The 144,179-nt window shown below is 38.7% G+C and overlaps 1 protein-coding gene across 3 annotated transcripts; it reads left to right on the top strand.

Moving 5' to 3' along the window:
• The first annotated feature begins 43,049 nt into the window (after positions 1–43,049).
• On the top strand, positions 43,050–132,418 carry Flrt2 (fibronectin leucine rich transmembrane protein 2). 3 transcript variants are annotated; one of them, XM_046440720.2, is made up of 2 exons: positions 43,050–43,519; positions 124,138–132,418. In XM_046440720.2, exon 2 carries the CDS (start codon positions 124,518–124,520, stop codon positions 126,498–126,500), a length of 1,983 nt encoding a protein of 660 aa, XP_046296676.1. In that variant the 5' UTR covers positions 43,050–43,519; positions 124,138–124,517; the 3' UTR covers positions 126,501–132,418. The 3 variants fall into 3 exon arrangements, with proteins under 3 accessions (XP_046296676.1, XP_058433851.1, XP_046296675.1); XM_058577868.1 differs by having other exon boundaries at positions 43,050–43,540; XM_046440719.2 differs by lacking the exon at positions 43,050–43,519 and adding an exon at positions 45,655–46,920.
• The last annotated feature ends 11,761 nt before the right edge of the window (positions 132,419–144,179 follow it).

Genomic DNA, 144,179 nt, shown 5'->3' with positions numbered 1-144,179 from the left:
TCTCATTTAGTGTGTTTAATTGGTAAATTTGAAGTCAACCACTATGTGTTGATCTTTAAGTGTTCTGGGTTTTATTTCTCCTTGTTTACACAATTCAAAACTCAGAAATGTTCCAGTAAATGCTGAAAACATTGGGTTCACCATCATTTAGAATGTTTTAATTCAGCAGTAAATGTGCCTTATTTTCCTTTTATTTGGAATGAAAATGTAGCAAGTAAAATTAGATACATTTTCTACAGTGTGTTTCAAGAGTCAGAAATTATCTAGTTACAGGCAAGTATGGAATCATGCTTTGAAGTTCATTTCAACTACATCTTTAAGTATTTGAGATATTTCCAATAATCAGTGAATCCAAGCATGATTTTCACCTTGGGTCTTTTTTCTCCAAGATGACTGGGGAGAGGTTCACACACACACATACACACACACATACACACACACACACACACACACACACTCTACTGGGAGTCCAAAAGAAATAAAAGCCACACTTTAACAAAGGATTAAAAGTGCCTCCAGGCGACTCTTGCTTGTCAATAGATGCATCATTGACCTGACACTGGAGGTGTGAGAAGAACTGGTAAAAGGTTTGTAGATTGGAATTAAAGTGTCCTAGGCTGACAGGTTTAAAACCTGATTGTCTTATGTTCCTGTCACAACTCATAATACTGTGAAAATGAACAAAGTCTAGGGAAAGAATACAAGTTTGGTCGTCATGTGTATAGGCAAATACACAGAAGGAGTTGAGTGATAGAAACCAAAAGACCCAAAGGCATCATGTTCATTTGCAGTTGGTCAAATGAAAGAAGAAGAAAATATTTGCAGTCCTTTGCCTGAGTCTGTGACATCTTGCTCTTTCCTTCCAGCTTGTGAACTTTTCTATCAGAATTGAGGATATGACAGCAGCACTAACTATATCGATGAAACTTAGAACTTAACGTTTTTAAGTCCCAAGAGATGCCAACATAAGTGGTTGGCGAAGGGTTAGTACCATGCAGTACCTCGTTGAAGTTAGGGTGCTCTCACCCATTTGTCACTACTTTCATCTCCAATGATGTCAAACACTCTGGATTCCATGTCGCAGGGTCTTTGGAATAGCATTAATATTTTGGTACTGTATGTAAGTAAGGATGCAACCCCAAACTCTGGACAGTAACTCGTAGTTCCCAGGAAATATACAATAATATAAAAAAATGTGCTCAATGTTTGGCCTAGTAGGAATTTTGCATCATAGGTCATTTAATAGTCTCTCTCTACTAATCAGAAACACAATATGGAAAATGTATTAAGTCCTGTGATGTGAGAAATGGCAAGACCTCTTTTAATTCATATTCCATGCATTGTGTTTATTTTTCCTAGTAATAAAACAGGGTCCAATATTATCTAGTAATAATACAGTTGTCCTTAGCATGAGCTTATAAAAGAAAACATATTCTAAGGATAAATCTGTCTGTAAATTCAATAGTATGTCTTATTTCCAATGCTTCTCATTCAAATGTTTGATCAAACTGTAAGTTTGCTAAGAGGGAGAGTTTCTTATCCATGTAGGACCAAGAACATCTACCTTGTGTTGACTTTGGCTTTGGCAGAAGAGAAACTTGGGGCGAGACTTCTGGAATTTTTCTTTCTTGTCAATAATATATTATCTCTGCTGTTTAACCACAGGATAGCTTCTCAAACCGGTTCCCAGCTTTCTGAATCTTGTTATGAGTAGAAGTTGCTTAATAGGTGTGAATTCTCAAGTAGGACACTGCAGAAAGTATTTTATGGTAATCTCTAGTGTGAAATCACTGTAATGGTATATAACCTCAGACACTGAAGTGTTATCCATCTTTTCTTCCTAGAATGAAGAAGAAGACAGTCTAAAGGTGAGATTTCATTCTTTCTGACATCTAATCCAACTAAATATATTGAACATTTATGATATGCAATTGGATTTCACAAGGAGGATTATTTCTCTTCAAGAGTTATTATGAGCACTATATTGCAGATTCTTGAAAAAACTCCTGAAGCTGTGGGAAGTTAAGGAACCTGCTTCAGGTGTCATACTTACTAAGATCTAATTCATCATGGAATTATCCCAAATTCAGGTCTCAGTCGGCCATACTTAACCTACCTTGGATCTCTTGGATGGTGTAAGTATTTGACCTTCAGGCCTCTTTTACACTTAATACGTTCTGAGAGTGCCCATGGCCTAGATTATGCAGAAGATTACTAGACCAGGTTTCAAAACCTTTGTATTTCTCCTCTCAAATCTCATCCTGATAAAATTCCTGATGGTAACAAGGTGGCTCTAAATGGTTATGGAAGCTGGGAAACCAAGCTTCCAAGACAATGATGGCAATGTCCTGTAGTATTTGCCATTCCTGAAAACTCAAGATTAAGTTTATTATTTTTTGGGGGGGAGATATTCAAAACCTTTCAACGTGTTGACACTGAAACACAAGGGTCTGCCTTGTGCTTTCCTTCAAGTGTCCTTGTCCTGGTGTACCTGGGGAAGAAGGGGTTTCATTCTACAAACTTCCTAAACTACTGACCTTGGATTATTGCTTCTCTGATTCCACCTCACTCCTCGGCCAAGCACCGCAACTAACTCCTGGTAGGAAGCTGCCATCTGCATCAGGTCCTTGTGAGGTTATTTCAACAATATTTTGACCTGATTTATCTGAACTCAGCAAATTATAATAAAAATATGTGAAATCAATAAAACTGTATGTGAAATGCATTTTTTCTTATAGTTCAAGTGTGTGGTGACCTCCAAAATAGTACTCTTCCTGCCCAATTTTAAAGTATCTGAGAGAGAAAGCAAAAAAGTCAGACAAGTGAAGATCAAAGTAGTTGCATTATACACACAAAAACTGATGGGTATGGCTTAGGTATCTGTCCACAGTGGACTTCCTGGTAGTAAACACCAGAATGAGCCTTATTTCCCTGAGCCCAGGCAGCACTGAACAATCACGACAGGCTTCCCCACATTGGTTCCTCCCTGTTAAACACTAGAGTGAGGAGCAGACAGAAAGCATTCTCCTTGTAGGCAGCCTAGCTCTCAAGGGAAAAAGAGGGAGCAGGGTTACTCTGTGCTTACCAAGTTCCTCTTAACTCAGCATCTGACAATGACCTCTTCATTCCTGGGGAAGAGTAAGAGAGACAGTGAGGAGGGGCCAGGAATGTTTAGGGAAAATCTCCCCTGATTAAAATCCATAAAAAATGAGTAATAAATGAACCTCCAAATGCAGAAGATAAACATCTTAACAATGAAGCTGCTCACAGGAAATTCTCCTCATATGGATGTTTCTAACTTTCTTTAGGTATTTGTAGTTCTCATATCTATAAAAAGAACAGTTTCTTTAGCATTGGTCTAGTCTCTTCTTTAAAATCACTTGTCTGGTATTTGGAAAGCCCTGGTCCTCTGGATGATGTATGATTTACACCACGATCTATTCCTTTCCCTGCATAAGTGTATTTTCCCCTGTGAATTTCAGACTACAGGAATAACCTCAGAGGACAGAGTGACTCAGTCAAGGTAATCAGTGATGGCATTTGGCATCAATATTCCACAACCTAATCCAAAGGAGCAAGTAGGACTTTTATGGTGAATTTCAGCCCTCTTAATCTTTCCAAATAGGCCAGCCTGGGTGTTTCTTCCTACTCCCTCCCATTATCTGTGTCCTTTGAGGTCTATAGATAAAATTCTCTATTCTCTTATACTACTAGTTGCAGAGGAGTAAATATTGACACTCTCACAGCCAGTATCCAAGGACAGATTCTTTCAGTTAAAATGTTATAGGTACAGTTTACCATTAACAGACATAATGACCAGGCAAGTTTGAAAAATGATCTTCCCAAGATCCTGTGACTAGCACTGAATTAAAATTGTAGTCTACTGACTTGAGTGCTTTTTCCACACTTCATTTTCCTCTCGTTTGAAAACCAAATCATAAATCTGGAATGTTCTATAAAATATTCAATCAGCATTTTCCAAGAATTTAAATCCAGTTGTCCTACAAGTGCCATTTGAATTCAGTTGTGGCGACATCTTATCAGACTGCTCTAAGCGAGGACTGACTCGAACCTCATAGGGTAATTGTCTGTATTAACTGTTTTGGTATTATATTATTTGTCCTGGCTTAAATGAAATTTATTTTCAAAAAGCAGATGGTAAGCTCTTGAAAACACTGACCTCTTCTTTTACATCTCTCAAATCTCCCACATTTTGTGTTCACTGAATGCTAATTGATTGGCTGAAGAATTTGTCCTCCTCTGACACTGTGTTTGGAATAATGCTGCCTAATTACTCATACTTCTTTATCAGAGTGTCATGTTTTGATACAACTTAATGGAGATAGTAGGAGGAGAAGGAGGTGGAGGCATAGGACTAAGAAATTGAAGCCAGGTAATTAAAATGATTCAGCTCAAAGACATCCTGCTAGTTAACAGCAGATGTGGGACCAAAGATTTAGCTCTCTTGACACTTACTATGATGAAGTTTCCATTTTGCCATGCTGAATCTTTCTGGGCTACTTTGGCAGTGTTCCTAGTCTGGGAAGCCATCCCTATAATCAAAATACATATTTTGAGGTTTGAATCCCAGAGACTGAGATCAAGTCAATAGTAGGTGGAATACAGAAATCTGCATTTTTAGCAAATACCCAGAGTGATTTTAAGCTTGTCCTTTGAGTCATCACCTGAGAATCAGCCCTAATATTATCACCAATCTGTTTTTAATCTCCTAGTGTTTTCCTATCTCCTACTTACTTTGTTAATTCTTTTTTTCCTACGCCTAAATCCAAGATGAATGGATGTATGGGTAGATAGTTAGATAGATAGATACACAGACAGATAGGCTTGGTGAATATGTTGAGGAAGAGTGTTTAGAAATGGCCAACAGACAGATATGTCATTGATAAGACAGTCTTTATAGCAGCAAAAGTGAAAAGTGACTCTGGTTTACCGCCATTGCAGCCCTAACCACCATACCTGCGAGAATAACTCAAAATCACAGGCCTGTTCCTTCTACCTGTGCACAGACAGCCCCAGGATCCAATAAAGTAAACTCGCTTCCTACTTAACATGCTTTTAAATGCAGGGATGAACAATGAAGAGACACTAAGTTGAATCTTGTGACATTTTTAATGAATGAAGTGACAGCAACACATTCTTCAAAAACAGTTCAAACAAAACTAACTCCATTTGTCATTGCCCATTGAAGATCAAGCTGCAACAACTTTGACCCAACCTCATATCTAGAAAGGTCCAAGGTTGCATGAATGCATGCTCTTACTACATATTGTGTTATAGATTTGAATACTTGAGAAAAGGCCACTGCTTATCTTGCTTCCTTTTGTAATTTGGAGTTTAACACTACTTCTGGAATACAAAGATATTCAACAAAAATTAAGAAAACAAGCATCTTGAAAAGGCCACAAGAGGCTTCCACTATGCATAGCAGACATTAATAGAAAAGTGTATGTATCACTCCAGAAAACAACTTCTGTTAAACGGTAGCAAATGACATGGCATTCAGAATGATACTATGGATTACATGAATGGCTCGATGTTATATATGAAATGATCAGCATTAAATCTAGTACATAATGGATGCTCAATACAGAGCTATGATCATAATTATTACAGTTATTATTATAAATATTGGGTTTTAATTAAGAGTAAATATTCAGAACTTGACTTGCAATTGCATGTGGTTCCTGAATGATTGAAATTGACTAAGGGTTAAAATCTCCAGGAATTCTGTCTCTGAAGATAAGAGTATTCTGGTATGTAATTGAAAGATTTTCTCTGAGTTAGCAGAACTTGTGGGCCTCTGATCATTTTTAAATAAATCTGTCTTCCTATGATCATTTTAGAATAAATCTGGCTTCCTATAAATAACACATACTGAGACTACTTAAAAAACATACTAAATAATTTTATGACATTTTGTAAGAATATATATATATATATATATATATATATATATATATATATATATATATATATATATATATATATGAAAAGGAAGGCTATATATACATGCAGACTTATACACATGTGTGTGTGTCTTTGTGTTAGGAAAGGGGTGTATTTTTAATTGCATAATCCAGAGTTTTCTCTCTTGATTTTTAATGTCCCAAACTTCTTTTAAAACTAATACAAGTCAAAGATTATACACTATACTTATAATTCCCATAGTCCAAATTTTAGACCACTATTACACTGCAATAAATTCCTGTTTACCCACAGTCCAAACCACTAGGATAGGAAAATACCATAAAAGGATTTTATGGGATCTTTGTTAATACCATCCTTCAGTTTTATGCTGAAGAAGAGGGAAATAGTGACCGAATACTATTTAGGCTGTGGTCAGATGAAAACAACCTCCAAGATGTGTCAAGGATCAACAGAGCCTGCCCAGGCTGCCATGACCAGTGGTTCTTAACTTCCACTCCCACTTAGAGTTCACTTGGAAAGCCTCAGGAAAATAATGAATTTTTCTTTGAAAGAATATACTCTTACACATGCACATAAAATCTGGCATAAAACTTAAAGATATTCACAACTCCCAGAGAAATTAAATTTAAGAAAAGTCTCACATATAGCATGTAAAGTATTTCCAGCTAAGGTTGCATATCATTATAGGAGGTAACCCTTCTTTACCAAATGCTCTTTCCACAGAGTGACTGAGTTGGTGACGAGCCAGCACAAAGCCCAGACGTGAGCAAGCCTTCCATGGATGAGATGTGTTGTCTTAGAAACTATAGAAATAGAGCTGCATGCGTGACTGTGGATATTTTTTTTTTGGAATGATGTACTTTGATCACTTTTTCTTTTTGAAAATCCAAAGAACTGTTTTTATTAAATTTTTAAAAGTAGAATTATCAGCACGTCAATAATCTGAAATACCAACCTTAATATTTACCACATCTTTGGTATATCACTGTATTAGCCCCTGTAGAAGTCACACAAAGGTATCATAATGATAAATTTTAGTCCTTGAAAAAATCCAAATCTGTTTGAGATTCCCAAATAAACACTGACACAAGTATATATATCTAATGAAAATATAGCATGCACCAAACAAATAAAGAAACTTTTGGCAATTTCATGTGCTAGTATGAAAATACAGAATGTTTTAGATTGCCAGAGTACTGTGTTGCCATGGTATCTCGGGGTAGATCCAGGTATTGCTCCCTGGTCTATAACAGGAGAGAACAGATTTGCAAGGTCTAAAACTAGGTTGGAGTATGAGGAAAAATTGCAAGGACAGACTCTTCCTCCTCCGCCTCCTTGTCATAATAGCTAACTTTGGTGTGTGTGTAGCAAGTATTGTTCTAAGGTTTTCATAGATTAACATGCCTGGTCTTTACTAGCATACCGTGAGGTAGGTTCTGTCTTCATTTGACCACTGCGGTAACTGTGACATACCTCATGTCAAAGATATTAGGGACAGAAAATGGTCCATTCAAAATGCCAACTTTGATAGGTCTGCCTCTAGAGACTGTGCCTTTATGAATGTGGCATTCTGTTTAGAAACGGTTAAGCACTGTGCCAACACAGTGCGTGACTCTGGGAAGACAGATCTCACTGTCAATGTTCCACTGTGCAAGATCGTTTTGCAAAGATGGTCACGACAACATCAACCATCCCACAGCATCCACAGCATTCTGGTTTTGTCGTGCCGCCATTAATGGCTGGAGTCTATTCTTTTCCCTGGATCTGATGGACTCTGTGACGGCTTTAACCAGCTGAACACAGCAGATATTCTGGGGGCTTGTGATTTGAAGTCTTAAGCAGGAGGAGAAGCTCCTGCCTGGGCTTTGCAGAATGCTTGCACTTGACGCACTCTTCCTAAGAACCTTGCTGCTGTGCTGAGAAGTCCATGCCTTGTGGAAAGGTCACATGTAGGGGCTCTGTAGATAGATCCAGCTGTGCTTGCAGCCAGCATCAACTGCCAGAGATGGGAATGACAGTCTTGTGCACCCTGCTAGGTCTGTTCAGCTTCAACTGACTCCAGCCCCAGCTACAATCTCACTCCATCCAAATGAGACCCAAAAAACTATCCTTGTGGGGCCCACTCTAGCCGGCTCCTGACCTTCTCCTATGCCTATCTGCATACTTACTTATAAAATCTAGTTTTATCATAGAACCCTGCTGTCAGTTCAGCAAGACCCTCATGTCCTTTAATACCTGATCAACTTGGATATCAGATCTCTCATCCTCCACCCACCCCCTGACATCTAACTACTCTATCTTCAGTAAAACTCTTGTGATGTCACTTTAGGCAAAATCCTCTTACCCTAGATGTTTTCTTTTGGTAATTTCCCATCTATTGACCCTTTTGCTGTTCTTTTTATACATTTCCACTTGTCCTTACCATATTCAGAGTTGAACCTAGTCTCTCTCTCTCTCTCTCTCTCTCTCTCTCTGCAAGATCCCATTGCAGTCATCCCTATACCTATCATGATGGTCCTGAATAAGACTCCCTTCCCACACATTAACAAGAATCACTGAATAATTTTCTTTAGCAGATAGAAAACTTGGGATTTGCTAGCTAAGTACAGTCAATCAACAACGAACATGGTTAAGTGTTATGAATACAAACATATGAATGGTTGGTTGCTTTAAACCATTAAACTTAGGGCAATTTGTTATATAGCAATATAGACCTGAAATGCCCACTGACAAGAAGGTCTATTGAGAAATAGTCAAGTGATGATAAAATAGTTCTTAGAATTACAGTGTAAGTTACAGTCAAGAGAAGCAGATTGCTTCTTGCATTTCAAGATGGAGGTTATCAAAAAACATACAGATGACAGTATACATACACACACACACACACACATACACACACATACATGCACACACCTTAGCATTTTAACATCTCTGAAGCCAGAATGCCTCTTAAAGTTAGTAGAAACTGTCTAATTCCTTGACAATGTTTTTTCTTAACTTTTCAAAAAATACTGTTGTTTAATCAATGGCATCTTAAATTCAATGAAATAAAATAGCATGTCAAACAGTCTGTATCTAGAGATTGCTTAGAAAAAGGTTACATTTATTTAATTTTTTTAAAAGTCTATGAAAAATACATTAAGAAAATATTAGTGCACTAGTGGGGTCAAATAAAGTCACATGATTCAAAAGATGAATTTGGGAACACTGAGTGATATGGTTTGTGTGTGTTTCCTCAAATTTCATGTGCTAGAAACTTGATTCCCAAAGTCATATTTTATTGTTATTTTTAATTGACACATAATAATTCTATACATCATGATGTTATGTTTTGATACATGTAGGAGATTGAGGCAGAGGACCCCAAGTTCAAAGCCAACTTCAGCAAGAGCAAGGCACAAAGCAAATCAGCGAGACCCTATCTCTAAATAAAATACAAAAAAAAAAATAGGGTTTGGGATGTTGCTCAGTGGTCAAGTGCCCCTGAGTACAATTCCTGGTATGAGCCCCCCCCCCAAGAAAAAACTCATGTATGAGACAGTGCAAAAACATTCAGAGGTGACATGATTGTGTTATGAGAACCTTAACCTAATCAATTAATTAATCCCCTGATGAAATTAACTGGGTGGAACCTGAAGGTTACCCCTGGAGGTAACCTGATGGAGTGGCTGGAGGCAGTGGGTCATTGGGGTCATGTCTGGGGTATATATTTTGTTTCTGACAGAGTGGGATCTCTCTCTAATCATCACGTGAGTTGCTTCTCTCTACCACACTCTTCACCATGATGTTCTGACTCACCTTGAGCCTGGAGAAATGAAGACAGCTATCTAAGGAATGAGACCTCTGAAACCATAAGCCCCCAAATAAACTTTTCCTTCTCTAAAATTGTATTTGTCTGGTCTTTTAGTTATAGCAGTAAAAACGTTGACTAAAACAATGTTCAAACCAGGGTAAGTATCTCCATCTCCTCAAATATTTGTCATTTCTTTTTTGGTGAGAACATTCAAAATCCTTCTAACTTTTTTGAAATATACAGTACATTATCACTATCTGTAATCACCTTCCTGTGCACTGGAACACCAGAAATTATCTCTCTTATCTAACTGTAACTTAGAACCTGTTGTCCAGACTTTCTCCACCCCTCTCTCCACCCTACTCTCTACAGCCTCCAATAACCACTATTCTATTCTTAAATTCTATGATATCAATCCAAAATCATGTTATGATACTTGAAAGCTGTGAATTTGGGAGGTGACAATGTCATGAAGGCTCTGCCCTCATGAATGGATTATTCCATCCATGGATTAACAAGTTAGTGAGGGTATAGCTTTCCTATAAAAGGGAGCTCCCTCTGGCAGGCTTGCTCTATCTCACCAGGTGATGGCAGGATTCTGGACACAGCTGCAGTTAATGAACAAGGTACTAATACTCTAGAAACAAAGCTTCCAAGAATAATCAAGACCTCACCTGCAAGAAGTAAATGGAGCACTTGAGGAAGTTGGTGGAATGAGAAATGGGGAACAGGACCAAGATGGACAACCTGATGCAAACAGAATAGAACCCAATAGAGTCCTCTGGGGAAAGGTTTTGAGGAGAGTGAAGGGTAAGCTGTTTGATCTACTCCAGATCATGAACTAGTAAGTGACTTGGGGATGGTTTAAAACTTAGTCAACATCAGGTTCAAACTTATTCTGGAACTGAGGAAAGAGGTTGTTCATAACAGGGGGATGAAGAAGCCGTAGCTGTGTCTGTGGGAATGAGAGGCTACAGAGACTGGAGGAATCAGCAAGATGGGTTTTCAGGAATTGCTTGGCTGTTGGATGCCATCATCCAGGGGAGAAAGACTCAGTTCCAGAGAAAATGACTTTTCTCTTCCCAGACAACAGGACTGAAGATGAAGATTTCCAGTAAGTTTCAAATAGCTAGATAATTTGGTTTTCCAGGCTATGGGTCAAAAAATCATAAAAGTAATAAAACATTGAGAATTTTCTTAAAAATCCATTGTGATTTAGCCAAATCACTTTATTGATCAAAATCAAAAAGTAAAAATACTCTTAATATTAAATAACTATAATGTAATATATACTTATCATGTAACTCATGCTGTGTATTCTTACCCATTATATTAACTCTCCAATAACTGAACCAAGGAAGCCCACAATTATCACATCTGTTATTACTCACAAGGAGAGGAAGACCCAACGATATATTTCATTTGCTCAAGGACCAGGTAGTGAAAAGAAGAGTCAAACTCAGGTTATCAATATTAAAGCACAAGTTGCTTCTGTATTATTTTATCCAAATGTCTGTTTTGACTCTCGGTTTAAGATCTAGATTCTAGCAATATAAGATAACCAGCTCTTCAGTTAAAAAAGGAAGTGATTAAGTAGAATAATCATCTGGGAAGATTTGGCTAAAATGAAGAAAGACATCAGAACTGCTACACCTTCCCATACAGAAGCTCCAGAAAACAAGTATCAAAACTTTCAAAGTGCACAGAAAATACTATGCCAAGGAATCCTGGTTTTTATGTAATTTTTGTGTTAAGCAGAAAAAAGATAGATTTCATGAGTCTTCATGGTGATCTGAGGTCAGGAAGTAAGTTAGAATTGACAAAATCCCTACAAATACTCTAAACAAGGGGTGAGCAGACTGACTATGAAGAAATCCTGCAACTCTCTTATCTAGACAGCATGTGAACTCAAATTTTTTTTTAAATTTTTAAATGACTGGAAAAAATACAAACACAGTCAAAATATAATATTTTTTTGTCAAAATGGTATGAAATTGAAAATTCAATGTCCATCACTCACATTTATTGAAATGCTTGCCCACTCATTCGTTTATATATTGCCCATGGCTATGGTACCAGCAAAGTGAAGTGGTGGTGTCAGAAACCACAAAGCCTTACTTTATCCTGCTTTGTGGAAAAATGTTGGCTGATACCTGTTCTAAATAAAAATGGAAAATAATCTCTTTTCAGACAATCATTCATCATTTCTGACAAAGTAGAACTTAGTAGCAAATGTATAAATTCCAGCTTTCAAACTGATGGGGGAAATCCCTCTCAACTCTACTCTTGTATATCTGTTTTTTCTTTGGCAACTCTCATTCTCTATATGATCATTTTTAGAATCTAGAACATGATGTCCTTCTGCTTTGAGTTTCTGTTCGTGCTCTTGCCTGCCTGAATTCTTTCGCCATCCTCCTCAGCATGTATTATTATTCATTGTTCAAGCCCACTAGCCTACAAGGAAAATAGGCAGATACAATGAAATTTATTTTAAAATTCACTGTAACTGTAAATCTGTAAATATGACATCATTTTTTTTCTTCCAGATTGAGGTATCATTACAATGATTAATCATGTTCAGCTAACCAAATGATGTAATTATTTTACAAATATTCATTAACATTGTTAAACCTAGAAAAGAAAATTTTAATGTGCAAGCATCCTTACTAAGATGGACTGGACTTTTTCCATTTATATTTCCCGAGGTCCATGTGTTTTGAATGAATCTCAAATTATTGATAGAATAACACAGAACTCAGAATCAAATTCCCTTCCCTTATTTTTCATTATTGTCTCTATTTTTTTGGTGTGGTAGTAATAAAATCTATTGGCATAAATAAGCATTTTGGAATGGGAGAGTTTAGGGAGAATCATTTCACAGACCTACCTTAAGAGTTTCACACAAAAAACTGCATAACAATTTATAATCTATTTTTTTAACGATCTATCAGCCTTCCATTTAATTTGATTCTCATTCTTTTTTATATTTAAGCAAGTAATTGGAAACCACCAGGCTCACAAAGGAATTTGTTAAAGAGTCTGCAGTGATTCATTCCCCTGCCATCATTGATCTTTGTAACTGCAAGGTTCTTACACTTTTGAGCAGAACCCCAGATGCATACCTTTCCTTGGTAAATGGAAGAAGAGGCACCTACTGAGAAAGTGAGGTGGGAAAGATCCCTGTTGAGTAGATTAATTTTAGGAACATGTAAGAATAAAGTCAACTCTTTAGACACTGATGTCTACAGAATACATTGGCCTATCCTACCTGCCCTGCAAATCTCTGAAACCTAAGAGGTGCATGCTCCAATAGACACCACTATATTCATGTATTGACTATATGCACCCCTGTACTCCCCAGCAGTCAGCACAGAGTACAAATGAATTGAACTTACATGAATGACTAATCGAGTTACATCCTGAGATTCTAATGTTCATTGAAGTATGGTATTTTCCTTCCTCATTATTCCCATATAAGCTAAAGACTTGTAGTTTTCTCACAGTTCGTGAAAACATTCCAGATTTCTCAGATTTCTTAAACAGTTTTTTTTTTCCAACAAACCCTATGAAGAAATACAAAGCCCCCCACTCCCCACCCTTTTGAGAAAAGAGAAACAAGCAGCTTTGGGCTGTGACAACATGATAACCTCACTTTTTAAAAATGTATGGCTATTGAAAAACCAGATTAATTAGCATTCCTAGAGTTAGGCTATATTCACAGGGTAGAGAACTCAGTAGAGGTGGCTTCTGGCCAAAATAACAATGATCAGTTGCTAATTAGCTTTGCCTATTATTTGTCTGAAGGCGTTCATTCTGTACACCAGAATAAAGTATATATTTGAGCTATGTAAATTATTAAGAAACCTGATACATTACAACTAACTAAAAATCAGTGTGGAATAAATGAAGAACCTGAATACTTTCACTTTCTAAAAGAAAACTTTCATTTATGTTCTACTCTTTTTCTGTAGTTATATTTTTCTATAGCCAAAAACTAAAGGAGAAATAAATCACAGTACTACAGTTTTCTTTGTTATAGAGCATTTTCCCAGAATCCCACCCCACCAATACCCCTTTGTCTATAAAGGCAAAGAATAAAATTGATTCCACTCAATTTCTTCTAAACTCACTGCTGTATTTTTATAAGACAAGAAAACCAAGGGCACAACCATCTAGACTTTCCACCTATAGAGGCAAAATTAGCTGAAGTCTCCGGTTCACTTTGTTTTTATAGTTAAACTATAAATTTCAGGACTTGCCTTTCTATGTCTATATTTCTTTATTGGCACTCTACCGCTAAAATTGGTGACCCCATTAGATCTCTATTTCTAAAGTTAGAATGGAGCTCTCTACTTTTCCTTTTTTTTTTTTTTTTCCAATGGCAACTTCTGCCTTAAGGACCCTAGCTTATATTCCTGAGATAGCCAGTGTTTCACAGGAAATCCCAGACTATACTATTGACAAATGGATCCAACATACTAAGACCAATTTAAGTGAAGGTTGGTTTCACCATAGGGAAAGTTGGCCCAAGTGTAGGACCAGACAAGTGTAGTTTCAAATATTTATAATAAATAACATAATCTATTACACAGGTACAAAACCTGAAGACTAAAGATGTAGTAAATTGCTCAGGGTTACAAGACGATAAAATGTAGGTGTAGGTTGGCTGACTCCAAAATCAGGACCTTTCTTAGCAACCTTGCCATGCAGCAGAATTGGAAGATGGAGCCTAAGAGAAGGTATTTGGGTCATTTCATCATCATAGTTGGATTAATTCTGGTTAGTTGTATAAGAGTTTGAGGTTGCAAGTTTAATTACTTTCCCGCTCTCTCCTTCTCTTTGTACCTTTTTCATGGAATGAGGCACCAAGAAAGTCCTCATCAGATGCCTGCCTCCTTGATATTGTACTTCCCAACTTCTGTCCAGAACTGTGAGGAATTAAGTTACTGTTCCTTATACATTACCCAGTCTCAGGAATTCAGTCATAACAGTGCAACATGGACTAAGACACTGTCCAAGGAAGTCTCCTTTTTCCAGGGAACACTCGCACCTGTATGACCCACAAAGATTTTCTTAGGAAGTCATATTTTGTTACATATAATGATATTCCTCCTGAATAGAACTGGTTAGACAAGAAACAAGCCACAACTCAAAGGCGGTGAAATCACAGTCATGTAAATTAACCCGCCCTCACTGTAGTCTCTTTCAAAGAAGCTAGGCAGCTTTGGAAACCTGAACAACTGAGCTACTTGCTAGAGTTAGAGCAGAGGATAATCCAGGGATGACATTGTAGGTCTACGTGGATAAGAGGGAGCAAAAGAGACTAACGTGAAGGCAGAGTTTATAAGGAAACGGAACTGGAGCAAGAGAAGAGCATAGGACCTAGGATAAAATGAGGTCTCCTGAGAAGCCTCGCCTCCTAAACATACCAATATGTCCATAAATCATGCCTTTTAAAGGGATTTTTTTTTTTTTATTGTTGGTTGTTCAAAACATTGCAAATTTCTTGACATATCATATTCCACACTTTGATTTGAATAGATCACTTTTCCTTACAGATAGCCAGTCTAACAAAGGCATTACTAAGTGCACTATGAGGTTATATTTGGATTAACTATATAAGAAATGTATTTTTATCCTGCATTTGAGCTAATGTTTGTGATGTTAGGTGTGCCCGAGGGTGTCAACAAACAAAAATGTACAGAATCATGGTTAAGTAACTAAATGCTTAGGTCAAGGGCAGAAAACAATGTTTTATTAAGGGGTGTTTTGTTAAAACAAGCACATCTAATGAACTTGCAAATGGTTACATCTTGCAAATGATCGTATCTGTGAAAAGCCATGGAAACTCAGAACTATGCAGTTGCATCTTAAATTAAACTTCCTACAGCAGGTGTGGCAACTTTGGGGTCTTTCATTTTGTTCTCAAGTTTTAAACATAGTATGGTAAAGATCAACCACACCAAGAGAAGATGAAAGGTAATCTTTGCTAAGAGGAAGGCAGCTACATTTTAATGGGTAATGCTGATTTTGTGGCATCTATTGTGTAAAGGTGACAGAGAAAAATAGACACCGAAACATTAATCACACAAAATCTGTCACTAAGTGGGGACACAACCAACAATTTTACCATCAAAATGCAATCCATAATCAGGAGAAAAGGGAATTGTTTCACTGTGTGATTCCACCCCTAATAACTAATTAATTAGATGCCAACTGCTAACTACTGGAGCCAATACAGACAAAAGGTCTATTTTCTTCCTTTGCAACAATAGCAATTATCAATGGACTATATTCATTTCTTCAAAATTTCATTTTGTCAGAAATTTAAAATGAATCATTTTCAAAGCTCTGATAATTAAAGTCCCTAAAACCTTGAGTATAAATTTGCAAGGTGAAATCTTTTAAAAATGGATCAGTAGTATTTATTTCACTTATCTTTAAGATGCTATGGTGTTCTGCTTGCAAAACCCTAAACATTTGTTGTTACCCTGAGTTAAAGTTTAAATAAATATTAAACCATGGTACAGGTTCTATGTAAAGGCTGAACAGTATATATTTTTGTGTACACGTGGTTTACATTTCCCTTTGAGAGTTTTAAAAGGAGGTAAAATATGGAAAGGAATGGAATAAAAAGCCCTTGGCCTTCAGATTTCAAATCCATTAAAAGATAGGTTTTAGGGAGGTAGCTGTTTTTATCTGAATTATTTTTCTTTTCTTTTATTCCTATCCTAGTTATTAACCAAATTAGAGTTATTACCCAATGAATAGAGGTCCTAGAATCAGGCCCAGAGGGAATTCAAGGGCAGAGCTTTTGTGTATGAATTTGTACTGTTTTGTTCAAAGAAAGTAATTCAAGCTCTTAGCAACTTTGTTTTAATCGGTGTTTTAAGAGGAACCAAAAAAAAGAAAGAGAAAGAAATTAATATGGTAGAGGCGTGAAGGTACTTGAATATGGAATTTGAGAGGTCCAAAAGCAAAATCAAAAGAAGAATTGAGAGACTTTATATTCATTGTTTTCTTGGGAAGTATAAGACCTCATGGATATTTCCCATTTGGTTGCTACAACTCAAAATCCGGTGGATCTGAGAGTCATTGCCGCTAACTGCCCCTGAATTTCCTCATTTTCTGATTCCCAAGGAGAAGTAAGACAGATCGGATGCTCTCTGAATCTCAGCTACATTAAAACCTCTTCAACCAGTATATTAGTCATTTCTGACTAAACCCAAAAGATTTCCCTTTTCTTTGGGGTCAGTCATTCCGTTTTTCACAAATGCTCATCCTGTGAGTTACCTGATCCTAAAAGACATCTTTCCTGCCCTCAAGAGGTCTGTAGTGTACAGGTCTTCAGTGGAGGTGAGCTAACCCACAAGAAATAACAAGCTGGGGACAGGAAGGTGGGAATGGGCACACTGTGCTGCTCCTTTAAAAGCAAAAGAAATTCCCTTAGCAACCCCTCAGTTCTAAAATTATTCATTTACAAGTGAATGTAGGGTGTGGTGGTAGAAACCTGTAAGCTAATTCTCCATATCTGTGATTGGAAATTTGCATTCTTTAAATCTGAAAATGAAAGAAAATCTTGTTCCATAACCAGTTGGTGCTAGCAAGGTTTTCTTGGTCCTGTTGTAGAAGAAGCATAAGCTCCACCCTTGAATCCTTTCTTGCTCAATTCTTTGGTTCTGAGAGGCCATCCACCCCTCAAGGTGCCAAAGAAACTTTTCAATTACTTAAAGTAAATATTGGTTAAGAATTTTTCACAGTATAATACACAGTGGTACATTTGAATGGGACTTTTTTAATAGTATGCCTGGATCATATTTTCTTGTTATAAAAGGGCAATTTCAAATTATTTTCATGGTTCTTTATGTAAATTTTGCACTTGGGTACATAAATAGCATTTTTGTTTTAAAATGTATGGAGATGGCATTTGGGTATATTATGCTAGTTCATTTATTGAGAATACTACAGCATTTATATTAGTGGGCCCTTTAAAATATTATACAAAATAGCCACATTTTCAAAGATTTTTAAAAATACATTTATTTCCACAAAACACTAAAAGCAGAATTCTGTGCTAAAAATCAGGAGATCTAAATCACAATCTCTGCTGTATTGCTATGCTGCTTTCTGATCTCTGGCAAATCACATGAAATCTTTAATAATTTCCTTTTTCCTGATAATAATAGCAGCAATAATATAAGTGGGGATGGGTAACTAGGGAGATGGATAACTACATATGAAGAAGGCATGCTATAGGACACTATATGTTGGCAGCTATAGATGCACATATCTCAAAAACGTAATGCTTTGTTAAACATTGGGAAACAGAAAAATATTTACAGCATAATCCCAGTTCTACAAACTTTACACACATACGCATTTATGCACACTAATGACTATACCGTATTCTTTTTTATGAACATACATATGTATCTGCAGACACACCATGTGCATAGAAAATTCACACAGGTGTCTGGGAGGGAGAAGAGGAAACGAGATGCTGAAGATGATGGAGAAGAAGAAGATGACTAGATTATTCTAAAACTAGTTCCCTAATGTTCCTGGGTGTGCATTAGAGTGGTTACATTTTTGTTTTTCCATGTATGATAGCTATCCATACAGAAGATAATGTGTAACTTTTTATAGGAAAAGTGTGGATTGACTATTTTTTTCCTTAACATTCTAATATTTACTAGTCTGTTAATGATCATATTGCATGTAGAGAAAAAATTTCATTGACAATCCCCCCATTAAGACATTCTCTAGCAATTATATTTAGAATCTATTTTAAAATTTGCTCTAATTCATTATACATGATAGTAGAATGCACTTTGACACATTGTACACAAATAAAGCACAATTTCTCTTTCCTCTGGCTGAATATGGTGCAGAGTTACACCAGTAGTGTAATCATACATGTATATAGGATAATAATGTCCATCTCATTCCACCGTCCTTCCCATCTCCATACTCACTCCCCTCTGCACACTACAAAGTTCCTTCATTCTTCCCCCACCCCCAGTCTAAATTAACATCCACTTATCAGAGAAAACATTCACCTTTTTTTCGGGGGGGGGGGGATTTGGTTGATTTCACTTAGCATGATATTCTCCAGCTACATCCATATACCTGCAAATGCCATAATTTAGTTCTACTTTAAGGCTGAGTAAAATTCCATGATGAATATGTATCAATCTTAATTTTTCTAATTCAAGTTCAAGTTCACTGTATTAGTAATTTTTAATCCATAATTAAAACATGATTGCTTTTACACAGGTGAAGTTTCATAAGATTTTAAAGTTATTTGTAAATTAACTGAATTACAGTTCTCTGTAATATGAATTGACAGTATTCTCTTGAATAAGTTGATTTTTTTTTCTTTGTTTCTGTTTTTGGTTAGAGATGATCCAAGGATATTTAGTTTGAAGGCATTGACTTTTTTCTTTTTCTTCTTTTTTTTTTTTTAATACTTAAGGGTATTTGGATTTTTTTTTTTTTTTGGTCACATGAATTAAGTTAGAAAGTAGAAGCAGAATAATAAAGGTTCTAGTCAGCAATATAATTTTTGGATTTGGGGGAGGTTCTAATCAGAAATACAGTTCATGGATTTTGTGGTGATAAAATTTTGTTTTTTTAAAAAAAGTTTTCTATATTAAGTGAGAGAGATGCAGGTGAGCCCACTCTGCAGGCTGCAGATCATGACATGCCAGAAGTTGTTCACTGTGTTTTGATTTAGGTGTGCATATGTATCAATATTTCCTTATGGTCACCTTCTCTTCTTCTTTCTCTCCCCTCTCTCTATTTCAAAAGAAAGTTGGGAACTTCTGGATACCCAGAAAATCTTCTATCTCAGTCACCTGTTCAGATCTGTCTGGGTTCTAAACAAAGTGGAAGAAACTGAGAATTTTCTGCCATGTGAGTATTGTTATTGATACGGTTTTAAGCAGCAAGCTCTGCTATTGTAAATCTTTCTTGATGGTTACATTTAAGACCATATATGTAAGGATGAAGAGAGAAAAGAAGCAGGGGAGGCTTTTCAATGTTCCTCAAAAATCAGGACAATTGCCTGGTGATAATTAATGATATGTTCAAGTCAAAATTTTAAGTTGACATCCCAAATGATTTGGATACCAACCCTGTGGAGTATTTACAATTTTTTCTGAGTAGAATCTTTAGTTGTTCCTACAATTTTAAAGCACTACCAGATATAGCATTTAATTGGAATATATATTAGGCAGTTGGAAAAATATTTGGGACTAAATATTAAAATTAAAATTTATTTCTAAGTGAATGTTCATTAAAATAGAAGGATATCTAGGATAAGTGTGAGTATGTGCTTACATAGATGGCTACTAAGTAAAATATAATGAAGAAACAAGTACATCTCCCTTTTTTTTTTTTCATGGAGGCTCCACGTTCAGGGTAATTGCTTTGTGGATCTTGGCTATCTAAATTTTTTTCTTTGTTTTGAATATCCGTATGGTTTTAAAAAGTTTGTGTCAGTAAACTAATTGAAGTTATGCTTCTCTACAGAGAGATTTAAATTAATGAGTATAGTACTGATGCTGCTTGTTTCTTTTAGTTTAAAATGTATGACTTGGTGTTTTAAAGGTTACTTGTGCAGAAACTAAAATATTTGCACAACTGACTGAGATAAAACACTTGGAATAAATTTAGTAAGGGGATCAGAAAGTACAAAACATTGACATTTTTCTCCTAATTTTAACAATTGATACGCCCAGCTTTAGTCTCTGTGAATTCTCATTACATACTATCCCAGATTATTAAACACTTATTTTTAAAATGAAGTCTATATATTGACTTTTTTAAATCTATCATCTTATTGTGCAATCAAAATCAGAGTTCTTTGGTTTGAAAACAACACTTGGTAAACCTCCAGGTAACTTTTAAGAACTTATTTAGCTTTGTGGGTGGTATTTTCATGCAAATAAGAAAGGGGGTTTTATATTTTGTAGACATTTGGGGTCCTATTTTAATGCTTTTTCTACAGAGTGTTAAGTTCTTTAAGGATGTCTCCTTTAAAACTTGGAGGTTAATACTTTTGCACAACAATGTTTTTGAGTAAAACCATGACAGTGCTAAAAAACAACTAAAAAAGAAAAAGAAAATGTATACAAGTTGCAAAAAATAAGAATGAAGTGACAAAGATTAAGAGAAAATGGAAAAGGTAAGTCAAGTAAGAGAAAATTTTCTTGGATCTTCAATAATAATTTGGTACAAATGGAGAAAGATTATCTCAAACTCTACATCTGCAGATTAAGAGGAAAGAAAAATGTGTGCTTTAGATTTAAGTGGATATGCCTGGACTGGTACATCAACATCTCCCAAGATGAGGCCATGGTCTCAAGGATCTGAGAGGGGACTGGTAAAGGGAGGAGAACTTTGCCTATCCATGCACTACAGCCATATGCTGTCCCAGATCCTTGCTTACATTCTCTTGTCATGGTGATTTGGGCTGCAAGCACTTTCTTATTTAGACCATGAATAACTTGAACTGAACAAATTCTTAAGGAACACTGCAGAGTCATGGAAAGAATACCTGCTTTGTCCATTCATCTATTGATGGGCATCTAGGTTGCTTCCACAGTTTAGCTATTGTAAATTGAGCTGCTATAAACTTTGATATGGTTGTGCCACTATAATAAGCTGATTTTAAGTCCTTTGGGTATAGACTGAGGAGGGGGAAGACTGGGTCAAATGATGATTCCATTTCCAGTTTTCCAAGGAATTGCCATACTGCTTTCCATATTGGTTGCACCAATTTGCAGTCCCACCAGCAATGTATGAGTGTGCCTTTTCCCCCACATCCTCACCAACATTTATTGCTGTCTGTATTCTTGATAACTGCCATTCTGACCGACATGAGATGAAATCTTAGAGTAGTTTTGATTTACATTTCTCTAATTACTAGAGATGTTGAATATTTTTTTCATATATTTGTTTAATATATTTGTTGATTCAATGTATATATGCACAATGGAATATTACTCAGCATTAAAAGAGAATAAAATTATGGCATTTACAGGTAAATGGATGGAGTTGGAGAATATCATGCTAAGTGAAGTAAGCCAATCCCCAAAAACCAAAAGCCGAATGTTCTCTCTGATAAGTAGATGCTTATCCATAATTGGGGGGTGGCATAGAAAAAATGGAGGAACTTTGATGGGGCAAAGGGGAGGGAGGGGGCAGGAGGTAGGAAAGATGGTGGAATGAGCTGGACATCATTACCCTAGGTACATGTATGACTGCACATATGGTGTGATGCTACATTGTGTACAAACATAGAAATGTAAAGTTGTGCTGCAATTGTGTACAATGGATCAAATGCATTCTGCTGTCATATTCATATATATATATATATATATATATATATATATATATATATATATATAAAATACCTACTTTGGCAACAGAGGAGAACTCTGCCCAACTTTTTACAGATCACAGGACCTTGAACAAGTTAATTATTTCATAAAAGCCTTGGTCCTTTACAATGATATAATTTATTTATTTAATTCAACAAATATTTATTGAGTGTCTATTATATTCCACTCTAGGGCGGGGGTGGTGGGGGGGGCTAGGATATGTCCCTGATGGATTATAATTGTATGAAAACACTGTAATAAATAAAATAAAGAAAATGTCCTGAGTAGATAGTGATAATGATAAATTTGAGAGACAGAAAAAAAAATCAGGGAAGAGGTATGGGAAGTACCTAAAGTGGAGTAATTCCACTTTAAATACAAAAGATCCTTGCTGACAGTTTTAAACAAAAGATCTGGGGAAAATAATGGAGCCAGTTGGGCAGATAACTGAGAGAAGGGCAATCAATCTTGGTGACCAGAGGTGGGAGCTAGTCTGTGGTGTTAAGGAAGGGCCAGGGCTCGCTCTGACTGAAGAGAGGTGAGGAAGGGGAAAGCATCAGGTGCCCAGGGTAAGAGTTCAACATCCACATTCCAAGGAGTTCGTGCCCTTGTAATGACTTTGACCTCTGTTCAGAGGCAGGAAGCCCTTGAAAGGATCTGAGCATAGGAAACACTTGACTGGACTCACGTTGAAAGAGAGCTTTCTGGCAGCTGTGTGGGGATGGATTGAAGTAGTATAAGGATAGAAGTAAGAAATTACCCAGGAAGTATGAGCAGTAACCTTGGCAAGAGATGAGGGTGGCTTGACCATACTTGTAGAGCAGAGATAGTGACAGAGTTCCACTCTGAGTCTGCTGTGAATATGCAAACAGGTTTGGAGACAGAGTGTGTGCAAGAGAGGTATCTAGATTAATGGACATAACCAAAGAATTTAAGAGTTGCTTTCTAAGGCAGGCACCTCAAACCCTATTTTCAGAACAAAACGGTGGAGAGAGCTTGTTAAAATTCAGAGGGCTGGCACCTATGCTCAGATATGTTCATCCAGCATATCTGGGATGAGCTCTTTCGGGAATGTGCATTTACGACAAGCATGCTATTTGATTCTGGCAGGTTTGCACATCCATTCTTCAAAAAACACCCACCTAGAGATTTGTTGACATTTTCACAATTGTAGGCAATCTTAGAAACAATACAACTGGCCAAGAAAAAGTCAATGAAATTCCTGAGGCAAGTATTGCAATTTATTTCTAAGGCAGGGGAAATGGACAGCAGATCCAACTATTATTTTTTTCTTTTTAGTTTTTTTATTTGTTTTAATTAGTTATACATGGCAGTAGAATGCATCTATGCACTTTGATATATCATACATACATGTGATATAATTTCTCATTTTTCTGAATATACATATCTTAGAATCATATTGGCCAGGTAGTCACGTATATACATAAAGTAATAATGTCTGTTTTGTTCTACTCTTCCCTATCTCCACATTCCCTAACCTCCATTCCCTTCACTTCCTTCTACCTAATCTAAGGTAACGATATTCTTCACCAGTGCCTTATTGTGAGTTAGCATCCTCATATTAGAGAAAACATTTGGCCTTTGGTTTTTTGGGATTGGCTTATTTCACTTAGAATAATATTTTCCCACTCTATCTATTTATTGGTAAATGCCAAAATTTTATTCTTCTTTGAAGCTGAGCTGAGTTTAAATGAGACAAGTATTGAGGTAAATGGGGAATGTTTACATTTAACATTTTCTTCTAATGTACATAAGACCCACTATGACTGAGCACACCTGTGAATATACGTTCAATGGTCTTTATATGAGGGTAGAGTGGGCAATATAAAAATTACGGCAGAAGCAAAACTAAGGAGAAGGCACTGACTCTCTCCCAGTTCTTTTACTATTGTTTTGTGTTTAGTTAAAGTTACATCTGTCCAACTGCCAGAGCAAAACAAATGAAATGAAAAGTACCCACCACTAATTATCAAATCTCAACCTGAATTTGAAAATCAAATTGGAGGAGCAGCAAACATCTTTAAGCCTTTTTTATTTGAAACTTGATTATTGTCTTTCTTTTAAAAATGCAAATTACTGATGCCACTTAACCTGAGCTTCTGAAGTTGTTGATTGAAGGCTCTCAAAGAGATCCAAGATTAAGAATATTTCTAGTACAAAATAATATGTCACGCTAAACAATGCCATGTGACAAAGTGTCTGTTGTAGTTTTAATTAAATATCGGAGGTTCATGTTCTCTGTATTCACAAATTTCCCCAAATTGAGCAGTTTTCTTAAAAGCAAGAAGTCTAGCAAGGCAGGGTGCTCGTTAATTTTAAATACAATATTTGTTGTGTGAGGTTCAGGAAGTGAGTTCATTTAGATAAGGTTCAGGTTTAGACTCTCATATTTGGATGTTTTTGAACTTCTTAAATTCATCTCCTTTCTGTAAGTGGGAGTGGAGCATTTGTGGATAAAGCATAGAGATTGTTTCTGCTGATGGTATGCATAGATAAACATCCAGGTTAATAGCCAGGGATACATTTCTGTAAATCATATAAACAATAATGCAAAATGACCATCATTATTTTGTCTTGGAAGAGCTAGAGGATTATAACCAACCTCATTGTTCAGCTAGGAAAATTAAAGGCAGACAATGTCAAATGTAGCTTATACTCACTTAAGAATCATCACAGACGGGTAAGTAACCAGCAAAAGTTGTACAAATGCAAAAGACCCGGCTCAGATGCTTGCAGATGACAGACAGTTCAGTGTAGACAAATGAAATGTAATTATGACTTTGATGAGTCTTCATACCACAAGACAACACTTTGTAAGAAATAAAATATGAGGCTTTTTTTCCCTTTTACTGAAAAGATGAGAAAAAAATCTGTGGAGACAAATCGCTATGTATCATTAATGAAAGAGAAACACAAAGAAAAAGACAAATTAATGCATTTAACAATTCTTAATGGCTCAATTGTATATTCAGTTCACCAATTCTGAACATTTGAGAGAGCACAAAACAAAAGATGACTTTTGAATTGCAAAATCCTAGAAATGAGTAACAGACTTCCGAGGACTAGATAATGTTTGAATGGGAAGGATGCATCCTGAATAATCTCAGGTTTGGCTTTGATAAATCTAATATTAGAAAACAATGATGCTCACCAGATTTCCCAAATGACAGCATTTAGAAATGCGTGATTTACTTTTTTACTTTTTTTCCCCCTGACCTTGTCAACCACAACAAGATGGCAAATAAGAATGATTAATTCATGTTGAATTCAGTGAATACTCGACAGGCATAGGATCCAAACCAGGAAGATGTCAAGGATTATACTAGAACAATGGTTCTTGACCTTTAGCCCCTGCACCCACCCAGTAAACCTTTGGAGATATCTAAAGACTTTGTTGATTATCATCCCTGGCTTAGGGTTTTGCTGGCATCTGTGAGCAGAAGCCAGCAATGATGCTGAAGATTCTACAACATCTTGGGCAAAGTTCCCCAGACCCAAGAGTCATCCCACCTCAAGTATCAATAGTGTTGAGGTTGAGAAACCACAGACTACAGCTTTAAAGAAGTTATGAGACCATGTGCATGCAACAAAGTAGGTAGAAAAAGATATTCAGAGTTAAATGGGAACTATCAGAAGGAGTGATTAGCTTCTTGGGGAATGCGGATAAAGTAAGACATTTTACAACTGTCATAATCTTTCAGCTCACCCTAAGTGAAAAAGAATTTTGGTTGATAGAAGTAAATCAAGACAAATATTCAAAGTAGTAAGATGTAAAAGTGAGTTATAATATCAATACTTGGTGAATGACATTCAGGAAGACATGGGACTCTGGAGATGAGACCTATGCTACAGACCCACTTATAAAGTACAGGAGTTTGGTCTCCACCCTTGATCTTTGTACAACTGATAAAGATCAATTAAAGAGGAAATCTCAATAGTCTGATACTGTGGTAAAGACCTGTGACTTATTCTATTACCAATGTGAAGCCACACAGAAGTTTTAAACCCAGGGATGATATGGTGAATCATAAAATTTTAAAAAGATGACTCTAGTGACAGAGAATAAATGGATTGAAGGGAAAAGAAGTTTGAGCAAAGTTATTGGGGTATTTCCCAAAATAGAATGTCTTTGTGAAAGCTTGTTAATGGCCAAGTAAGTTTGGGAAATGCTTAGAAACTAATGAACGTGGTTCTCTACTACAGCACCCTTCAGAATCTTTCATAGCTATTACACCTTGTGATTCTTTATTTGAGCTGTAGTATGTAGCATTTTCCAAGTATTTTAACTCAAGCAAATTTGCTACAGATTATTCAATAGAAATGTTGTTACAGGAAAACACTAAGAAGAAATGTAAAGTAATATTTAGGAGAAGATGATGACAGTGGATTAATTTAAGAGCTATTGAGATAACTAAATTAACTACACTTCCTGCTGGATTACTGAGCAGAGAATCATAACCTATAGAAAACAAACAGGGATCAAGGTGTTCTTGTGAACCTCAAAATATAAGCCTGAAGGTAGGAAGGGAGAAACTCTAAGAGACCATTAGAAACTCTAAGAGACCATTAGGATGCTATTCATTGGTTAAAACAGATGCCCCAGCCCTTGACCAATTATTGTAGTTGTCTGATATTCTGAGTTGAGAAGGATTCCTGAAGCTCTGTCAGGAATCAGTGAGGGATGACATGAGCCAAGCAACATCTTCCATGGAAGGAAGAAAAATAACAATCAGCATTCGTGCCACACATTGTCCCATATAGACAAGAAGCTGGATCAAAGATAGTCTGTATAATGGTTTTAAAAATTCTTATCTCACCACTTTTTTTCCCAAAGAAACCTCACTGAGAAATGTAAAAAGACACAATGGATAAAAGCAAAACCCATCTAAATAATGTCTAACCTATAAGCCCCACCCATTCTCTTCTTCCTCCCTGACTTTCCCTGCTGAGGTCACTACTCACTATCACTGCTGGAATTCATTAACAAAGTGAAAAAGACAAGGCTCACAGACACTCAGGAAAGCTAGATATGATGAACACAAGCACTTCTACCTTGTCAGGGGGAAAACTTCTCTCTTCTATTTTTCTACATTTAGTTTCCATTTGTTCTTTATTAATATTCAGTAAAGATTTGTGGAGCTCCCTGAGGAATTAAGATTTATCAACTTTATCAACTAAAGATCAAGAGGAGGGATTTCTGGCTCACAAGTAGATGTTAATGTAAAAGACCAGAGTTTACAGTTAGGGGACTCAACAGATGTTGAGGGTAGATTGGCAGGAATAAATGAAAGCAGAATAATTCCTATAAGAAGTAAGTAACTTTGGTGAGCAGAATCAGCGGTCTTCTCTCCTGGGCAATTATCCTTGCTGAACTAAAGAAGTTTTGCAATTTATTTGATTACTCATTACTTTTCATCTTCGGTTTTTAACTTAATGGTTTGTTCTGTAAACTCATAGTGAAACACAAAGCATAGCAAAAACATACTTGATAATCATGTTTTGTCTTGAAATCAACAAAGAAGTATTACAAGAATAACCTGTCGCTTTGACAGGCTTCAGATTGCTAATGAAATTGGCAGGCACTTTCTTTAAAAAAGATTCCCTCTGGAACAAAAGAAAACCTGTAATTTGCAGTTGGATATTAATTGATGGGTTTATCTGATACCCACATGCCATTATTGTCAATGAAGGCAACTTAATATTCTCTTCTCTGGTTTCAACCAAATTCAGAGGGATCACAGTTAAGAGAACTTCCTATTCAACTTTTTATCCCCAGCACCTGGTATAAATGTCCAATGCATATGTAAAAGGCTCTCAGTTAATGTTTGCCAAATTTATTGTTTCTGAGTATCTAAACCATGTACAATAGCAACAGGTATTTTGCTTCCAAGAGACATGAAAAAAAATAGGACAGTGAAAAACTCTAGTCTTCTGTTAGGAGGTCTTGGAGATATCACTGAGGACCTAACATCTAAGCTTAGCAAGCTACAATATCTGGACACATGCAGAATATGCTTTCTGTTTTTGAGCAATGGGGTCAGAGGTTACTAGGAATTAATTCCTGTTTATAGATTGGTAAAATTAGCAGACTTGACAGGGATGGGTTAATTTTTGCTGCATGAAAAATCCTGGCCTACTATAATATAGATTACTAAGCATATGCTAAGTAATCAATCTCTGCATATTCTCCACGTGACATGGGTAGTTACTTCCTGAGGTATGATTTTTTAAAAATGTTTTTTGAAAGCATTGATTTTGTGTTTTGAATTACCTAAAATGCATTCTACACACTGTGGCTATGAAATTTTGAAGAGTTACAATCTTGATCATCTACTCTGAAATTGTTTCAGCCAAAGCCATTAGTTTTTACAACTAATTGTAAATATCACCTTTCAGTGGTTTTAATGAACCTAATAAAGAAATATGGAGATTTGCCTGCTGTATGCAGACATTTAACTAGGAGAAAATTAAATTAAGATCAAGGCATATTAACCTTCATTAATTAGTAAGAGTATGCATAGTTTGTATAACTTAAGACAGTAAAATAATCATATATGTGGGTCTTTGGGAATTTAAAAATGAACATCTGATGTTCTTTACAGTTAGATTTGAGATGTGATGGAATGAATTTTGAATATGGTGAACCAGCCACAGGAGCACATAGGTTTAGCATAGGTAGACACAATCTCATTCTACACCCAATAGGAATCTAGCATTTCCTTCCTTTATTTTTTTTCCTTAAAACTGTGCCCTGTAAAAAGGTACAATCACACATTTGTGGTGAGATTGTAAATCAGTACAACCAATCTGGAAAGCAGTGTGGAGATTTCTGAAAGAACTAGAAATGGAACCACCACATGACCCATCTATCCCACTCCTCAGTATTTATCCAAAAGAACTAAAATCAGCATAGTATAGCAATATAGCTACTACGATATTTATGTTAGTAAAATTCACAATAGCCAAATTATGGAATCAAACCATATGCCTATCAACATGTGGTCTATATACACAATAGAATTTTACTCAGCCAAAAAGAAAAATGAAATAATGGCATTTGCTAATAAATGGATGGAGATGAAGAAAATCATGCTAAGTGAAATAAGCCAGACCCAAAAAATCAAAGAGTCTAATGTTTTCTCTCATATGGAGAAGTGAGAGCAAAATAAGGGAAAGAAAGCTGTGGCAGGGGGTTGGATATCATATATAAACAGGGACAATCAGAGGAGTAGAAGAAGGAGAAAGAGAGGAAAGAAGGGAAAGGGGAAGAAATATGGAGTGAATTTAATAAAATCATGTTATCTATATAAATGTACTGAAGATAATTTCACCTTTATGTATAATAGGATAGATAAACAAAAGAGCAAAAGAAAGACCAATGGAGGTGAGAAAAAAAGAGGGGAGCAAAAGGAGGTAGGAATGGGGATTGAGATCAAATTCCTGCTATATATAATTTTGTCAAAATGAACCCAAATAATTATGATGCTCTAATAAAAGAAAAAAACTTGTGCCCAATTTCATTAAAATAAACCATGTCAGCTGGGCATGGCGGTACACACCTGAAATTCCAATAGCTTGGGAGGCTAAGGCAAGAGGATTGCAAGTTCAAAGCCAGCCTCAGCATTTTGTAAGGCCCCAAAGAGCTGAGCAAAACCCCATCTCTGAACCATGTCATTAAAGAAAAAACTCAAGGATATGATCTTAGACATGTGCTCTTATTTCTACATTACAGGCATTATAATTAGGAAGATCTTTCTTTTGAAGTTGATGAAAATCGTCATCATCATCATCATCATCATAATGTCTACAATCTGCATTTTGGAAGAGAAAAGCTGTGAATTTGACATTCTGAACACTGGCTTTTTTTCCCTTTGAAAATGTAAACCATGCATAGATGTAAAAATAAGTTTATATATGTAAAAAATTACCCACACACATGTATATAGTGTAAACCACCATAAATAAATATGGACAGGCAAACAGGCTCTAAAGAAACTACTATCCGTGGTACACCTGCACCTTCTTTCCCAGGAAAGCTACATGAAATCTTATCCACATACATCTGGAAATACTCAGGGCTTGTCATGTTGAAGCTAAGAACTGGGGAGGGCTTCAACCATGCAGCCATTGGTTTTCACCATTTGTATCAGTGTCCTCCCTTTAATTTGAGGGCATTCATACAGTTCCTGGAGGGGTACTTAAGATCTAAAACACACTGAGGAGGCTCAACATACATGAAAAGGGAATATTGCATTAGTGGTGGTTTCCAAGGGCACAGTTTCTGGACATCAAAGATAATGAAACCAAGTTTCCAGAGCATAAGGAGTGGTAGAGTTGCAGGTGGTGGGGGATTGTAGGATCTTTGGATTTTGGTTGCTAAAAAATGATAGCTTGAACTTTTTTTTTTTTTTTTGCCAAAAATGTAAAAGCTACATCTTCGCCTACTGATGGGACAACTGTGATGGTTCAAGAGGGAAGCAGGCCAAAAAGTGGGGTGGGGGTGTGTGTGCAAGGGGTTTCCTTTACTCATAGTATTTAATATCTCCCAAATGTCTTGTAGAATCCAATTGTTAGGAGTTGCCAAATGTTTTACCACAGTATGGCACAATTTCACTCATTCCATGTTCATCTACAGAACATGAAGGATGGAAGCAAAAATGGATATGGAGAAGATGAGAAAAATATTGTGAGGGTACTAGGAATTCAGGTGATAGCGGTGATATTATCTTGGAGATTGGTAAAATTCCAATCTTAAACACAGATAAATTATAGCTGAAGGTACTCCTAAAAGGAAATAAATGGAATAGAAATATGTGACTTAAAGAGAAAAGACAGATTCTCCACTCATCTTATCTCTTAAGAATGAGATACTGCACCATCTGCTCTCCAAACCGTTATTTCCTTTCACTCTGCATTTCTCCTCAGTCTCCTCCCTGTGTTTCTCTGAGTTTTCAGATTGGCTCTTTTCCTGTGAGTCACATCCTTTCTTTAAATGTTTCCATATTTCTCTCATCTCTCTGAAACTTGTGTATGACTCTTTGTTAAGCATTTCAAAATATCACATGTCACTACGTTTTGATATTTTGCCTGTATCTTACATCTTTTATTTTTAGAATGTAACGTTGTTCAGACACTGTCTTTTCAACCATGATATTTTAAAAAATGATTATTCTTTTTATAGGTGCAAATAATAATTTTTAAAATGGTAAATTGGCTAGCTCACACTTTGATTCTATAATATGTAATCTACCTGAGTGTCTCTGTAGGGCCACTTCAAGACATCCTGTGAGTTCTAGTTGCTCTAGTACTGTGTCATTGTCTTTTTCTATAACATTTTACATGGTATATTGACACATGTGCCTTAGGGTTCTCCTTAGTGATTATCTGCCACATATTAGTTAAGCCAGGAAACTGACATCTCTCTCTGTCTTACTTCTAGCCAGTGAACAAATACTTGTACTTTTACCTCCTCAGCACCTTTCTTAAATTTTACTAACTATGCCCGCTGGGTTAATTCCATTCAGCTGTTTTGTATAGCAAATGTTTTGCAAATGAAGTTATGTTGAACATAGGGTTATGGTTTGTCTATGAGGTTTCCCTAAGAGCTCCTGTGTGAGACAATGCAAGAACTTTCAGAGATGAAATGATCAAATTATGAGAGGTGTAACCTAATTGGTGGATTAATCCACTGATGTAAATCAACTCTGGTAACTATAGGCAGGTAGCATGTGGCTGGAGGAAGTAGGTCACTGGGAGTGTGTTTTCTGCTGTGTCCTGAGCTGCTTTCTTCTGCCACACCCTTGTGCCATATTGTAGTGCCTTACTCAGGCCCAGAGCTATGGAGTAGGTCAATCAGAATCTCTGATACCATGAGCCCAAGTGAACTTTTCTTCCTCTGAGTTGTCTTTGCCAGGTCTTTTGGTCACGATGACACAAAAACAGATTAAAACGCACCCACGTTCATTTGTTATCATATCGTCTGTGGCAGAGTTGTGTACCAAATGCACAAATTAGATCTTATTAAAATCCTACTTCAGAAAGGGACTCTCCTTTTCTGTCAGCACAGTGCTCCCATTTTTAAAGTCAAAGTGCAGATCCTATTGCTACCTCTACCTCTTCTCTTTTGCCCTTCCTATACAATCAATATTTTAGGCAGTATGAAAAGCATCAAGTATCTTAATATTTAATGCCACACCAGAAAAATCTTCTGAGCCCCAAAAAACCTGTATTAGATGTATATTCTGTGTTCTTCCATGGAAACTTATGTTTCCCTTAACCTAAGCACCTGCTGGGATTGCTCTGCAGTGTCATCTACTTGCTTGAATCCTCTGCAATCAATAATGTACTCTAGAGCTAGTTTTAACTGCTACCACATTTATCAGCACCAAATTCAGCACTTGGCATGTAGTAGGGCTTCAGAAATATTTAATGATGTGGGTAAAAAAATGTAGAAACTGTTCACATGCTAAGGAAGAAGAGGAAAAAATCTGTCATATCAAGATATGAAGTTTAATATGGAAAAGTATAAAGAGAACAACAAAATTAGAAGCAGATAAGACCCAAGGATGGTGAAAGGAATATACATTTTTATTGGTACATTAGCTAAATTTGAGTAAAAAATACAGCTATTGGAAATAATGATGTAATAACTAGACATATGATATGCAAGAACCAAGAAACAATTGCATAGATGCATTTGACACTATTTAGTCCATTATCATAAGCATTTTGACACTTTCACTTTTGTGTTATCTTGTTAATCATTCTCATGTACTTACTGCTATTATTTAGATATGCATTTTGATTAATTTTTTTGTGTTTTTAATAATTACTTACATTGAGTCTTACTATTTGGAAAATGTGAAAATATCAATTATTATAAAAAATGGTCAACATTGTATTAACTACTGAACTTGCTTTATTAGACCAATCTCTACCACCAGAATCTTGAGTTTACCTGGAGTATAAGTGAATGGAAGGGATCAAAGACAAGAAATGCAGACAGGAAATTAATGTTTTCATTTATTATTATTCAATATCTGGACTTCCCAAAATAACATGGAAATTCAGGCTTACTTTATTCTTCAAGAAAATCATAAATTAATAGTGCCAAAAATTGTATTTGTATGTTCTGTACAAATTTCATCCACACAATTACTTAAGTGGTTTTGTTAGTATTAATTCTGTGGGGATCATTGCTATTATAGCTTAAAAAGCAAAGCAAAACAAAACAAAGCTATATTCCAACTGATAGATACATATTTCTTTCACCATTACCAGGAAGGAAAATGTTAGTCAAGTATTACTAAAAAACATAAAACATTTACAAATGAGAGAATCTTTGAGGCTTTCAAAGGTGAGTGCAAGCGAAATAGAAGGATCAACCATGTTCACATGAATACTAGTGAAGTCAGACGTATTCTGATCCATAGTGTCAAATGCCAAAGTTGACTTGTTCTCTTAATTCTGTCAAAGTTGCCCATTCCTATAAAGAAGGCTTAGCCAAAGAATGTTTGAATCAGTTAGAAAAACCACTTTCCTTTTAGTCTTACCCAGCATATCCACAGGAAGGTTTGCCAGCATTCTCTTCCTAGTTATAACCTTACAGCATTTGTTTCCGAAGGCAAATAAATGTGGAATATTGTGTGATTCACATGAACAACTTGCCTTACCCTGAGAAAGGAAAGGCCCCCTACTGTTCTTAATGGTTATGTGAGGGGACAAACCGTGTCTGAACTGTTTGAATGCATATCCCCTTACTTCTGCCTGGTGGGATCCACAGTCACCCACTAGGCAGGGTTAGCTAATGACTGAAATGAAATCCAGTCATTTAAGGAAATCTCAAAGGCTTCCTGGGGTTAGGCTGGAAAGATGTCACTAGGAGAAGGCCTGCACTTGATGCCTTTGCAGTGTTTATGGAACCTATAGCACAATGGAGCGTGATTAATGAGGCTCTTCAAACTCTGACTTAGGCTAGGTCTTCGTCCTTGTCATGTCTACAGATCAGCCTTTATCACCCCCATGTCAGCATAAATGTAAACCAGAACCTAGTGTTTCCTAGAGGGGTTGCCCTAGCCTTCATCCTCAAGTAAACTAAGGGGTCAAAGAGGACATGTTCTCATTTTTAAATGACAGTGAAACCTTTGCTTCATGAAATGCTTTTCCCTTAAACACTTTTACATTTACCATTTTATCCTGTAGTTACAAAGTGATATAAAGCAAGTTTGCAAGAAATTATTGTCACCTTGTGATAGATGAGACATCTGGGCCATAAGGTCATTAAGTAAGTTTCCTAAATACCTACCTGGTTGGGAACATATTCCATACTGAAACCCCATCTAATTCTAATTGAAATAGATGGTGACACCCTCTTGTACCTGAACACATCCTATAAGGCATTAGTGAAAGAATCCAGCCAATTGGCAGATTTTCTCAAAATCGTCAACTCTAGTTTCTACTCTTTCTCTGAAGTCTGGGAATAATGTGAAAAGTGAAATTAAAAGGTGAATTGTACTCATAGTAAAATACTTTTCCTTGTTTCAATCTAAGAAGTAGATCTCAAAAACTTCAGAATTGTGCTTTTCTGCCCATTCCAAACTCAGGCCTTGTTAAATGTGTTCACCCTCATCTCTCTTCTATCCAGGATACTGTGAATGGGTGATAGATCCATCGGACAGTCACAGGTCTAACTCCTTTATTCTATCCACAGTTTTCTGAAACCTGAAAAACAGTCTTGGCTGTAAAAGGACCATTAAAAAGCCTACAAACTCGATTTTACTGCATCTTGTGGGCAACTTCCGTTTGAGAAATATGAACACAGGATACCAACCAGGGCCTGCTTTTAGCTAAGAGCAACTACATCATTTGTCCTGAGCCTCTTCTTATGAGGACTATAAATCTGTGCCTTGGATCATTTTATATTATTGAAGGTAGATGTAAATTATTCTTCCTGGATATTTTCATCAGCATCACTGAACAAAGCATGACAATGACAGTTATCCAAATGTAAGAGAGATGACATGCCCCAATTCAATTTTCTTCCTTTTTTCTTTTTCTGTTGTGGTAAAAAATTTCAGGTCATCCTCCTGGTAAAATGACATGTTTACCTGCTCCAGGCCTTGCAATGGAAACCCAGAGAAACACCAATGGTGTTTTTGCTTATTTATTTTCTAGTTGCTTATAGCTCTGGAGCTGTCGTCATTTGAGTTAAAGAAAAACCCTTGATCTGAGCTCCTTGATGGATGAGATGTTGTCTTTATTTTTGCCTCCTTTGTCAATTGATACTACATTTGAAATACTTCTTAACCCATCTTATTTTTCCCCTTTTGCCAGAAAAAAAAAGAAAAATTTGACATTCTCACAAATTGATATGTATATTGTTCTAACTGGAAAGTAAAAAAGAAGATACCTGGTTATTGAACATCTGAAGCAAAAACACGGTTCTCTTGATATGTAAAATAATTCACAATTCTATTATCAACAATATATTTTTATTAATAAACAACCAAACAACTCAAACAATCTGACTTTGAGCCATAGTATATGATTATTCGATGGGTTGTAAAAATAGGAGACATTTTTGGCTCAGTTGTCTGGTGAGTAGAGAATGTAATGCAAAACCAAAACAAGATTTGTTTTCTCTTGTGGATTCAAAACCTTTTTAAAATGTTGCTTAAAAAAAAAGAAAGTGACTTTGTACTTATTTTACCTCTAAATTTTACAGATCAAATAACTGCATTTAATCAAATTAAACTTTACCTGCTGTTTAGAAGAACCAGAAAAACACAGGAGGAATTGTTTAGAGTTTCATATTAGTTTGCTTTTCCTAATAATAAACTCCATATCCCTTATTTACTCCTCCTAAGATAATTCAAATATTATTTATTGTGATAGACGGGAACTACTAAGGATTTTAGAAAGAGTAGGTATTCATTGATACATGTATCTTCCTTCTTCACTTTTTGAAAAATAATTCTATTTAGACATATTTTGTGTGTCATATAATTTACTCTTTTAGAGTGTTTGGTTTAATGGGTTTTTTTTTTTGCTTGGTTTTACTAAATTATGCGTCCATCACTGTGAATCACTTTTGGAATATTTTTATCCTGGCATTATGATCCTTCATACACATTTTCTGGTAATTCACATCCCTCTTTCCCTCCATTTCCTCTCACCTAGCAACTAGTAATATGCTCTCTGCCATCAGAGTTTTATCTTTTCTGCATATTTATGCAAATTGAATCACATAATTTAATTTGGTCTCTTGTGTACAGCTTCATGAATGTTGTTACATGTGTCTATAATTTGTTCCTTTTTATTGCCAAATGTTTTTTTTATTATGTGGATATTTTACCTAATATTCACCAGTTGATAGACATTTAGGTTGTTGCCAGTTTTTGAGTATCACAAATGATGCCACTAAGAACACCTGTGTGAAAGTGTTTGCATGGACAGGTTTTCATTTCTCTTAGTTTGATCTTTCAGAGTGGAACTGCTCAACCAAATAGTAAGTTTATGTTCAAATTTTGAAGACACTATTGTTCAAACTGTTCTCCAAAGTGGCTTTGCTGTTGTACATTTTCATCCATAATGTACAAGCTTCCAATTTCTCTACTTTTTGACAACACTTGTTACTCTTCTTTTTTTTAATTTTAATTTTAATTTGTTATGTATGACAACAGGATGCATTACAATTCATATTTCACATAAGAACCCAATTTTTCATATCTCTGGTTGTACACAGAAGTAGTACTCTCTGTCTTTTTGATTACAGTCACTCTAGTGGGTATGATGTGGCATCTCATTGTGGTCTTGGTTTGTATTTCCCTGATGATACTGAGAACTCCTTCAGTCTTAGAGGGCTCAGTTCCATAATTTTGAAAGCAATCTGTATAAGATGGACATATTAGGAAGATGTGGTATTTTAGGGAAATCTGACTTTTATTTCAGAGATAATTAGAAAAAAAATTAGAGTATCTTTGGTTTTATCAATAATAATAACAACAACTATTCCTTTCCATGGGATAATAACATTTATATCAAGAGAATGGACCAAACTCTACAGTCTTCTCAAGATCTATCACCTTTACTTGCTGCCTCACTGTCTCTGTGATTATGCAGCTTGTTACCGTGTCATGGTGAATGGTGGTGGGAAGCTCTTAGATACTATAATTCATGTAGGGATACTCTAAGGGACTCAGACTCTGCAAATGAAATTGTTTTACTGTCCACTGCTTGATTTTCTACCAAATCTGACCTATACTCCTTATTTTTGTGCCTCTTACATCTTATAAAAAACTAATCTTAACACTATACCATTTATTTTTTTTCTTTTTTTTAATTTTTTATTGTTGGTTGTTCAAAACATTACAAATTTCTTGACATATCATATTCCACCACTATACCATTTATAAAAAGCACTGAAGGATAAGGAAAGACGTATCCCACTGTATAAAATGAAAATGGATCCTTAGAAGGAAAAATAAATAAATAATTTAAAAACAGAACAATCCTGTCCATTTTTATAGTTTGATGTTGGGTTTGGGATCGACTAGACATCTCTGAAACCCACCAGAAGTAAGAAGGATTTTCTGAAATCAAGCTCACAAAGATTTCTTCAATAAGGAGAGCCCCCAGGGCTTAGCTAACCTACAAAATAGCCTAGAGATCCACATTTTCTCTTCAGTGCCCAGGAAGGAGAATTTGATTCCTTCCCCTGTACCATGGATAAAGAACAAACCTCAAATACTATTAAACTCACATATACTCATACTAAATTATTTCCTGTTCTGTTTACAAAATATTTTATTCATGGAAATTTTTAAAGTTAATAAACAGAGACAGAAGAGACTATCTATCTATCTATCTATCTACCCTGAACAAGGGTCTTGGTTTTACTTTTCTCATTTTTTAGGGAGACTGAGGTTCAGAGGCATTAAGTGATTTCCTAACAAAATGATGGAGACTTGAAGTAAGATCTTCCAAGTGCAAGTTCAGAGTTCTTTGTAATGCACAAATCTCAAGGGAAGGTAGTTGTTCTCCAAATAAGTCAGTCTTTTCTTCCAGGGCATGCAAGTTATTTCTGAAGCATGTCGATATACAGGGGAGAAAAATATTTATCAATTTTAATGCAGAATCTTATATATACATTCAATTAAATGTTTTTTCAGATTAAAATATCCTCATCAGAGTTATAGTTTAATACAGAAAATTCAGTAACATTTTCTACAAGAGCAGCACAGAGCATTGAATAAGTCCCTGGATAGATCGTTCATCTTTTTTAATACTTTTTTTTTTAAGGAGTTTCCTCAGTTTTCCCACCCACTACACTTGGAGAATGTTTGCATTAAGTTTTCTTTTTTTTTTTTTTCCAAGCTTCCCTTCTGAACAGAGAGCAACTGCTTAACAAATGGCAGGTTTATGTAAGAGGAAATCTCCATGGTTTAACGTGCTTTTGTTTCCTGTCAGTATGTACCTTCTGTTTTTGTTCATGCATAATCATCTTGTAACCTGCACAGAAAGGGAAAGAAACTGAGGCTTGGGGAAATGAAGCAATTGCTTACATATTGATTTTCCAATTCTTGGCCTAAAGAATTTTTCGTGAGACAGGAGACCCCAGTAGCTGGGGCTGCGTATGCAGAAGACCAGATATAAAAATAATACCTCCCAGTCCCCTGTAAAATCAGTACATTGTCAAAAGAACCTCATCATCACTTGAATGAGGCCTTCTCTCTAGAGAGAACCTGTTTCATGTCACTATAGTCCTTTTGAACATAACAAAATTATTGTATTTCCATAGCGAGCACACAATTATTTGTGTCTTCATTAAACTGAGAGTTTTGACAGGGTAGTGACTGAATCCATTCATCAAATTTCTGCTACTTGTTTTGGATTTTCTGCAAATGTGGTTGGGTGAACGGATGAACCATAAACTCTAGCCTGGCATTTCCAAATCAGAATGGTATGAATTCCAAAGTCCCGGATTCAGATGATTCAGGTCACGCTCACAAAAGGATGGCATAGATTAGGAGTACTTTCTACTCTTTAAAGAGAGGAAAAGTTGGGCTAGGGCAGTAGCTCAGTGATAGAGTACTTGCCTAGCATGTGTGAGGTATTGGGTTTGATCCTCAGTACCACATAAAAAAGAGAAGAAAAGCTAATTCTCTAAACTGTATTAGCCAAGGATTTCCTTTCAATGGTCCTCATCTTAGAAGAAAGAATACATTCCTCTCTACCTGCCAGAGAAGCTTGTTTGTGAAATCAATGATCATACTTTAAGCTTCTACCAGATGAAAAGTGTTGTACTGGACACTAGAAAAATACAAAAAGTGAAATAAACTCAATTATTTAAGAAGACACTAAGATCTAGCTAAGAGATGAACATGTGGAGAGCAAATACCACTTTAAGAGAAAACAGAATCAGCAGTATATTGGTGGAAAATATGAAAGGTAGAGAGGGATGGGAGGGGATGGATGTCGCTTGTGCACATGAAAGTTGAAATTTTGAACCAACCAAAGCTATGGCAATGGGTTAGGGAAAAAAGCAGCTATTTCTAAAAGCATCAACAGGATTTGGACAATGACTGGGTTTGAAAATTGTAAAACAGATCAGTTGAAAATGGTTTCAACATAAGTAACCAGAGGAGACAGTTCAGTGATTTCCTTAGAATTTACTAAATTCTACATAGGAATTTTTTTTTCTGAGAGATTTTTGCAGATAATTTCATATCTGGAATGTTTACAAGTCATGTAGGTGCTGATTTTGCTAGTTAGAAATCCTAAATTCATGAGAGTGGACTGAATTTAGTGATTCATTTCCAGAGAATCTGAAGAATTGTGTGGCCAGGGTAGATGGTCTCACAGCACAAAAACCTGGTGCAGAATGCCTTCAAGAGTGTTGATATCACCTGTGACACAAGACTGCGTGTGATGAGTAGGACCCTGCCCCTACTGTTCTCCCACCAAGGCCCATGACTAGACACTATTCATGAGAGAACGACAAACCCAAGCTGAGAGATGTTCTGTGAAAGTACCTGAGCATAACTTCTCAAAATTCTTGGGGTCATAAAAGACATGTGAAGATGTAGGAACTATCTCAGAGCACAGGAGATGTGATGACTAAAGGGAATATGGAGTCCTTAATGGGATTCTGAACAGGAAAAGGATATCAAAGGAAAAATGGTGAAAAACAGAGCTTAGTAGCAATGCACTAATGTTGGTTTCTTAGATTGATGTAATTTTCCTATGTTTTGAAGAGAGGGAATAAGTGATACAATAATAATGTTAACAATAGCTCATGACATTTTTTTTTTCTTTTTTGGTACCAGGGATTGAACCTGAGGGAACTCAACCATGGAGCCATATCCTCAGCCCTTTTTATATTTTATTTAGAGACAGGGTCTTGCTGAATTGCTTAGGATCTTGCCAAATTGCTGAGCCTGGCCTTGAACTCGGGATCCTCCTGCCTCAGCCTTCAGAGCCACTTGGGACTATAGGCGTGTGCCACTATGCCCTGCAGCACATGACATTTCTAAAGCATTTTCACCTGTGCTGGCTCACTCTGAGACAATGTTATGAGGTTGATAGGACAGGGATAGTCAATGTTCATTTTGTAAATGAAGAAGCAGAGGCTCAGAACTGGACACACCCAAGATCAAAACTGTCACTGCCTGGAGTTTCAACCAGGGTTTTAGGAGACAGATACTGTGTTATTTTTACTTTTGTCAAGTATTAAGAAGACAGGTCATTGAAGATGTGTGTGTATATATAGGGAATCACACAAGAAACACTTGGGGGAAGGTAAAGACTTTGAGATGGCAATAAGATTTCTACTGAAACGAAATCTCTATTAAGGACTGAATTCTTCAGGATAAGTAATGAGATATCCTTCTGTTTTTGTTTTTTTTTTTTTTAATCTCCCAGATTGTCATTTGTTTCTCTTCTGCCTCCCTATCTTTATGTATCAGTGATATTTTATCAATAAAATAACATAATTATCACAATTATCATAATTATCACAATTTTGAGTTGGCAAAATTATTACACTTTGGATCCCCTGAATCACATTCCCTATTATTTCGCTTCTTCTGGTCACATTGCCATGTATTGTTAAAACTGACTCAGGTCAGATGAATAACAATTTTTTACAATGGTTCTCTTCAGAAATTTGATGTGATCTTTTTCACTACTTATTTTTCTTTGTCCTGATTATCACGTCTGCACCAATAGCCTCTTGTAGGGAGAACACAGTCATAACATTGTTTGCTTATGATTTAGAAACAGCAGTAATTGCAAATACAATATCTGTACTTCTACAACCATCCCCTCCCCCCCTTCTCCAGTTCATTCATTTTTCAGCAGCAAAAGTGAGAAAGTAAAAGCTGTAAAGAGTTCCATCTTGCTTTCAAACAAAAATGTGTTTTTAAAGGGGAAATCATTATACCGCCCTCACAGATCAACATTTCAAAGAAGGACATCATGCAGGCTCTTATATACACTTACATAGGAAAATGGATGTTTAAAAGCAGGCAGATGTGTGTATGTCCTAAAACGCGGACTTTCTAGTTGATTCTGGAGCCCAAGGAGCTATCCCTATGCTTTGCTGCCACCTTGGCTAACTGGAAGGATTTACAACGGAATTCTCCACTGTAAGGGCTGGAAGCGGCTCGCACTGCCTCACCGGGCTGGCAGAGCTCAGAGAGGCATTTGAAGTGGTTATTACTATTCCCCCTGGCTTGGGTATGTTGCAGAGAGAAATTGGAACATCTATCCAGTGGAAAAGCACTCTTTCACTTTTGAAATAACTCAGTTTCAGCGTGATCCACGATTACTCTCTGAAGACTTTTTAAAAGGCATCTTCCTTAGTCCAGAACGGAAACTCAAAAGGAGGTGATGTCCAAATGCGGATCTGAGGTTGCGCTCCCTGAGGTCCTGGCTCATTTGGGTGTGACGGTGACCGCAGCAGCGCTGTGCCCAACATTTTTTTCTTGTCTGTTCGCATTCTGTCTTCAAGAGAAGACTGGCCTCCAACTCCGCTGAATTTCTTGAGCTGAGAACACTTAGTCAAAGCTGTTTATTGAATGCAAGGCAGAGGTATATTCTCTGTTTCACCTCTTCCAAAGCAGCTGGGAAAATATTGCGCTCAAAATCTTGGCGCTTAACACTGACCTGCTCTTTCAGTGCTGGGACCTTGATAATTTTTTTTTTTTTTTTGCATCGTCATTCTTGTTTTTATTTCCCCTATTTGTTTCTTTCTAAGGCTAACTTCTGTCTCTATTTCTTCCTTTCTCCCCCTTTCTCTTTCTCTCTAATCTCCTTCCTCCCTTCATTCCCATATCCCCATTAACAAATCAAACTCCTTCATCTCGTCCTCACAATCTTCTGGTGTCTTAATCCTCGTTATTTGAGTATGTCTTCATTATTGAGTATTTGTATTTGTCTTACTCCGGCTCTAGATGGGTGGGAGGCAGCATTCCTTGAGGGTTCATTTAAATTTGGTCTGAGTGTCTCGCACACGCAATACAGTTAGGAGCTAGAGTTAGAATCAGCGACGAGTTCCAAATCTTCAAAGCTCAGCTAGCGAAGGAAATAATACGAGGGGCGGGGAACAGAAGTAGAGGAATAAAACCCAACTTTGCTGGCAACTTCCATAAATCCGGTAACTGGAGGCAAAAAATAGATTCCGAGGGCTGGGTCTGGTCCGGATGAAATGCTAGGGCTCCTTCTCATCCCTGAGTCTGGCGCTGGAAGCCCGTCACTGGCGTCTTGCCACGCGAGTGCCCCTAGACAGCAACACACCCACTGGAAACGCACGTGAACAAAGCTCTCGCCCTGGGAGCCGCCGCCTGCGGTTTCCTAGTCCATTCCAGCTTCTCCCGGGAGTGCAGGGCGCACACAGGGTTAAGTTAGTCCCCTCCCTGGTAGGAGGCAGAGCTGGGGGAGGGGAAAAGAAGCATACTGTCTCAGGCTGGGTATCTAGTAGTTAGTTGTACGTTCAAAACCTGTCGCCTTCACTTGTGAGTTTGGCATCATCCATTGTCATCGCGGAGGAACTAGCGCTCGGAGATAACAACCGTGCTCGCAACCTTCGCGCGGAGGCGCTGAGCTTCCCCCGCTGGGGGTGCGCTTCTGGTCCTTCCACCCGAGAGTTTAGCGGCGGGGAGGTGGCACCTCCTCGCCCGCGACAGTGTCCACCGAGCCCCAGGACCAGGGTGGCAGTTCTCAACAATGGGCAGAAGGGACCTCGGCGGCGACCCCTAAAACAATACCATGCCCCGGGAGCCCCGCTGCTGCCGCGCCAGCTTCTTCCCTTTCCACCTCCCCGACCCTGTCGGATTCGGATGAGCCCACTGGGAGGAGACTCGGCCGCCAGGTAAAGAGACTGCGGTGCCAGGTGAAGTTTTTAATAGCCGCCCTAGCAGCCGCAAAGCGGGCATCACGCTCTTTGGGGGAAGATATATTTATTTTTTAACTGGGGAGGGAGTCACCCTGATGGGATATTCTAGACTTTTTCCTTTACCAGGAGAGAAATTAGGCTCCCGACTTTAGGGACGTCTATCTGCAGGTCCAATCCACCTTCTTTAAGGAGTTTTGTAATGGCTCAGGGTCAAAAAGCAAAAATGATTGCCTGCTGGATGTATAGGTCTTAAATGAGGATTTCCAGACGCTTAAGCCTGCTGGAGTACAGCCTCCCATTTCGTCAGAAAGAATCTCTTAACTTCCACGATTAACAACCTCCTTTTCCATCTACTTTTAATGCTACCAGCGTTATTATCAAGTGGTTATATCTAAAGCCACCAGCCCGCTCCATTCCCTCAATCCAAGATCGTTTAGCCGCTAAGACGCAGCGGGTACTAATTGGTTTTCTTTTCATTTGGGGAGAGGGGATGCTTTTCCCCAAACCGAGTCTATCCGGAGCCCTTTTGGTTCTCTGGGGCTGGCGGTCACTCAGCTGGGGCCACTGCGCCTTCCTGAAGCGAAGGAAAGGGTGGCGAAGACGCGAGGCACAAGAATAGCTGAACTGTGATCGCGTTCTGGCGCCGCTGGCGTTGGACGCAGAGATGGGGCGGGTAACGCCCCCAGGAGCTGAATGCAGGGACAAGAAGACCGATAGAGTGGCTGAAGCAAGGCCTAGCAAGCTGCCACCGGGTCGCTGCTAGAGCCCCAACCTCCTGGAAAGATCCTTCCGCCGCGCTGACCAGTCCAGTGCTCTTCCCAGCTCTTTCAGAGTCGGCATGGTCACTTCTTTTTCTTTGATAATTAGGCCCAAGATCAAGGTGCCGAGTTGAGACCCAGGCACTAAAGAGGATAAGGGAGCCCTCTGGGGAACAGGGTGACTGGAGCGGGTTGAATCCACACTTGACTCCTGGAAAACTCCTGGAGCATGTGAAACAGTTGCCGGTGGAGACTGAAGCCACCACTGCTGTGGTCTCTGGCGCTTTGCTCCAGGAACCTCCCAGCAAGATGGCACTTAACTGTTTCTCTGTGATTAGCTCCACCATCCTCTTCCCTTCCTTCCCTGGATAATTATTAGTTACACTCTGGGAGTTTGGGTAGAGGACGGGCTATGCATATCTAAGTTCAAGCGTTTTCTAGTCACCTTTGCATGATACAACAGAATAGCGACAGGCGCTCAAGCATTCGAGTAGTGTGTATGAGTGTGTGTGCACGTGTGAGCGCGTGTGTCAACGTGTGCCTGGGTGGGTCCATGCGTGGCTTAGGAGACAAATCTGGCGTTTCTCCAAGTCGTCTTAACCTTACTTAGGCTTTCAAACACATAAAGGCAGTAGACACAACAGGGATGCGAAGGAAATAAAAACAATCGGAGAAGGGGTGCCAAGTGACTCAGGCTTTGAACTGAAGACAGGGAGTGCGGTCTCGCCTGGGCGCGTCCGGAAATCATCTCCAGCCGGTTACAGGCACCGCCCCCGTCTTACTCCATAGCCCACGGAGCTAAGAGGATCCCTAGAGTGTTGGTCCGGGGTTAAACTTGCGGATTGCATCTCCCTTGGCCTCACTGACAGCGCGTCTAGGCGCAGCCCAGCGCTTGGCGCGGGCTCGTTCTCCCTCTTCTGTTCAGATTCAGCCTCTCTCCGGACTTGTTAAAACATGACAGCAACTTACTGGAGGCAGGAAGAGCAGCAATCAAACGAAGAGCAAACCAGATCCCGTCCCCCGTTCCGCACCTCGCAAAGAAAAAGACATACCCCTCGGTTTTCTCAGATTATTCTTTACTTACTCTTTGCAAAGAGATTGAGAATTGGAAATGCTGTTTATATACAAATTAGGTTTCTTTTGCTGTCCAGTCTGTCTCCACAATCTTCAAGGCTGAATTTTGGCTGTCCACTGAAATCTGTGGGGAAATTGACCCACCCCCACCCCACCAGCTGCAGCCAGGGTAATACGAGAAAGTAGACGTGTTTAAAATGGTCATATCAAACTCTAGTTTATTCCCCAATTAAAGTTTAAAAAGGTCCGGAATGAAGGAACCTGTAATGGGGTGGAGATGGGGGTGGGGCAAATCATCAAGGTTGCCTGCATTTGAAATAACGCCATTTTGGTTCAGAGGCTTGCTATATTTTTACCCTCAAATCTCAGGTTTCGATCCTTTCTCGGAATCAAAGTAATAGATCCTCTCTCCTGGAAGTACAGCATTAGGCGACTTGGGGGAAATCGCTTTTCAGGGTTCGGACGTTGGAAGTATTTCTAAAAACTGTGGGTAGGGAGGGCATGTGCATCGTAGAAAATCCAGAGGCAGCGTGCAGGGTCAAGGTGGTATCCGCGGGGTTAGCCCCAATGCTCTGGAACTCTCTCCAGGAAGGAGAGGGTTAAAATTCGAGTCAGACTTTGCCTCTTGGAAAGCTTTGGGTAGCAGCCGCTCCTCCCCAGCATTCTTTAAACCAGAAAAGTGGGAGGGACTCCGCGAGGGAGGAAGAGAAAGGGAGGGAGAGAAAGAGGGCTCTAGGAGGGGAGAGCGCGCCAGAGCGCGAGGGACCCAAGGAGAGGAGGAGCGCGGGAGCCGCGGAGGCGATCCCGCGAATTCATTACTGTAAACATCTCCCGGGGGTGTCAGCAGGGGTGGGGGTGGAGGCCTCAGCGCCTACATTAGCCAGACCGCCTCAGACTGAGGCAGCAGTTTGGTCAGAGCAGCCTCCACATCCGCGCTGGGCGGGCGCAGCACTTGGAGCTAGCCCCGCGCCCGCCCCCGCGCAGATCCGCACGCAGTTCGGCGGGGTTCGCACACACGCGTCGGAGGAGCGCCCGCCTGGCTCTTGCCGACCCCCGGGGTTCTTGGTCTCCCAGGAGTCCGGGTGCCTCCTGGCCGTTTTCCACCTCTTTCACCGCCCGCCCTACTTTTTTCGGGGTTCCTTGGCTTAGCCGAGGCAGTGAGAAGGAAGGCAGAGGAGGAGAGGAGGCGGGAGCCAGGGCGGCCCGAGCCGAGAGAAAGTGGCATGCCCGAGCCCTGGAGGCGGAGGTGGCGGAGGACGGGGGAAGACGATGCCGCGCATCCGTAGGGGAAGTAGGCGAGAGCGAGCGAGGCGAGTGGGGCGCCCGGGCGCCTACAGGCTGCGGGGAGGCGCGCATCGCTCTGAGGCTCCGGCCTCCGCTCCCCCGTGCCCCGACGCTGCAGGCGACCGGGCTCGGCTCCAGCAGCCTCCGCCGTCGCCGCCGCCGCCACCCGGAGGACTAAGCAAAAGTTTGGATCTTGGGGAGGGCGCAGCGCTGAGCGGGATTACCACCAGGGTTGGAAGGAGACCTCGAGAACCTTCGCAGGTAAAGCACTTCCCCAGCCTTCTCTTTCTGTACCCCTCTGCTTTCTCTCAGACCCTTTCCTAGCGCTCGCCAGGTTTGGGTCAAAGTGAGAGGGAGATGAAGTTCAAGATTCCGGGGATGGGTACCTAGCGCTAGGATCTTATATGTGCCCGATGGGCAGCTGTGCCCGGCGCAAATGCCCCTGGGAGTGAATGATAACCCTCAGCCCCAGATGGTGCCTCATCTTGTATGGCTCTTTGGAAATCTGGAAAGTGAATCCAGGGGCTTTTAGTATTCCTCAATCCAGGGAAATGATTGATGGATTTCACTTACCCCCGCCCGCTCAAACCTCTCACCCCTATTTAGCATCTTTAAAAAAAAGAAAGAAAGAAAGAAATTCAAGCCCACTCAAATTTGCCTGCTTGGTTTTGCTTGCTCAGAACAACAAATATGGGGAGGTGTGTGCAAATTGACTGCAAAGAGGCAAAATTCTTTCCCTTTTGACATCCCTGGAGTCCTCCCCTCTTCCATTCACCTTCTGGCTTCATATAATAGGAACTTTAGAACTCACATTTTCATTGAGGGGGCTAAGATGAAACGGGTTAGCTTTTGGAAATGTGAATTTTCAGTAAGTGTGTGTGTGTGTGTGTGTGTGTGTGTCTGTCTGTCTCTCTGTCTTAGAGGGAGAGGGTTCCTGGTTGCAGAGGGGCCAGTTTCCCCCCCTCCCCTCTTAATGGCCTGATGCACGATGGTGCCAGGGAATTGAGTGGCCGAGTGGGTGCACTGAGGCTGTGGGCCCAAGAGAAGGTAGTCATGTCTCTGGAACAGTGGCTGGCCTTACTTAAAATGAGAAAATAGCTGCCATTCATTCTCAGAGCCAAAAGATTCCAGCTCCAACTTCTCAATGCCTACTTCAAACCCCCCATAGAGTTTTGAGTTGGAAAGCTCCTCAACGTTTGCTGCTGCTATCGTCTTTATTATTATGATCATTATTAATTCACCTGGAAACTCATCATGCTTTCTCCTTTGAATGGAAAACAGTCTCTAAGGGCTTTTGATTAATTTTAATGGAGGGAATCTCATGTAAAGCTTACTGTAAGCTAATCAAGTAAGTGCAAGGCACAAATCCGTGTAAATGCAGGAGTGCAAGGTGCTGATTAGATTTCTTTACTTGCTGCATTTGCTATGCAAAGCCTCTTCTAAATGGGAGCTATTGCTCCCCATTCAGCTGGGAGGCTCTTTAATCACACAGGGTTTCAGGGAGCTTTGGAGCATGTCCACTGCTTACAGGCTTATTGCTAAATTTATTATGTCTAACTTCCCCCAGCCAAAAGCTAATATGAAGGCTAGCTCCCATATAATGACTTAGATTGTCTATAGACTTAACTGGTATGACCTTATTAAATCTCTAGTGAAAGGATCCCCCAAACATTTGAGGTAAATAGAATGCAGGTTGGCATCTGTCCAGGGATATATTTAGTTGTTGTATGGATGTAAAAATTTAGGTCAGTGTCTGAAATGTTAGAACTGGATTATTATTATTATTTCAATCTCTAAGCAACATGTGCCAGATAGGGATAATCGGCAGGTTACCATATTGCAAGAGAATCAATGTTTGGATGATAAATATACATGCCAAGAAAAGTTGCTTTTTCCCACAAAATGTTATTACTCCAAAAAACACAATCTCTCTTCCAGCTCTCCTGGAAAATCTGTAACAAGATAGGGTTAAACTATCTAATTTTTTAATAATCACAGATGACAGTGCAGTGCCATACTATCTCATTGAGTTGCAAATATCTGTGACTGGAGGAGGTTGGAAGATGGGATTTTAAACATGATTCCATGTCTCTGCCAGTAGGTATATGAAATTGTAAAAAGAATTGGACTAGGTAGGTATACTGTAACAGAACCCATTACAAACCTAGCATGGAAAGAATGCTAGTTTAAAAAAAAAATTGCTGTGTCCTAACACTTTGATAGTTTCATTGCATTTTTAGAAATTCCAGGTGATGCTTTTAACAAAAGAAAGTAGATTCCCAAATTACAACATGCTGGGATAGATACCCTGGGGTCCCCAGGTTTTTCCTATATACCAGGCTTCTTGATGTGTTCTTATCCTAGTGAGACTTTAACCGGCTGGATCTAATTTGAACCCTCTCTGATGCCCTATTACATTTATATTCTGGCTTGCTGGAGAGTTTGATTTAGGATTTATACGTGTCTCCCTAAATCAACTTTATATTTTCCCAGTTTGAACCTGGGGTTTCAGGAAAGGCTCAAGTATGTCTGATTCTTGAAGCCTTATTCTGTAGAGACTCAGTGTGAGCATCTAATCTAGTTTGACTCTTCAGCTCCTTACTTTATCAGGAAGAATTGCTGCTTCTGCGATCAGCAGCTTCTGAAGTTAAAAAACTGCCAGGGTGCCAAGCGGCTTTAGGTTTTGCTCTCTGTTTAGAAGATTCAAGAAAGGTCAAGGTGATGAAATATTATTTGAATTCAGGTCACACCTTTCTGGATAATCGTCTTTTGGTATCTTTTCTTTATTTTTAATTTAAGTTCATTTTTCACTAGATTGCTTTAATAACTATGTGGTTTCTGCCACAGTGATTCAAATCCAGTCCATTAGTGACCTCTATCTGCGAGAAGTGAATACTCATTGTTTTTCTTCTCATCAGTCTGCAGATGTGGGGGGAAACCCACCCGTTTCCTAGTTCTTTCTGAATGTTTCAGTTTTTCTAATGTGATTTTTCTAATACGGAGTTCAGTATGGCTAATGATATTGAGTAGCAGCAATACAAATATGATGGACTAATACGGAGTCCACTAAATGGTTATTCCATAGAGCACTGACAATATGATCAACATAAATAAAACCCCAGTGCTATCCATTGCCAGTAAGAGGATTGCACGGCCGGGTAGACTGTTGTTTTGGGACTCACAGTGCTGCTGCATATAAGTGAAATTTTATTGTCCCTAAGTGCTTACATAACAAGGGAAACTTGAGACCAGCCCAGAACATATATGTGGTAACTAGATTTCATAGTAGCCGTATGTATGTCTTTAAATTCAGTCTGCTTCTGCTGTGAACTTGTGGTACAGATCAAGGACAAAGTAGAGTGTGAGAAGAGTATTTATAAACAGATGGTCCTTTTAAGGAGACTTTTAAAAATCGGATTCCAAATCCTGCTTTGTCTTTGGAGGGTTTTCCGATCGAATTTTCAATTCTAGTTGATTATTCTAAATGTTAACTGAAGACAAAGTTTACTGAATTTCTAGGGTGGGCGGATACCATTATCTGACATTTTCCAGATGGTTTTTGATGTAGTGGTATTTGGGGATATGGAATTTTTAGGAGGTTTTCTTTCTTTTCCCTTGGGCAGGTTTTTACGCAAAAGACATTTTTAAAGACCAATTATTGTTATTATTGAAGTTAAGCAACCCTTCTAGTACCTCCGCCAACTTTCTTGCCTTTCCTGCCTGCCACAGTTCTTTGCTTTTGTGAAATTATATTTTTCTTCCAAGACTATATTGTTGGAGAGAGGAGTAGGAGTGTCAGTGTGTTGTCACTCCTTTCAGTAATAAGCTACCTCTAATTAAGTGTCTGTTTATAGTAACGTGCGCACTCACATTGCACACTCACGCGCACATCGCACACTCACACACATGCATGCACTCACACACATATGCATGTGCGCGCACGCACGCGCACACACACACACACACACACCAAAAGCCATTATCAGACAAAAATTCTCTTCAAATTTTTAAGTATGTTCCTTTTTTAAGGGCTATGACACAAATATTGTAATAAAAATATCCTGTGTTCTGATGAATACAGAGACTTATTTCAGTCGGGTGAAACAGTAAAACACTGTATTAGCAAAATAATCAGTGGTATTTTGAGTACATGGTCAAAATCTGTTAGAAACTTTATTTCCCCCCTCCTCCCTTGGTGAATTTCTCATCCACTGGTCTTTTTGGTTTTCTTTGATTCCTTCTACTGTGGCTCTTTGAAGTGATTGAAAATTAAACAGTAGCTACTTTTTAGGGAAATTCATCATGCTATGTTCAGGATTCCAGAGGAGTTAATGATGCAGAAAAAGTCCTGTAAAGCATCTTTCTAAAAGAAGTCCTTCTCTTGCAGGCTTCCCACTTACTGGCCTCCCGTACCATTTGCAGTGAATTGGAACTTCATTATTTATTTATTTTTCAAATACCGCCTCTAACTTAATTTAATGTGGGATGTGTTTCTGCAAAAGTGTATAGTGCCATGTGTCCCGATTCACCTGAACAAAGCAGTGTCATTGTTACCGATCTGCAGTAAGGGAAGGTCAAAGAAAAAATCCTGATATAATTTGGGAAGTCAAAAGGCCACATTCATGATTCTCAAACACTGCTCACTTATTCTGCTAATGCCTAGGAAGGCCATACTTTTTCTGGCAGCTTAATGGTTAAAGATCTCAGCCCTCTTTTGAGGCATTCACAAAATAAATCTGTGGAGCTGCTAACTATTAGGTGTTCATTAGAACTGAATTTTTTTTTTAACATTTTTTATTTTTTCCCTTACTTTCTTCTCAGGTTGCTTTTAAGGGAATAGGCAAGAAACTTGGAAAAAGGTCTTCTGTTCTCCTCAGTCCACAGCTCATATTGTTGTATTTCGGTTCCCTTTATTAGAGCTTTCAAGATACAGATAAAAGAATCTTCCATATGAACCTTTTAAGAACCTGAGGGCTTTGGGATTTAAACCCACTGAAAAATATCAGGTCCCAAAGTTCATAGATGCTATTAGGCCTCAGAACACTGAAACTACCTTTAATGGGGAGTACAAGAGCAGCAGTTCCTAAAATCAGTTCACGAATAGACTGTCCATTGAAGTCACCAGAGGTCATGTGGCTGGATGGAAAACACTGAACACATATCAGTCCTGAAATAGGTTCACATGTTGGTGTCACTCTCAGCCCCAGCTGCCTAGGAGTGTCACTTTCATGAGACTCCAGTGTCAAAACAGTGTCTGTGCTAGTTTTCTCTCTTACTTTGCTCCCACAGTTGGACTCAAATAATTAGACAGAAATAATGCAGGGAATTGTGATTCTTAACCACAATATGGGATAAAGAGAAGATGAGTTGTGATTCCTATCATATATATTAGATAAAGGGGAGGTGAGAGATGAAGGCAAATAGTTTGGATAAGTATGGGCCACAGAGGTTCCAGGGAACTCTTTTTAAGACAAATTTAAAAATGCTTTCATATACTCTTTATAACCCAGTGCTTATGTTTTCCACTTCTCACACAAGCAGTTTCACTCATATCTTCCATCTGACTCTGTGAGTTGGTACAAGAAAGCCCTAACTGCCTGACTTCCAACTGGGTTGCTAGAGCCACAAAGAAGCTAAGGGCTAAATGACTGCACAGACTTTGATGACTAACACTTATTTTACTTTTTTATTACAAAGATATAGAGTTCTCAAGATACAGTTTTACAGTTTAGAAGTTTCATTCTTTTTTTTTTTTGGTACGGAAGATTGAACCCAGGAGTGATTAACCACTCACTGAGCCACATCCCCAGCCCTTTTTATTTTATTTTATTATTATTATTATTTTTTTTTTTGAGACAAGGTCTTGCTCAGTTGCTTAGGGCCTCATAAATTGCTGAGCCTGACTTTGAATTTGCGATCCTCCTGCCTCAGCCTTCCAAGCCTCTGGAAAGAAGCTTCATTCTTTATATACTTACCCCAAAGAATCAGAGTTGGGTACTTTTATTAAAATAGTAGAAAATATTGCAATCATAGAAATGTTTAGATTTAAAAATAGTAGCATTTAACTCTTTCTCAAACATTATATTTTGTATTAGAATACAGGTTTGCCTCTTCTGAATAATTTTATAATGCAGGTATTTGACCTTTTTTTTTAATTGGTTGTTCAAAACATTACAATGCTCTTGACATATCATATTTCTTACATTTGATTCAAGTGGGTTATGAACTACCATTTTTACCATGTATACAGATTGCAGATTCACATTGGTGAGGAGGGAAAAACAGGAAATTGTTTTAGAGGAAAGAAAAGAAAATCTGCATTTTCATGTCAGCACAGCCTTCCTTTATTTGCCTTCCTTTATTTGACCTTGTATGAATTGCTTAATCTCCAGGAGACTTAATTTCCCCTTTGCAGAGTTCAACAGAGTTGTTGAGGGTCAAATAAGATTAACGTGTGTGAAAATGCCTCAGTAACAATGCAAACTCTTATTCTCAAAAGCAGGCCTCATTCAGGTTGATGGTGTTTATCATTGCGTGATTGTCTTGTGCTGAAACAGGCTCAGCTTTATCTAATTAGGATTATAACCTCGACCCAGTACTTGCCCTTCAGGAGCTTTTGTTCTTGTGGGTGGGGGTTTCCCTCAATTTGTAACTTGTCTGGTGGCCCTTGGCATCATTTTTTTCCCCCTATTGATTTAATGCTGGGTACTCTCCTTCTGTGAGTTTGCTCTATTTTGTAGCAGGCATCCTTTCCAAGGATAAAGGGTAATTAGGGTGAGTTGAGTTCAAGGGCCAAACTTTCCTTCTTGAAGCTTTGGCTTGTTGATGGAAACCAAATTCATCAAGCATGGATTTCATGGAGGATCTTATTTTGGATCAAACCATTAACATTCCCTGACTGAAGCTTATTTTTCTTTTTGACCAAGTTTGAACCTTAGCCATTCAAGTTACCTTTTGTAAAAGCAATGTCATTAGTAGAAACTATGATGATTAAAAAAAAATTATCTTGCAAAATAAACCAGACTAGTACCAAAAGACCACCACTTTGGCAATTTCTTTCATTTCATTTAGCAGTAAATGGAAAGATAAGATTTATTATAATTCCAACATATATGCCAAAGCTAGGCCTTATTTTGATGTTGTTACTGTCACTAAATCCTGGTAGGCCAATTCTTTACAATTTATTTCGGTGTATTTTGTTCACTTGTATTTTTACAATTGTCAGATCTGAGACATTTTTAATTTTGAGTGTTCCAAATGTAGTCTTGCTTAATGTTGTTAATTTGCTTATATTGAAGTGTTTCTAAGTGTTAGTTTTTAATTATTTTATTGTTGTTTTGTTGAAGGCTTCAGAAACACATGCACTTATAAAATGTGAATTTATAAAATATATGTTCATGATTAGATCATGATTCTTGGTCAGAATGCATGTTTACTCAGTGATTTGAAATATAAATCTGTAATTAACAGTGTTCGTTACCATTTCTGATTTGCTATTTGCCAAAGTTCTGAAGCTTGCTTTTCTTTTTCAAGTTAACTAATTTTTTTTGTAATACGTTGTAAAGTACATGGCCATAGAAATACATTTTAACATGAAAAATTACAGAGTTTGGTCAAATTAATCTAAGTTCCTTTTGTTCCAGCAGTGTGGAATGCTATGATAATATTTTTTGAAAGACAGTGTTTTCTATTACTTTGAAGAGTTCTACCCAATGAAATGAGAAGAATCTGTAGGCAACTGTTTGGGGAATTAGTATGTGTATCTTTGAAATGCACAAATCCAAGAATTCAGTACTATGAGGAAGGACTGCTGTTTTACCCCAAACCTAGGTGCTGCTAATTTAGCCCATATCTCCTTGCTTGTCATAAAATAATGAAATAATCCAAATTTTAATTGAAGATTTTTCCTCCAAATAGGCTGTAGGCAATGTAAATGGAGAAAAACATGAAGTTATATCAGAAATGATACTTTTGTGTGAGGAGCCTGGTCCTCGTGTCAGAGATGTCCTTCTTGTAGAATCAGGAGCCATATACCACATGGTGAAGAGAGCTTCGGCTTTCATTCAAGAGACCATGTGTGGCACTTAGCATGCACCAGGCAGGGACTCCAGTCATGGATGACCTTGACTAGACAGGAGAGTCTGCACATAGTCAGCAGGAGGCTGCTGAGCAGTGACGGGGGAGACACAAAACCTAATTCCGTGGCAGTTTCATACATGATTGAAGACAGTGAAGTCAACCCTGATAGTGTGCCAGGATTTCATAGGATTAGTGCAAAGAACTCTGCCTTTGAAGAGGGATCCTCCAGGTTCCAGTGCTAGCTGGAAGTCTAGTTCATTTTATAAACAGGACCCCCAATTTAAATGTCTCTTAGTCTTTGCCATTTCAAATAGAAAGTGGGCAGGGCTGGGGCTGTAGCTCAGCAGTAGAGCGCAGGCTTGGCATGCATGAGGTAGGGGAGGATGGAAACGAGGCTCCTCTCAGGAGGGGATTCGGAAAGGGGGGTCAGCAAGGTTCTGCCTAACTTGGACTTTTTTGTTCCCTAAAAGCACAATTGTTGTTAATTAAGAGGTTTGTCCCCATGCACTATAACTCGAAGAAATGTACCTAATGCTGATGACCAGTGCCTGCAGCCTGCAAGGAGTCCTACCTCTAGACTGGGACTCAGAGCATAGTGAGCTGTGGTTATGACGTCTCTGCCAAAGTACAGAGATGTTTATCAAAGTGAATTTTAAACACCTTGCCTCACACAATTCACTTGGCAGAGTCATGAGGATATTTTATTGTAGATTAATGCATAAATTATTGTTACACTTACTTAACACTTATTCTGTCCTTACAGAATGATTGTACCTTGCTTGGGTAATGATAGACGATAGAGTTGGAATGATGCGATTGGGTATTCCATCAGCCCAGTGTGGAAGTATTTTCTTGCAGAAGGTAATTTTCAATTAATTTCAGTAAAGGAGCTTCTTACTATGTCTGCAGCAAACACTTCTGAACAAGTACAGTACTAGATGCACTGGTCAAATGCACAATTTTAATTTATCCTTATAATTTCATGTATGCATTAGTTTAATTTCTGCACTCTAATCAATAATTGAAATTAATTTATTTTTTATTTTTTTACATTGTGAATCTGTAAATTTTTTGATTTAGAAATGTTATTTATTACGAGGTTAGGCATGCCCCAGACCTCCAAGTTGGCAAATACAGTAGCTTTTCCTGTTAAGATCGCATGATATATAATGTAATATAAATACATATAATTAATCAAATTGGAACAGCAAGAAGCAGGCACTTGAGTATACTCTATAAGCTGTTAACATCTTAGTAAGTAGCTTCTGAACCAACATTCAACTCAACATAAAACAATAAGACCTTGTTTTGCTACTTTAGAAAATGTAAGAGAGATTAAAATTCCTTGGGAAATGTTTTTTTTTTTTTTAAAAAAAATATTTCTTTTACCCAAATAGGTAAGGAACAAGTCCAGTAGTGCTGACAGCAATGGAATTTAAAACTCCATTCTAATAACCTCAGTCTCCAAGGAATGCCAGGCAGACATCCGTTCAAGTCTTGAGTTGTAGCTGAGGATTTGACAAAGGTTGAGTCCTTACCAAGCTAAGCCTTGTGCTACGTATTTGGGATACTCTTGTAAAAACCCTTATCCCTGCTTATCAAGAATTCTGATGGGTCAGACTGCAATCCCCCTTCTACAGAGTTCATTCATTTATGTGAATTAACAGGAAGAGATGGTTAAAAATACAGGTTCCAGGTCCCTAACTGGAGATGTTGACTTACTAAGGCTTTAGTGGAGCCCAGGAATGTGGATTCTTGAAAGTTCTGAGATCGGGAATCACTGACCTGTATAATTTTTAGAATATTTCTCTGAACTAGAGATTCAGTGATTGAAAGTGACTTATGAATTTCTCAGAGTAAATTGTGGGTATATTTTGCCACTTAGGAAATATTGCTCAATTTAACTCTACTCTTCTAGAAAAGAACCTACAAAGGAGTCAGCTCTCAGGGCTGCTTCACTCTTGGCAACCACAGTCTCCAGTTTGGTCTCCCCACTATTGGGAACCCCCTTAACTATCATAATGTTTTTGCATTCCCAATTTCCTTAAAAGAACAAAAAAAATGCAAATTACATAATGTTCTTCAGTCACCTGCATCTTGGATGCCCTGTCCTTATGGATAAAGTTATCCAGATGTGTATCCTGTCATGTGAGACCTTTGACTGTCTCCATCTCAAACTAGCACTCAGACATTGTTTTCAAACTCCTGTTCCCTATAGTGTACCCACATCCCAAAGATGGTAAGGCATGACTCTCTTAATTCTTAGCCTTTCCTATGCCTTTTATTCTTTCCATAGAACATAAACTCCTTTTGGCAAAATCTTTTTCTTTTAAGTCCCACATGGATACCACCACCTTCCTTCCCAGTCAGAAGGAACCACTCCTCTTCTGGGCTTCTACAGCATTCTCTGTAAACCTTGGTTGGTTTCCTGTTCATGTTGTCCTCTAATGTATCTGTTTACATGTCTGTTTCTCCCACTAGACTCCATGAACTTTGACTTATTCATTCTGTCTCTCTGGTGCTAACAGATGTGCCCATTGCACCACGGTCTGCATAAATGTAATTGAATGAATAAATGTGTAATCGCACCAGCCCAGCTATGAAGACAAGATGTTCATAGTCTAGGGAGAGGGACTGCTTCCTCAGAAGTGCTTTTGCATCAATACAGATGGGTTGCCCAAGAGGAAGAAATGTAGTTACTACCTTTCTCCTTTACTCTATATATTTTAGTTCAGAAATGCTGCTGGTTAACCCAATCCAAACCATGCATGAGATAATTCACATGCCACACTGGATAGATTTGTGTAAAGAAGAGATAATTTTGCTTCATGTTCTATCTTTCTTGGCACCAAGTAAAACTGTCAGTTAAGTAGATGGTCACACAGATGTATTTTTCCCCCTTCTACAGACTTTAAAATTTAAATTTTAAATATTTAATCATAGCTTTAATTTTATGAATCTGCCGTGGCAAAATTGAAGAGAGCAAAGCAAAAACTTGTGAAAATTGGTGCATTTGCTTTTTCTGTTGTGCTCTTTGTTTTTATTTCATTTATTTTACTTAGGCATATTCTTTTCCTGATGGAGATCTCTGAGGAGCCAGGATCCTCCAAGGAAGAGAAAAGAAGACTAGAAATCCCAACTCCTTAATCGCTCTGTCTCCACAGGGAAGGATGCATTAGTCTTCATGAGGGCAAATTGAAGGGCATAAGAAGGTTATGGTACATTCTAAATTTATGTAGTTTAATATGATTTAACCATTAATCATGATGGTTACAGAAGTTGGGCTTTAGGTCCTTCATGAGGACCAAAAGTCAATTCTAACAACTTGGCTACTCTCATGGTGAATTATCAATTATTGGCCAGAGATGGCTCCTGTGTAGGTGATACATAGGTGGTGAGCACCACTTAAACACATCTCAGTCCCCCTCTTTTTTTTTTCAGCAAAAATTTCAGTGTGTAAATGTATAGAAGAAGGTAGAGTGTATTTTGATATGCCTTTCCTTGGCTATCCATACGTTGTCATCACTCTCTACTATAGCAGGAAAGACAGGGACTAACACCTGAGATGGTGTTTAAGAAACCACTTATCTTTCAACACTGGGGCTCACACCACCCCAGATTTTTAATGCTGATGTGTGACACTGCTTAGAAACAATGTGCTCTTCTATCTTGAATGACACCAAGTATTAGCAAAGCTACATTCTCATCCAGAGAATCAATAAGGATAATAACAAAGATAATGGTTAACAATAATGGTATTGATTGTATACAGGTTTTTTTTTAGAGTGCTGCTTATGCAGTTCATTTACATTATCACATTTAAATCTTCATAAAACCCCTGTGAGGTGGGTTCTGTTGTTAAATACCCGGAATAGTCCCATTCTACACACAGGGAAGCTGAACTAGATTGGCTGGGGTTGCTTATTTTATTTTGTAGTTCTTATTAATTATTTTTACTTGATGAATGAGCCCCACATAGTTTGTAACATCAACTGTCATTTGTCTTTGAGTTAAAAATGGAATCCAGAAGGGATGGCTCACTGTTCAGTTATTATGAGTGGAAAGCTACTCAATGGTATCCATCTTCCGTATTTGACTTTTCTAGTAGATAACTATCTAAGGTACCATCATGAAGCCTTTGCCATTTTGGAGTGAACGAATATTCTCGAGTCTCTTTAATGTCTTTCTGTAAAGTAGAAATAGTGAAAAGAACCCCTAAATTGAAAATAAAGCACATTTTCAACAAAAATGAGAGTCTGTGGGTAAAGCGTAGTGATCAAGGACTACATTTATAATAGAGGCAGTTCACCATTATTTTCCTTCACCCTTTTCCCAGCAACACTAATACATAGTTAAATGGATTGATTTGAGATTCGCCCCTTTTTCCCTGTGGAGGTGATAATGGACAGCGAAATGACCAGAGGGCAGATAATAGCAGAAAGCATGTAGCCTCTGAGGGAGTCTGGGAATAATGGAGAATTGGCAGTGTTATAAATAGCCTGATTCACTGCTTCAATATCTATGTAATTGCTTAGGCGGTAGACTTCTATTGGGTGAAAAAATGACCCAGGCATGGACTGGGAAAGGCTTGTTCCACATTGATGGTTTGAAAATAAGCATGGCATGAACCTTTTTGCCTTATTGAAGTAGATTTTTTGTTTTTGGTTGGGGGAGTACTAGAGATTGAACCCAGGGACATTCCACCACATCCAGCACTTTTTATTTTTCATTGTGAGACAGGGTCTCCCTAAGTTGCTTTGAACTTGTGATCCTCCAGCCTCAGACTGCTGAGTCTCTGGGATTAGAGACGTGTACCACCAAGCCCAACTTGAAGTGGGTTTTTGACCATCCCTTGGTTTTTGACTTTCTACCAACAAACTCATCTTTGCACCTACAAAAGTTGTTTTTCTTTTTAACTTCAGTATTGCAGTTAAAACCCTCCACTTATTTGCCCATGGTATTTATGTATAAAAATTAATAATACTGCCAAAATTAAATGATCCATTCCTTAACTTCTTCATTTCCCGAGGTGGCATGTAGTTTCTGTCACTTCTAGGTTCCTTTGTTACCACATCCCCATTATCTGTCATGAGGTGATTGTGGTCCATTTCTGACCTGGTTCAGTCTGGATTCATTTAAGGAGTCCATGGGTTTAGTGTAGGGTTGTTTGTGATGGCAGTGAGTTCCCAGGTGCAGGAGCAGTTTAGAGAGGGGGTCCATATCCAGCTCTACCACCCCATGGAAACACCAGCTCTGTTGGGATTGATGGGAAATTCTGTGATGTTTCTGTCTACTGGCATGTACTGCATAGAATCAAAACATTTGCTATACTTTGTAGCTGGAAAATGATCAGACAATATTAGAGAAACCTGACATGCCAGTGTTGCTCCTGCTTGAACTAACGGCTAGGTTTGTCTCGACCACATGCATCTGCAAAAGGTAAGTCTGGGCTGTGGTGTCTCTCTTCTCTCCCCAATTTCTAGTGCTGAACTCACTTGGATTTTCTGGACCTCAGTGTCAGAGTGTTTTAGATTGAACTATTCATTCTCGATGAAGTTGCCCTCAAGCTCAACTCACATTTCTTACAGAACAAGACAGGCTGCTCCAACCACCGCTTCAAGTTGTCTTTCTCACTCCCTCTCATTCTTCTTCATTTGTCCCATTCATGCATTTTGAAGAATTTCTGTCTTTCTTGCCTTTTCACATTTGTCCCACTGTGGCCATTGTATTGAAACCTAGTGGATCCCTTTCGTCTCTCCACCTCTGACCTGTACACTGGTTACCTGAGTCTTTCCTTTTCCTGTGTTAGCATCACTCTCCATTCCTCATGTGGTCAAGTCTAAACGTCTAAGCCTGACACGCAAGTTCTTTCTGAAGCTTTCTCTACTCTTTCCAAAGAAAGCTTTATCTACTCTTTTCTCTTCTGAACTAGATTTAGGGTGTGTGCTTACCTTTATGTTTACAGTAGGCTCAGTGTGGGTCTACATTTCCCCCAAATGCTTTGCTTTTGCTAGGTGGCTGAGCTCATTTAGAGCAAAGGCCTTGCTGAAATGAACTCACATGACTGAACCTAACCTGCCTCAGTGAAACCTCCAGTACAGTACAAGGCATGTCCTTCCTTGTGTAGACTTGTTCCTCTCAAGCTTTAAATGTTGAACAAATTAATATTCACAAAGTTTGCACAAATAACCCCCATGTATATGATTTTCCAGATGATCTAATAGAAGTTGTTTCCTTTGTTCTCTCCATGGAATACTCTCTGAAAGCAGCGCGGTCTCTTGCTTTGAAAACAGGAAGGTAGAACATTCCAACAGCATCATGAGCCCTCTGTTTATATTTGTAAGACCTGTACTCTTTCCAGGCCTCTAGGCAAAAGCAAATAGAAATAATCAGAGGCATTAGAACTTGATTATGTTGAATTGGATTCTTATAACCAAGCCATGATAGCCAAAATTAGTGGTGTGGTAGTTTATTCTGAAAGAGATATTTGTGATATTGCAAAACCATAGACTGCAGCTTGCTGGAATCTTTGAAGACATCTGGATGTTTGGACAAATGCAATAATCACATGCTTTTAATTATCTCCATAATAAAAAGGGAGCTCAGTATGAAGACATGGGGCTGGAGTGTAGGACAGGGAGTTTGGATTTAGACTGGATTTGAATCCTGGTTCTGCCTCAAGAGCTTAGCATGACTTTAGCATGTTGCTTCATTTTAGGGGTCTACTTCTTCCATTTTTGTGGAGAGAAAAAAATACACGATGATTATGACATGTAGGTTATGTGACATCTGGCACACATCTAGAGTACTGGTATGCATACCTGTGTACCATAGCCTTCGCCATTCAACTTGAAACAACATGAGGGCTGGGCCTTGTGAACAGCTCTTGATAAGGTGGTTTTGTAAGATTGTTAACATTTTCCCCAAAGGATGTGTCTCCAGGGCCACAGTATATCCTGCCTAATTAATCCATAACAATACTAATTTCTGGGTCTCAGAGGAAGCAGTCACCTTGGAAAGAGTCACCACTCTGTCTCACTGAAGACACTGTTGAAGAACTCTTAATATCACTTCTCTTTCTGGGAAAGAGGAATCTTGTCATGAGTCTCTTCACCTCAAATACTGTGGAGATCAGGGATTATTGGGAAGGAATTACCCAAACAAAGTGCTTTTCAGAACAACCACCTGTACAGGAAGCTGGTTTCTCAGCAGAAGAAAAGAGTGTTTTTTTCTACTAGGTTTCAGGTTGTCACTCTAAGTGAGAAAATAGCAACATTCATGATATATTCTGCGGGGACAATGCTGTGAGTGTTTTTCCACTGGGTGGAATTCTCAAGTAGGAGCTTCTAAGAATGAACATTTACTCTTAGAGAACTCTAGGGAACGTCTATTAGGAAACAGGTACGGGAACCAGTGCAAAAAGGGAAGCCAAGAAGGCAAGATGAGTAACTCGTTCTCTCCAGCTCCCAGTGGGGAAATGTGATGTGATGTGGGGCACATTTCTCCTCATTTAGCATGAAGGATCAATGTAATTATAATAAGCCAATGAATATGTTTTCCTTTTCTGCATAATATTAATGTCACTTAAAGTTCTATTTTTCCATGTTCAAGCTCTGTAGTCATTCAGAATTATATATTTTTAGACTTCTTTTCTGTTGCTTGGTGTTTTTAGACTTTACCTAGATTTCAGTTTAAAGGTTTATCCTCAATCTGGAAGTTAAATGTTAGAAGATAAAGAAGGATCTATAGAACATACTTTTTAAAAACAAAACAAAAAAAATCAAAAAAGGTATTAGAGCTAATACTTGATTGTGCATATATATGTGTGCATATATATATATGTGTATATATTAATTTTTTTTTGGAAGGATTGATCTAGTTTGATGTACTTTCGAAATCTGGAAGGGGTTTCCACGAAACCTTTCAGCATTTCTTACATCACCAATCTTTAAAATGACAAGAATGATTATCTGATGGTTTAGTTGTAATTTGGCCTTCTCATGACAAGTATTCAAAACAGGCTGGCTGCCTCTGCCCATCTTGTTCCTTGATTCAATACTGCTAAATCATTAATGGGATTTCTATGAAAATATATAGCCAATAGATTTCTGAAACAATCAGTATTCAGATAATTCTCCCTAAAGTAATTCTTCTCCTTAAGATAATTCTTAAGATAATTGCAGATAATGAAATCTAGGGATGAATTTCCAGTTTTGTTTAACTAGCAGTTTGGATTGGATTCTGATTCACCTTTTTATCAGAACTTCTAATACAAATATGATGGGATCTAATCTTCATATCCAATCTTCATATCCTGTTTACTTCTCTCTTTGAAATTAGGAGAACCTCGCTGGTGGCGGAGTGGCAGTTGGTATTGGTGAAAGGTGGTAAACGAGGCTGCTTTGCCGTTATTGAAGTAATAAAAGAAAAAAGATTGTCTGGAAAGATTAGGAAACTAGCTGGGGGCCTGGGGGGGGAACTTGGAAAAACCCAGCCATGGTAATGTTAGAAATAACCTTTTAGCTGGGCATGGTGGCATACATCTGTAATCCCAGTGGTTTGGGAGGTTGAGTCAGGAGAACCGAAAGTTCAAAGCCAACCTCAGCAATTTAGTGAGGCCCTAAGCAATTTAGCAAAACCCTGTCTCAAAACTCAAAATAAAAAAATAAACAGGGCTGGGGAAGGGGCTCAGTGGCTAAGCATTCCTGGGTTCATTCTGCAGTACCAAAAAAAAAAGAAAGAAAAAAATCTGTTAGCATTTTCTTTCTGTATACATAAGCTTGTATTTCTCAATAAAGGGTATTTATTGATAATTCATTTTTTAAAAAATGAACATTTTTTTCACATTACTCTATCATTTAACTCTTGAAAGCCCAAGTGATAACAACAGCTGCTCCAGTGTCACCTTCATTTCTCCTGTATAATAGGAGGGGCCAGGAGGAGTAAGACCTGTGGCCATGGCCCTTGGCAAATCTAAACACAACTCTTGGTAGATGGACTTTCTAGCACACACCCATGTTAGAATTTAGTGGGCCAGATGTGAATTCCAGCTCTACTCCTATCTGACTCTGAAAACTTGAGCAAATTATGTGTTTTATGTACTCTCCTGTAAAATGAAGATTTTTATACATTATAGAGACCCCATAAAGGTTAGATGAAATAAGATCTGCCAAGTATTCCGAACAGTAGGATCTTATATATAGTACCAACAACAATATATTATTTGGCTAATTAACACTGTATCCTAAGTTCTTTAATAAATGAATGGATGAATGAACACATGTGTGGATGGATGCATGGATTTAATCAATATGCATGGGGATTCTGCTCTGAAATACTGTGAAGATACATTTTATTTAAGGTTGTAATGGACACCGGTGAGATAACTAAAGACTTAATTCAACCATTACCAGTGAGAAAACCTAGCCACACAGTGAGAAACTTAGAGGTAGAAACTGGTTTTCATAACTCTTTGTTTTCATAACTCATATTTCTTTTATTTCTTAAATTTCATTTTGCTTATCTCATTTTACTTTCTTGTCTACTGCAGTAGGTAGGGCGTATGTCATTAACCTCTTTGCTGAAGGTAACCTATTTCCTTCCTGTGTTTTTTAGCTGTGTACCAAATAGGCATCGTATCAGCCTTGTGGCCAGGAATTGAATTGCTCAAACAATGTGATTCTGAGAAAGTCAACAATATGGTGGGCAGGAGTGCTGAATTATATTTTTTTTTTGTGCTGCCTCTAAGAAATCTTTGACACTGTTAAATTATTTAACTGTGGATCTCAGTTTCTTCAAGGCAGGCAGTTCCAGTATCTCCTTGAGTCTCAGAATCTAGGGAGCTGAAATTACTGTTGAGGGGCTTGACCCTGGATTTGGTCTGCTCAGGTCTGCAGCTGATTTTACTGATTCAGGGCTGTGTGGGTTTGACAAATAATTGACATAAGCCTCAATTTTCTCATCTGTACAGTGAGCATAGCTATGATAAACCACTTTAAAGACTTGCCCTGAGGATTAAATGATGTAAACCACAAGAAGCCTTAACGGAGTGCCGGGTACTGTTCACTGCTTGACAGACAGTGACAGTTTCTCCAACATGGCTTGTTCAGAAAAAAGTGAGAGTATCACTGATTTTCTCAGAAAGCTATTGACATTGACATGGTCCTATATTATTATCCAAGAGCCTAAATCATACTCATCAAGGCTCCCCAAAGTATAGGCCGTCATGGCTGATCTTGGATTGTCCCAAAGGCCTTCTCAAAGATAAAAATAGTCCCTTTAGGAACTCAGCAGTTTGAGGATGATAACATTGATGATTCTGTGTAGCATGGGGTTTTCAGGTGCATTCAGGTAAGTCACAAGAGGCCTTTGGGTTTATGGCAGGATTTGAAAGGCTGATTATGGCACCTTTTATGTGAGGGAGATATTCTTGAAATCCTCCTGAGACACCTAAGCTGCTGTAACTAATGAGTCTTGTTCCTCATCTATCTGAAGCTTCTGCCACTGTATTAAGGCTCTGAAAAATTTACCAGCCTGACATCCAGGGTCTAGTTTTAGAAGACTGCAGGAAGAATGGTATTGTTTAATGCAGTGTCCAACATAGGGCTCCTGCATTGAATTTTAACAATAGGAATTATGTGAATTAAAGATGTTCAGGCAAAACAGATACAGTGAATAAGGCTGGGAATAATAGTGGACAACTTTTAAATGCCTGGCCCCCCTTCCCTGATTATTCACATACCCTCCCTTTTTCAGGAGGGCTATACCACGAATATTATATAAGGTCATTTACTCTCGTTGAAACCCTTGAGGATGATGGATGTCACATTCTGACTTTTATTTGCAGATCCTATCAACAATGGGGACTATAGTCAGGATTCAACAAATATTTATGAAATGAAGGATTGGGGAATGAAAAAAGGGGAAAAATATTTCAGCTTACATCTAGTAGGTGATTATAAGTAGTATGTTGTTGTGTTTGGTGTTCATTGTCATTGTGATTTTGGAGAAGGATAATCTGTGTGCTATTGAAACAAATCATGTTACAGTTGGGTTTCATGGTGCATTAAAACTCAACTCAGACTATGTCCTCAGCACAGTTATTCAAACTACTATAGCAATGGAAGAGATTCTGTGTTCTTTAGCCTACAGGGTAGTGTAGATATTGTCAAATGTGATTTTGAGGGTTTGAATTGGAAATACAATCTTATTAGATATATAAAGCAAAGCCTCCCTTTTTTATCTTCAGGGAAAAGAAAGGAGAAGTATCTTATTTTGTTCTTTATTTTAAAGAGCTTAACACAGGAGAGAATAGAGCTTTTGATACTCTGTAGGACACCATATATATTTAAGTAAAATAGATTCGTGATGGAGACAGTCATCATCAAATATTTATTGATGTTCCAAATATCAGAAAGTTTTAGTGTTAGTTTAGTGGTACTCCTGATGGATCTAGAAAACTGTCATCTTGCAAAATATATTGTAGAAGACAAATTTTTAACAGCAAATTGTTGTAGGCTGAAGATACCTTAATCCAGATTGGAAGTATATTTCATTCTCTAACATTTCAATACACCTAAGAAATTTTGATCTAGAATGTTCAAGATTTTCTTTCCTTTTTTTTTAAGTGTGCCAGTGGCCTGTAGATGACTCTGGGTCCTACCAGATCTTTTCTGTGTGGTTTTTATACCTGTTTTGAATCCTCTGTTCCTTTCCTAAAGCAAACTCTGTTGTTCCAGCTGACTGCTAATTCAATTCACTTGCAGGGGTTGTGGCTGGCTCCTCTTTAGTTGTGTTAGGTTTACTTGATCCATTATCTATAAATTTTAATTCATTGACCAAAATGATTAATGTTGTTGATTTTTATTTTAATATTCTTTTAGTTGTAGATGGACACAAATAATTAATTAATTGATTAATTTTTATGTGCTGCTGAGGATTGAAACCAGTGCCTTACATGTACTAGGCAAGTGCTCTATCCCTGAGCCACAATGCCTGTCCTAATGCTGCGAATTTGAGATATGATTTTTAATCTAATCAAAGCAGTGGCTACCTGTCTTTGGTTATTCCTTTCTGAAGATGAAAATAGAGAATTGCTACTTTGAATTTCAATATACTTGACCTTGTTAAGAGAGCAGTTCCATATCTCTACCAGATGCCAAATTACAGTCTGACTCTAAGGTCCTCTTTTCCTGTGGCTAAGGTGTTGGTTTGCTGTCCTGCAGGGCCACGGGAGGCATTTTTTACATGCCAGAGTTACATACTCTCACCCCTTGAGTATGTGTCACACCCACAGAATAAACTTATGAATTAAAGACCTTTAACATCATCTAGTAATGCTTGTCTGATGGAAAATAGTTACCATTCTGATAGTATTATTTTGGTCTTTAAGGACTTGGTATGCAGGTTAGAAATTTGATTTTACTCTTGGTGGAAAAGAGTATTTATTGGAAGGCAAAAAGGGAATATTTAAGGTGATAACTTAGTGAAAGTTAGTTTTCCACCTCAAATTTTACTAGAGATCTAGAATTTGAGTGAAGGGGCCACCAGAAGTTATCAAGCCTGATAGTCTTGCTGGGCATTCAGAAATAAACTAGTCCGTGTGTCAGAATATACCTGGATTCCTAGATGATGTGACACATCTGCAATAAAACTGTTCCCCCCATCTGAAATCTTAAAATGAATATAATTAAGGAGAGAATAAAACTGAAAGAAAGCCAACTAGAAAATACTTGCAAGAATAAGAGGAAGAAATAAACATTAAGAGGCATACATGTTTATATTTTCTAGCGATGTCAGTACAATATAAGTAGAAATAAGAAATTTGCTATTTATTTAGTAAATCCTATCTTGTGAATATAGATTTTTATACTTACATAAAACTGTAGAATATACAGATGATTCTGTTAAAATAACATCAAAGCCATGATAATAAGCCATGCTGTCTAGACATTTAAAAAGTTTTCCATGTTTCACGTCCTGGAGACAGCTGTATGGATTTCATGTGCAGTATTCACCCACTGGGTGGTTGGGAAATGAGCTTAGCAGAGTGTGTGCCTATACCACAGCGATTTTCCTGAAAGGAGCTTTCCCTTAGATTGTTGGCTTCCCTTTTGAGAGGCTCTAGCCTACATCCTGAATGCCCTCTTTTCTTTTCCTGAACTTCATATACAAGCAGTGCTCTGTTAATTTCAAAAAAAAGTTAGTGTAAAGTTCTTTTGCTAAAAATGTTTCAGCTTTAAAAATAGAATCATATCCTGGAGATGATGTGTGTCCCTGCAGGCGAAGTCACTTCCAACCCAGACTACTGTGTGTGCTGTGCTGTGCCTGGATGCACCCCTGCCTAATGGCAGTTGTAGAATATGACTACAGTGTTCCAGGAGCCAGACTCCCTGGGTTCAAATCTCATCTCTTCCACACACTGGATTACATTAGACACGCTTTCTCAGTTAGAGCATGGAGATGGGAATGATGCCTACGTCATAGAGCTGTCGATGGTATGAAATTGAGTTAGCACATAGAATGTGCCTGGAACATGGTACATGCACAATTAGTAATAGCCATTATAATTAGCTAAAAATACTGTTTTCCTAGCAAAATTTCTGTGCTGTTTGTGATTGATCTGGTAAATAAAGTTATGAATAAAACAAACAAACAAACAAACACAGATTCTCTTACTGGAGTGGAAGCTTAATACTGTGACTAATTTTCAGTGTTCTTTCTTTAAAGCATTTTTTAATGAGGTATCTGTGTTACTAGTTTGCAAATGCCTTGAGAGCAAGGTTCATATCATATTCATCTTGTAGTACCTCTGTAGCACCTAACTGAGTATTGAAGTGATGAATAAATCTTCTTGAATTATTCCTTCCCTAAGTGTACATTATGAATGTGAGATATTTCATGCTGGGCACCTAGATTTCCAGAAGTAGAAAGATAGACTGACTGGGTGATATTCCTACATGGACTAGTATAAAGTATAAAAACAAAAACAAAAGAAGCACACTTTGTTTATACCACTTGTTCATATTACAATGAAAACCCATTGTAGAGATAGCTTGGATCCTTTCTAGGAAATAAAGCATGTAATGGGACTTCCATAGAAAGCATCTCTGAGCTTGCCTTAGGAACAGATTGTAGGTTCATGAAGCCTTAATATGTTCTGGGTTGCCCTTGGAATATATGTGCCTCTGCGTGTGTGTCTACACATATGTGTGTTGTGTGTACTTTCCGTTGAGTTCTGTGGACATTTTTTATTTTGTAATCAGAACAAGAGGCAAAGAGGGCTCTCTTTTTGACCCCAGAGTTATATTTCAGTATTTTAGGGGAATTTGTGTTTTCACCCTGCAAGCTTTATCTTTTCTTCAAAAGTAAATTTTAAACTACATAAATAAAAATACATAGAGAAAACAAACTGGGTAGGTGGGGGGAGGGAAGACTCAATCATGGGAATGAGCAGGTGCTTAGCTGATTTAGAATGAGAAGTAAAAGCAAGGGCTGATGTTCCTGGATAAATGTCAATATGCATTATTAAATGAAACAGCAGTAAAATATAGACTGTCAGAAGCATTTTTCTTCTAGAGACACGGGGAGAATTGAAATGCAGTTTCAAAGAAGAAGCCTCTTTCAGGGTTTCTTCAATCATTTTCTGTTTGAAGCTTTAATTACAGTGCTCTGTGCTACCTAATGCTTTCAGTTTAAAATCACATCACAAAAGAGAAGGGAAGGTGAAATTGCTGGGATGAAGAACAGCCATTCCTGGGGCTGGAGGTGTTTATTCACCCGGGAGTTCCTGCTGCATGATTCCTTTCTAGATCAACATTTTGTTTTTAGAATGCTTTTGTATCATGCATATCTGACACAGTGTTGCTTTAGAGTGATTGTTGCGATACTGCTATTGCTGGAGCAGATAATAACCTTTGGGAAATAATATATTCTAAAATAAAGGAACTAGTTATTTGCATAGCTTTCCCTGAATCGGATAACTCCAAGGTGTCTAGTGGCTTAGCATCCTAGAATTTAGCATCCTAATGCTTAGAATTTAGCATCCTAATCATAAAAAAACATGTATTTACAATAAATTTACATGGGCAAATACACATAGAGGCACAGGTGTACACATGAATGTGTGCACATGCATATAAAAACAGATGCACACACTTATATGACTGTTGCAGTTATTCATGCAGAATAATTCATTATTTGGCCCTATTCACACGTGTTCACTGAATACACATAGGTGCTCTTTGTAGGGATGCAGTGGTGCAGGAGAATTAGCCTCCTGTTCTTAGGCTGGTCTTTGTGGTGGATCGAGATGGGAGTAGAGATCATAAGTTGTGATGGTGGAGATGTGTTCATAGCCACCTAGTAGCAGAGCAGAAGTGAGGCTTTTTTTTCTCGGGAACTATGGACAGACTTCAGGAGGTGGCAACCTTTGAGTTGATCCTTCCTTGTTACAGGAACACGGATGAGCAAAGCAGATAAGCAGTAGAAAAGTACATCAGGTGAGCTAAGTAATCATTTTGGAGTTCAATTTACACTAAAATGAATAATAATTCTTCTTGTTTCCATGGAGTTCAGCTGTTGTTAAAATGAACTGTTCTCATGCCCAGAGTCAATGGAGTCAGGGACTTTAACTGTAGTGGTTTGTAGTCAAGATTACATTTAGTATGTTTTATGTGGTACATTTGCATATGTATATATGCCCATATGAATGTATATAATACTGCATATATATATATATATATATGTATATACATATATATATATATATATATATATATATATATATATATATATATACACACACACCCACACACACACACACACACATTCATATAGCTTTGTGTGTGTTGCTGTTTATAAAGTCCATTCATCTCCTTTCCCCATTTAACCTCAGTTCAGCAATCATTGTTATCATCATTTTTCAGGAAAGACAGGGAGTCTCATGGAGATAGTGTCACTTTCACAGGACCATGTGACTCATTTTCCCTGACTGCCTGAGGTGAGACTTGGGTTGCACGTGAGATCTCAGACTCCAAGACCCTGGTGGCAGTAGCAGCATCTGGTCAGTGGTTCTCCTGGTCCTGCCTGGATCACTTTCACTTCTGATGATCTGTCTCAGGAAGCTCATAGACTTGAAGCAAAATGTTGACTTCCTCTCATCTCTGCAAGGCCTCCTAGGAATTTCCCCCACCTAAGAATTTCAACAAATCTCTTAATGCTGCTTCCTCATTTCCATTCTTCAAAGTATTTCTGCTGAATTCTGGATGTAACTTGTCTGTCTGCCTCTGAAAAAAAAATATATTTTTTTATTTTAAAATTCTTGCTTGTTTGCTCCTACAAACCAGGTGTTTTGTCCTCATTTCTGTAGGTGAGAAGGGGTGAGCACACAATTAACTGAAACTAAGCCCAGAACAGGAAGAAGAAACACATCTGAAGGTACCAGGATTAGAAATGATACCATGCCACCAAGGACAAGAGTCCTCACACAGTCACATGAAGAACCTATAGATGCAGGGACTGTCACATGTAGAACCTATAGATGCAGGGACTGGTAGCTGCTTAAAAAAAAAAGCAGGAGCTATGTGCCAATGTAGCTGGTCTTCCTGCTTTGGGGTTCTGTGATACTTGGGAGAAATTTTAAATTTATATATGAAGAATGTTCCTTTCTCTCCTTTTTTCCTACAATTAGATCTTCTTGACTAAGAAAAAGATGCAGAAGAGCAATTACGCCGTTACTTTAATTACTCTCCTAATTATAACTATAACCTTGTCATATTATCATAATTCCCCAAACAGAAAAGGCAAGCCCCAAGTTGCACCAATATTTGGTAATTTCACCTTGTTAACAGCTCACTGTCAGTATGCAGGACACTAGGTCTTTTTTCCCCGATTACCTTTCGGTTGCACTATGTATATTTCTTTGCCTCCAAATGATAATCCATTCTGTATAGCCTGTTTGTGTTCTACCACCCCATGATTTGAATACTGCTTTATAACATCTTCCCAGCTTCAGAAGCTGTCTCCTGAGCAGGGTGTAATTCTCAGCTGTTTGATGGTAATGGGAGTTGTACATGTAACTTGAGGGAGGAGAGCACAGCCTGGGGTGGAAAAGGTGCCATTTATCAAGGTATCTTACAATCTCGGTTTATGTTGCTGTAAAACGTTACTGTGCATATTCTGGGAGATTATATCCACTAGGAATTTGTCAGCCATTGTCAACATACTGTAAGGAATAAGGATGTGTCTTATTCTAGTCAACTTAATTTTATTCTGCATTTCTTTGTCTTCATTTTCAAAGAAACTATCAGGGACACTTGTTTAATGGTGTCATCTGTTAGGGTATGAAATGCACTTCCAGAACAAGTGGAGGAACACCCTAGAGCACTCTCAGAGCTCTAGAAGGTAGGTGTTAGACAGCCTTGATGCGTGACTCCTGCCTGCCTGGGTGTTCTCCCTCCAATATCACAGCAGATGATGATGTTGAGAATCAGAAGAGTTGCAGAATGGCTGTTGCCATCACACTGAATCACAGTTCAGTGTCAAAGTAGGAATGAAGTAAAATAGAATCATACCAGAAACTTCTCCAAATACAATATCAAATTGCCCTTATTTTAAAGTGTATAATAATGGTGTTTGAAAGTGATCCATTCTTCTGACAGCCCCAGCCTTTGGTAAAGTTGCACTTTTTTTCTGTTGTAGTAATTATCTTTGTATTTTGTTGTTGTCAGTGTTTGGCTTCAGTGTCCCTAAAATTTCAGAGCTCCCCATCTTCACCTGTGGGCCACTTTGGTTACATAGTACTTTTCTATCTTTAAGCATTCTTAATGAAGAAGCTGGTTTCAAGATAAGTTGGAGGCTCATTCTCACTACTGTGAATATGACTATCACCAATGCCAAATTAAGTGTTCTGAACATATTTGTACTTTAAAAATGGAGTAAATACAGGTATCTACTGAAATAGAATGTTGAATAACTCAGAATAAGAGCAGATAACAGCTATTGAAAAAACAAATTTGTTTGCTTACTTATCTGTGGTGCCAAGGATCGAACCCAGGACCTTGTACACACCAGGAAGAGTAGGAATGTTTATGGGAGGAAGGCGTCACTTGCTTCTGGAAGTTGCTCATCACACACCTGATCAGCTTCTTGAGTTCATGCAACTCCAAAAGGACATTTCATTTTCATAGACATAGATATTGTTGCAATGTAAATCAAAAGTAACTGAAATGTGCTGTAAAACATTTGAATTTCTTTGGTTTTCAATATATGGCCATTGACATTGACTCAAGTTGGAGTTCAGTGTCTACCACTTATGGACTGTGAAGACCTAATTCAAGGTTTTTGGCTTTCCAAAAAAAAATAAAAAGCTGCAGTCTCCTTCACTGTACATTGAAGTTAATCATACCAACTCAGGGACTTACTCCAAGGACCAGTGAGATGCTGTCAATATCAGAGGGAGTGGAGGGGTAGATAATAGCAGCCACTTGAGCTAGTCCCAAATCTCTTCTTCTCCCACCTGAATTTTCTTTTGGAATCCAGACTTGAGTTATATCCCACCTGAATTTTCTTTTGGAATCCAGACTTGAGTTATGTTATTTATTTGGTAATTGCCTTAAAGTCCATGATGCTCATGAGCATCAATTATTTTCCTGTACTTTGGAACATTATTCAGGCCACAACGGTTCAATAACAGGAAAGAATACCATCACGTGATTGCATCATGTTCTTCAAAATAAAATCTATTGATGGCTCAACAGCATAAACAACAAAGAACATAATTGGTCACAGTGACCCAGGGGAAATACCCAATGAAATTAAGCAAAGGAAATTCTATCCTTTGTGTAAGAAATCAATGGGACTGTAACAGATACCTACAGCAAGAGACAAGGCTCTTGAGTCCCAGAGAACCAGAGGTGATTGTGAAGCACTGTAGACCAGGTATTGGGTTTCTTGTTCTGCTCTTCCAAGACTGTTTTCACAGTGTTAAATGTGAAAATACATAATAAACAAATACGTTTTAAAATATTTTCATTCTTACATAGTCATAGGCATTAGAAGGTTCTGTGGGACATCTATCCCTTAAAAGGAACACCTTATTTTTGAGAATTAGAGTTTTTCCTTAATACTGTTATCTTACTCAATTTAATTATTACAGAAGCCTAATGAATTACTACAGTAGTTCCCAGGTTACAGAAGTTACATGGTCAGCAAGGCCACACAATCAAGAAACGAGATGCACCTGTCTGCATGGTCTCTGCTGAGTAACACCAATTGCATGGAATCCTTGCTCTTCTTTTTGTGACTGACATGGTTCAGATCTTTTATTGTCCCTGAACACTAGCACTTTAAGTGATCTTGAGAAACAAAACAAAAAATGGCAGGACAGACTTCTCTCAGATGTTACATCCATCACCTCCTGGCCAGAGATGATGGGAAGGTCTGTTGTCCTTGCTTACCTCAGTGGATGATGGTGGTCTCTATTCCTGGTGAAGATACTGGAGTGAAAAGAGAGGTGACATTGACACATGGAAAAGCCCTAGCATGAAAAGACCCTTAGAGAAGCAAATCCTGCCTTGCATGGTGGCACACCCCTGTAAACCCAGAGGCTTGGGAAGCTGAGGCAGGAGGATTATGAGTTCAAAGCCAGCCTCAGAAAACACTCTCTCTAAATAAAATATATAAAAGGGCTGGAGTTATGGCTCAGTGGTTAAGCACCCCTGAGTTCAATGCCCCCATACCAAAAAACTAAAAGTAAGTCCTACATTTGGCTCTTGAATGGACAATCAGGGCATTGGCGCTGTTTGTACATGAGGAGACTTCAGTAAGGGAAATATAGGGTAGACATGTAGTTTCCTCCTTTAGTGACTCTACTTGCAGTGTTTATAAGGCAGGAACCAAAGTGGAACTTGGCTACCTGCTCTTCTCAGTCTTAACATGGCGAGTATTACAGCCAAATGGCATTTTTCTCATACCTCGTTAACTGATTTAGTAAGTGACTATGTGTAACTTGCATGACTACTGCATGGAATGCCTTAAATTGGCTATCAGTTTAGAAGCTTTAGCAATCTTTAACCCATATGTCAAGTAGCAATTTGAGATTGTTAAAAGAACGACCAGACCGGTTTCCCTTATTTTGGTACAAATGAGTATAAACAGAAGGAAAAAAAATCACTAGTTATAGAATTATTTAGGTAATTAAAAACTTAAGTAATGACATCTCCACTGTACCAATCAAAACCAGTCCAAATATATTTGGAGGATCTCTGAAAAACATTCTGAGGTTAGCAAAAAAGGGCTTTTTCTGGTGTGTATCAGACTCGCAAATAACATTAATAGAATTTGAAAGTAAGATTCTGTCTTAAAAACCATTTTCTGTGTCATTTCTATATCTTGTTAACATAGAAAAATGCTACTATACCTATTATGATTAAAACAAATGCTGTATAATTTAATGCTGTAGTTCTTAAGCGATGTAGCTATGCATCCTCTCAGATCAGCTGTGTCATCTGTGAGGATTCTAATGGCACTGATCTCAAAGGCTTTTTGTCGTGATGTGGGACTATATCTAAAAGAGATTTGCAAGTTGAAGAGCCCTATTCACATGTGAATCCTGGTAGTGATAATTACTCTGATTCTTTGGGGGGTGGTTCATGTATTAAGCCATGTTTCATGTGGTTTCTTGTCTTATATTTATATAGTATTATGCAATTTGTTTATTTTTATTTCATTAAACTATTTTCTAATATTTCCAGGATAGTCATAGATTAGTTCTCAAGTGCAATCCTGACCTTACCAAAAAATCAAATAATTTAATTTTATGATTCAATCAGTCTTTGGGATTTTTAAAAAAAATATTGCTTCTTCAACGTTAAAGAGGATCCCAATTCATGAATTGATAGGTTGCATCTAATCTTTGTAATATTCAAAGGGAAACTTTTGAATGCATGATATTAATTTTGTAATAAGAGGAGGGATATGTATTCATCATGTGACCACTGTTTTTATTCTAGAGCTTGTTACCATTTCTGTGACAGTGAGTAAGTAGTGGAGTTATGAACTATACCAGTCTTGTAAGATGGCACATAGAATAACTGAAATACAAAGCCACAGGAATCCTAAATTCTTATTTTAACTTACATTTCCATTTGTGTCATGACCAATTTTTTTAGGGATCTTAAGAAAGAGAATTTAAAAAAATTTGTTATGGTTTTGTTTTTGTTCTTCTGAATGAGGGTAATGAAAGTCTTCCAGACTCAAATGACATGCAGCCTGGAGTGTCATATGTTGGTTTTACATAGACTGATGTTAAAAATCTCAGTATGCACGGAGTCGTACAAATAGCTTTTGTCATAGCATCACTGATGTGCTATTACTTTTCTCATAAGAAATCTGTCAGGCTTGTTTTAAGTTAAATGTAGATATGAGGCTGGTGAATCCTGCAGTTGTTTTAATAGGCTGGGTGTAGAAATAACGACCTTGATGTAGCTATTCAGAGTCATTCTATCCTCTCTGGAATCCTGGTACTTCCTTAATTCAGAATAGTAGTACTATGGCTCTGTTACATGCAAGGTCAGTAATTAATTTCTTTAATTATCAAATTTTCCAATGATTTCAGGAACCAAATAACAAGGCAACATATTAAGATATATAAGCTTGACAATGTGGTTATTGGTTTTAAAATAAAGGTGGTTAACTTTTAAAATAAAAGTTGCTGTTTCAGGTTGTTGTGCTTGAAAGATCCTTAGAAATAGCACAAAAAGCCTTTTACATTGAAAGAGTGGTTGCAAGCCATGAGGGAAAACATGCTTGAAGTGATACTGATGTGTTCACACTGATTGAATCCACAGGACCTTGGAACCTGGAATGAAATTCATTACAAAATACGTACTATCAGGCCTTATCTTGAGGGGGAAAAGGCATTACTTTGTTAGTCTGCTAGACAAAAAAATTCAACTGCTCAAGTAAGTAGAGATGAATATGCACAATGCATCTAGTTTTGAAAGATCCCCTGTCAATCATTGAAATAAGAAAGATATAGGTCTTTGTCCTCTGCCAGTTCTATAACATGCAAACAGGTAGATTGGTACAGGAAAGGGACAGATATAGGGAAATGTGGAATACTACTGTGCCAGGTGTTATGTATCAGAGATTGGAGGACAAAGTAACTTATGCCTGGTTAGAGAGTCATCTTCATTAATTGTATTTGGTCCAGTTCACTTCAATTGAGGACCTCAAGAAGGCACATGAGCCAACTAACTGTAGTGTCTTCATGGGTTAGGAGGGAAAAGCCTAAGTGTTGTGGCCTGAAGTACCCCGGAAGACAAATATCATGGATGGCTCTTTAGTCTGTAGAGATGTACAGGGGAAGGTTTCATTGGGAAAAATGGAAACGGGACAGATTATTATTTCATCTAAGACAGATCAGGGCTGTTCTCCAGGAATAAAAAGGTATGAATGGCATAGAGAAAATCATTCTGGTTTTTCAGCCCATAAGATAACTCTGGAAAAATTCTCAAGTCTTGCCCTAAAGGAGCAGTCTTTATCGAGAGAGAGAGAGAGAGAGAGAGAGAGAGAGAGAGAGAGAGAGAGAGAGAGAGAGATGGAGGGGGGAGGTAGGTAGGGTGGGGGGATATACAAAGTCTATATTCCCGGCCTATTTGCAAAGTAATAAAATGTCACCCAGGGATTGAAAAGGAGTCTCATTGTTGGATACTATCAAATCTTTGGCATGAAAAAAGGGAACAGATCCCTTTTATGGGTCAGCTCCCTAGGAGTGGAACAAGCATAGATGTTTTTCTGTTTGGTCATTTGTGAATTAGTCATGATGCGAAAGCAGCTTAATTTTGCCAGAGGAAGGGAATACAGAGCAGAGCTCTCAAACAGTAATAGATATTTGGATAATGACTAAAGGTAATGAAAATAGTTTCCACAGGTTGTACAATATTTCTTATTATTCACGCAGTGTCACTGAAAGCTGAGGAAGGGTGTGTCTGTTAGCACCTGTTTAAATGATGAATGTGTTAATGCTTATACTCAGTGGTAATGTTTTCAAAGGGAGTGGAGTTGGAACAGGTACATATAAACACATGCAAAAATCAGAAGCAGTATGGTAGATTTGACTTTACAGAGATGGTTGAAACCATCCCAGTTTAGCTGTCACACTTGACATGTCCTCAGAACTCTGTGGACACCTGTGCAGGATTTGGAACAGTGGTACCCTAGCTGTTGTGTGGTACCTGCACAAAACAGAAGCTCCAAGAGTATTTGGAACTTCTAGGCTTATTTTATTCCCTTTGTATTTCATTGCTGGACCAAGATGTAGATTTCTAGGAAAACATACACCTCACATGTTTGTGTGTGTGCACACATGTGTGCTTGCCCTATTGCCATATTATGTCAGTTAAGAACATGGAATATGGAGTCATGTCTGGGCTGTGCTACTTAACTATTTAAGAGTTTGGCCAAGTTTCTTTGGTTTTTTTCTGCCTCTGTAAATGGCTTAGAACAGGTTGTAGCACATGGCCTTTAAAGGGATTTGTACCCCACAGAGAACAGAGGGATATGTGCCGTGATCTACTCTTCCTATATACCATGTGACCCACCCTCCTCTTACAAGGCATATGGTGGTAACACTAGCAAGCAGCCTGACTCCTGGTTTGGAAATTAGCCCTTCTGTTCTCTTGCGGTAAACTCCTTAAGTATATGCCCCTTCCCCTGTTTCAGGAGGGGACAAAGAAAAATGAGGTAGTGGAGGAATGGGAGGTGCTGCCTTCTATTTACAGCACCTTACTGGGTGTAGGAGGGAGGCTGCCGTGCCCAGCAGGGACCTCTGAGGCACAGTGGCTTTGAGGTAATCCTGCTGTAGATACATCACAGTGCTCACTGAATGGGCAGAGTGCTCTTCCCTGCTTGCTTAGCTAAAGGGCATTGTTAAGAGAAGAACACTGAAATCATAAGACCTTGTGTGAGGCATAATACCAAGAGAACAGTCAGAGCTAGACAATCTTTTCATTGATTCTGAGTGAATTTAATTTTCATTCTGTTACATAAGGTAGATGGGGATTATAATTACAGATATGCTCTCTTTTCAGAAGTCCAGAGCAGCTCCGGACCAAGTGGCACAAGAGATGGTGTTGAATTTTACATCCGCTTTACCTCCTTCCCCTGCCCTTCTATCACCTTATCACCTTGTGTTTCCATGGAATTTCTCAGAGACCAGTGTCCCCATACTATACTCTCCTCACCCTAGTTAATGAGGACACTCAGTGTGGAGCCCACTTACTTTTTCTCTCCTCCTATCCTTGGGATCTGAGCTTTTTCCTCTCAGTTGCTTATCTTTTTGGAACCCAGTTTCACAGTTTGTAAAGTGGAGAAGTCATTACCAACTTCAGAGGTTAATGGACTGGGTGTGGTCTGTCCTCCACATCCATGGCTTCTGTGTGAATCAAAAATAATGGAAAAATCATGTCTCTATTGAACATATATAGATTTTTTTTCTTGTCATTATCCCTTAATGAATATTGTGTAGCAACTATTTACATAGAATTTGCATTATATTTAGTATTATAAGTCATCTCATGATGATCTGAAGAGGATGTACAGGAATTATATGCAAATACAACACCACATTATATAAAAGGCTGAGCATCCTTCGGTTTGGGTGTTGGATTTTCCTGGAACCAATTCCCCACAGATACTAAGTGACAATTGTAAAGTGTCTACAACAGTGACCAGCATGTATTAGTCACCCCTCCCTACATCTCATTTGTTCCATCTCCCATTTGCCCTAGTGTCCTATTGACACTATAGATTTGTAGTTCAATCTATTTATTCTAGAAATCCTAGCTATTATACTAATTGATTTTTAAATCCTTTTATAATAGATAGTAACATTTAACAGCAGTTTCCCAGCAGTTGCAACCCTTCACTGAAACACAGGGCAATGTAGTGGTGGACTTATTAGGCATTGTGACAAACCAGTGAGGGCTCAGTGGGGGGGAAGCAGGGCTCTGCACCTGCTGCAGGTGATTACTGTTTTGCCTTTGACCACTATTCTTGGATTTCTCCTAGAAAGGAGGGAGCGTGTCTTCCCAAAGCAGCTCTGTCACTACCCCCACATCCTTGGCAACTGAACAGCCATTGTCAAGGCTACCGCAGTCAATGCTGGCTTTCTTTTTCCAGCCTGACCTGGAATGAAGGGGAAATTTCAGCTCCATTGGTTCCTTTGGCTGACCAGGACGTGGCACTGAGTAGCATGGAGGGCACAGTTGGAGTGATGTCCTCTGTCCTGGGGCTGTAGAACCAGGGCAGGATGAGAAGAACAAGGATGAGAGGTGATTTTGTGCAGCAGTCACCGCCACACCGTAGCTTCACCCAGGTCCTCAGAGATAAAAGTTAGTGACAAGTAGCCTTTAGTCCTTTACGAGTTCTAGGAAAAAGTCTGCAGCTGGTCACAGTGAGGAGTGCATTTTGAGATTTTCAGAAGAGGTTTATTTTATCTTCAGCCCCTTTGGTAACCACGGTTTGTTTTGGTTTTATCAGAGCTACTAAAAAAAATATATGTATCTTGCTAACCCATGATGAGACAATGGCAGGATACCAATCTTGAAATAATGTTATTAAGGCATTTTTTTTCCTGTGCTTTTGGAGGGATTTTGCATTAGCAATCAATAGGATCACTAGAGTTGTCATGACCAAGCTGTTTTCTTTTAAACGTTTTGGCCGGATCGAATTTTAGGATCGTGTTAACTAAAAGTGACAGTCTTAGTGGTATTTATAAGAAATTACTATGCCCACTTCGTCTACTCCAGGACTTTTTTAAACAGTAGTTCTCCAAATGGGCATATCATCTTTCAACCTTAGAGAAAATCAAGAACGGAAAGTGACAAGCTTTCATGCCAGGTGAGACTACGTATTTCTGCCATCCTCCCTCTCCAGCTTCCGGTATTGACAGCTATCACCCAGGAGGGTAGAGTTGTCATTTTGACGCATAAATTATATCCTGGCTCCTTCAAAGATGTTTTCTTGTTCTTTCTCCAAGTTTGCATTGAGTATAAACGTGGAAGAACTTGGTTTGTATAAATTTCAGATTCCTACTCCAGGTTGGAATCTGTGTGAGGGTACTGTAAATAATTCAGGAAATACATGTGAAAATTGAACATGTAATAATTCAACTTCTTTTTCAGTTTAGGCATTAGAATTCCTAGTTGTGCTTTCTTACCTCAATCGGAACACAGTATTATTGCAAGTAAGCAAACTATTTCACATTTAGAGATCAATTATTTAAAACATGGCATTGGTGTGCTGCAATTTGTACAGATACTGAAGGAGCAAAGTGAAGTCCATGGTTATTTAATGAGTTCTTTGTGTTTTCCCTTAAATTCTCATTACTTCTTTGAAAACATCTCTAGTAGCTTAATATAACACTCCACTAAACTTTTCTTTTTCTGTTTTTTTTTTTTTTTTTTTTTTTTGGTGTCTAGTGCTTGGGTGATGTCAAGTGACAGCAGGAGATCTTGGGCTGTGGTGACATCAAAGGGTTTGAACCTGGGCTTTTTTCTTCATCTCTTTTCCTCAGTGGTTTAAAATGGATATTCTTTACTTCAGCACAGAAGGCCATCTGCTACTGTGTTTCTGTAGAAGAGAAGTTTTCATTAAGGGCCCCATGATCTTAACCTAGGGTCTGCCATCTTATATTTATATTCTAGAAAGTATTGCCTCTACATATTAATTTCAGAAACCAGCATACTTCACCATGAGAGGGCTGTGGAGTGGGAGGAATTAGGTGGCTAAATAATATCTATTATGACATTTCACTTCTCTGTACATAACAGACGATAAGGGCTGGTTGGGGGCATGAGAAAGAAGTGCTTTTGATATCTGAAAACACAGCACCTTCTTTCCTTATCACGGGTGTCATGATTCGGCTTGCCAAAACTCTTAGTGGTACCATGTGTCAAGAAACCTTTTATTTTTTTGTGGTTCAGTGAACTAGAAGTGTGAGAGTGTTTATGTTGTTTGGGGGCAGGAATGATTTTCAGTTTATCGACTTTCTCCCGTAGTCTTAGTTCTCATATATCTATGCAACCCCAAATATTTTGGGGGTAGAGCCTTGAGAATAGTCACTGTTATTGTTTAATGGTCAGACAGTAGACAGCAGTGATCCGACTCCTGTGCCTGGCATTCAAGGCTGGGAAAAACCATGGATAATGTACTGTATATCCCTGTGTCATCACTCAGTCCTTTGTGTCCTCATTTTGGTAGCTTTACTTGTGCCCTAAGCCCAGGATTTCCTCTTCTCTGTTTATCTAAATCCTTCTCTTTCAGGGCCAGTCTCAAGTGGCTTATCTTCCATGAAGAATTCTCCAACTGCCATAACTGATGGAAGGGCCCTTACCCTAGTCTTTATCAGCTCTACCACTTCTGGCTACTTCTCAGGAACTGCCATTTGTTCATTATGCTGTCTTTTCATAGTTGATACTGAACTATCGTTTTCGTTGACTTCAAAAATGGGCATGCTTTATCTCTTCAACCAAGATATGGAGAGCAGGGCAGGATGCATTAGAATTTGGGGGCATCATCTACATAATCAGCCCATGTTCACGGCAGGGGTTGTTCATAAGTATGCACTGATTAATTGATTGTAGGACAAGTAGGTACAGACAGTAGGTCTTGCTGTTCTTTCGTCCTCCACACAGCTACTCATGGAGTCAATTTATTCGTAAGGACTGGTAAATGTAGAGCTACCGACTAATAACCCTTTGGGGTCGCAGAAATGCACCCTCTTGTTTGTCTTCCTTCCCATTTAGTGAGCTACATGCCATGCCAGGTGGTAGGAGCTTCGTGCATATTTGTTTATTTACTCTCAAAGATAACTAAGGTGCTCAGGGGGTTTTAGCAGCCTGCCCAGGATCTTATGGCCACTCAAGGTAGAGCTTCAATTTGAACACAGGTGTGAGCAGCTCTCGAGAGTTTTTATCACTCTTTCTTTTGCCTGTGCTGAATTCCTCCAGAATACATGCCGTTGCTGCTGTTTCAGCTGTCCAGTCCTTGGCCAGCCTTGTCGCGGATAATCTTTGTGTGTGTTTGTGTGTCTGAGTGTGTGTGTGTGTGTGTATACACCTCTATTTGGCTAGCTATCATATGGCTCTTTGAAACTAGCTCAGCACATAAGAATGCCTTGCTCCTTCTGCTGGGTGTGCCAACTCTTTCAGCTGTTCCAGAAGCAGGATGTCAGGGGGATTTTTGAACAGTGATAGCACAGGGAGATTTCTGGCACCAGGTGTCCGAGGGAGGTTCTATTCTTACTCTTCTGGATTGCTGGTTTAGATAGAATGACCCCCACCCACCCACCCAACACCACCACCACCACCTCTACCAATGTTCTCATCTAGATGGTAAAGAACATCATGGTATTTTCTCACCCAGTATTTGGGTTCATATTATCTCGTTTTGACATTCCCAAGTTATACTGTCTTTAGATTTAAGTCTTCTAAAGCCCTAATGGAATGATTTGACTCATCAGAGAAATCTGGCTTACTGTGTCTTCCTCATTTTTTTTAAAAAAAAATTATTCTGGGTTACAACAGTTGTTCTCAAGACTATAATCATAGTGATGTTTGGCCCATCGGAGACCTGATCTCTAGCGGGAGGGTCTGCTAATTTGCATTTTCAAAGTGCTCCAAGTAGATGAGGACCTCTGGGTTGCACCACTAGTCAGCTCAAAAATAGTTCATGACAGTTTGATTGTTCTGTTATGAGGGTGAGTAGATTTAATAAATAAAATAAAGCATGCCCAATTACAATTGAATTTTTGATAATGAGTTATTTTTTGCGTACATATGTCCCATGCAATAATTATATCTCATTTTATCTGCAACCTTTATACTACAGAGTCAGGAAAATCTTGGTTCTTTTACTAGTGGTAATGCCAAGAGGTCAACAAGGATCCTGAGACAAAGAGGTTTGAAGACCTGCCTGTGAGCATGTATCCTGAGTCCTTTTGAGAACGATTATATAAGAAATTTGGAGGTTCTTTTTTTATCTTTCATTCTTTTTTGTCCCTTTCTGCTGCATGGTGCCAAGGAAGCATTCACTTTTATTCCTTAAATAAATAGAAGGGTTTGTTTTTTTTATTTTTATAAGAATGCAAAGGACCACTTGACTTATTAAGCCATCCCTTCATATGGAAATCTGTTCCAACTTTTCTCATGTGGTTACAATCACCTTCTCCTAAATTGAAAAACTTTAGTTTCATGTGAAGTTTATAGGGAATCTAAGACCTCCCTATTGGCCAATTTTTTGTCTTCTTACATAGTTATTATTCTAAATGGCATATTTTCCATGGTTGTTGAATTGTACCTCCTCAGTCTCCTTTGAAGGGAAAGAAAAAACACCCAGAACAATACTGGGCAATGTAGAAAACAAAGACATTGGCCATTGTTCAAGAGCAAACCAGGTCAGCACCAACAACACTGGGATTCATTTCTACTTAAATTGATCTCTGGGTACCACCCACACTTATTATGAACTCACCCTGCAGAAAAAGCCTGTGGCCATTAGATAAGCCAATAGTTTCTCTTTGGCTTTTAGTTAATAAGTTATCAGCTATGATTTTATGTGCACTTAATAGGCATAATTATCTTGTGAAAATGGCAGATTCTGGGATGCAGCCTGAAATAAGTGGGTGTGATAGGCAAGGAGATAGTCCATCTGTCCTTACCCAACTTCACCTTAGTCTGAGGTTATTGTCACTCAACTCCTATCCCCCCCCATTTTTTACAGTTTCACTGCAGTTAAGAAACTTGGACCCAGATCATCCCACACACAATCTTAATGTCTAAAGCAGGACCTAGGTTATTTTGCATGAAATGCTGAATGCTTATATCTGCTACCACTGGGTTCTTTGCCGGGGAATATGAATACACGGAATAGGGGACTCTGTGACTTAGAACCCCATACCTCACTTTCTGGGGCCGATGACAGTTTCATTCTCTCTTATTTAAAGATTTCTTCGAACTCAATAGTTATTATCTACCTTTTTCGTCTCCCCCTTAAGGTATTGTTTTAGAGCACAGTAATGGGTCCTGTTTCTCAAAAAGAATGTCCCTAAATTTACTTTCCTTTTTTAGTAGGTACAAGTTGGTCTGGAACTGGGGAAATAAAATCATCCAGTGTTTTAGAACTTGCCTGGGTAATCCCGTGCAAAGGGAGCTAAGTAGAGTAATGGGAGATGAACAATTTGGATCCTAGAGACCCCAGACTAACAGTTTTTACAGTGAGCATTGAAGATCCTGCCTTGGACGGTAATGTTTTCCATCCCTGCATAGGAGCTGCAGAGTGAGTGTTCAGGAAGGAGAACAGAAAGGGCCTAGCATTGTGGCCACCTTCTAGCCAGTATACGCAGCTACAGGCCTTCCCTTTCCAGTGTCACATGTTCCCCTCTAAAGACATGGCACTTGGCCTAGGCCCCATCACATGGAAAGTTAAAGCAAGTAATGCATGTTTAGTGACCAGCAGGATCTGGGAGGGCCATGACCTTTCAGGACCTCTGTAAAACTTTAATTCCTCCTTGTCTTTACAACTGTTTGTGAGGCATATTCCAGAACCAATAAGGATGCTTATTGCACTGACTTGTTAAGACATAATTCACAGACCTGTTTGTTTATATGTCATGTTTTCTCTGATTAATGATCTACCATCGAACTCACCAGGACCAACCACTAGGTAAAACAATCTTCCTTTATTCATAACCTGCTATAGTTGAAAATATGACTGACAGATGCAGCCTAATAACATGAGATTCTTGATCAAACCCTCAGTTATTTGTTTTTTTTCTTTTTGATTTGATGCTACTTTAATTAATGTGTGTTTTCTTACTTTCCTTTCAAGAGCTGTGTTTTTTTTTTTTTTTTTTTCTATAGTTATCTTCTGGTGCCTCCAAGTATTTGCCTATTTCCCTCAATTTGGTCATTGAAGCAGAAACATTCTAATTTGCCCCACAGTATTTGCTGTCTCCCAACAGTAGACAGAGTGGCTTACATTGATAAAGTACTAAAATATTTCCATTGTTTTGTGTTTGGTGCTTGCAAACTTGAAACTTTGCATATTATTAAGAGCTTCCAAAACCTTCTCTTTGAAAAAATAATCAGCAGATTGCTTGCCTCTAGCATCCCTTTAAGGAAAGCCAGAGACAGTGGTTTTCAGTTTTGAAAAAATTTTTAATTCCCAATTCAATGGTAGGACAAGCAGGCTGTACCTTTTGGGGTAGTTTAACAAGATATTTGTCCTTTGTATTTTTTTTGTTTTCAGACTCATTTCACGTTCACAGCTCTCCATAGCAAAACTAATTGCTTGGCTTGATTGTGGAAATTCTTTATTGCATTGGAGAAAAGACTTTGTAGATATATACTTTTAAAGTATTCCATTGTACCTGCAAGAGCACTGTGGGGGGAAACAGTAATTCTGCTGAAAAACACAGATCTTTTACATGAAATTCAGACAACCCCCACATGTTTTGTGTTTCTGCTTGGAAAAAGTGGAAAGCCAGCTCTACTCATGTGTGCCGCTGATCTTAAGTATGATTATTCCTCTAAATATAGTTCAGGACATTTGTCAGTGAACTGTGAAGCTCTTGTTAAAAATAAAATGGAAATTCAAATCTTAAAATAAATGAAGAGATAGCCAGAATGTGTTACCACTTACATTTTTTCATCTTGGGTTGGAGAAAATGGGGTCTGTGGAATTCCATTGTGGATGACCCTATTTAAATAATTATTCGAAGGCTATCACTTCTTATAATTCTGATGGCTACTTTTGCTGCTTCAGGAAAACACTACAAAACCAAATTGATTTTTTTTGAGAATATATTTTTATATTTTGTCAATATGTACAAAAATGGAGGAGAGGAAGTGAAATGATTCATTTTAAGTGACGTATGAATCCATATCCCCCTGCAGTGCTGTTACAAAACTCCTGTTGGCACTGAATTTGAGTGCGTTTGTGAAGAGGAAGAATCCAGTCACAAGCTCTTTGCTGCTGTTGTTAAAGAGGAGATGCATGAATTAATTCCCTGAAACCAGGCTCCCCTTTCGTGTTCTCCTTTCTAGATGTGTATTCTCTTTTAGGCTGTTCATTAGCCTCTAAGGATCATTTCTGACCTTCAGATAGTATGTTACTTCCTGTACTGGCAGTTGGGTTACATGAGAAGGTCAAGGGCAGACTTTGGCCTTCATGCAGCAAATGGCTGTGGCTATCCTTGGAGAGTTTGTTAAAATGAGTCAAGTGGGGAGAGGGCCAGAGGTTTTTAATGTTGCATTCTGTACTCCCTTTTTGTTGTCATCTGTGCACAAAAGGTTACCCAATCTGTTGTTTCAAAAAGTACATTGACACCTGTTTTGGTTCCCCGTCCCGTTCTACACATAGCCATTCCTAATGCTACTAAACATTCTACTGCAGCAGCTCTCGTGACTTGTGCCAGGACCCAAATCACAGGCACACTAGCTATATTAACTAGGCAGTGTAAAAGCATATTGCAAACATTATTATCAGAGGAGAACATCTTTATAAGTCTATAATCATTGGAATAATAATGGCAGCAGTAACAATGATAACTGATGGATGATAAACCGAGAATGGATGCCTAAGTGGCTGTCTCGAAAAAGTCAGCTTGTAAATCAGCTGCAGAGCGGAGGCAAGGAGGCATTGATCTGACTCCCAGGCAGAAACCTCCAACCCTTGATACGGACAAAGAAAATAGACACACTGGCAATGTGGAGAGAATGGGCGTCGGGAGTATAGCAAACCTACAGAAAGGAACTTTCTGATTATTTCATGTTTACTTTACGTAGCTCATCTAGGGGCATTCTTGAACAAATAGAGTATTGCTTGAAATTATAGAAATGCACAGGGTCAAAGAGCTTCGTGGGAGGGTCCAGTACTGATGCCCTGCCATGGTATGGGTAAATTGAATCTGATGGACTCATGGATGGGTTTCCATGTGCATCAAACTCAAACTAGCTCTTCAAAACCTGCAGTCGCCTCATAAGCCGGAGAAGCATCTGAGCAGTAGAAGATCATGCATTCCTCCCACTTGGAACCTCATATCTTCTGATCTGCTCCAGCAGCCCTGATAGAAATCAGCTTTGGGAAGATACTTTGAACTCCTGTTTTGAGATAATTGCAAGGAACCTCTGCTCTTCTTCCAACCTCCCCTGTAGATAAGTCCTCCTTCCAGCTGACTTGACTTAACTTTATTGCTCTTTCTACCCCCAGAAGCTATCTTTGAATTTGGTGGGAGCTGTGCAGTGGGCTGGTGGGAGTGGAATGATGGAGGGGAGGAGTCAGGGTTAAATAGACTTGTGGACTCCATGGGATTGCAGGTTTCTTCTCCTTTTTTATATATATATTTATTTTTTATTTTTAAATGAATATCTTCTCTTGCCTCAAATAAAGAAAAGAATAGGTCTGGCTTTTAAGAACCCTCCAGAGCCAGCTTATTCATACAGAGTTGACTGTGAGGAGCAGCAACCACCAGAGGTATGGGTGCCATGATTTAGAAGTTGGACAGATACTGTTTCATTTAGGCTGAGATTGTTTGGGGGAAGGAAGGACTCAGAAGTGTCACAAAACGTACAAATGAATTCTGATACGCTCTTTCCTAGGATCTCATTTTCTAGCTACTTAAATTACTTTGCCTCTTGGAGCCCCAATTTTTCTTATCTGTAAAATGGAAATAAAACTCTTTTATCTCATAGGGTTGTTTTGAAGATTAAAGGACATGGTATTCTGAAGGACTTTACCCCATTTCTGGTTCATCCCAAGTACACCATAACTTAAAGCCTTTGTCATTATCATTGCTGTTTTTATGGCAAGGCAGATTTCTACTAAAAAGGTATCAGTGTTTAAAGGGCAGAAATTTATAGGCTTTAAAAACAGCACCACTGGAATAACTTCGAGTACTTCTCTGTGAATATGTAAATGCTACTCCAGATTGGGAGGGGGTGGGCATCCCATATGAAGGACATTGGGATTTCCTGAAATAAGCGGGTGTCAAAAGAGGATGCCTGCGTCATTTGTAGATTTGTCCTTGAACATGCACCCGTCTGGTTTGGGTTGTCTCAATTTTGACACTGAAATTTGCATCTTGTCTATCTTTCTGTTTTTACTTGTTTGGATTTCTCCCAGAGTATTTGTGGCTGAAATTTCTTTTGGACTCAGAACTGTCTTTTTTACATAAGCTTTGGACAGGAATCAATAGAATGTCAAGATGCCAGGCACACTGGGCCTAATAGCAGGTGGGTGTCTGCTGGACGGTATGCCCCATCTGCCTGACAGCAACAAATTGAGGCCAGAATTAATGAGCCAGGGAAGGTGCTGTTGGTGTTGCAAGATTCTTGCAGCATTTTCAGAAGTAATTTTATTTTTTCCTTCTAATGGGATTATGTTTGCACAAGAAATATATGGTTGTGTATGTGTGCTCATACGTGTGCATTTTTAAATGATACCGTTATCACGGCATTGAGCCAGTTTATTAGTAGAAAGAGATAGTCATACTTCCATGAACTTCTCACTGTAGTTTAAGGTAATGATTTGTCTCAGTCTTTTTAATGTCCAGAGAGGAAAACGCTCAAAGGCTGATGAGTTGCTGAAGTTTTTGTTTACAAGTATCAGGACACATTCTTGTTATGTGAAGGGCTAATGTCAGAGAATGGCCGATCAGTTGAAAGCAGGTCTCCTGGGAGTAGAGGAAATGGGTTCAGAGTCAGGCAACTACTTCGTTTGAATCCTGTGTATACGTTTTAGAGTATCTTGAAAACCCTCACTTCTAGGTCCTTTTAAAGATTAAATGGGGAAATGCAAATGAAGTGCTTGGTGTACATCACAGACACTCCCTAAATACAGAGGCTTTCTAGCTAATCCTCAGAGACAGAAGGCATGGTGATGATTCTGTGGCTTCCGTGTTTATCCCATTGCTGGCCTTTTTGTCTGTCTGATTATCTGTCTCTGTGCTTCTCTAGTTTCAGCTTTTAATTTCAAGTATAAACTCAATTCTGAAACCCACTGTTGACCAGGAATGCCCTTTAAATTTGTGCGACCTCCCACCGTGGGATGGTATTAAAACATCCTGATCTAGATTTGGGCAGAAGATGAATAAAATGGAAATGTGTCCTATGCAAATCAACCTCTCATTTATTTGGAGATGGTCTGGAGGCAGCAGCAGTTGCTCAGTATTCCAGATTCTGGAACAGAGCTAGCAGTGCTCTGAATGACGAGCCTGTGGCTTCCCATGGCTCATTACAGGATGCCACTTAGCCCCGGAGAAGACTGGCCTCTTATTTAGTGGTCGAAGAGAGGAAAGTAATAGCTTGACAGCACCACGGAGTCCAAGGTCAATTTAGGAAACGCGACCACGTCTCCACTTCTTGGAATAACTCTGACGTTGATCCTTCCCTCAGGTCACAGCCTTTCTTCATGGACATCCTAAGTCACTGGTACCATAAGATTACCATGGAGATTGATTCCACAATACAGACTTCTGTTTCCTTCTGGAATGGAAAATTAAATTTTCCTTGCAACATGGTGACATGACACACATTTTTACCAAGTTCTTTTTTTTTTAAATAATATTTGCAATTTTTAAATTTATAGAAATGGATATTAAACAATGAAATATTTTTTACTTTGAGTAAAGAAAAGAGTGTATTTATTTATGGGGCTTAAGAGACTGGTTGCCCCAAGGTTCTTTTCCCACATTTCACTTGAGTAAAAAATGGTCTGATATCTGAGGTCACTTTTCAGTCTTATTGCTTCATATATTCTGCCCACAGTGAAGGACGCATGACACATGTGATTCTGTGTCATTTCATTTCAGTTTGGGTCACAGCTTTTGAAGGATGCAGTGTTGGTTATGGCTGGCAGCTGTACCTGCAAACATGGATATGGTTTGGTCTTAATTTACAAACATTACCTCTGATAGCAGGTTCCTCTAATAACAGCTACCACTCTCCAGTCTGTATGATGTATGGGTTAAATGTATATATAGGCCCAGTTCTTAGATCCTGCAGGTTGGAGGTAAGGCAAAAGAAACAGATTTTTGACATAATTCTGTTCAATAGCCATATGAGTCCACATCAAGTACAACCACAAAAATGGCAAGTTATACTTTTATGTATGTATGATATGTCAAAATACAATCTACTGTCATGTATAACAAAAAAGAACAAATAAAAATTTAAAAATAGCTGTATGAGCATTATTTTGATAGATATAAAATTTGACCTTAGAATTATATGATGACGTGCATGAGCTTGTAAGGCATAGTTGTGGTTTGATTCATTTAGGAATCTCTATTGAAGGGGCAGAAAGCTTGAAGTGGGGACCTAAGGAAAAGGCCAAAGTTATTTCCTCAAAAACTCTTAGAGATCTTTTTCAACCTCGCTCACTGATTTTCATTTGTGTGTGTTTGAGGCAGTAAAACAGAGTGGTTAAGTAGTCTTGAATGAGGCCAGTCTGAGTTTAAATTCTGGCATTTATATGGATAGATGTTTGAGTAAGACATTCATCCTCTCAGGGTCCACCTTCATTTTTTATGCTATATCAAGATACTTACAAAAGCACAGGTTATATCAGGAGTAACTGAAGAACAAATTCCATACTGCTGCTGCCTGGGTTAAATGAAGACACTTTAAACCAGATGCCTGTCACATAGCTTGGAGCTCCATGAACTGAGACTGTCACTGCTATAATCATACTGTGATATGTATAAAGAGAATAATAATTAGTCCCATCCTAAGTGGTCCTCCTAGGGGTGCCGTGAGATATTCATGTGTAGATTTACTCTGCGGAGAACATGCTCAATAAATTCTAGCTATTTTTTATTATTAATGCAGGAGGTTAGCACCTAATTTTATGGGCTGTTAAGTAGTGACTTGAAAAAAAAAGACATCGTTTCATAGGATTTTGTGCATGTTAGATATATTTTAAGGTTTTGGCCATTCATGTGTATGATTTTCTACCTCGTCTTTTCATTTTGCGAGTCTGGAGGTTAAAGCTAAGCAACCTGTCTGCTCTTCCTTCCTGCCCTTATCTGAAACGGAAAGAAAAAAAATCAACCTAGGGAAAATACCATGTGAGGAATGAAATTGTCCTTGTGAAGGAACTGTTTCAGAAAAGCACTGAAGGATAATATCCATAGGACCCTGAAAATGACTGGCAAGGATCAACTCTGGTGGGTTAGATGGTCTCTCCCAGGACTTCTAGAAGTATATATTTAAGGGGTGTGCATAGTCTGTGGTGTCCACCTTCATTTTTTATGCTATATCAAGATACTTACAAAAGCACAGGTAAGGCACAAGAACGTTTCCCTTTTGTTGAATCAGACATTAATGAAACTTTCCTCACCCCACCAGAGTCCTTGCTCCTGGTAAAGGAGAGCAGAGAGCAGCCAGAGTGCCCCTTCTCATAGCTACCAAGGAGTTAATCTATTGAGCATTGGATGGACACTGTGTCCCATGAACGGAATTCAAATGTGGTTTAACGCAGTGAAGTTTAGGAGCAAACACTCCTACTTTGGCAACAGTTGCTTGAAGTCTCATGTGCTCCTAGAATTGGGCCACAGATGCCTTGGAGAGATGGATAGTCAGAACACAGCCCAGGACAGCCCTGGGGTGAAGTCAGAAGTACAGCTTCTAGCCTCCTTGAAGACATTGTTTAAGGAAGGAACTATAACTCACTCTATATAACATCAAGTGCTGCATGTTGATTGTCCTACTCTGGAGAGGAAAGCAGGAACCTCCTAAGAATCGGGCTAATCACAATCTGACAATGGTTATGTGGATATTTTAAGAAGAGCTGGTGATTGGCACCAGTTTCTGTTATCTATAGACTCCTGTGTTGCAGTGGACTGTCTTTATTCTTGCAATAGGATTTATTTGTTTATCCTTTAGGGAATATGGACTCCCATACTCCCTTGTCAGTGAGTTGCAAGGCGTGGAGAGGCCCTGCAATTAAATTCTCTATTGTCTTAACCTCTCTAAGCACTGGTGAACTAGGGCTCCTTAGTACTTGTCTCCCAACATGAACGAGTGAGTTGATTAATGTTTGCACAGGACTAGAAAATGCCTGTTCCGAGTGGAATGTACACGTACCAGGCTGCATAATGTTGACTCAGGACACGGTACTTATTTCCTTGTTTAAATAATTAGCAAAAGAAATTACACTAAAAAAAAAATGCCGAAAGATAAAAATGAGAAAAATGCAGGGACCAATTAAAGCTGTAAAAGGCCTTTCTTCTACTGGCCTTATATTTGTATTTCTCTAAAGCTGCATCGGGTGATGGGAAACAGTGGGGCAAGTTCTTCCTTTGACGTTCTGTTCTGCAGTTCTCTCTCTGCTTCCTGTCTTTCAGGACATGACAATATGCCCTCCAGAGCCACAGAGGACAGGCATTCTTCTCTGGGCTCCAGGGCCCTGCCTGGGTCAGCAGAGAATTCCTCACTGTGCAGGAGCTGGTGGCTGCTGCAGATGCCCACGCACAGGCTTCTAAGTGGGCTGAAAGCTGCTTTATGAGCCTTGCGGCACTGCTGTGCACGTCTGCAGCTGCGCTTCTGCCAGAGCGCTGGTGGGATCAGGCCTCCTTGGCCCTACCTTAGTCAGGCCTTCTGTGCGCGAGCCATAGGAGGCTTTTGTCCTCCTGCTCAGTTTTCACTGAACATCCAAAAGGCCTGGGGTGGGGGTGGCTGGGGGGGGGGCACGATCCAGGCAATGAATAAAGATGTAAGAAGGCTAAGCAAAGGCAAGAGGCAGGGAGGGACTGCGTGGCATGGTGAAGAGACATTTAGCTTAGTGCCAAGCGATGTGATTGGCATTCCAAGGCTGCTCCTGACCAGCTGTGTGACTTGGAGCCCTGGTTTTCTTCTGAGTGAAAGGGTGGCCCCAGTAGCTACAAAGGAGATGAGGTGAGATTAAGGGAGATGCTGCCTTTCAGTCCTCTGTCATCAACACTGCATGGGCCTCTCTCTTGGGCAGCCCTCTCTCCCCAGGTCCAACTGAGTTGAATATCTGCCCTCTGGCCTGAAAGAGAAAAGTTGTTTGCTCAGAGGTGTTATTTCTCTTACTAATCTCCTTCAGGTTTGGTTTATTCCAGACTATCATTTATCAGGGCAGTATTTATATTATACTGTGCTTATGCTTACTGCCCCACTCAGAAGGGACTCTAGCATTCAGTTAAAATGGAATACTAAAATTGTCCCCATTTTAAGAATATGAACCTTTCTGTTTCTAATTAACCTTTTTATTTCTAAATCTGTAAGCCAGATTTACTGTGGATAATTTGGAAAATCCAAAGGGAAAGGGTTACAGAACCACCTTTTGTGACTTTAGCACTCAGAAGGTCACTGAGTGTTTATTACACAGGCATGTAATATGGACAAAAGTGTACTTCATTATGTAGTATATTTCTCTTAATGTATTAGTTAGGGTTCTTGATGCTACAGTGTAGTTTTTAGAAAATGAAGATGGTTGATTTTTTTTTTAACTTAATATTTAGCAAGAGGTTTGGTAAAAGAGAGAAAGCTGTGCATGCATCCTTGGATTTCTTCCTGAAACATGTGGAAGGTCTAGCTGAAGGGCCAGGAAAGCAGAGATAAGTGCTTGCTGTCCCCTTCCAAATGCCCTGCAGGAGTAGCTGTGCTTCATCTCTGCTGTTGTCAGTAATGATCATAGCAGATATCTTGTTAAATTTACCTCCATGGCATTGATTCTAATGATCAAAATGCATAAGTATATTTAATTAAAGTATGTAACTGATATACCTGCATATCTATTATATATACATAATAAGTATACATAATCAATGTATATATAATAGATAAACTCATATGTGCACATATACATGTTATATGCTTTAGTCAGATGTTTTGCTGCTGTGGCGAAAAGATCTGACTAGACAATTTTAAGGAAGAAAAGTTTATTTCCTGGCTTATAGTTTCAGAAGTCTCCCTCCATCCAAAGAAGGCGGGCTCTATGGGAGGCAGAACATCATGGCAGAAGACAGTAGTGGAGGAAGTGGCTCATATTGTTGGGAGTCGCCCCGGCTCCAAACACTAACTTTCCCATCCCTCAAGAAGAGCCATCCAATGGTGAGCCCTGTTGGCTCACATGATCCTGCCATCCAGTGGTAAGCCCTGCTGGCTCACATGATCCTTACCCACCAATCAAAAAGCACCCCATGCCAACCGTCAAACCCTTCAAACATTAAACTGTCATAACTGTCAAACCACCCTCGGCTCTATAAATATGCAGAGCTGTTCCTCAATAAACGGGCATTTTCTCCGAAGGCAAGCCTTGATCGTTCTTTCACATATGATGATCAGAAGCAGAGAGATTCCACTTGCCACATACAAATATATACCCCAAAGCCATGCCCCAATCCTACTTCCTCCAACCACACCCTACCACTCTAGTTACCACTCAGTTAATCCCTATCAGGGGATTAAATCACTAATTGGGTTAAGATCCTTACAACCCAATCATTTCTCCTCTGAACATTCTTGCATTATCTCACACATAAGCTTTTTGAGGACATCTTACATCCAAACGGTAGCATTATATATTCACACACACACACACACATATATGTATAATATATATTAGACAAAAATATATGACTAATTAATACAAAAACTCTATGATATGCAGTTTACCCTATTTACAGATGAAGAAAATGAGACCAAGTTTTATATTCTCTGCTTACTGTGTTAAAAATGTTGGTGTCAGAAATAATGCTCAATCAGGCACAATAAAGTTTCATTTATGAAAGATGAACAGGTCTTTTAGATCTGTTATACAATATTGTGCCTGTGGTTAAAATACTTTATTGAACACTTAAAAAATTATTGCTTGTAGATATCATGTTAAGTGTTTTTACTATAATACAATAAATTTTCTAAAAACAGAAATGCTATTCAAAACTGATGTTTCATAGTCCTGATAAAACTCATCTATACGATTTATGTATGCATCTTTTTCATAGTTTAGAAGTTGAAAATATGGTATTTTGATATGTACAAAGAAATATGAAAAATTTTATATAAAAAATATACAGTTGTGAAGAGGAAAAAATAAAAAGCCTGTCTTGGTTTACCTGATATTTTAGCAGTTGAAGCTTTAACATCTGTCAGATTGTCATGGCGTGGTCTATATGAAATCAGTTGGTAATGATTCCATTATTGGAACCATGTGGCTCTAATGTTTCTCAAAGTAACAGGGAGGAAGTTCACATCCAAAAGGTTGACACAGTAGGTGAGCTGGTTGTCCTGGGGCTTCTGTGGGAAAAAAAAAAAAATGAGCAGGGAGCATGCCAGTGTAAAAATAATGGATTTGTTCATATATTAATGTTCTCTGGTTTGCCTTTATAGACCAGTATTCTCCACCTTGGCTATAGGGAAGTCTACTCTATTTTATGGAACCAGGATGTAATTTTATATTTGGTCCCTCACCTGTATATTAGACGAGGGTGTTGTGATTGCTTTTTACTTTTTGCCATCAAAGGAGGAAGCTGACTTTTACTTTGGTTTCAAAATGCTAGACATACATACGCACACTCACATTCTTTCAGCATTTCAGGAAGTGGGCACAAGTACACTTTAGCCTTGAAAACTGCTTTGTCATCTAGTTTGTAGCTGGCTAAGGAATGAAATACAGTAAAGTAATATCAACAGAAAGGCCAAGCCCATCATGGCCACTCTAATTGGCACCGACAGCAGATACCAGTGTGCCAGTCTTTCCAAAGAATTCCTGTGGAAGGCTACTCCAGCTGTCCGATATCTTCCCAATTTGTTTTGTTTGCACATTGAATGTATAATCTTGTGGTTTCTGGCTCTCCTCACCACATAAGGCAGAAAAACACATTGGATCCCTAGGTTGCTCTTACAGGATGCTCCTCAAGCCAACTATTTCAACAAATTAAAGGACTTGACCATGACTTTTTTTTTTTTCCAAGAGAACACTTTACTCTTACTCAAACCCTACCACAAGTTCAGCAGAGAAATGCAAACAATCTTTTTAGATGTGGTCACAGTCGACAGTTTAAATGAATCCAGTCAAGACCCTTAGGACTAAATAAAAACTCAGCCCTAGACCAAGAGCTCATATTTCAAAGATGATATTAATATGATAATGAGCTTAACATCCTTTTTCAACATAAATTTTTTCCTGTTTATGCATTACCCGCAATGCTGTATTGTTTTAATCACCCTTTAGTAAGATACCTGGAACTCTTGCATGGTAAATGATGAGGAACTCTTCTGGGGGATTGCTTTTATTGGTGCTTTCTTTCTAATTGGTTGTAAAGAGATTCAAATAAAATATTCTAAAATGAATCAAGTATGATTCTTGAGCACTGAATTTTATATTTCTTAACGTTATAAACTTAAAACGAGTGCTTATTTTTGTAGCCTCTCCAGATAGGTCGTTAAGTGTAAGACATGCCATTATTACTGTTAAAAATAATAGAAATACTTCAATCCAAGAAGCCTTCCAGTAACTGGATGAAGTACTTGGCTTTGACTTATCTTTTAAAGTATCCTCACCTACCTTTAAGGTAGGTACTGTTTTATTGGTAGCATTATCCTGATAAAAGAGACTTGGTCTTCCAGAAATTCATTATCTTGTCAAAATCCTACCACTAGTTCAGGGTTCTTTAATAGCAACGCTACAGACCTTTTGGTTTTCCTTGTAGGCTTCTGTGCTATGAATGGAAGATTTTGAAGCCTCCAATGTCTTTGCCCGCTAAATGATAGTCACAGCACAGGTAATGGCTACCAAAGCAGTCTACAGGATCCAATTCTTTGGGATAGGGATTGGGAGGTAAAATTACCCTCACAGAAAACCACTGCACAAACTAGATGACAGAACTTGGGAATGTTCTAGACTAATTTCGTTCACTGAACTCTTTAGGTCTAACCTGTGTGTAGTTAACTGTGTGTAATTTCTTGTCCCTTTATGTTTTTCTTCTGAGTTTTAGCACTTAAGAAGCCAATCACTAATGTTGATGATAAGTGCATTGATAAAGATCTCCCTTTCCCTCTTGTAGGTGTATTCAATGAAAGAGTGTGTAGAGGTCTGTGTAGTTAAGGCAGTAGCATTCCACAGGGTCACATGCAATCCTGTAGTAAGCACTTCTTGAATTACTCACTTCTGTACCCTCCCTGCTTTTATGCCTGGGGTATGCAGTAGTCACAAGTGCTCTGAGTCAGACTTCTGATCACTGTTTCCTCCAAAGTGCAGAGTGGCCTTGAGCAAGTCAATGAATCATTTGTAAAACTTCTGCTTTTTTCCATTTTGAGTAATTGAGGACCATCCTTCTACTGTAACACCCCCTATTCTTGACTTTGGAGAGTAATGATGATGTTTACTGAAAAATACTTTGAAAGGAATTCTGAGGTGTCCACTGCATCAAAGTGTAAATACTGTTTTTGAAAAAGAAAACATTGTTCATTGGAGTTAATTTGGAAATGAAGTAGTCCATCTAGCCTGAAAACATTGCAAGAAGGAAGCCAGAAGGTAGCAATGGAAGGTCGTTCTGAGCCAACCTTTCTGAGAGTGGCTTCTGTTTTCTCCATGGTGGCCACTTTCTTAGGCGTTAGAATCACTGAGGAGGTAAATACAAAAATCACTGTAGCAAAACTTAATGAAAGCATACATCAGAGGTGACTTGATATTGGTGACATTCATTCATTTAAGAAACCGAGGACACATCTTACCCTTTTCTAGAGGTGCATTCTTCTGTGAAAATTAGAAAGTCGACAATAGGAAAAGGTTCAGCTTTTGAAGATGGCAGAGAAGAACACATTCCACAGCCCTGCTTCTTACCCCAGGAGTACCAGAGCAGGTTCATGCTGTGCACTTGTAAATGTGAAGTAGGTAAATAAATGCCAGGAATTCCAATACCTTAAGTCTGAAAAATAGCTACTAAATTGTTTTTGCCAATTAGTACATAGGATTAGTGGAGAATAAAGCAAATCTTCATATATCTAGGATTATAGCAACTAAATGTTTCTTCTTAATTGCTCTTAGTTTATTGAGTGACAGGCATATATGGCTACCTAATTGTAAGTGATGTGGAATTTTGTCTGGTAAATATATAGCATTTTTTATTGCTTAATAAATATTTCATGAGCTCAGCCCTTACTCTTATGAATATGAGGAATAAAGGGACATTATGATCACAGAGACTGCCATATAACTTTAATAAGATTTACCTTATTGTTTTAAACACACATAACAGTCGAAAAATGAATAACTCACTCCACTAAATTGATTGAAGGCAGCAAAGTAAATTACCACTTGATTTAAAAAGTGTCAAATTAGGAATTGCTTTACGTGTTAGTTGATTTCACCCTGCCTGAAATGGGTCTTAAAATAGATGTGATATGATGAAAAAATATTTTTGTAAAACTGTTTCAAGAAACAAGATAAAACTGTTTTTCTTATTTTAAAATTTTTATCAATATAGATCTTGTGATGATAGAAAAGAAAAAATAACTCCAAAGAAGGAAGGACAGAGCTCCTCCTTCTGGGTCATTGCATTTCATTGATGGCATCTCCCAGCAGGTGGCAGTTGGGCTGCCAATTGTGGAACACACTATAAGTGAGATCTCCACTGTCCCTTCCTTTCTCATCAGGCAGGTAGGTAATAGAACCTTCTGTTTAGTGATGAAATACATCAGCTGTAAGAATAAATGGTGCCTGCAAAGGGGTAGTGGTATTGCCTGCTCTGTTGAAACCTGGAACCATGTGAATTCTGTAGCAGTTCATGCAGAATGTCATGCAGAACATTCTGGAGCATTCTGGAGATGAACAGTGTACCAGGAGGTCAGTCCCATGAGTACAGGGCCATCTGTGTACACATTCCATGTCATTTCCCAATCACATAAATGTTTTATGTAATATTTTCAAATTGGTGGTTGGATGGTGAAACATAGTTCACACCTGGATACAGGTAACATTTTCTTCTTGGATTAAATAATTGTCACTAGATTACATCACTTGAGTTTTTAGACTTTCCTGATATTTTCATATTTTTCTCCTTTGCCTGTGTGCCCAGGTCTACATTGCTTCTGAAATTCCACAAAGCTCAACTCTTGCACGTGATGCGTAAATTCTTTCTGGTACCTCCTCTCCCGGCTGCATATCTGGAGGGTTGATTTAAGGCTTTTTTTCCTATAGTGTTGTCTTTTAAGTACAATTGAAACCCTGTTGGTTTGATAAGATTGAAAATGTGTTGAGCCAAAATCAGTAAGTGCCAGTAGGACTTTAAATGTGTCATGTAGTTTCTAAGGACAGGAACCAAGGGGAATTGGTGGGTATTTATAGTATACCTGGGCAACAGTAAATAACATTTTATAGCTTCTGGACTTTATGTCATTGTCAACTCTGAACTACTCGTTTTGGTTGTTTAACATTGTTGGAATGGCTGTTAGTTATTTGAGCTTCCCCCACCCCCTTTTCATAAAATAACTTTGCACTGGGTCTTAAGTAATTAACATCTAATTTTTAAAATTATATTTTTATAATTCCTTGTCACTTCTGATAGGATCCCATCATTTGTCAACTTATTTAGAATATTTGGTTTGAAGTATTTGTTACTTTTTTTTACAAATTTATTAAAAACAATATTACTTTATAATATTTAATATACACTAAGTACCTGATATTTAAATGTTGTTACTTAAGTAATAATACATCAAGTAATGGAATTGTACCTGACATGAATGAGCATAATTAGTTTTTGCCTAAGGGAAAAATGAGCATTTTCTAGAGTAATGAGTTTTTTAAGTTCAATCAGATTGTGGCCTTCTGGACATTTATTTTTATGAGCTGACTCTACCTTAAGCTCTTTAATGCAGTTTCTACAGAAAACTCAAATGGAAGTTGGTAAGCCCAGGTCATTCACCAGTCACGTGATAAAACAGCTAATCTCTGTCTTGACATGACCAAGATATGCAGTTCTAACAGCTCAGAACATGACAGCAGGCCAGGTGGGAAGAGTTTGGTCTCCATCCTGTGCTTGGAAGCACATGGGTTTGGGTGCCCTGCCCCCAACTCCAGTTCCACTGCCTCTTACCACCAACATGGCTTCCTTCCTTTGGATTCCTAAGGGCTTCTCTGCAGAGAAATGTGAAAAATAACTTATGTCGATTTGAGGAGGTCTTCTAATACTAAAGAGCCCTCAAAAAAGCTATGTTGACTACTGACTTGGAACCAGAATAAGCCCAGGAAAGGTGCCTGTGGAGAGTAGAAGTGTACAAACCAGCTGATTCAGGGTGGAGTGCAGGAAGGAATAATGGGAGAAGAGACTCCACAGACATACCTAGGCCTGTCAAGAGGCAGGGCTTTGAACTTAAGGAATGCTTTAGGTCTGTAACAGGAAGCAGCCCTTGAGCAGGTGACTGGAACCACAGATTGTGATGGTGATGGAGTGATTGTCAGGGAGCAGGGGTCTTGCCTAGGTCCTACTTATGTTTCAGATTTGCCTTCAGTGAAGAGGAAGAGGAGGAGAAAAACAGACCTTGATCCCTAAAGTTTGGGAAGTCTGGTAATTTGTGGGGTGTGTGTTGTGTGACTGCGGTTTTATGCATGTGAGCATAGCTTCATTTAACAACTCTCCTCTGAGAGATGTATGCTCTGCTTCCTTCTGCAAGTCTCAGCTCAAATGTCTCAAATAAGGCTTAGCTTGACCATGGCTATTTAAAACTGTCCCCACACAGCCCTTCATTACACCCATTAAATCCTTCTAAATCAGTAGGTTCTTAGAAAACTTTTGGGAACTTTTCCCCTATAATCCTCATAAGAACTAAAGTTTTCTTAATAGTTCCATATGTACCCATAGTCATTAGCTAATTGGAGATGCATGTTACAGATTACCAAGTTCCTGGGTTTGGGGAGTCACATAATCCTAGGATTGAGTGATGATATTTACAGTTTGTTTTAAGTTAAGCAAATGATTTTACTTTTCTCAATTTTAGTATTAAAAACATCTCAAGAACAGATTAGTAACAATGGCTTAAATGAATTCTGTAAGGATTAGTAATAAGGTATAAAAAAATCCTGACAAGGTTGCCTGGCATTGAGAAGGTACTCAGTGGTTGGTATGAATATTTTTCAAATATATGTCTGTCTGCTTGTTTATTTGTGCTTGTGTATATACACGTAGCCATAAGAAATCATGGATTCCTTTCATAGATAGGGAAGAAAGAACCTTTTGAAGTCTATATGAAAAGAGCTTAGGAATTAATGTCCTGCTTTTATCCAAGGTATAAGTGCCTATCATGTTCAAAGGGCACCAATAGGATTAATATTAAAAATTTTCTTTGAAGTCCTAATACGGAAGGGCCTGGAAGTAAACTCCATAGCTCTTTCTATACGGGAATAAGCTCTTAGTAACAAGAAACAGGCCCGGTGGGAAAACGAGGCCATTTTAGGTTTGCTGTGCTTTCTTGTCTTCACCAATGCATTTGGATGTTTTCTGGGTTCCGTGAGTTCCGTTGCGATGGCCCAGTTGACTGGCAAGAGGGGATCCTGTTCTTTGGGCTGTTCCTTGGAGTCAAGCCCTGCAAGTTCCGTGGAGTAGTTTTGCAGGTCTTTTCACAAAGCCATTTAGAGATATTTGATTTCTTTTTGAAGAAAAATATCATATAGGTACCATTATACATTTGTTTAATTTGTTCTACTAGATTTTGCTGGCTGTATTTCCTAAAATTTTTGCAGTTGGAATCGGGCTCATTTTCATTCCTATTTGGACAGGTTTGTGGCTGCATCTCTCAGGAAATTACAGTTCATTTTTTGACTGCCTAGGAAGAGCCTTTTAAAACACTGGTGTCCAAAATACAAACATACAAGGCAAGGAGGCTGCATCACCCCGGGGGGCGGGGGGGCTAGGAAGCAGGCTCCTCTAAACCTTTGTCATCTCTTCCAGATCTGGAGAGGACAGAGAAACTGTCCTCACGGATTTAGATGGGGTCCATGAAATATCTACCAGGCCTCATCTTCACAAGAAGCTTCAGATGAATCAGGCCTTTCTTTGTACATATGAACACAGTCAGACACGCTTTTCACATCATCTTGTTTTCTTTTTGAAAAGCAGCAGTGCCTTGGTTCACTAATTGTCATGTTACGCCTTTCGGACTCCTGGACCACACAGAAGTTGGGCAGTAATACAAGATGGGCTGGTTTTGAAGTGACTGTTTCTGCTTTTATAATGTATAAAAAGGATTTTAATGTGAGAATTTATTTTCTGGGTTTGTTCAGTGCACAGGTAAAAGAATTTCAGATTTGGATACACCAATGTAATTAAACTCATCTTTTTTCCAGAGGTTTTTTTTTTTTTTTTTTTTTTTTTAAATCATTTGCACTATTTAAAATCTGTCTGTCTACCACCATGGTGCTTGGGAAAATTGGGATGTTCCCCCTGTGAGCGGTTCCTCTGCACATGCACAGATCAGGACAGGTTAACTGTGCCTTGTTATGTGGTGTGTTGACTTTCAATTGATTTTAAGTGCACTTTAAATGATAATGAGAATGCCAGGCTGGGAGATGGCATATGGCTTCAAAGATCTGATTCTCAGAAAGCAAGCAAACATTGAAAAATGATGGAGTTTCATGATAGAGTAAGTCAAGGTGAAATCAGAATGCTTGAATGGCAGAAACAATTTCTTCTTTTTTATTATTTTTAGCTGTGCTCTTTATATTTTGTTGTTTTGATTAGAAAACAAAATATAACAAGCAAGGCCAAAATTTGTTAGCCACATTAGGGTCAAATTAAATACAACATGCAGCAAGGGTATGACTACTTCGGTTCTTTAGAACTCAAAAAATCCTTCTTATAAGCAAAATTTAATATAAAAAGTCAATTAAAATATAATAAGGAAAAAAATGCAGATCAAGGAGCTGGAAAATGAGAGAGAATGTGTCAGAGCATGAAAGAAAAATGAAGAGAAATATTAACTAGGCAGAAGTACATTTATATATGTGTGCATGTGCACACTCATAGATATTTCTCAGTTCATATTCCCTTATGAATTTAGAGAAGTATGTAACTAAGTGAGATGAATGAGCATGTAAGGACCCAGTTTGACATCTTGGCTGTAGCCACCATTTTGGTTGCCATTTTGCCTTGCAGATGACTCTGATAATACCCTTAACCCTGTATGACAAGCAAAGTCATTAAGATAGCCAATTGAGCATTTCATAGTAGCCACTGATGGCCAAACTGTTTCCTAACTGACATTTGAACATATCAATAGTTTGCAGAAAAGGCAAGGTACGATCCAGTTGGCCACAGTCCACTTTGGTGTAGCTTGCCATATAAATCACTTTGTCCTGCCTTGGGGTACTGAGTCCAACTATCCCGCTGTCACGCAAGACACACTCTTACCCAATAAGTCCCTTATAAGTTGCATTGACTCTCTCTTTGTCTCTTTGTCTTATAGCACCTTCCAAATTTAGTGGCCAGTTCTCACACACTGGGAATAGGTCCCTTCTCTCCCTTTCTCTCTCTCTCTCTCTCTCTTTCACAAAACCATTTAGAGATATTTGATTTCTTTTTGAAGAAAAATATCATATAGGTACCATTATACATTTGTTTACTTTGTTCTACTAAATTTTGCTGGCTGCATTTCCTAAATAGCAAAAATCAGTCTTCAAACTTATTTTCTTAAATCTATACTATCTTAGGTAGGAGCTTGATACTGGAAGTAACAAAATGCAATGATTTTAAAATACTTAGTGGATTTGAAACAACTTGGGAGAAATTCAGTCTGTTCGCAGAGACATCATCATGCTTCTGTTCATTCAATCATTTCGATTTCTGCAGAAATCTGAAGGCATTGGTGAATTGTGCAGCCGTGTGGCTTGAAATTATATATAGAAACATGTTACAACTGAATGGAACTTCAGAGATGATATATTCTAGTGGCATTTTTTTTTGCACCAGCAAAACTGATTTATTTATAGTTATAAATACAATTGTCTGCAGTTGGAAACTCAATGGAATTGATCATCTCAGTTTCAAAATTTCTTTTAATGCCTTGTCTACACCTGTCACTATTTTAGTTCAGTTGTTCCACTCAAAACCGTTAAGCCACTGCATTTATACACAGTCCAAATCTAATAATAAAAATAATGATTAACTTTTATTGAGCATTTACTCCATTCAGGCCATTCACCAAGGAAAAGCTGTGCATAAGTGGGCTCATTTAATCTTTACAACTACGTGGTAAGGAAATTTTGCATTAGAGATGTTAAATGATTTGCTAAATGTTCGCCCACAGCTCATTAATGGCAGAAGGAGTATTTGCACCTAGGAGTTTGGCTGCATTTTGTTCATCTTGGAATTTAACAGGTTCTTTCACTGATTAAGGCATTATATAGGAATTCTAAATTAAATGTTCAAGTAATTTTTGGTTGCATGAGTGATACCAGATACTAGAAGGAGATTTGGGAAATTGGTCCTTGCTGACATCTTCTCGAACACTTCATATGATGTCCAATCCTCATAGCTTCTCCATGTCTTAGGACTGCTTCTCTGTTGGCCTTGACAGTGCATGGTCCCTGGGACTATGGCATTCTCAAGCTGAAGAAGACTTTAAACATCATAACAGCTCTCTTCTTCCTGGTACCATTTTAATACTCAAGCCAGAGAGATGAACTATCCACACATCTAGTTAGTGAGCATGCAGACAGAGGTCCAGGGTTCTGGAATCCAGGGTTTCCCTCTTCCTGGTATTCGTGCATAATGTAGGTTTATAAAGCATATTCTGCATAGCTCTGCATTAAGTTGTAATGAGAAATTTGGTGCTTTGTTTTCTGACCAACTTTTTTTTTTTTTTTTTAAAGATTAGTGCAATAAGTGCAAACACTCTTGACTGAATAGGATACAGGTGTTTTCCAGGGTCGGAGATGGCCATGCTTTGGCTGCTACCTCCCTATGCCAATCTCAAGAACAGTCCTAAGGAGGGCCCTGATGTACATGGCCCCCAGAGATACATGTTGCTGTTCCTAATTGTTAAGGTAACCTTGGAAGACAGGTATTGCCTTTCCCACTTAGAGAAAACAGTGACTCAGTGAAGTTAAATGGCTTGTCACCACAGATGCTTATTAGAATATCCAGGAATTGATCATGGATTTTACTAACTATAAAGCTTGCTCATTTCCCTCCATACTATACTGGACCAAATAAATAATAATTTTGTGTAACACATACTACAAGTTAAGCTGCACTTTAGTCATTCAGCTTAATCCTTTCTTCTACCTGTCTCCTACCTCTTCCTTTTCACCTTTTCTCTTTCCCTCTCTTTCTTTCCTCCATCTTCCTTCTCTCCTCCTCCTTTCTCCCTTCCTTCCATTCTTTGCCTGCCCCTGTGTCCGTCTGTATCTCTTCTTCTCTCTTTTCTTCCTTCCTTCCTTCCTTCCCTCCCTCCCTCCCTCCTTCCTTCCTTCCTTCCTTCCTTCCTTCCTTCCTTCCTCTTTTGCTGATTAACAAATCCATATGTGTATTTTAAGATGAGGTAGCCAGGTCATGAGAACATTAAGTAATTTACTGTCAGTCGCACAGATAGTCGGTATTACATCTGGAATTTAAATGCAAGATCCAGTTGAAAAGATAGACTGCAGGGGGAAAAAAAAAGTAGAAATCATATTATTATCACAGGCAACAGACGTAACAGTTTATAGTAGGACAGTACAATCATGGGCATAGTAATAGTTTCAAATCTGCCAGTAGATGTTGCCAATAGTTGCTGGGTGAGAGTGGAGACAAAGAGTTATGGGGTAGGTGCAGGTTAGTTCCTTTATGGGTTTGCAGTAAAAGTCAAAAGAGGGAGGCATAGGAGAGATGCTGTACAGGGAGAACTGACCTCAGGAAGGATTCACTTGGCTGATAAGAAGAATTTAGTATGAGTAACTGAGAGAATGTCAGTGTCATTGGTGAGAATCAGAAGCCAGAGAGCCTGAGAGATTTGGTTTGAAGTTCCAGATGGATGGCTAGCTGTCAGAATCCATGGGTTTGGAAATGTAAGACTGCATTTCTGATCAAAAACTGTAATTGGGTTAACACTTTTGGATTCAGTTTTGTAAGATTAAAGTGGTAGCATTTAATCATATCTTGAAGAAAAAGTGCATGGGAATAAAACTATGTACACATAGGAGTTGGGAAGCACATAGATGTGATCAGAAGGTTAATAGGAATGTTGACACTAGGGAGAGTTTAGGGAAAAGAAAAAAGTGGTCAAGAGTGTCAGTTCTTGCAGAGAAGCCAAAGAGGAGGAAGACAAGGCTGAGTGAGAACATGAGATTTTGTGTTATGAAATCAATGTGTATGTCAAGATGGTGTAAACTGGATTAGATGGAGCCAGAGAATAAGAACTAGAGACACTGTAATTTACATGAAAACAAAGAGGAAGGTGGAGTGCGAGCTTGGTAAAGGGCTGGTTCTGGGAAGGAGTTTCTAGAATGGCCAAGACCTGACCCTTTTTGTCAGGAGAAGAGCTGGTCTGAGGTCAGTTCTCTGTGACTATGCATCATGCAATGGGTCTTATCCACTCTTAAGGGCTTAGTGGATGTTCATTGAATGACTAACCTTTTATCAGTCAGAAAGAGAGATATTACTCTTGTTTTATATTTAAAAAGTACTCTTGAGTCATGGAATCCAAAACCAAATGAAATCCATGTCCCAGAGTAGGCAGTTGGGTGGGAGAGTGTTTACCAAGGGGCATAGGGTTAACCTCAGAAAGGGAAGCTCCAGCTAATGAGAGGCAAGGACTGAGGTACGGGAAGCCAGTGGTGATGCAGGTCAGGAGCCGCAGTACTAAAGCATGCGATGGGACTGAGGGAGGGAATGCTCCATGTGGAAGAGTCCCACTGGCAGGATGTGGCCCTGGGTGGGCAGTAGGCGAGGAGTCCACATCCATCAGGGCTATGGACTCAGACCACTGTTGAGCCTGTTCATCAGCATTGCTTACAAGACCCTTTGAACTTCCAATGACAGTATGATCTTAATAAAGAGGTTCTGGGGCAAAGCCAGACTTCCATGACTAAAGTCATGCCCAACACCACCAATTCCTTGGGGGGACTGCAGGCTGGTGGATAATGGAAGACAGCAGATTGTTCCAGCTGCTAGTGAATGGCAGGCTGCAGGATCCTGGGGAGAAAAAGTCTAAAGGACCTTCTCGATCCAAAGCCCAGCTCTGCTGCCTGCTGTCTAAACAAGCTTGAGCCAATCCCAGGCACTCCCTAGACTCCGTTTTGTTATTTATAAAATGGAACCAATGACCACACTTGCCTCAGAGAGCTGTTATGAGGTATCAAATGAGATACATTGAAGAATATTAAATTTTGTGCAAACATTTAGTTCTTTAATGATTATGATTATCATTATCATTGGTAAAGCCTCAGAAATGTGGGTGGCTAAGAGTACTGGCTGAAGATTTGCTCTGTAGCTGCCATGTAGTATTCAGAAACGGGAGATTTTTTTTTTTTTTTTTTTTTTAGGACAATGTTTTGAATACCAGGTACTACCACTGGTTGTTCCTGGAAGCCAGGAGGAAGAGTTCATTGTCTACTACAAATAATGCTTTTGAATGTATATAGAGGAAAGGTCTTTTTCATAATAAATATTTTCAACCATATCTAAACATGTGGATAAAATGTATCACTTAGTATTCATACTAATCTGTTCAGATGTATTGTGGCTGTAAACACATTTGCATATATATATTTATAGACACACACCCTATAAATGCACAATAAGTATATATGTATTTTACATAAAAATACATATATAATTATTTTCTTTGCTCTCTCCTGACAAAACTGCTTTTTCAAAGGATGATATATTTATTCTAGTTTCTCAAAGTGAGCATCTTGATCAAAAGTCCTTTTGTTGCAGGTGGAGTTAGCTTTGCAGGAGAGTTCCTGGTGTGTAACTGGCTCTTCTCTCTGCCCAGCTTCTGGATTGGAAAGCGAGATGGTACTTCCGATTTCATTAAAGCGCCCCATAGCTTAGAGAACAAATCAGAGAATCAGGATTGATTACATTCTGTGCTTTCTTTGTCTTGGTCTGGGTTTGTTCAAAGCCAAGTTCCAGCTTTCAAAGAGAGAGGAGCTTAATGGAACTCTGCACTCAGTACAGAGAATTGTGATTTGGCAAAAGTTTCAATTATTACGAAGAGTGAAATGAAAAGGATGTCATTTTGCTTTAGCATCTGTACCTCCACATGAGTGACTTTTGCCCTGTTAACTGAATGGGTCTGGCAACTTAGTAGGAAACAAGTTGCTTAAGATGTTGCAGATGGATGGTGTGTCCTTTCATGCATGTGGATTCTGAGTGGGGACCTTTTGTTTCTGTTTCCAGTGAAACTAATCACTGTTTGGAAGATGACATCATGGAGAAATCTGCCATAACCCTGAGTGAATGACCATCTCTCTCTAGGGTTGTTTATTGGTGGTGTGTGTGTGTGTGTGTGTGCGCACACCTGTCTGTTTGTCTGTCTGTAGATAGCTGTCTTCTTTGCAACTCTATGGGGTGTGTGGAAACTGTGGATGAAGCTTATCTCAGAAGCAGCTGTCTCTCCAGGTCTTTGAGATATCCCTAAATAGTGCTGCTCTGGGTTTTGTACCTGTGTAGAATTTTGTCAGTGCATCTTTATGGCATTGATGACCTTCTGCCTGTCATCCTTGTCTTCCTCTCTCCTGAATCAGAGCCAGGCAAGGACATGGATTGATTAATTTCTGAATTCCCTGGAGGTGCTTTGTACCTGCACAGGCTCTGTACAGCCTCACTTGGAAACAGGTCCATATTGCACTGATGCAAGTGCCAGAAACGGGAGACAAAGGCCTCTTTATGTCTGCAGGGAAGAAGAACGTTGAAGTTCTAGGCACCAAGTATTAAGGGAAAAAAAAAAAAACTCTGGGTCATAATACTTTCTATAATAATGGGATTGACTGAACAACTGATACCCACAAAAACCATTCTAAAAAGAATGGCCCTGTCTCATTACTGAAGGCTGAGTGAAGCTTTCTGCATGAGGACAAGATAAGGACAGACTAAGCAGCTTCTGAGAGTGATGTGATTCCCTCTTCAGTGCTTTTGCTTTTGTCCTATCCTGGCAGGTAATTAAGACCTGACTTAAGAAGGGAAAAAAGGCCAGAGATTAAAATTATATATATTTCTGAGTAACACAGAGCAACTTTTCCTTGTGTCTTGATAGGGCCATTTGGACTGTGTTAAATGTACTGCTCCTTGGAAACCCAGGTCTATCACTTTTGTTCTTTGTTTTGATGAATGAAAAATTTCATCCTACATAAATTAGTCCTCCCTGTCTCATTAAGTTTCAAAACCAATTTCTGTCGAGTGTTGTGTTGTTGTGGGGGATGGGATGGATTGGACAGTTGCCAAATTTTAAAATTGGAAAGGAGCTGAGGTAGTGTCCATTCATCTCCTTTCAGATATGGTGACTTGGTGACATGGTACCCAGGACAGTTAAGTGACATCTCTGCATTCATGGAGCATTCAGGAGTTCCATGAAAATCATGATTTCCTAACGCCTACTCAGATTTTCTTTTACTTATATCTTATTTCTTGTGTTTTCTGCATGTTTTTATGTTGCCCGATAATGCTCTCCAATGTGGGAATTTTATTTAGGAAAATACAGTAAATTTTCCAAAGGCTCTTGAATTTTTCAAGAGCATAACTTTGACTTCTCTTGACCTCTCACCACCTACACATGTCTTCAACATTAGTATTCATGGTGGATTACAATTTAAAGACAAATGATTGCCATGGGCCACATTTGTTTCCGCAAATTGATGTGAGCAAAGAAATTGTGAAATAGTGGAAAATTCTACCAAGAAAGAGGGAAAAAAAAATGAGCCATATAAATATTTTTAAATCTCAGAGGAAAAAAATTTTTTTTGTAGTTCATATTGGTTTTGAAATTGGACTAATGGTAGAGGCAATAAAATGATGCAGATAAACTAAATTGCTCTAAATAGCTGCAGTTCAAAGCGGCACAAAGAAATACCTTCAAAGAGAGTTTAGAAAATGAGGGGGAAATAGTCTTTCCTGCTGTGTGTGTGTGCAGAGGCCTGGAATGGGGGGATTAGGGATGAAAGACAATAGAGTCCTCCTGGCCTAATCTGGCTATCAGTGCCTTTAGCCCTGAGGTGACTCTTTGACACACAGAGAGTTCATAATCACCACAGGTCACATGAGAAGACCCAGAGAATTCACTAAGAATTCATTGCCCTTGGTGGCTTAACTTCAGTGAACCTGATAAATAATTCAAGTAGTCAGAGGTGCCTGAATATGGAAGACTTCAGGTGAGCTTTTCAATCTTCCAGGCCTTTCTGTCTCACTCTGTGCCCCCACACACTTTCTCTGAAGATCTCTCAGGGAGCCTCTAGTTTTGTTTACTCTCCGCTGCATTTTACTTTTGATAACTCAGAAATACAGTTAAAGATTGAGACCTGATTTCCATCCGTCACCGTGTCTCTCTCCATTGCAAGGTAGACACCGCTTTGGCATTACTTTTTGCTTCCGTTAAGTCACAGATTTTCCAGGTTTTAGGTCTGATAGAATTATGACAAACTGTGTTTGAAAGTTTCTGTAATATACTACTTATCTGACATCAGACATAATTGGAAGTTACTCGAGTTCAATTAAAAGATTATAAAAATAACAAATAATAACGCAAAAATCACATCTAATTGAACACTGGTTGGCCAGTTTTTTGATGTAGGACTCAGATTTTGGTCGGCACATGGAGCCACTAATGGATTAACGTTGTTTTCCCCTTTAGATGTGTCAACTGATTTCCAGTTTTCTTTCATATTGAAATATAGGATTTTTAAGGTTTAGCCCTGTCCTTTGCCTTCCAAACCCCCAATTTGCCAGTGACTTTGACTTAACATTAATGTGTTTTTCTAAACCATGCAACTGGGTTTGCATTTCCTTTTTGCACCTTTATTTTATTCATTTTTTGATCTTAACCAATTTTTTGTTCAGATTCTGTGATTACAGTAGAAAAGCACAAGTGACATTGTAGGTTTGGGTCTCTGGGGAAGCATAGTCAAGAAATATGTTGAGATGCCTTGGCAGCCACTGATGCCCATGAGGTCACAGTTTGCTTGTTTCACCCAAGGGATGGCAGCATAATACTTTCTGGTGTATTAAATAAGTGGAATGGCAAGAAGCTTTCTGCTGCCTACGTCCCAGCTACCAATTCTAAACTCATTGATCTTGGGAAAGCTACTTAAACATGTGATACCTTAGTCTCATACTAAAATGGCAATATCCAGAAGTCTCAGTCCATGGTCATTTGACTTCATTACTCTGGTTCCAAGGTGAGGCAGAACATCATGTCCAAAGGATGCCACCAAGGAAGATCTGCTCACCTCATGGCAGGCAGGAAGCAAGGGCAGATGAAAGGGACCAAAGGGAAGGTGAACCCTTCCACTGATTCTTGGAGAAAGGAGAAAAAACACTTAGACTTATGATATTGTTCATGTCCTTCCCTACTACATAAACATAACCAGAAAAAAATGTACATAAGTCACTTCTTAGAGAGGAAAAATGGAAAATATTTGAAAGTCAATGCCATAGAACTACCCTATGGGAGTAAGAATAATAATAGCTGAGTGTCATGGGACACTGTGAAATGTACCACACCATGGGTCTGGGATTGGCCAACCCATTGAGTTTTTTGGGTAACCCTATAAATATTATTATTATTGGGTAATTTTGGTTATAGCAACACAAAGCTGACTAACTCAGATTGTCTTTGGAGGTATGAAGTCATTATTGATTGAAAAATACGAGGTGGGTGGATTCTTAAAACTGTTTAGGGTGGGACCACAGCACTTTGGAAAAGAAAATTTTCAGGTCCAAGAATAAGAGACTTTTGGGGAAGCCTAGAAGCTGAAGTTAGGCCCCAGATGGATGGCCTCCGTCCAGAAGGATGCTGTCCCTCCGTTTACAGGTGAGTTTGTTCTGCAATCTTGCTATCAGACTTGGATGTCAGGGGACTCTTTCTTAGTCAGCTTCTATTACTAGTTGCGGCACGCCTTGCTCTTGCGTTCCATATTTTACGTTTTTCCTACTGTAGTATGAAGGCAGCTGTATCTCAGGTTGTTAGCTTACAGTGCCATCGCAAATGACCACAGCCTGGACGATTTGGATAAAAGGAGTCCCTGCAGTGCTAGAGGCCGGAGGTCCAGGATCAAGGTGCCGACAGGGTTGATTTCTTCTGAGGCCTCTTGCCTTGGATTGAACAAGGCTGTCTCCTCTTTCTTCCATGGGCATCTGTGTCCTGATCTCTTCTTATGAAGACACTGGTCATAGTGGATCAGGACCTACCTTGAGGACCTCTTTTTAACTTAATTGCCTCTTTAAAGACTCTATCTCCAAATATAATTCCCATTCTGAAGTACTTGAGGTTAGGATTTGAGCAAATCAATTTTGGGGGACACATTTCATATGAGGGACACATTCTACAATAAGTCACTACTTGTCATATAGTGATTATTGAATAAAGGATTATTGGCTGGATGGATGGATTTTTATTTAATTCAGGTTAAGTCTGTGTAGTTAGCAATTTTAGAAATACATGTGAGTTAAATAATATTCTTAAAGTTTTTTTCCTATTTCTTTCACCCTAAAGATATGCTTAGGAGATAACATTTCTCAATGATGTTTCTATTTATTTAATAACTACATTTAATTATTTTCTCTATGTAGGCAGGTCTCATAATAATGTGAAGAGCTATCACCATCAGCAGACCTGCCCCAAACATTTGCAGGAATGTATAATGAGAATATATGATAAGATCCACTATAGATCTAATTCTTCGTTAACTATAAATCTTACTTAAAAATTATTTTAAAAGTCTGTGTAGTTCTTATACTGTGACTAATCTGCCTCTCAGGAAGTCCTGGAAAGTCAGACAGGTGTGACTTTAATATTTCCAAATATATATATTGCCAGCACAGTAATCCTACCCACTCAGGAGGCTGAGGCAGGGGAATTTCTATTGAAACCAACCTCAGCAATTTAGCAGGGCCTTAAGAACTTATGGAGACCTTGTCTCAAAACATAAAAAAGGGCTAGGGATGTTGCTCAGTGGTTAAACGCCCTTGGGTTCAGTCCCTGGTACCAAAATAAATAAATAAATAAATATTCCTAACTCCAGCAAATTCTGCATGAAAAAGTTGCTGAGCCAGGGAAACTGGTTCCAAGTCTCTTCCTTTCCCACTGGGATTCACAAGGTAGTTAATTGAAGGGGCCATTTCACTGGGAATTTGCTTCATTAAGTTCTGGTCCTGAATACTTACTGTTTCTGCACTCAAGAGGACGGACTTGGTTCCAGAAGCCCATAAGCAGGTCAGGGGTAGAAGCAGAGCATGAGTGGGGCCCTGCACCCGTTGAGAGGGGCTCAGCCTCACCTGCAGAGATCCGGAACAGCTCGTATCCCCTGTTCAGGTCAGATAGCACAACCCAGGCAGTCATCAAGAAACACATCCAACCTGGGTTGCACTAGGACTTTCCTTATCACTAGGGTTCCGAGGGTTGTTAATGAATTATGGTTGTTTTCCAGGCTGTGCACAGAATTTCTGAAGAAGAGGCCAGAGCTTTACCACATAGAATAATTTATAAGTAGGGACCAATTTACTTGCTAGGGAACAGCAGGGTGGCCCGTGCGTTCCCCAGCAGAAGGTACGTCCGGCTAAGCAGGGTGGCAGGCTTCAGTGCTCAGCATAGAAAGGGGAAGACCCTTCTAATTAATGACATGGCTGTCGTTACACAGCATGGGCACCTCACTTTGTCATCAAAGTCCTTGATTACACAAAGCTGTGTTTCTTTTTTTATTATTTATTATTTATACATCATCTTATTTCCAAAGAGAATTTGAGAAGGCTGGAAAAAAGAAATGTGTGGGGGTGAAACAGGACACTGAAGAGAGAATTCTGGCAGATTTTTGGAGCTGCTTTTCCTCTCCAGACTCTTCTCAGTAATCTTTCCCTTTCTGCCTCATCATTACTTCCTTTCCTTGAGAGCATCTCTAGGTCTCTCCTGCGCACTTTCGGGCAGATTCTTGAAATGCACTTTCTCTCTACATCCTCTCCTTGCCCCAGTGTATTTCCCTGCAGGCTTCCCGTTGCCCTGAGAATAAAGTCCACTTGGCCTCCCAATATCATGAGGTCTTGCAAGTTCAGACCTTTTAGAACTCTCGGCCCTCCGTCTGCCTGGGAGGGCCCTCTCCTCATTTCCAGTTACTTTTTCATTCAGGCCTGAAGGCAGCCAAGCTCTTCCTGCCTGCTCCTACCTGGGCCTGACTGTGATAGAAAGTAGATACTTAACCCAACCCTGGATCCCCATTCTCAACAACTCCTCATACATTTGGGATCCCGTTCTCTAAGCTGCCACCCATGACCACCGTGTCTGAGTGCTCCCACATCTCTCTCCAGCTATTCTCCACCACACTTTGTCTCCTCCATGCTGGTACTAGTTTGTAGTTTTTATTTGATTTTACTTTTTTGCTTTCTGGACATATCTCCTTCCTTGTTGATTTGTAGCAATTTCATCTGTCGTTCAACTTTTCCTCGTACAGTGGCCACTCCACAACTAAGGAATGATTGAGAAACACTCGCTTTAAGGAAAAGTCTGACGTGCTTCACTTGATTTGGAATGGCTGCCAAAAACATTTGCCTCTGGGGGGAGGGTAGCATACTCATTTAAATTATTCGTTTTATAATTACAGTATTTTAAGCATCCGAGAACTGGCAAGGAAAGGTTTTTGAGGATGTGGAGGTCCATTGGGAAATGACAGCACACGAAGCCCTTGTCCACTCACAGGTCTTGCTCTTGACCTGTCTTTTGTCGTCACCTGGGTTTTGTCTCAGAGAACAGGGCTGCCAATGGATGCCATGATTTACGAGATAAACCTTCACAGACCACCTATCCTACTTCCCAGGGCCAGGGCCTGCCGTTCAGCCAGGCTTAGGAGCATAGCTGAGGAAGGATGAATACACTAGTCTCATTTCACACATGTAAAAATCTCACCCTGTCTTGAGTTTAGATCTAGGTTATCCACACTCTCCTTTGCTCTTTTAGACTTGGGTTTTTATTTTATTTACCCATAAATATTGCAGCCCAAACATTCAGTCATTAAAACATATGGAAAATGAATCAAAACTATTTCGTGTGTGTGTGTGTGTGTGTGTTTGAGAGAGAGAGAGAGAGAGAGAGAGAGAGAGAGAGAGAGAGAGAGACAGAGATTATAGTCACCTTTCCACAGTGTTGCCTCCCTCTGGTGGCAGTTATATGCACATGGACCCGGGTGGCATGCACTGAGTCACATTGTAGTTGTCTTTTTATAAATAAATAACCAAATAAATAAATAAATGCCTTTACGCCCCCCATCTTTTTTTTAAACAAAAATTTAAATGGTTGAAAATGGCAGTATGGACACAAGCCTTTGGTGTTGGAGTAAGGTTTGGAATCTGCAGTGTCCATAAATGAGAGCAGAACTCTTGACTCTCTATAAATCTAAAGAAGAATTTTCTCGTATGTTTAGACTCTTCTGTGTTTGGAGATATACTTCAAAATTTATTCACGTGAGAAAAGCCACCCAGTATAGTTTTTTAAAACGTGGCTTTTAAAAATCTGCCATGTATTTTTTATATTTTCTGTTGAATCGTTTCTTCTGTGTGCTGTGTAGCTATCCTGGTTATAAAAGTGTTGCAACTCATCTGGGGTTTTATTTTAAGCTTTAGAAATGATTTGCTCTTAACCCACGTCTTGTCACGTTCTGGGGAAGAAAGTGTCCTTGAGACAATGAGAGGGTCAAGGATAAGAAATAATAATCTCTCTTCTGTTTCTTTCGCTTATCATTTCCAAAATCCAGAAATAGTCCCCTGAACATAGCCTGACACCTCAGCATGACAGGTGTCCTGAAGATGAGAACGTGCATTGTAAAAGTCTATTTATGCAGGGAGGAAATTTTATACCATTTACATTCCGAGTCACCTCTCTGATACCAAAATAGGCTTAAGCAATGAATTTTTCATTTTTCAGACTCAAAACCAGATAACTCACCTGGAAATACACACTATTTAATTTCATTTCCTGTCCCTGATCAATATTACCGACTGGAATCTGCGTTCTCCTTGTGAAAGGAGATGAAAGCTTTTCTGTTTCATTCGTACAATACATATGTGGTGTGATATTTTGGTGGGGGGAAATAGGCCATGTTTGTATTTTTGGATTCCGTTTATTTATTTATTTATTTTTTGGGGTAAGTGTTTTTATAGCTCTCAAAGACACTGCCCTATTTTATATTGATTCTAACCCTGTGGAATGGTAAAATGCTATGCAATTAAAGCTCAGTTGAACTGCTACCCTGAATTTATGTAAATATTTAGAAGCAATTGATATTATGTGAGCAGAAACACATATATTTTTGTGGTAGACCACAAAAACTTTCTGATTTTAGCTCAGCCATCATAGAACTGAAGTGATAGTTATTGACCGACCGGCCTCTCATCAAACCTAGTTTGTAGTCATGGTTCAGAGTGACCCACTTCAGCAATACTGTAGGTTAACGAGAGCATTGAACCTGATATTACTTTGAAAGTAAATCTATTACTGTAGTAACTACAGTGATTTCCTAGTAGCATATTCTGTGCCTTTTACCAAAATCATTAATTTCTTTATGTTTAGGGACCCTTCATCCATCTGCCTCTCTGTCCTTCAATCTGTCCACATAGGTTAGAATAGCTTACCACCTGTGAAAGCTGTTATGAAATATCATCTCAGTGATTTCTTGTGGGACCTTGGATTGAAGATGTTGAAGAGTTTTTACAGACTGCCTCTTCGAACAGAGTAATCATCTGAAGAGCATTCTTTGATTCGTTCGTTTATTCCACAAACAGTTCTTAAATGCCTTCCGAGGGCTGCTGTGGGCTCTGGGGAAATAACCAAGAGCAAATGCTGACCCGCCTCTGCCTGCATAGAGCATGACAAGAGGCAGTTAGAGTATGGAGACAGGCTCTGCAGCCCATGCCTACCTTCTGGTCCCAGCCTGTCACTTTTTCACTGATTGACCTGAGAATTGTGTCCACACATTTGCAGCATTGACAGATGGTAAGAGTTGTGTGTATCACTCAAGGAAAGAGCTTTCAGCGGATGAAAGGGAAAGGAAAATGGGATGAATTCAGCAGAAGCAACTCTACCAAACCAGGGACAAATACTACTTGTGCAGGAAGTATTGCTGTTATTTTTTAAAACACGTAGTAGGAATGACCAACATACTGACTGTGTTCTGCAGTATTCTGAGTGATTTGTAGCCTGACAACAACCATAACAGATTGATACTATTAATTTCTCCATTTTAAATGGGTTGTCAGAGAGGTGAAGTCATGTGTCCAAGTTAATAGGATTGGTAAATGAAATGCCTCTCAGGTTATCTGTCCTTCATCTTCCCCAGAGCCCATCTGTCACTCACCGAATCATCTCTACACACACCCCCTGCTTTCTTGTTACTGGAGTTTGAACCTGGAGGTGCTTCCTCACTGAGCCACGTCACCAGCAACCAGCAGCCCCCTCTGTTTTTTTTAAATTTATTTTATTTTATTTTTTTAGGAGACAGGATGCTCAGGCTGTCCTTGAACTTAGAATCCTTGTGCCTCAGCCTCCTGTGTTTTGGGGATGACAAGTCCTGCACCATCATGTCCAGCTCCTCTCTGCCTCTCTTAAGCCAGTTTGTTAGTTTGTTTTGCACTTAATCCTCATCAGTGTACATACTTGGTATCTTCTATTCCCAACAGTTCTGTAAGTGCAGCTGATTATTACCTCCTTGAGATGAAGAAAGTGAGGTGCCAGAGGTGAAACCAGGTGTCATCATCCTCCTGTTAGTGGATGAGCTGAGATTGCTGCTAAATTCTCATGGACTCCAAACCTCTTCTCTTTCCTTGACCCCAGCCACCACCCACATGGTTGTGTGATGGGCGAGGGAGAAGGACCAGTTGTCTGGGTCCCCACAAAGCACTTCTGAATGGGAGAGGCCCAGGTGGATGAAGCTTCAAGTGCTGATCTTCAGCCTTACCTGGGGAAGATTGACAGAGACACCCCTGCCCAGCCTCCTGAGCAGATCTCTTCAACCAGGATCTGCAGGGGGTTCCCAGAAGCCTCCATTTTGCCTCACCTTCCCATTGTAGTTTGATGGCCCACAGGGTTGGGTAGCCACAGTACCAAATGATGGGGAAATAAATCTTTTATCAAGGTGAGAACCTTAACAAATTAGAACTTTTCTATGAAACATGAGGTGTTACTGTTTAAGCAGATGAATTAATGTTATAAATGAGTTGAACAGCCTCTCTTTGAAGTGGATTAAAAGTATGTAGATAGGAGCTATAGGAAGTTCATCGTTTATGGGGCATGTCCTTTTGTATTCTGTTAACATTCTTTCAATTTTTCTCTCTCTCTTTAAAACTATATTTGGGAACCAGATACCCAGCCAGGGATTACTATCAGGAATTGCTGTCTGGCATCAAGTTAACTGGTCATTCTACCTTCTGGAGCAAACCTACATGTGGGTGGTAGTTGATAAGGAAAGAGGCCATTGTCTAGCAGTTACAGATTTTAGTCCATGGTAGCTCCTTCCTGGGTTGAGGCATGTCATGGCAGTAGTGAATGTGCCCTCGAATGTGTGCATTTGACGTTTTATAACAATGGTTGTTTGCTCTAATTGTATCTCCACTATTTGAGCCAATTGGAAACCACATAAGGATAATCCTTCAAATGTGTTGTCACACAGATTTTTTTTTTCTCTTTTTTTTTGGAGGGCTGGGGTGAGGTTTGATTTTAATTCTAGACTGAGTGGAGCCAGGTAATTGTCAACTATATAAAGTATTTCCTTTCTTTTCTTTCCTCCTTCTCTCCTTCTTTCCCACTTCCCTCCTTTTTCTCAGCAAACAAAAATATTTGTCTAATGAGAAACTTCAGGGGTCTTGGTCCAGTGAATGAGATGGAAAAAATGGTTTCAATTCAGAGGTGGCTATTGTTATACTCCCCAGATTCCTTTGCTAATCCCCACATCTTGGCCAGCTGACTACAGAGCTCTCCCATTGTCTTACAAACAGTATTTATAACCTACCCTCAGGAATGTGGAAATGTGCACGAGATCTATAAATTGCTTTCATGTTTCCAGATCCTATCAGAGACGTTTGTCGTGTAGTTAGGCTTATGAAATCTGTAGCTGAATGGGTGCGATTTTAAACACAAATTGCTTAACACCAGAATCTCTAGAAGTGGGACCTGACCCCAGGACACTTTTCTGGGAGAAACCCTCTTCATCTGAGCTTTCTCATTCCTATCACTTCGTGCCCGGTGCTATCTTGTCACCATCCCGCCAATGCTGAGCCCATTAAGATTTTATTAGGTTTGTCCTAGTGTGGTTATGTTATGTGATTGGCAGTGCTTATTGACAACTCTTATTTTCTGTACCGTGATTTTTATAGTCTGGATTTATTAAGCGCTCCTGGAATACAGACTTCTGGAACTAATTAAGAAAAAAAGAAAGAACTTCTTAGGTAACACAGGAGAGAAACACTTTGCACAAAGCTTTTACATGATTTGTGTGCTTAAGTCTCAGTTCCTATGAAAAGAGTTAAATTAAGGTAAAATAGCTTGGAAAAGCTGCTGCTGTTACTGTCATCTTTAAGAGACTGGCAGGGCCAGGCTCTCTTTGTCCCCAAAGAGCATTTGTAATGTGTTGGTTTATATTCAGGCTTTTGAAACTGTATTGTGGACTTTAAATGAAAATTTCTGTTTTTATCTAACACCTTCCATTTCGCTATTCTTCATTATCTCTGGTTTCTAGTAGGGGGAACATATTCAGTACACATTCATACAAACAGGGGAAAATAAAATCATTCTGTCTCAATATTTCAAATCCATCTTACAAAGACATTTTTATCCCAATAGTTAAAGACTTAGACATTTCTAATGATTTTGAAGTATGGGTTTGTTATTATCTTTTAGAAGTGCAGTACTCTGGGAGAAGCTAACCAAGAGCTGGGGAGAGTGCTTTCTGGTTGGTCAAGTTTTGTTCCTTCTCTGGACTGAGCTGAGTTTCAACTCTTGATTCAAATATCAAGCAGCTTGATCTGTGTGCAAAACCCTTTGAATGGCTCCTTGGCTTGAGACTTCTATCCTTCACAGCTACACTGAGACAGTCGTCCACCAGGAACAATTAATTTTGTTTTTTCTTGGTCCCCCATCAACTGGATTAAAACTCTCTCCACAGTGCTCTCATTCCCTTTATACCCAAGGTCTCTCCCTTCTCTACAATTTTAACCCTCATGAGGCCTAAAATCACATTGGCTCTGCCCTGTATTCAGCTGCCCTTTTTAGTGCCCAGTAAATATGTATTGAATAAATGAATGAAAATCATTCCTTATTAGTATCCACCACAGTGAACATTTTTAGGTTATGCTTATTAAAAACTTACCTTTAATTTCCTCTAGAAAATTAGCAATAATGATGCTAACCTTCTGAGGCACTGGTAAGATGAAGACATTTTTGGATGCACACCACAGCCCCACAACAAAGAATTATGTGTTCCAAAATGTCATCCGTGTAAAGACTGGGAAACCCTGCAGTAGGAGAAGGTACATAGAATTTGGCAGGTCAAAAGTGGTATCATTTTGTGCTACGTATTGGAGTTCACCTCTTTAGATATCATTAATAATGACAATTGCATAGGAATACTGGTTTGTATTTATTGTATTTTTGCCACCTGAAGGCACTAGACAAGCTTTTCAAAACTCTTGCTTAACTCTCTCAACAGTGCTATGAATTAGCAACTATTTTTCTCATTTTTCAGATGGGGAGACCATGATTTTAAAGTGTCTGTTCTTTTTACTTAGGAACTTCTAAACATTGCAGCTGTTTTTCTTACCTAGGGAATATAACAGTAGCCATCCTCTGAACTGAAAGTAAGAACAGAGTGCTCCTGTCACATTTTGAAGATTCCAGATGAACACACAATACTCAGACACATTAGATTCTAGGTTTTTGGGCTTTCTTTTCACCTAATTACTTCATAAAGGTAGGCTGTTCTGATTACAAATAAGTGTTTAAGGTCCTACCAGACAGCCAAGCTTGTCATTGAGATAAATATTTTCCATTGAGGTCAAATGGCATAGCTAGTCATTGTGATTTTCTACCTAGAAAATCTAATTTATATATAAGATATAATCTGAGGCCGTCTCCTTGAGATGGAACTGATTGGTGTCTCTTCTACCTCTACTTGGCTCACAGAAGTCGTGTGATGTACTCCTGCATTTTATTTAACATGTAATAAATTAAACCATGAATAATTAAGACATCTCTGTGTTTAGGGCGGTATTTCTCCAATATTAACGTGCCTACCCACTGTTCTTGCTAAACTGCAGTCTGACCTGAGGTTCTGCATTTCTACCAGCTTCCTAGGTCAGATTCTTGCTGCTGGACCACACACCATACTTGAGGAGCAAGACATTAGGAATCATTGGGATACTGTGACACCTGAGATAGAGATGGCATAGAGGTGATGGCATCAAACTCTGTTGTATAAACTATTCTTTAAGCATATAGAGATTTCTTCTGGAGAGAATGGCTCTCTTTCAGTGGCAAAATACATTTCTAAGTACCACTTCATTTTAAATAAAGCATCATATCTTTCTGCTTTTGCCCAGAAAGAAACAGCCTCTCCCTTTTTTTTAATAAGCAATCAAAAATGAATTTATCATTTCTGATCATCAAAGGCGTTTTTATACGGTTTACAATCTTTTAAATGATAGAACAAATTCACAGTATCCTTGACTCTGAAATAACATTAACAATACTTTTTTTTCTTTTTTAATTATATTTCTAAAGATAGCTGAGGGAACAGTTACAAATAGACCCTCTGTGCTTTTAGATATAAGTTATTTCGATCTTTGTATCTTGGTGAAAATTAGAGGACTTGCAGTTCCCATGTCCTGTCATGTTAGCTTATTTTGTATGGAAATCAAATCTGGCACCTTTCAATTAACTTCTTTACCTCTGTAATCTAAAAACAAATGGAACACATTCTGGAGCAAGAAGGCATGCTTGCTAGCCCTGGATTGCCTTTCCTTCCTCTACTATGTCTTCTCTCATTTCATAATTTGCTGAAAGTCCTTCAAAAAAAGGAAAGCACTCACAGGCAGGAGGGAGGTGATATTGGAAAATCATTTATTCTCAATCATGAGCCTGGCAACTCTTAAAGGAATCACAGTGGCAGAGCTCATGCATACCTGGAGGTCCCAAAGGAGGGTGGTGGTGGAAATGTGTCACAGATTGGAGTTTGGACAGTCTCCTTGGTAACTCAAGTGGAAGCTATTTGGGAGGAAGACAAAAGAAGAGAGGCAAGAAGCGGGGAAGAAAAGAGAAGTCTTTTCTCTGCCTTCATGTGTGCTTCTGTGCATTATCCCTGCACTAGTTCATCTGTGTCAGATAGAAAGGATGCATGGGTTTTTAACGACATGGAATGTGATCATGGCAAATTGTTAGGTAAGAAGCAGGAAGGTAAATAATGATTCCAATGTTGTTATGTGCATTCTTAGGCAAAAGAAATAAACTTATCAGTTATCTCTGAGTGGTAATATAATGAGTAATCTCTATTAACATTTTATTCTAACCTTTTCATTGCATTCTCTAGAATTCTCCACTAAGCAGAAGTAAGCTTTCATATTAGAATTTCAAGATGCATTTTAACAGGAGATGGAAACATACAAAGCTATAGCTACATCATTTATGAGTTATCATTATGTGATAAATGTATTTGGAAACACAGTGCATTTGGAAGAATTTTTTAATAAGGGTGCATTTTTTTAAAATGACTTACTCCCCATTTTGCATTTTGAAGATTTATAACTCTAGAGGGCTTCACATTTTTTCCCTTAGTGCCCAACTCCATCTTGTAGTAAGATTGATAAATAGGATTTGGAAATGATAATCATTCACCAATCCTGTGTGTTGACTGTGTGTCTGTTGCACTTTGACAGAACCTGTCCCGTGATTTTGATTTTGCTGATATATGTAAATAGATATTTAAGAGAAGGTACTGATTGGGATGCAGAGTTCACAGTATGATTGATAATAAGAGTTTCCTTTTGAAGATATTTCATTGATTTCTTAAATATCTTTCCAACTAAATACTGGTTAGCTAAAATATATGCTAGTCCCAAAGTTGCTATTTTTGAAAGGTTTGTGGGCATATCAGTACTTCTTATATAACTACCGTTAACTGGACTCTCTTCTCTTTTCTTCCCTACAACAGATCACAGATTGTGCTTAACCAAGAAGTCCATAGGTCCATCAGCCCTGGCCTGACCTCCACCAGAGGACAGGAGTTCTGTCCACCCACTCTGGCTGTGTAGACCCCGCAGATAACGTGGCCTCACCTGCTGCCTGCGTAGAAAATTCTCCCTATTGAAGTCTTTTGCACATGGAGGACAACAGCAAAGAGGGCCATACAGGCTGATAAGACCAGAGACATCAGAAAGGTTCTTTCACCGATGCCCTCGGGACATTTCTTGTAGCTGGAATTCTGGACTTTGACAGAACCTGTCCCGTCATTTTGATTTTGCTGATATATATATATATTTTTTTAATTTTTCTTTTCCCCACCACGTTGTATTTTCTTTCTGTTCTTCAGAAATGGGCCTGCAGACTACAAAGTGGCCCAGCCATGGGGCTTTTTTCCTGAAATCTTGGCTTATCGTTTCCCTAGGGCTCTACTCACAAGTGTCAAAACTCCTGGCCTGCCCTAGCGTGTGCCGCTGCGACAGGAACTTTGTCTACTGTAACGAGCGAAGCTTGACCTCAGTGCCTCTTGGGATCCCGGAGGGCGTAACCGTACTCTACCTCCACAACAACCAAATTAATAATGCTGGATTTCCTGCAGAGCTGCACAATGTACAGTCAGTGCACACGGTCTACCTTTATGGCAACCAACTGGATGAATTCCCCATGAACCTTCCCAAGAACGTCCGAGTTCTTCATTTGCAGGAAAACAACATTCAGACCATTTCACGTGCTGCCCTTGCCCAGCTCCTGAAGCTTGAAGAGCTGCACCTGGATGACAACTCTATCTCCACGGTGGGGGTGGAGGATGGGGCCTTCCGGGAGGCTGTTAGCCTCAAGTTGTTGTTTCTGTCCAAGAACCACCTGAGCAGCGTGCCTGTCGGGCTTCCTGTGGACCTGCAAGAGCTGAGAGTAGATGAAAACCGAATCGCCGTGATCTCAGACATGGCCTTTCAGAACCTCACAAGCTTGGAGCGTCTGATCGTGGATGGGAATCTCTTGACGAACAAGGGCATTGCCGAGGGCACCTTCAGCCATCTCACCAAGCTCAAGGAATTTTCCATAGTCCGTAATTCGCTCTCCTATCCCCCTCCTGATCTGCCAGGTACGCATCTCATCAGGCTGTATCTGCAGGACAACCAGATTAACCACATCCCTCTGACGGCCTTCTCCAACCTCCGGAAGCTGGAACGGCTGGACATATCCAACAACCAACTGAGGAAGTTGACTCAAGGGGTCTTTGATAATCTCGCCAACTTGAAGCAGCTCACTGCTCGGAATAACCCTTGGTTTTGTGACTGCAGTATTAAATGGGTCACAGAATGGCTCAAATATATCCCTTCATCTCTCAACGTCCGGGGTTTCATGTGCCAAGGTCCTGAACAAGTCCGGGGGATGGCTGTCAGGGAGCTGAATATGAATCTTCTGTCGTGTCCCACCATGACCCCTGGCCAGCCTCTCTTTACCCCAGCCCCAAGTACTATTTCTCCAACGACGCAGCCTCCCACTGTCTCTGTTCCAACCCCTAGCAGAAGCTACACACCTCCAGCTCCTACTACATCGAAACTTCCCACCGTTCCTGACTGGGATGGTAGAGAAAGAGCGACTCCACCTATATCTGAGCGGATCCAGCTGTCCATCCACTTTGTGAATGATACTTCCATCCAAGTCAGCTGGCTGTCTCTCTTTACTGTGATGGCATACAAACTCACGTGGGTGAAGATGGGCCACAGCCTGGTGGGGGGCATCGTTCAGGAGCGCATCGTCAGTGGGGAGAAACAACACCTGAGCCTGGTTAATTTGGAGCCCAGATCCACCTATCGGATTTGCTTAGTGCCACTGGATGCTTTTAACTACCGTGCTGTAGAAGACACCGTCTGCTCGGAGGCCACCACCCTTGCCTCCTATTTGAACAATGGCAGCAACACCGCTTCGAGCCATGAGCAGACGACATCCCACAGCATGGGTTCCCCTTTTCTGCTGGCGGGTTTGATAGGGGGTGCAGTGATATTCGTGCTGGTGGTCTTGCTCAGCGTCTTCTGCTGGCACATGCACAAAAAGGGGCGCTACACCTCGCAGAAGTGGAAATACAACCGGGGCCGTCGGAAAGATGACTATTGTGAGGCAGGCACCAAGAAGGACAACTCCATCCTGGAGATGACGGAAACCAGCTTTCAGATCGTCTCCTTAAATAACGATCAGCTCCTTAAAGGAGATTTCAGACTGCAGCCCATTTACACCCCAAACGGGGGCATTAATTACACAGACTGCCATATCCCCAATAACATGAGATACTGCAACAGCAGCGTACCAGACCTGGAGCACTGCCACACGTAACAACCAGAGGAACAGCGTTGTTAGGAAGGTGAACAGCCGAACTTTTGAGAACACACACGTGTGTGCACATAGACACGCAGATCACATTTGATAAATGTTACACAGATGCATTTGTGCATTTGAATACTCTGTAATTTATACTGTGTACTATATAATGGGATTTAAAAAAAAAGTGCTATCTTTTCTATTTCAAGTTAATTACAAACAGTTTTGTAACTCTTTGCTTTTTAAATCTTAAAAAAAAATAGTTGCTGAAGTACTGTACGGGGTTGTACAATGAGAACCTAGCGCCGAGGCAGAAGAAAGAGTGATTCTTCCTTATGATGCACATTAACCACTTTGCTGTGGTAGCTGTCAGGATAAATTCCTTTCCGACAGCTGATGGTCAGATGAAAGGGCATATTCATATGGACTCCTCGGGGTAAGAAGAATAATGGGTAAAGCAAGAAATGGCTGAGATGTTCTCATGCTATTTCTATGCCTCCTGGTCTGGAAGAAAAGTTAAAAGAAAAAAAATTCCATGAAATAAGAAAGGAGGTAGTTACCCTGAGTTGACCCAGTGCAGGAAATTTAGAAAGCATCAAAAGGAAGCCGGTTCCTGTGAGATAAGTGAACCCAGCCTGACACAATCTAGAAAATCAAGAGCCAATTTGAAAAGACCTTAGAACCCGGGGTGGCTTTCTGAGTGGGAGCTTAAAAATCACTCTTCATGCTTCCCTGGCCCTATGTGATAACAGAGTTAGAGACTTGAGTATGATTTCAGTCATCTTCAGGGACCGGTATGATCAGTCCTAGCAAGAAAAAAAAAAAATCCCTTAAAAAGTGTCACTATTCAAATCATATGTCAGGTTGAATCACATTCAACAGAGATATATTCTAGAATACTTTTTTAGAAGAGCCTAATAAAATAATGGGAAGAATTATATTGAATGGAATTATTTTTGATAATGAGAATTATTTGGGTAGTTTCACTGAGGCTATATCAACATGATATTTAGACCAATGAGAAAACAGTGTTTAAAATATATTAAAACAACTTCTTATTTAAAAATTACTGATACTATTTAGACAAAAGCAACTGATCAGTGGTTCTATGACACTCTATCAACTGACTTTATTAGTATCATGTTGAAATAGCTTGAATTAATACCTTTATCCCCTCTCAAATTCTTGTCTTCCAATCATTTCGCATCTATTTTTGTAATTAAGTTGTTTATGCCACCTTTGTTTGTCCCCCTCTGCTCAGTATTTCAAAGAGAATTATGAATGCCAGTCCTGGTTGCACAAAATATCTTTATGTACTTACATGTTTTAAAATGCATACTAATTCTCACTGCTAATAATTCTATAAGGACATATCAAAGCTGGCCAAAAGAATGCGTATTTTTAAAAGCAATACCAGGTTTCCATCTCAGACCGACTTTGATCCCATTCAACACTTGAAATTTCATGTGTTCTTTTTCGATTGTGGAAGTTCCTCCAATTGGGAATTGTGGAGGGATGGTAAATCTTCTGTAAGACCACGGATGAAAAATGAGCAAGTCAGAGAAGAAGAGCTTCCCCGAATGTTGGCAGAGCAGGGCAGCAAGCAGAGGGCATAGAATAGAGAGGGATATCTGCACTTAATCCTAAATGTTTTTGAAGCAACGTCCATCTTCAGCAAGCACGTACCATTTACTCTAATCTTCACCACTCCTTAGATGTAGAAGGGCTATAGATCACATGCATTATCTGAAAGAAAGTGCATCCTTGGAAAATTATTTTGAAAGATCGTGTCTAGGCATTTCACTGCGTGGTATATTTCTGTTACCACTGGCCATTATTTTAGGGACTCATGAAGTAAATGTCACACTCATCTTGCTTTCTCTGTCTTTTTAAGCAAAATAAAACTGTGATGCGTCTTTGTAAAAGTTTAGGTATAAAACGCTATGCAAGTTTTTCTTTATAGTAAGAGCTTTATTTTCCTTAACGATATACCCTGACTTATATGTTTTAATCTCCCTCATCCCTCAGAATAAGCAGAACATATAACTGAAGCTAGAATGTTGTAGACACAAGACTTGAAACTGTGCAGTCAATAGAGCTGAATTTAGCTATGAATTAATTTAAATTAATTCTGAAGTGACTCTGGTTTCCATTTCAGTCTGTTAGCTAGAGGGTCTTCGCTGTTGTGTTTTTAAAGATAGGTCCATACCATGAAGGGATAAGACAACCTGCGAAGGTGACCAGTGTAATAGTAAGCCAACTAAAATCAGGACATTGTCGTGGGGTGGTTTTTTTTTGTACTTAACTGGATAATGTCCTACCACTGGCCTCTTCCCCTTGGCTATGTAGATAAAACTGTTTGTTCAAATGATGGTACTCTGGCTTTTGAGGGCTTTTATTTCTGTTATCCACAAAACCATTCTCATTTATTGGTATTGTATGTTTAACTCCCAGTGGGAATTTTGGCTGTTGAGACCTCTTTGCTTTGCATCGGGAAGAATAAGAATGGAGAGGTTCTTGTAATATCTTTGGGGATTTTACAGAATTATTTCAGGTTTAAGTGGCACAGTGGAGATCTAGTCATGTGAAATGGTTAGGGTGATCTGACAGAATTTCTCTACTGAAGAGAGAAAATCTAGTTACAGGATTTATTTTGATCTTGTGCACATCATGACCAAGAGTGCTACGACTGAAATCAGCCTGCCATTTATAATAACGTACCTGGGGCTCTCACCTACACCAGGATGGAAAGTACATCATAAAATCTGTAAAATCTCAGGCATCTTACAAAAATTGTTGAATGACCGTCACTGATGGATTATGCTTTCACTGGCATGTTTCATCATCAGAGTATGATCTGTAGATACATCTGCTCCGTATTTTCTCCTCTTTTGGTTTCATCATTTTGTATTTTGAGGTGATTAGTCAAGGTTAAGGGTGCAGGCCAAGACCAGGTCCACTGGCTTATAGAGAGCTTGATGCTGACCAGCTGCGATGATCTCAGATAGTATCCAGCCTTGTCAGAGTGCAGAAATAAGTCACAGTACAGAGGACATTTCAGAAGGAGAAGGCATAGCCATGGTCACACAATATTATCAACAGGTATTCATACCCTGGGTAGTTGCTCATACCTGCTTGTTTGAGGAGATGTTTTGATCATGGAGAGACCTTGGGCTTCACTCAAACACTCTCAGATGCACTGCCCACACATCACATGGGACATTCACAGGCAGAGACCACAAGGATGTTCCCTATTTTCCTTGCACAAGGTGGAAAACGATCTCTTGTGCTAGGGAAAAAAGACGCAATTTCTAATTATCCAGATGTTCATTGAAACTATATTAGATATTTTCCCCCAAAGTTACAAACAAAAATTATGATGTGACCAATCTGGTAAAAAGTCTTATTGAAGTAGCTCATAGCACAGCTCCATTTCCTACTAGTGCTGATCATAATGGTCTTAGTCATTTCACCATGTCAGAAGTTCCTTCTCTTCATGTTGTGAGCAAGGCTCCCACTTAGAACACAGGGCAGCTTTGTGGTCCACAGGGAGCAGGAGCCTCACTTGATCAGCAAACCCAGCTGCAGTGTCCATTGCAACATTTGACTGTGAAGTGGCTCATTTCACTCGGTGTCTTTGTTTATGGCACTTTTCTCTAACTCTAATAAGGAGACTACACTTTACTTTAGAACATGACAATAGTACCCATGCTCATAACTTACCTTTTCAGATTCACAGGACAGCAAAGCAGAAAAGAGTACCCAACAGGGGAAAGATACATACACAAAACAGCTTCCAGTTCTTGATCTTGTCAAATATTGCCTGATGCTCTTTTATTTATGTCAAAACACTAAAGTTAGGAAGCTGTAGCTCACATCCTTCTTTGGTTCCTTCTGCAACGTTGAAAGACAATTGCTGGCAATGGAGGATGCTTTTCACTGGCTGTGGGGAAAATGTGTTTTACACAGATGATGATGCTGTTATAACACATCTTTTGCTATATTTCTTTTTTCTCACTGCACACCCACCCAAAGAGCACAAAGCAAGGCCATTGTGACAGGCATTTTTTAATCAGTTTGAAGTACGCATGTGCGTGCATACACATAGACCTGAGGGCATTTGTGAAGGTGTCCATAGGATGTAAGACTTGTAATCAGTTGAGGCACGGTGAGTCACCAGCACTGCTTGTCCCCTATAGGACTGATCTATCCACTGAAATCAATCTGATGACTTGTTATTGTTTGAATCATTTGTCGATTTGCTTCTGGTTTGTGTGAAGCGTGTTCTCTCTGACCAGGGACTTCAAGGAGCTGGAAGATTCTGCATCCCACATCCTCTTGAGACCTACCGTGTCACACACTCTGTTAACTACAAACTTCACTCCACGCTATACAGTACCTTGTTGATATGTTCAGTAAAGGCTTATTTTAAAAGAGAACCATATTGTGTTTATCTACTCAGTTCATTGGGATACAGCCAGTACTTGTATTGTTAATGTAAAAGAGGAAGGAGGAATGGAAGAGGTAATAGGATTTTCATTTTCTCCGACAGACCATGCAAACAACTTGTGTTGTGTAAGGGCCATTTGATTCTTTTTTTGTGTGAGGGGTTTAGTGAAAGCCTCATGTTCTTTCCTATTTCCCAACTAAATTTTGTGTTCTCACAAGTATCCTTAACATATACTCACATATACAGAGCGCGTATTGTTTTATGTTTGTGAAAATGATGTTGTTTAGGATGTAGATAATGACAATGTAGTTATCCAGTCAGAATAGTCTTCTCCCTCATAATCTGCTCTTAACATGCACTATTGTGTTTGAATGTCAGTTTTCTTTAAGAATCCTCATGGTACTTTTCTCCTTTAGAATTGCTCAGAGCTCATCACCTATACTTTTCTATGGGACACTCATGAAAATGTGTCTGTTCAAGTTCAATTCTGGATATTCTGGATTAGTCTCGTGGAATGTTCCAGAACCCCTTTCCCTAACCTTCTTGGCCATTTTCACCACTGATGTATTTGACAGAGATTGAATCAGGAAATAAAATTTTGACATTTCAGTTAACTAGTATCACTTATTTATAGAACCTCTGCTGGAAAATGAACTATGAAAGAGAGTGGTAATCGGTGACTCCTATTACATTGGGAATATTTTATGTAAATTAATGTCCTTTTTATTCTTGGTTGGTTTTGCCAAGAGTTAAGACATTACTGTATGGAGACTAGATCCCTTAGCCAAGGAGTACCTTTCATTTAAAAGAATTTATGAAGGTCCTGCTCCTCTGTTCCAGGCCCCAGGCTGAGTCCAGAGGCTTCATAGAACAAATGCAATGCTAGCCAAATCAAGCCCGAGTTCTACTCCACCATGTCCATAGATATTTCTGTTCATCCAGTGCATTTACCTACCCTCATCTACTGTGTATAGTATTGTTAGGTTCTATTGAGAATTCAGAGAAAACATGAGACTCTGCCAAGTAAAGAACACATGGATTTTGTAATTTATTTTTTGCCTGATGCCCTCATGTCACAGAACACATACAATCACCTGCCATTCTTTTTATTTAACTAGCAGCATGTCCAGGATAATGAGAGAGAGATAGATTCCTACCTGTTGGGAAGGTGGATGATGCATCTACCTTATAGGTTGATCTTTGCTTTTAATATGTGATGCAAAGTGACATCAAATTGACAAAATCAGAACTAATTTCAAATAAAGTTTTCAAATGTATGCCAAGTAAAAGTAATTGAAACATTAGGAACTGTATTTTGTAATTACACATGCAAACTCTTGGATCTCTATTATGCACCAGAATGGAAAATTAATCTTGAATAATAATGGCACCTGACAATTATCAAGCACCTATGTATCCAAAAGTATGTATCCAAAATGCTTTGATACACATTTGCATTTAGTCATTAAAATAACCATGTAAAGTATGGTCTCTTAATTTTTCAGATTTTAAAACTCAGCCCCAGGGACATTAAGTGATTGGTCCATAGCCACAAATACTGCAAATGGCACAGTCAGGAACTAACCCCAGGCAGGTCTCCATGGACATTTAGCAGTTTTCCTGCCTCTTAATAAATTGATTAAGACTGGCCTTTGGGACAAATTCCTAGTCAGTGTTTAAAGATATATGAAGATGGAACTATAATTTCTCTCCGTGGGTGCAATATTAGTTATTCTTTATGACTAGTCAAGGAAACACTGGGAAAACCTCAAAAAATACTTGGCTTTTAAAGCCCTTTTTCATTCATTCTAGTTTTTTATAGAAATTCCATTTTTTTTTCTGAATGTTTAATGCCCTCATGCTCGATTTGAAGGTTTCAGGTGGAAGCAAAATATGTCTTCACCCACAGAGAGATGAAACTATGAGACAACTTGACTTGGGCTATTTTTAGTAATCATTTGTTTCATACTTGAGAGGTTGCCCCAAGTATACTGTACATCCTGCTGAAGATGCACTTACGTCAGAATCTATTAGAGCCGTAGAACCCTGGCTTCTGGATTTATACTCACTGTGGTACAAATAAAGAATGAGTGCTTTGGGAGATATTATTGGGGCTTTATTTTCTTGAGTTGTGTTGAAAGTTAAGGACACAGAATTTTTAATGATATATCTCAAACCAGATGTCTTTTTAACATGCACACCCAATGATAATACCACTTGTTTACTCTTTTGGTACAAAGTCTAAACAAAGTGAAAATTTCAGTGTATCTTTGGAGGACTCTTATGATTTCAGGGATATGAAAAACCTCCATATTGGGTCCGTCTTCTTCAAATCAAATATAACACTGCTGGCTCAGAGGTGGTTAAAATGCCTACATTGAATACATGGGCCTTTATTCGTTTGCTATTATTTTCATTCAGCAAATATTTACTGGGGCTAGGTAAGTCTGGGGGCTGAATAAGAGAGTTTTTCAGTGGAGTTAAACTGCATCAACAAAATCCGTCCTAGAAGCCACATATTCCACATGTGGCCCAGGCAGCCCCTGAGCTATGCTTCCACCAAACACTTACACGTCGGTTTAAATAATCCACCAAGGATTCAGCACTTGCCTAGGCCTCTCAAGTATGATTTCTCTGTTTCCTGACTTTACCTTAGTCTTTTCCCACTTTAGCCCTTCCTGCATCCTGGGACAGAGGAAAATCTATTAAAACTGGATGCCTGTAATGTCTTGCTTTCAGAATATCCCATTACCATCACTTGCAAGATAGAATTTTAACACCTTGTGTGACACATCTGAATGCAAACTACTCCCTGGCATGCCTTATCTGTCCTGCCTCTACCTTCCTTACATTCTCTAGACAAGACTTATATTTACAATGAACATACACAGAAAGCTTTTAGTTTGTCTCGCAGCCATCTCGAGTGCTGTACATTCACTCAAGAAATATCATCTGAAATTCTCCTTTGCCTGGGGACATGCTCATTTTAGATATAGGTCAAACATACCCCTTGAAAAATCATTTCAACCTCACCTGCCAATTTTCTCAAGCCCTCCCCCCATGCAGTTAATATCACTTCAGAATTTTTTTAGCACCTACATATTCTAATTTTCTATGGGCTTATTTCATATCCACACTCTGGGTGGCCTGGAGGTGAGGAATGTATCTATCAATTGTTTCACCTCATGCCATGCTGAGCAAAGTGCCCAATCCCTTCTAGAAGACCAGCCACCTCCACTAGTCACTTTGGGTGAAGTGACTTTAAAAAAACCTCTGAGAGCTGTGGAATTCTGAATTATGTGGAATCATTTAAACACCCCAATGTGTACTTTACAAGAAGGGACAAAACATATTTTATAAAAATGACTCATATTATGTATCTTAAAGAAGTTTTGCATATTACGTATCTTAAAGAATTTTTGGTTTTGTGCTTATGTGATGGTCACACATTTGTGTGATTTGAAAGCTTTAGAAGGAATCAGGATGTGTCTACACCTACAAGATGAGCAGAGTGAGCTACTGAAATAATGCGAAGAACTTACTTTTTATGTGTTACGAACAACCTGAAAACTCTGAGCCAGTTTGCAGAAAGGCACGTAAAGAGGTGTCTTTACAAATTCACCTTGTAAAAAAAAAAAAGTGTCACCATCATGAAAAGTCTACAAAGCATGGGTAGACATAAAGTAAAAAATGTTGACAGTTAGTTAGTCAAAACGAATTCTTCACATGTAAAAAGCAGAGAGAGATGTCTCTTTCGTTTCCATCAGGAAAATCAAAAGAGACAGTTATTATTCACTGTCATAGCCTACATAAAAATGCAGCATGTGTCATTTAGAGGTCCCCATTGTGTGATCCTATTTGGGAATGAATAGTATGTCCTAGAAAAGTAGCCCCTACCGGAGGCAGTGGAGAGGGGTGGTTAGGAAGAGCTCACGCTTGAGTTCACGCACATTTACTTTGGAAACTTGCCCCTAAAACTGACCAGACAATTCACTTTGGCATTGACTTACACTTCAATATTATCAGTTCCCTTTTCCATAAATGGGATCTATGATGTTGAACACACGGTGACTGGAAGAATAAAAGGCATGGAGCGAGGTTGGCATAGTATCTGATGCTGAGAAGCATCACATAAATAACATGAACATGATGTATTTTCCATACAGGACGAATCCAGAAACACAGGGTGTCAAAGTGTCAACTTTTTAACATGGAAGTCAACTTCTTGAGTATTAAGATCAGAGTTACGTATAGGGGTTTTTTATTTAAAGATAGTTAGCTTCCAAAACTCCACATAACTGTGCACAATAATTACCAATACAAGTCTGACAGTTTTTCATTTTCCCTATTATTTTTATTTTTTTTTTTATTTTTGATAAGGAAGAGCTAAGGAAAGTGAGGTGCCACATGATAACAGAACAGCAGCACGTTCTTGTCTCATGAATGGGACCATTGAACAGCTTCCTTGAACAGAAAGAAAACAAACTCCTTTGTAATACAGTATAATTCCTCTCTAATCTGCAGAGCACACATAGGTTTGGTTATTGTGGAAAATCAGCTCAAGAATTGGGAGTACCAAAGGACCCTGAGAATGACTGTTGAGCAGAGGGTAGAAAACCAAAACATTTTTTTTTAAATCAGGGAACTAAATTTCTGTTCCAAAAATCTGTAATCTTGTAATCCCAGCGGCTCAGGAGGCTGAGGCAGATGATCATGAGTTCAAAGCCAGCCTTAACAACAGCGAGATGCTAAGCAACTCAGTGAGAGCCTGTCTCTAAATAAAATCCAAAATAGGGCTGGGGATGTGGCTTAGTAGTTGAGTGCCCGAGTTCAATTCCCAGTACCTCCTCCCCCCAAAAAATCTATTATCTTATTCATTCACTTATTTTTTTTTTCAGTGCTGGTGATCAAACTCAGGACCTCCACCCCCCCCAAATCTATAATTTTAAATGACAAGATGTTGGTTCATTCTATGATACCACCAACCATGGCATGTAAGTGCACCTTACACAGTGGGCATGGTAGCAACCAAAAGGAAGAATATTTTTGTGGCTATGCAAAGCAGATGTTATAGTCTACCACCTGTTTTGCAGTAGCTTTTTTCAATAGGTTCCATTCTTAATTTTGTAATCTGGTAATAATTAAGAAGCATACATCCTCTTCAGCTAGATCATGTTGTTTTTTATTACCTGTACCCTTTCTGTTTGTGGGAGTTAAAATAATCTCAAAGCAGCTCAGTCATTGTGGTCTGTATTAGCATCCATTCCCCTTATTTTTCTGTCTTTCTCTTGCTCAATAAATGTGGAAATTCAGATATCTGGATTCTGAGGGGAATAGTATTTTCTCTTCTAGTCCTTAACTACATAGTTTAATTGGTTTCAGAGTATTTATTTGTCAAGTACAAATGGAGAGCAGCATTCTGTGGTCTATAGCCAATCTCTGTTCTATTTGGAGGAGTGTCTGTTTTGATTGGTTGGCCCCCAGCTGTTTCTATTGAAAAATAGTTTCAATATCAGCCCTCATTAGTTGGAAAATGGCATGCTTCACTATTATTTCTGAGATAAGGGGAACAAGGAAGTGAATTGCTTTGCAATTGAAGTCAACCATATTGGACAGAGGGTGGCAGTGTCTATAGGACCATCGCATATTAGATGGGAAGGTATATCATTCAAACATGACAGGTCTCTTTAATTCTGGGATCAAACATGCCTAGAACTTGATTTAAATCACTGCTCCAGCTCACACTAACCTTGGGTGTTGAGAACGTTTATGATTTAGTTTTCTTGTCTTTAAATAGGGAATAACAATAATACCTCCATAATAACAGCACAGCACAATACCCCACCCCCAAGCGTTCAATATATGTCAGTGACTATGTGAAAATATTCAGAATTGGTGTATAAAAAGTTCGGTTGCATAGCTCAGCTCTCCCTTTGATATTGGGTAATATAATTTAGCTCTCTGGCTTGTTCCTTTTGTCAAAAATGTGGGAGTTTAGTTGAGTTAGCTTATTAGTCTAAGTTTATAAGTTTATAAGTTTAGTTAGTTTATTAGTCTGTTGGGACTTTAAATTCTGTTTCATACTTCTTAGTTTTCTAGGAAGTTGAGTTTTTGTTTATTGGGCTGATTTGTGTCCTGTTTTCTTGTAAAATTCAAGAAGATTTGTATTGAATAGATAGTAGGAATATTCACGCACTCAGCTTCATTGACTTTATTATAAAGTCAAAATGCTTCACACTAGTTATTACAACCTGAAACTAGACATGTTTGGGAAGTCACATGCATGATCATGGAAAGGAGGAGCTATAGAGTCAAGAAGAACTGTGTTTTTGTACCTATGTGGTCTTATTTTATGTTGCTAAGCCTCAGTTTTCTCCTAGGTGAAATGAGATATTAATATATCTAAGGATTAGTGAAGTTACATATGTCAAGTCTTCAATGATGCATTTATTGAAACCCATTATGGTTGAAAAATGACAGATGAACAGGACTGGTAGCAAGTGGAAACAAAACTCCTTTTTAATTCAAATACCTTTCCCCATAACAGGGAAATGAAAACTATATTAGCAAGCAGGCATATTCATAAAATACTTTATGTCAATAAAAATGATCACAGAATCCCTTACAATAAAATTATATAAAGCAGAATTGTTTCTTAGAATATTGAATATATCTTCAACCTTTGCAAGCCTTTTATGTACTAGCTATTAAACATTAAGTATTCAAAAGCATAGGAATTATGAGAACACCCAGGAAAATATTAAGTGTTAAGTGTGGTATATTTTGGATGAAGTAGAACACAATTTCACACTGACTCAGACACTTCTTTCTCTGAATTAAAAAAAAATATACAGATATGATCTTAAAAAATTAGAGAATGAGTTTTTAGGACAATTAGATAATTTTTTTATTTCCAACATCTTTAATACATTTATAAAACACTGCTTAACAGATAACAATGGGTTGTTAATTTCAAAATGTTTAGACTTTTAAATAGTTGCCTAAGAATAGATTCCAATATACACTTTCTTTGATCATATCATACACCTGAATATAATAATGAAACATTGTTTTATTAAGGATGGTTATATAATAAAGCCTTTCCAATAATTTATAATAGCCTAATTATTGATATTTTCAACTGATGGCTTTTAATTATATAATTGGAAAGTAATCCTTGGGACTCAAATTGAAGTATTATTATCTATTCTTTTACAAGCTATTATTTTTCTTATTAGCTCCTTGTTATAAAAATTTTAAAATTTCATTAATTCGGTAAAAGAAATTTAATAAAGTATAACAAAATTAGCAAAATGATTATTTTCTTAAAAATTTATATAAATATTATGCTACCTCTAAAAAAGGACCAAAATAGTATTTTAAAAGGAGTTTATCAAAATAAGTCAGATAAAAGTATTTAATTATATTTTTATTACATAACAAACAATCAAGCTCTACCAAGAAATTCAATACATCACCAGTACTGCTTAACTTCAGGGAAATCAAGTCACCTGGGAGAAAAAACACAAATTTATTAATCTCAACTATTTTTTTAATAGAGTGAGAAAATCAAAATTTCAAAGGACATGTTTTTGAAACAACTTATCACTAATGAAAGAATTAGTATGAATCAAGTGTATTTTGAAAAGCCAATATAACCTGAAATGTAAGCAACAAGCACACAAGGAAGAGAAAAAGACCTAAATAAAAAGTGTATACAAATGTTAACCTTTTAACAAGTAAGACAAAAACAATAAAAAACAAAAACACACAAATATGTTATACAGGATGGTGACGGAAGTGTGGGCAAGTAAATTGTGAAATGACATAACTTTTTAACCAAAAATAAACAATATGTTTTGTGGACGCATGAATAAACACTTTATACATAAAAATCATTTGTGGCATGAACACAAATTTAAATAATCAGGTATAGTGCAAAAGCTATGAAAAGATTATCTGTAGAACAACGAATTATCAAGAGAATTAACAAGTAGTTTATAACATTAGCCCTCCAAGTTCTAGAAACTTTCACCATTGTCATGAAAAAGTTATTCAAGATTCACCATGGCATACAACATAGTGGAAATAGCAATGGCCTTGGAGTTCTCATGTGAACTTACTTGTTCACTTACCAACTGTGTTACCCAGATGTATAACTTTGCCTCTTTAGTGTTTGGTTTTATATCTTTAAAAATATATAATAAAAATACCTCCTATAGTGTTGGTGTGAGCATTCATTTTTGGCTACCAGCACAGTGTGTAATATAGAGTCGTCACCTTAGTTCACTCCATGCAACTTTCTTTTCCACTGCCATCACTTATGATAGAACTAAGCTCTTTTCTGTGCTTCTGTAGAGTAAGCATCTCAAGTCTGCTCTTCCCCGAGACCTTCCAAAGAGAGAGTTATCTTCTCACATGACCAGGAGTGATGTGGCTTTGAGCATTACTGACATATCTTGTATGCTCATCTATCATGTGACTTCAAGTCAGATTTAAAACATAATAGATTCCTTTGAAGTGTCTATGAATGTGTCTGCAAGAGCTGGTAGGGCACATGCTTCTTCAAATTTTTCATGTTGTAAAGTTACACTACCTCTAAAAAGGACCAGTGATCCCAATAGTTAACTCTGTGTACTCATAAAGTAGTATCATTTAAAGGGACCATGAATTCTCTGTCATTCTGAATCTTAGCTCTGTTGTCCTCCCTTCTGCTTACAATGCCCACGCTGACCCATATTTCTTTGATGCCATCACCAAAATATACATACTTGTTACCGAGATTTTCAAGAAGGGAACAGTTTCCCTTCTTGATGGGAGTGATGGGCACTGTGTGGTTTATTCAGTTACAACAGTCACCAATAAAGGGCAAAAGACAACGAAATATGAACAAAGGAGAAATGGAAGAATTTTGAGCATGAGACATTTGGATGAAGAGATCCCAAGGGAAATCCCAAATTTAGGGTAGCATCAAGCACAGCAGACTTTGCCTGTATGTTTGGCCTGCCCAGATATGCTAAAGTGCCACTGCTCGAAAACCTCCTTCTATTGCTCCCTTGGACATTGCTCAGGCTAAACAGAGCATTTCATCAGGTTTTGTATTCTTCCCAGAACACCCTTTCTGGATGACTGATGGATGTGGGGGTAGGTAGGCCTGGGAAGTTTACTCCAGCTCAGATTAGCCCCAAGGGGCCATGTCATCTTCCTGATGGCTCAGTTGAGGCTTCCTTGAGATCTTATCTTGACTGACTTCTCCCTCCATCTGGTCCTGCTTCCTTTCCCTGCCTTTCACAGGGGTGTTTGTCAAGCCTTCCCTCCTGGGTGCTAATCTCTGTTTCTGAGTCTGCTTCCCTGGAACCCAACCTGCCACAGCCTCCTTCACACTTCTGCTCAAGCTGTCTTAAATTTCACCAGAGATAGAACAATAATTATGTGAAAGTGTGAGATGGAGCCCAAAGGATTTCTTTACATACTGAGCCAAGTTAAGTAAAAATAACTTCATGTTATAATCCCTCATTGTTCTTTTAGTTCTATGAATTTAAATGATGCACATGAATGTGGTTTGGGCCAAAACTGGAGTATGGGTTAATAGAATTTTGATGTATAGACTCTTTAACTGCTGTCAAGAGCATCACCCATTTTAAAGATAGGAAATTTGAAGCCCCTGGAAACACTAAGATCTTACAGTAAGAAATGGAGTGAGATTTGAAGCACAGGGCTGAGGATTTCAAATCCATTTGCTTCCCTCACTGTACCACACTACTTCACTATTAGATTTCTTGTAGTTACCCGGCGACTTAACTCATGTGGACTTTTCCATGAACTTGCAGATAAAACAAAGGAAGTCTTGAAATGAACAACCTGAACACTTTGTTCAGGACAATAAGACCTTCAATGGAGTAATGAACTTTCCAACTTGCTCACTACATTTCAAATCACGCAATTACTACTTTATTAGTGACTGTGGCCAAGATTCCCTTGTGAAGTAAAATTTAGTTACCAAAATCTGTATAGTATTAGATATCCTTGAAGGTCTTTGTTTTTTTAATTGATTAATTCTTGGGAAAATGTCTGAAATTCTTCAGAAACAAAAAAGGAAGGACAGAGTAATTTAATGATAATAGTAATAGTACCAAGAATGACCAAGTTCTCTAAAGTCTCTGCCATTATAGAGCCTATTTGCTGCCACAACTTGCCTGTTTTTTTTTTAATATTTTTTTAGATGTGGATGAACACAATATCTTTATTTTATTTATTTATTTTTACATGGTGGTGAGGATCAAACCCAGTGCCTCATTCATGCAAGGCAACAGCTCAACCACTGAGCTACAATAAATGTCCCCATGTGATATTACCATGGCTTTGTATATGTGTACCAGATTTGTACTGGTTAGCCTCTATGCTCTGTACTAGAATTTAGCATTGCTGCAAAGAGATTTAAGTGCCTTGACTAGATCTTAGGAAACTGCTCAAACCATTCTAGCAAACATGTTATTGGAAGCTACTTCCTCTCCTCCCTCCTGAATAGCTGGAGTGCTTAGTGCAAACAAACATATCTAACTTGCAGATCCTCCCATGGGCTTTTCTGCAGTGTGGCTGAGTTGTCTGTATGGAAATCCTGTCCTGTCTTTCCACTAGCTAGACGACCTTGGCCAAGTTGCAGAAACTGTAGGCACACATTTTTCCTTGCAGATTTGGTATAAGTACAAAATGAGTTTAAATGCATATAAAGTGTGTATCTAGTGCAGTTCTCCATAATGTGGGTGGCAATTGTTCTAATAACTCCCACAAAGTATTTAGTTTGTGACTTATTTCTGCTAAAACCCACTAAGATGAAATCTAACAAAAGAGAAGGGCTTTTAAAAACATAACAGCCTCCAGGGATTAAGGAGAAATCATGCTATTTAATGATGGGGTGGCATGCTACAAGAGTCAAGATTTTAGGCAAAGCCCCAGATATAGCTTATTTGTATGAATTATTTCTAATTACTTCTGTATACCTTCCTTTCTGGAAAGAACTGCATTCTCCAGACTGCTTTACATTTGTGTTCTACGTATTAATTATGCTTTGCAAATTATATGCACATGTACAAATTTTCAGGGCAGAGATGAACTGGGACTATCTTCCTGTCAATATTTGGACTTGGGCTCAAGAAGCAGTCAGGCCTAGCAATGATCAGTGTTCAGGGTCTGAGGTCAGGAGACACATGATCTCCGGGCAAGGGCCATAGCAGTATGTCCTTGGGTGTGACAGCTTAAGAAATAGCCCTTGATATTTCTTCCCCCAGTCCTTTCACCAGTCACATGCACACATAATACTTGTATTAAAACCTTTCTTGCTTGAAATAATCAAGATTATTAGATTATTTCTGCTTTCTTTTTTTAAATCTTATTGAATGAAGTATTTGGCACTAAAACTGGTTGCAGGTTTATTTACTAAAGGATATACATTTGGTATTCGTTGTCTAACCTGGTTGAATAATTCTGCCAGTGCATCATGGATCATTGGTAATTTATGGCTTGCAGTGAACAAAAAAGTATTGCTGAAATTATTATCTGAGGTTACCTGCAATGAATGAGATATTCAAGCCAAGATTTTGATAGCCAAGGAATATCTATGACTAACTCTTAAAATCTTTTCTATCTTATAGTGGCAGAGCTTCTGTCAGAAAAGAAATAACAAACAAAAACTTGCACAGAGTGTCTGATATTGTTTGTTGCTGAATTGTAATGTGGCTGATTCAGAGCCTTACTAGGACTCCGTGAAAGTTAGGGTATCGATTAACAAAGAAGAGAAGTCCAGAAAATTAGAGTAGGAATGCTACATGGATTTAGACTGAACTGACAAATTCACTGAACTTTTACACCAGCAGATGCCCTTCATCCTCGATGCATAGGTTGCATTCTTAGAGACTAATTCACCTAAGGTAGCAAGTGGACGAGAAGTACCAGCTCTCCTCATCGCCCATCCAGCTCTAGGTTTAGAATTGGTTCTCTGTGTGTTAGTAGAGGATCCAATGCAAGAGTGTAAACCAGGAAGAAAAGGCTAAAACAACAGAAAATGGCAAGTTTGTTATTTTATTAATAGAAACCCAGAAGATATCAATGGCAATGCCTTTGAAGGGAGTTGCACCATGTAGGAAAAAAATCATAGATGGTACCAAGTTAACCAGTTCATCTGTGTGTATGAGATTTTTCCGTCAGTGTGCTCACCCCCAAATTCAGAACGTTTATCATTGTTCTGCTTTGGAAATTGAGTGAGTGAAATCTGGACTCAATGGCGGCCCACACTAAATGAAGTTGAGATACAAGAAATTTCTTGGCATATCATAGAATCTGAGACTTATGGGACAAATTAGTTCAGATTACTATACCAATAATACAATACACTGGGTACGGGGTGGCTTAAACAAAAACATTTATTTCTCACAATTCTGGAAGTTGGGAAGAAGAAGATCAGGTGCCCAGAGATTTGGTGCCTAATGAGGGCCACTTCCTAGATTGTAGACAACTGCCTTCATGCTATATCCCAGAGACAGAGGAGAAAGGGGAAGAGAGAGAGAGGTCATAAAAGGGAGCTTGTTCTTGTCCCTTCCTATAAGGCACTAATGTGATAATAAGAAATCAATCCTCGTGGCCTAATTACCTCCAAAAAGCCCCATCTCCAAATGCTATGCTATTACAGGTTAGAATTTCAACGTATGAACTTTGAGGGGATACAAATATGCAGTCCATAATAGTGCACTAGGAACATTGGAATAACTTATCATGTGACTTATTTTATTATTTAATAAAGTTCCTAAAAGATTCTGAAGGGTAATTCTTTCACCAATGTGTTCATCAATAAATTCATAAGGATCCTATTTTCTTTGACAGAAATGAAGGTATGGCTATGGCCCTCAAAATGGGTGTTCTATTTAAGTGGAAGTGATGGACTTCTGGAGTGACAAAGGACAAATGGCCATACTAACACCACTTACAGGGTGGAGATGGCTTTCATCACAAGTGGCAAGAGTACAGTAATAGGAAAATAGTTGAACATATTTTCAAAGACTGCATAATTGCTTATCACAACTGTATGAATAAAGTAGATGTACAGTTCATTTAAATTGTGCCTGAAATGTATAACTGAGAAAAGACCCAGGTTTGGCACATTGAAGAGTGACTAGTTATCATAAGAGAGTATCCCCATCACTCACCAAATTTCAAGACTTTAGGTTTGGGAGGGGATGCTTCTATGATAT

The sequence above is a fragment of the Marmota monax genome, unplaced genomic scaffold (assembly GCF_021218885.2).
Source record: "Marmota monax isolate L192 unplaced genomic scaffold, Marmota_monax_Labrador192_F-V1.1 WCK01_AAM20220418_F8-fsc00017, whole genome shotgun sequence".
NCBI lineage: Eukaryota > Metazoa > Chordata > Mammalia > Rodentia > Sciuridae > Marmota > Marmota monax.
Note: the sequence above shows the minus strand (reverse complement) of the source record. Positions and strands in the feature narration are given on the sequence as shown.

Coding starts and splice junctions, on each gene's coding strand:
- Flrt2 (XM_046440720.2), top strand. CDS start 124,518: ATGGGCCTGCAGACTACAAAGTGGCCCAGCCATGGGGCTTTTTTCCTG.